The 127,114-nt window shown below is 42.2% G+C and overlaps 5 protein-coding genes across 9 annotated transcripts; 3 read left to right on the top strand and 2 right to left on the bottom strand.

The window, feature by feature from the left end:
* Positions 1-1,507: 1,507 nt before the first annotated feature.
* Positions 1,508-10,832, bottom strand: pycard (PYD and CARD domain containing). The gene is made up of 5 exons (XM_060901017.1): positions 10,735-10,832; positions 10,459-10,587; positions 3,513-3,533; positions 2,555-2,579; positions 1,508-2,118 (listed from the first exon to the last, which is right to left on the bottom strand). Exons 2-5 carry the CDS (start codon positions 10,465-10,467, stop codon positions 1,856-1,858), a joined length of 318 nt encoding a protein of 105 aa, XP_060757000.1. The 5' UTR covers positions 10,468-10,587; positions 10,735-10,832; the 3' UTR covers positions 1,508-1,855.
* Positions 10,833-19,667: 8,835 nt separating this feature from the next.
* etsrp (ETS1-related protein) lies at positions 19,668-25,479 on the bottom strand. 4 transcript variants are annotated; one of them, XM_060900505.1, is made up of 8 exons: positions 25,403-25,479; positions 24,497-24,578; positions 23,544-23,654; positions 22,802-22,876; positions 22,157-22,348; positions 21,820-22,062; positions 21,508-21,626; positions 19,668-20,744 (listed from the first exon to the last, which is right to left on the bottom strand). In XM_060900505.1, the coding sequence occupies exons 2-8, from the start codon at positions 24,576-24,578 to the stop codon at positions 20,481-20,483; spliced, it is 1,086 nt and encodes a 361-aa protein (XP_060756488.1). In that variant the 5' UTR covers positions 25,403-25,479; the 3' UTR covers positions 19,668-20,480. The 4 variants fall into 4 exon arrangements, with proteins under 4 accessions (XP_060756488.1, XP_060756489.1, XP_060756487.1 ...); XM_060900506.1 differs by lacking the exon at positions 25,403-25,479 and adding an exon at positions 25,155-25,372 and having other exon boundaries at positions 23,544-23,621; XM_060900504.1 differs by lacking the exon at positions 25,403-25,479 and adding an exon at positions 25,155-25,372.
* Positions 25,480-38,456: 12,977 nt separating this feature from the next.
* Positions 38,457-85,451, top strand: fli1rs (Fli-1 proto-oncogene, ETS transcription factor-related sequence). 2 transcript variants are annotated; one of them, XM_060900508.1, is made up of 9 exons: positions 38,457-38,641; positions 58,911-59,101; positions 59,813-59,964; positions 68,472-68,675; positions 73,905-73,976; positions 78,001-78,066; positions 78,214-78,276; positions 78,384-78,431; positions 83,690-85,451. In XM_060900508.1, the coding sequence occupies exons 1-9, from the start codon at positions 38,624-38,626 to the stop codon at positions 84,211-84,213; spliced, it is 1,338 nt and encodes a 445-aa protein (XP_060756491.1). In that variant the 5' UTR covers positions 38,457-38,623; the 3' UTR covers positions 84,214-85,451. The 2 variants fall into 2 exon arrangements, with proteins under 2 accessions (XP_060756491.1, XP_060756492.1); XM_060900509.1 differs by lacking the exon at positions 38,457-38,641 and adding an exon at positions 38,769-38,958.
* A 9,619-nt stretch (positions 85,452-95,070) lies between these two features.
* Positions 95,071-108,934, top strand: fbl (fibrillarin). Its single transcript, XM_060901018.1, has 9 exons — positions 95,071-95,207; positions 105,497-105,601; positions 105,868-106,005; positions 106,079-106,173; positions 106,968-107,138; positions 107,335-107,467; positions 107,721-107,833; positions 107,981-108,126; positions 108,448-108,934. The coding sequence occupies exons 1-9, from the start codon at positions 95,198-95,200 to the stop codon at positions 108,470-108,472; spliced, it is 936 nt and encodes a 311-aa protein (XP_060757001.1). The 5' UTR covers positions 95,071-95,197; the 3' UTR covers positions 108,473-108,934.
* A 3,912-nt stretch (positions 108,935-112,846) lies between these two features.
* Positions 112,847-121,515, top strand: alkbh8 (alkB homolog 8, tRNA methyltransferase). The gene is made up of 11 exons (XM_060900510.1): positions 112,847-112,981; positions 115,127-115,361; positions 115,514-115,648; positions 115,749-115,844; positions 115,932-116,036; positions 116,178-116,248; positions 116,820-116,926; positions 119,024-119,175; positions 119,269-119,525; positions 119,635-119,784; positions 120,774-121,515. The coding sequence occupies exons 1-11, from the start codon at positions 112,847-112,849 to the stop codon at positions 121,335-121,337; spliced, it is 2,007 nt and encodes a 668-aa protein (XP_060756493.1). The 3' UTR covers positions 121,338-121,515.
* The last annotated feature ends 5,599 nt before the right edge of the window (positions 121,516-127,114 follow it).

Genomic DNA, 127,114 nt, shown 5'->3' on the forward strand with positions numbered 1-127,114 from the left:
GGATTCATCACTTCTTTTTTCTAACTAAGCCTCGGAAATCCATCAAATCAGCATGAAATATGAAATGGAGAAAGTGAGTCTGGCGGGGGAAAAAAGACACTAAAACCATTCTGATCAACCAAATCACAAAACGTCAGTAAAGTTTTAGGTCGCTGCATGTCAGTGTAGACTGAAATCTTCTGAATACAGCATCCAATTTATTATGGAATCAATTTTGTGCCAAAATGTTCATACAATACTTTTGAAATATCAAACAAAAACGACAAATCAAAATACAAAAAAACAAAAAAAAAGTCAATTTTTTTAGACTGGCAAACAAATTATTTGTGTAATCGTGCAAAATATCAGTCTATTACTCTTCAGAAACCTTTTATTTTTGTTCCGCGTCTTTCTCAGTTTTGTTTGCCGTAATTTATTTTGGTTGCGATTCCAGCTTTCTCGTTTGTGCTCCCTGACTTTTTGCTTGCAGTTTTGGCACAAACTTCACTTGTGGGTGGGCTGTCCAGGAATGCATTCCCATTGGCTAACTTGTGTTTGACTGACAGCTACGCTCAGCCATTCCCTACTCGGATTCTGGCGGACTGTTTGACGAGTGACCGATCCATTGGCGGTAAACAAGGATCGAGTGGACTTCAGTGGCACCTATGATACTGAATTTATATGAATTAATTCAGTATCATAGTCGCCACTGAAGTCCACTCCATCCTTGTTTACCGTCAATGGATCGGTCACTCGTCAAACAGTCCGCCAGAATCCGAGTAGGGAATGGCTGAGCGTAGCTGTCAGTCAAACACAAGTTAGCCAATGGGAATGCATTCCTGGACAGCCCACCCACACGTGAATTTTGTGCCAAAACTGCAAGCAAAAAGTCAGGGAGCGCAAACAAGAAAGCTGGAATCGCAACCAAAATAAATTATGGCAAACAAAACTGAGAAAGACGCGGAACAAAAATAAAAGGTTTCTGAAGAGTAATAGACTGATATTTTGCACAATTACACAAATAATTTGTTTGCCAGTCTAAAAAATTGACTTTTTATTGTTTTTTGGATTTTGATTTATCGTTTTTGTTTGATATTTCAAAAATATTGTATGAACATTTTGGCACAAAATTGATTCCATAATTTATAAGAACTTTACGATACACAGTCAGAAGGACAAGCACTCAGATTTCACCCTGTGTGTGTGTGTGTGTGTGTGCATGCGTACCTTACCAAACTGGAAAATCAGGACATGTTTGGTTTTTTTTTTTGGTTGGTTGTTTTTTTTTTTTTTTTGCTTATCAGAGATCTTCATGTGAGTTTTCCTTCAGTCTGTTTTTGAAAGTTATATATTTTCACTATTTGGAAAACAGATATTTATTTTAAAAATTAGCGTATTTGATTTTTGATTAAAGGTAAACAGATGATTAGACTGCGTGTGATTGTAACCTTTCAGAACAGAATAACCTGAGAGAGGCCAGTTGCAGTCGGCTAAATTTGAAAATTTTCCCAAAAAAATGTGTTAAATATTTTTATAATGAAATTAAACAATGTTTATTCACCATATAAACCTTTGCATCAAATTCTTTTCAGTCCCAATCAGCACATGTGTGATCCATAACTGGTCATAGCTGTGAAGTTTCATAAGATTAGTTTAGTGAGTGAATTTGTGATTAAATATCACACATTCTGTTTCGTTGTTCTGGCAGATCACAGCTTTTTATTCATTTATTACATATTTTTTATCATAAAGGTAACTTTCTCTATCTATGTAACTGTATTATATTATAGACAGACTACATCTGACGTATTCTTATGATATTGAGAGTAACGACAAATAATAAGGACAACAACCTTATCAATATCTGATGAATTCTTTAAGCAGCTCCGAAGTCCTGCATTATTAACGGCTGCTCTTCCTTCAGAGTTTTGTACAGAATCTGTTTTCCTGTATCGCCTTTGGCTCTTATCAGCTCGTTCAGTAAAACCCTCATTTGTTTCTGAGGTGTTTTCTCAGTTTTAACTTCTTGGTACTCCTCATTGGTGATCACCAACAGACTCAGGAGTTTGTCCAGGATGGGTTCCACACTGAAGGTTTTCTGTATCAGTACGTCCACATGCTGATCGATGAAGACGGCACCTGGAACGATCGAGCAGTGGGTTTTAATGAGGTGTGTTTATTAATGTTACATCTTTAATAACTGCACAGAGTTTCAGAGGCTTTTACACTAAATTCCTCTCAGGGATCAATAAAGTACATCTATCTATCTATCTATCTATCTATCTATCTATCTATCTATCTATCTATCTATCTATCTATCTATCTAATTAATGAGCGTTTAATATGACACTGCACTAACACACAGTGAGCTGTACTCTTATAGGGAAGTAATAATCAGATTAATGTGTCCCGAATGTCACACGCTATCCTTCATTATTGACCATTCAGGTTGAGAGTTGTGGCTTATAGCTAACACAGATTTTTTTTTTACTATCTTTTGTGATTGTTTCCTCCTGAAGGTGATCTAATCAAATAAGTGGTGCATATTTTCCACAAGAAAAAGAATTCTCTTTACCACATGGTCGTTTCAACTGATCCACCTGCAGAAAAGCAAAAAAGATCCATTTTTTATGATGACGTTGATCAATAAACCTAATTTTAATTTGCATTTAAAGTAAACAAATCTAAACATTTATAAACATCCTGAAACATCACTCTGCCACGACACCACATTGTTACTATAAAGCGTATTAAACTGGACCATTACTTGTCACTTAAACCTTCTGCATTTTTAATGTGTATCTTCCAATTATAGATAGAACAAGGCCAAAGGTCAGAGGAAACCTGACCATCACACCTGTATGTGCCTGTTAAACATTCACTCCAAATCCATGGGCATTAATATGGTATAATGAGCTCTTCTCTTCTCCTCTCTTCTCTTCTTGGAAGGCTTTCCACTAGATTTTGGGGCGTGGCTGTGGGGATTTCTGTTCATTCAGCTCCAGGAGCGTTCATGAGATCAGACCCTGATATCGGGATGTTGTTGAGGCTGCAGTTCTAGTTCATCCCAGAGGTGTTCAGTGGGGTTGAGTTCAGTCATGGCTCTGTGCAGGACACTTGAGTTCTTCACTCCAACCTTCACACACCATGTCTTCATGGAGCTCGTTGTGTGTCATGTAGGAGCAGGTTTTTGGTTCAGCACCTCAGTACCAGTGAAGGGAAATTTTAATTCTACAGCAAACAGGACATTCTAGACAATTATGGACTTCCAACTTTGTGGAAACAGTTTGGAGAAAAAAACATATGGGTGTGATGGTCGGGGGAGGGGGGATATACTTTTGGCCATACTTATAGTGCATCTTAAATTATTTTTAAGGTTTTCACTACACTCATGTTTTCAGGTCAAAGATATGTAAAAGATAAGTGACCACCTCAGTGATAAGGAAAGGTACATTTTAGTGTCTTTATTTCTCTGAGTGAAGAGAGTTATAGTTTCTGCAGTGGAGTGAAACAGCAACGTGAAGTTCACATACCTCCTCCAGAACTGGTATGACCTGAAGACAACAAACAAAGATACACTGATGTTTGACATAGTTTAGCTTTTCTTCAACTTAAATGTGGATCTTAGTTAACATTCTTCAGAATGTTGTTTACATTCAGAGATTAGTGCTGAGTTTATCAAAAGCATCGTAGCACAAAGATCATCATTAAATGGTAGAGCAATCAGCACAATGAACACACACTCTCTCTCTCTCTGATGCTCTTAGCATCTTAGCTTCTTGGGAATCTCAACCCAGATTAGTTTAGAGATTTGGATTTATGATTAAATGTCACACATTCATCTCATTAGTCTGGTGTGTTTACATGTCACTTATGAAAGCTAATGTTAGCTAGAGGCCATGTTTGGTCACGCTAGCATTATATTAATGAATAAATAATTATTAAGATGATATAGTCCGACATCCAACATAAAGTATATGATTTGAGATGCTTGTCATTCTCTGTTAGAGTCTTCATTTTACTGATTTCTTTTATACATTTAAAAAAAAACTGGGTTGCAGAAAATTGGATCTCTAAAAATCGACTTTAATCTGAACAAATCCAACATGGCGCATAAGCGGAGCGGTTACAGCTGAGAAACAGCACCCTCTATCGGTTTCGTCCGGCATTTCTCTGTTCAAACTTCAGCAGTAAAACAGTTCACTGTTTGTTTAAAGCTCAGGACAGAAACTCCAGTCAGAGCAGGAAAATAAACGAGTTTTTATCAGGAGTTAACATTGAGGCTCAAGTCTAGATCCTGGACTTAAGATGATGATCTGTTTATCCTGATGCTCACATTTCCGTGTCTGAGGCTCGAATGTTTATTTCCACTTCAGAACAATTAAAACACAAAAACACAGGAGTATTTCTGTCCTGTAAGAGAAAGAGGAAGCTCGTATGGCAGTGAGGAGAATACCATAAACCCCATCAACTCCATAAACCCCATCAACTCCATAAACCCCATCAACTCCATCAACCCCATCAACCCCATAAACCCTATCAACTCCATAAACCCCATCAACTCCATAAACCCCATCAACTCCATCAACCCCATAAACCCCATCAACCCCATAAACCCTATCAACTCCATAAACCCCATCAACTCCATAAACCCCATCAACTCCATCAACCCCATAAACCCCATCAATCCCATAAACATCAACTCCACCCATCAACCCCATCAACTCCATAAACCCCATCAACCCCATAAACCCCATCAACTCCATAAACCCCATCAACTCCATAAACCCCATCAACTATATATGGACATATCAACTTTCCCACATGTGGAAACAATGCTCTGGACAATGTTTACACCATGCATAAAGACACCTACAAAGCCCTATCCCTCCCCCACCTTGGGGCCTCAGATCACTCCACTGTTATGCTAATGCCAGCATACAGGCCGCTGGTTAAAATAACCAAACCAGCTACAAAGCAGATACGTGTGTGGCCAGAGGGGTCCTCAGAGGCACTCCAGGACTGTTTTTTCCACCACTGACTGGAGCATGTTCAGACAGGCGGCCACCTACAACAACATCACAGATCTACAGGAGTACACAGAGACCGTCACTGCCTACATGAGGAAGTGCATGGACGACGTTACGGTCACCAGAACCATCTCCATTCGGGCCAATCAGAAGTCATGGCTGACAGGGGAAGTCCACAGGCTCCTGTGGGCTTGGAACGCTGCCTTCAGAGCTGGGGACGAGGTAGGCCTGAGGACAGCTAGGGCCAACCTGTCACGAGGCATCAGGGTGGCCAAGAGACAGTATTCCAGGTACATTGCTGACTATTTCAACGACAGCAGAGACACCAGGAACCTGTGGCGGGGGATTCAGACCATCACAGACTACAAGCCCTCGCCGCAGACCTGTGACAACTCTACGTTTCTGCTGAATCAGTTGAGCGACTTTTTCGCTTGCTTTGAGGCAGACAACAGCATCACGGCACAGAAGACCCCACCACCTCCCGGTGACCAGGTGTTGACGCTGTCCCCTGACAGCGTGAGGAGAGCTCTCAGGATGACAAATGCATGAAAAGCCCCGGGTCCTGATAACATTCTTGGTCATGTCCTGAGAGACTGTGCCGAGGAGCTCACAGATGTCTTTACAGACATCTTCAACATCTCGTTGAGCTAGGCTGTTGTCCCCACGTGCCTGAAAGCCACCACCATCATCCCGGTCCCAAAGAAGCCATCTCCCTCCTGCTTCAATGACTATCGCCTGGTCAAACTCACTCCCATCCTCATGAAGTGCTTCGAGCGGCTAGTCATGCAGCATATCAAGTCTGCCCTCCCCCCCGGCCTGGACCCTTTCCAGTTTGCATATCAGTCCAACCGTTCGACCGATGACACCATCTCCACTGCCCTCCACTCAGCCCTCACCCACCTGGAGACAAAAGACTCGTATGTCAGAATGCTGTTCATAGACTTTAGTTCAGCATTCAACACAATCATTCCTCATGTAGGTGCATTGGTAATTATTAAGTGATCAATCTCATTAAATCTAGTCTGGCTAACGCGACTTCAAAGCTCTGCGAGCATTTGGTTTGGCAAAGATATTAAGCCCAACCGTTTCCCAAAGTGCGTGGTTGACCCGCCTCCCTGAAATGCCTCAGTTTGCTACTGGTCGAAGCCAGAAAAGGCTGTGACGAAGCTTAAACCAATCACATCACTCTTTCCTCTGACGTATGTGACGTGACGGGGCTAACTGGTAGATTAAACTCTTACCGAAGCCGGTCGGGAGCAAGGCGAAAACGTCCTTCCTTTCAATAAATACCTCCAGGGCTGCTATTTGCTCCGTTTTCAATGAGAACTTGCTCCATGTTCATAATGTTTCTAGTGAATGAAGCGCTTCTGGCATAGATTCTGTAAACAAACAATCTATGGCTTCCAGTTGCAGTTCTACTACGTCACTGCCTTGAACACGCCTCTACCCAGGGCCGTTGGAGATGCTCAAAGTTGATTGGCTCCCGATTTTTCGGGAGCTTGGAAGAGCTGTAGATAGCTTGCCTTGCCAGACTAAGCTAGCAACAGGCCCTCGTGTTGCATCCTGGGCAGGCCCAGGCTACATTAAATCAGTCTCATTAAATTTGAAGGTTAATAATTAAATTGAATCAGTCTCATTTGAATCGTTTGAATTGAATCAGTCTCATATTATCATTAAATCACTCATGGAATCAGTCTCATTAATTAATACCATTAATTTTGGTGCTTAATAATAAATTACCAAACAGCTAAATTACGGTAAGGCGGCATGGTGGTGTAGTGGTTAGCGCTGTCGCCTCACAGCAAGAAGGTCCTGGGTTCGAGCCCCGGGGCCGGCGAGGGCCTTTCTGTGTGGAGTTTGCATGTTCTCCCCGTGTCCGCGTGGGTTTCCTCTGGGTGCTCCGGTTTCCCCCACAGTCCAAAGACATGCAGGTTAGGTTAACTGGTGACTCTAAATTGAGCGTAGGTGTGAATGTGAGTGTGAATGGTTGTCTGTGTCTATGTGTCAGCCCTGTGATGACCTGGCGACTTGTCCAGGGTGTACCCCGCCTTTCACCCGTAGTCAGCTGGGATAGGCTCCAGCTTGCCTGCAACCCTGTAGAACAGGATAAAGCGGCTAGAGATAATGAGAGAGAGAGAGAGAGAATTATGGTATATTCCAAATTATTATGATCACTTACCATATTACACAACCTATATGCACCTTTAGAATTCTTTGGAGATTGGGCAACTTCGAGTATATTATTGGGCACAACAAATAGACACACAGTTTCAATAATAATGGAATTTATTATAACAAAGATAAAAATTGATAACAGTTGGAATCATTATATACAAATATGATACGGTGTGTGGGTGTGTGTGTGTGAGAGAGGCCTTGTGTGTGTGGCCTACACAGAAGAATTAGCTTTGTGTGGCTAGCTAAGGAGGGTGTGTCACCACATGGGGTTTGAGAACAAAGGATTTAGCTCTGGTTGCTAGCTAAAGGTGTGTTTGTGTGTGTCAGGCCTGGTGAGCTAGGTGACCACGTGTTTCTAAGTAACAAAGGACTAGCCGGTAGCTAATGTGTGCTTGTGTTTGACCACGTGGTAAGGCCTATGGCCTAGCAAAAGAAAGAAGCTAGTGTGGGATGCTAATTGAGGTGGGTTTGAGCACATGGTGAGGCCTAGATTAGCTTTGTGTTGCTAAGTGGACAAAGGAAAGCTAGCTAAAGTGTGTTTGTGTGTGTGGGGGAGGACCGCCACGTGTTAGAGACAAAAGATTAGCTCTGTGTAGCTAACTCCACGTGGTGGAGGCCTTGTGATCCCTTGAAACAATACAATTAGCCCTGGAGGCTAATGGAACAAAAGAATTAACCATGTGTTTAGCTAAGGTGTTTGTGAGGCCTGGTGAGCTAGTGACCACGTGTTTGTGTGTGTCAGGCCTGGTGGGGCCTGGTGACCACGTGTTTGTGTGTGCTTAGATTAACCTCATGTGGCTAAGCTAAGACAAAGGAATGCTAGCTCATAACACTACTAAATCCACTGAAATCTTGATGAGATCAAGATGTGTGATAAGGAAATTAAAGTGTTAGTAAGGGATAAAGAAGCATGCACAGCCTATCAAACAATTGAGAGATTACAGCAAAACAGAACAATCAACAATTCAACATGCTGCATGTCCATAGTGTAACAAATAAACGTTCCTGAGTGTAAATTCACACTATTTCAATAAAAGCTAATTCCTAAGACTAGGTTTTGCCCAAATGCCAAGTCTTACTCAGTATTGCCTCTAGCAAGATTATGAAGAGATGTTCCGAGACTTTTGGAGTTTCGCCGTTGTGGAGCATGTGAGTCGCTCCGAATGGAGGCGCAGAGAATTTCTTGGTCTGACGCGTGGTCGCTTGTGATGAAAAGAAAGTCTCTGATCAGACAATGTGCACAGAGAATTAATCAGGAGGAATTCAGGTCGCTCCTAATTTTAAATTAGCTGCCTGGACTGCAGTCGTACGTACTTATAAGGAACAAATGAAAAACCGGTTGTAACTCAAAACTGAGTTTAAAATTGCGCTATTCTGGACTTTTACCGTGGCCAGTGGTAAACAAAGAAATCGCGCTGAATCGTGGATCTTGCAAGAAAGAGAAGAAAAGACGTCTTATCTGGTTTTCTGGTGGAGGGTATCTCTTTGTGCGTCCAGATGGCTTGGAATCCGGACGAGAGAGATTCTAGGAGCTTCTGGGTGGTTTATGCCTTCATGGAGGATGTGACATTGGTGATCCCGCCCACGCGTGACATAGGTCAACGCGGAAGTTGGCTGATAGGAAATGTAGTTTCTTAAAGAGACGGACTGAATGTACCTACACTCAGCAGCTCATTCATAAACTGGACCAGCTGGGACTCAACACCTCCCTGTGCAACTGGCTGCTGGAATTCCTGACAGGGAGACCACAGACTGTACAGGTCGGCAGCAACTCCTCCAGCACCATCACATTGAACATGGGGGCCCCCCAAGGATGTGTGCTGAGCCCCCTCCTCTTCACTCTGCTGACCCACGACTGCACACCAACATCCAGCTCCAATCTCTTCATTAAGTTTGCGGATGACACGACTGTGGTGGGTCTCATCAACAATGGCGATGAGACTGTACAGGAGTGAGGTGAGCCTCTTGGCCATGTGGTGCAAGGACAATGATCTCCGCCTGAATGTGGAGAAGACAAAGGAGATTATTGTGGACTTCAGGAGAGCGCACACCCAGCATGCTCCACTATCTATCGACGGTGCTGCAGTGGAAAGGGTGAGCAGCACCAAGTTTCTGGGTGTGCACATCTCTGAAGACCTGTCCTGGAGCAGCAACACTGCATCACTGGCCAAAAAAGCCAAACAGCATCTGTACTTCCTCCGCAAACTGAGGAGAGCAAGAGTCCCGGCCCCCATCATGCACACTTTCTATAGAGGCACCATCGAGAACATCCTGACCAGCTGCATCACCGTGTGGTACGGCGCCTGCACCGTGTCCTGCTGCAAGACTCTGCAGCGCATCGTAAGAGCAGCTGAGAGGATCATTGGTGTCTCTCTCCCTTCTCTTATGGATATCTATAATTCCCGCCTCACCCGCAAAGCCATCAGGATTGCAGGTGACCCCACCCACCCATCTCACAGCCTCTTCAGCCTGCTGCCGTCGGGGAGGAGACTGCGGAGTCTCCGGGCCAAAACCAGCAGGCTCAAGAACAGTTTCTTTCACCAGGCAGTCAGGAGGCTCAACTCCCTCCCTGTTCTGCCCCTCCTCCCCCCTCTGCCCCCTGCCACAGATTCTGCCCGCACACCCCCCTGCCCCCCCTTCAGCATCTGACATCATGTCACCCTCACAGTCTCCCCCCCCAACACATACATACATGCATACATACACACACATACATACATATACTCTCAACGTTCATTAACACACTGAACTCAGGGACTGCACATTTCACTTTTTTATTGTTTATACTGCTTATTTCATGTTTACCTGCTATACCTCAAGTGCCCTTGACTGTTTATTTGCACCAATTTACGTGTGTGTGTGTGTGTGTGTGTGTGTGTGTGTGTGTGTGTGTTTAGTCTATGTCTAGTTCTTATCTAGAGTGTTTATACTGTTTATATTGTTTGTTTTTTCAATTATTCTATTTTTATTTATTGCATTGCCTGTTTGCACCGTGGGTCAGAGAGGACTGAAATTTCATCTGTGCTGTATCTCGGGCATGTAGAGCATATTTGACAATAAACTTGACTTGAACTCCATAAACCCCACAGAGTAAGAGATAAAAAGATACTGAACTCACGGCGAAACCGAAAGCGCGCTCTCTCTCTCTCTCTCTCTCTCTCTCTCTCACACACACACACACACACACACACACAGCATAAAAACACAACAATAACAAGAAAAAAAACATGTTTAGTGAGTGAGAGCTGTAAGAGATGTTAAAGTGACTCACCCCTGACATTGTGTCCTGATCTGAGCTGAATCTCAGAACCTGAACCAGAACCCTGCAGACCCGAAGCGCGCGCCTTCCCCCGGTATCACCAAAATCACCGCCCTTTTCACCGTCACTCAACTCGGTGACCTTTTTAAAGGTGTGGAACACCGATTAATCCGTACAGCAACGCAAATTAATAATAATAATAATAATAATAATAATAATAATAATAATAATGTGTATTAATGGTGATTTCCGTGTCAAGGCACAGAGCGGAAATGTTCTCACACTCACCCAGCAGAACTCACTGCTCCTCGTCCTGGTGGTGAGAGTCTGTCAAAGTAGTTTCACCTTTCATGGGTTTCATCAGTGTTCATGCATGTAGAGATAAATTCATGAAAAATGTGGGTGTAGCAGTTTGTATGGGTGGGTGGAGCACAGAAGGACGGCAGGCCAGAACTGAGTTCACAAAACTCTTTTATTTCACATCACAAATAAACAATAACGACAATTAATCTGACAACAACATTATTGAATTAAATTTAACAACAAAAAAATGCATTAGCTGTCTTTAATTCCTCCATATTTGGAGCAGTGGGGGGAATCCAGATGTTGGTAGAGAGTTCCACATCCTACCTGTTCTATACAGGAAGAGAGATGATGCTTGGTGTTAGATTTTGGGATGTTCACAGCATATGGGTGCCCGGTCGAGTCCCTCCTCCTCTGGGTTCAACCTGATCAGCTCGACAGATGGCTGCAGTTCTGTTTATTCACATAATATTTCTGTGTAAAATAACCTGAAAATTATTTGTCATTTGTAAATGTAAATGCAGAAGTTTATATCAGTGCATGGCCTGGCTGCGATATTTCATTATTTATTCTGATGCACTTACAATTAGGGTATTTGTCACCTGATTTTTTTCTTTTGCTCAAAGTATTTTTATTAGTTTTTTTTCTTCCGGTTGTACAAAATATAATATCAAATACAGCTTGATATATTTTAATACATTCCCATCCCACAGTCACCCTCTACCCTATTACACCGTTACAAATTTACAATATGACAAACTGTATTAAGTGTAATAAACAGTTTATACAAGACACAAGAAACATACATGAGTTTTAAAAAATGGGAAAAAGAAGAAAATAAATAATGTTCTGCCCTGCATGTGGTTTTCATGTTAAAAGTGCCAATTTGACTGTTAAAGAATGTTATTTGTACAATCGCACGCTTTTATTTTGAAGGCCGTATGGCCACAGGAAGTTGTATAACAGGAAATAGGAAGTTGGCCGATTGTTGTGTTTTTTGTTTGTTTGTTTGTTTGTTTGTTTGTTTTTTGCAGTCGTGAAACAGTTACAATCTTTTTTCTTTTTTTTATTAATTGAACAGTGGAAAAATACAAACTCTCAGGGAGGATATGGATTAAAATTAAAGATTAGGGGATTCATGTAAGGGGAAAAATACAATAACAAGTAAAGTGCATGTAAATTACATTTTAAATTAGGCATTTAAATGAACACATAACGGAGCAGAGACACAAAAAAGAAAAGGATTCATAAATTACAATAACAAATAACGAGCAATGTCTATACTTGTTTTTCTTGCAGTTTTGCAGTCTATTTTTTTTTTTTTTTGAGAGACAAAAAAAAAAAAAAAACATTTTAAAGTCATTAATAAATCCAGGGAAGGAAGGTTTACAGTTTCTCCATTTTGCACAGTGAATATGATATTTACCCTTTAATAAAATTATGTTAATAATGTCTGAGACAGAAGAGGGCAAATTATCCATGCAGAAAATAACATGATATACCGTAATTCAAAGGATGGAACATCATTAATTTTAAGTGATACCCAGTTTTTTATATCTGACCAAAAACAATGAGAAACAGGACATAAATAAAACAAATGTTCCAGTGTTTCATCATCACTATTGCAGAAGGAACACTGATCCACCTCAACATTAAATCTTTTTTTTAGAAGCTCTGCCGCAGGATCAATCTTATTCATGATTTTGAAATGTGTTTCTTTAACTTTAGGCAAAATAGGCCATTTAATACATTTTGAATATGCTTTGTATAAAGTGCCCAAAGTTACCAAATTAGAACCCTGCCAAGTTATCCCTCTGCAATAATCATGAAACATTTTGGATTTCAAAACATTACTAATGAATTTATTATTAAATTTTTTATCAGTCAGATTATATTCTCCAATCAATAGATTTGGTAGTACTGTTAAAGGATTATTGTATACTAAATAATTGTGAATCACCTGGGTCAAAGGTAAAGGAATCACATTACATATTTTGTTATATTCTCTTTGAGTACAGTTTAAGTTATATTTTTCTACAAAGTCTATGTAACTTAAAATGATACCATTACAATCCATTAAATCAGTTATAATGCCTCTTTCAAACCAATTACTTTTGAAGATTGATTTCCTATTTATTGTGATTACTCTGTTGTTCCATAAAGTTGAACTATGAGGAGAAAAAATTGTGGGTAAATATCATTTTCCAAAAATGAAGAATCTGTTTATGAAAATTAGACAATTTTATAGGGATCCTGTTCACATCAAAATCACATTTCAAAATAAAATCTAAACTTCCTATTTTCTGAAACAAAGAGCTTGGGATGTGAAACCACATTGAATTTGGCTGTGACAGACAAGATTTTATCCCATTTATTCTAAAGGTGCCGATCATAGATTCAAATTCTGGAGCTTTAATACCACCCTTGTCATACTCCTTAACGAGTTGGGACCTTCTAATATAGTGAGTTTTATTCCTCCATAAAAACTGGAAAATAACTGTGTTGGCTTTATTAATATTTTCTGAGGAAATATACAGGGAGTATGGGTGGCATGGTGGTGTAGTGGTTAGTGCTGTCGCCTCACAGCAAGAAGGTCCGGGTTCGAGCCCCGTGGCTGGCGAGGGCCTTTCTATGTGGAGTTTGCATGTTCTCCCCGTGTCCGCGTGGGTTTCCTCCGGGTGCTCCGGTTTCCCCCACAGTCCAAAGACATGCAGGTTAGGTTAACTGGTGACTCTAAATTGAGCGTAGGTGTGAATGTGAGTGTGAATGGTTGTCTGTGTCTATGTGTCAGCCCTGTGATGACCTGGCGACTTGTCCAGGGTGAACCCCGCCTTTCACCCATAGTCAGCTGGGATAGGCTCCAGCTTGCCTGCGACCCTGTAGAACAGGATAAAGAGGCTAGAGATAATGAGATGAGATATACAGGGAGTGGCAAGGATAAATCAGTTTGGAAATACCTTCCGCTTTAGATAAAGTGATTCTGCCAAAAATAATAAGGTCTCTGGTTAACCAGTGACTGAGTGATTTCTTCATATCTAATATAGGCTTAGAAATATTAGTGTCTTCTCTTCTAATTAAATTTGTAGATATCGTTAATCCTAAATATCTAACCTCAGATTCAACTCTAATTGAGGCAATAGAGGAGTCAGAGCTTGTGTGGATAGGGAGTAGTTCACATTTTTTAATATTAAGAGATAGTCCGAATGCTTTGGAGAAGACTGAGATCATATTGAGAGTTTTATCCACCATTGATTTATCTTTAAAAAAAAGATGTATCATCCGCAAACTGACTTATTTTAAACTCTTTGTTGAAAATTGTAATTCCTTGTATATCATTGGAATTATTGATAAGCAATGTTAATAGTTGTGTTGCCAATATAAAAAGCTTCGGGGAAATAGGGCATCCCTGTCGAATACCACGTAGCACCTTAAATCTAGGAGTCACTCCAGGGTTCAGAGAGACAGAGCTACTGATGTCAGTGTCTAGCATCTCAACAACATTTCAGAACTTAAACCCAAAACCCAAGAAGTGTAGCGTTTTCCACAAAAAGGGATGTTCAATGGTATCAAATGCCTTAAAGAAATCTAGAAACAACACATAACTATCTGTTTTAATATAATCTCTATAATCTAACAAATCAAGAATCAGCCGGGTATGGTTATGTATGTTCCTGCCTTTTACAAAAGCTGATTGACATCAACTAAATTTGTTAGACCCCATCTAATCTATTAGAGTACACATGTGCTAACAATTTGTAATCATTACATAGTAAAGTTATCGGCCTCCAGTTATCGAGTGACAGTTTATCCTTATTGGGCTTTGGGATTAAGGTGGTAACACCCTGTTTCATAGTAGGAGACAGGAGTCCAGTTGAAATACATTCCAAGAAGGCATTATAAAGCATTTCTCTAATATCTTTCCAAAAACAGGTGTAAAACTCCACAGTTAGACCATCAAGTCCTGGTGACTTCCCTTTTGACATCCGCCTGATTGCTCTATCCAATTCTTCAATTCTAAGCTCCTCCTCCATATGTTGCATAAAGTTCTCATCAATTTTTTGCTACATTCCCTAATTTTTGAGAAAAACAATTGACAGTCATCCTTTGAAAATTTGGATTTATACAAGTTGCTATAAAAAGTTCTTATTTCCTCATTGACTTGGTCTTGATTATCAGTGCTAATATTGTTAATGAGTAGCTTGTGAATTTTCTTTTTTGTTTGTCTTTGTTTTTCCAGACTAAGGAAATAGGAAGTATTTTTTTCACCTTCTTCAAGCCAACGAGCTCTTGAGCGAATAAATGCCCCTTTTGCTTTTTCCAGATATAGATTATCTAATTGGTTTTTCAGATTATTTAATCTGACTTGTTCTTCTAATGATAAGTCTGTTTTGTGACATAGTTTATTTATCTCATTAATAGTGTCTTATTGTTTTTGTTTTTTAACTTTAGAAATGCATTTACTTGTGCTAATGGCAGTTTCTTTAATTTTGAATTAAACCACTCCCATTTACTCAAAGGTGACATTTCTAATTCATTAATTTCTTTAACCAAATTTTTGGTTTCATTACAAAACTCCTCATGTTCTAGAAGACTACTATTAAATTTCCATAAAGGGTTAGAGATAAGCTCAAACCCACCCAACCGAAAAGACATTGAAATTGCACAGTGGTCAGTCAAGGGTGATGCTGATATTTCACATTTAAAGACCTCATTAATTAGGTTAGCAGAAATTAACCAATAATCTAACCTTGAGCATTGCCCATTGTTAGCGGGACAATACCAAGTATACTGTTTAGCATTGGTATTTCTCATTCTCCAACAGTCAATTAAACTTCCCTTAGAGATAAATTCACCTATAATTTCCTCATAATAGTGGCAATGTCCCCATGGAGGAAAACGATCCAACCAGAGGTCAGGGACCAATAAAAATCTCCTCCCACTATGACTTTGTCAGTAATATAAGTCACTTTCCATCCCTCCAGCAGCCTACTCATGGAAGAATAAAAATGTTTGTTCTGTGCCTTTTTGTTATAACCATATATACATAACAGAATATAGTTTGCACCATTAAATTCAATCGCCACCATTAGCCAACGTCCATTGATGTCACTTGTGTGATTAATAACATTCCCAGAAAACCTGTTGAACAGGATCATTACTCCAGCTGAATGTGATGTCCCATGACTGAAGAAAGCAGTGTCCCCCCCATTGTTGTTTCCAGAAATTAGTGTCAGCCTCCACTGAATGAGTCTCTTGCAAGAAAATAAAATTGCTCTTCTGCTCCTTACAAAAAATAAATGTTGCCTTACGTTTCACATTATTCTTTAATCCCCTAGTATTTAAAGAAATAAAAGATAACATTCACTAAATATCAAGTAAGCACGAAGAAAATGATGCGCAGGAATGAGTAACTAATATGTCCCTGTCATATTTCAACGTTAACATTTGTTGCAACAACCCTCGGAATATCTGAACATTAATAGAAGAGTCAGGCTACGTCAATGTACCCGTATTGTAGCAAGGTACACCTTGTAGAGTTGTTCAATTGGGGTCCAAACAGTGATTGTCAATCAGAGCATAACCTTCCTTCAGAAACGCTCATTTCCCCTTCTTCCTGGCTTCCTGAACCAATGGCCACAGCTTGGAACGAGCCTCCCGGTCTTCTTTGGAGAAGTCCTCTCTGAAGTGAATATGCATCTCGCTGCACACTCGCAGTTCCTTCGATTTTTTCCACATTTCATCCCGGATGGTTCTCATCCCGAACTGGATGATGATTGCCCTCGGCGTGTTGTTTGAGGTAGCAGCGGTGTTCTTCTTTCCCATACGGTGGACAGTATCCACGGTGTTTCGCAGCTGGTCCACAGACAGTGGCACAACTCTTGTGAGTATCCCGATGATTATTTCTCTTGTGTTTTCTCCATCCTTTTCAGGTAGACCAATCAGCCTCAGGTTCCATCTCCTCTTGTACTGAGCCTGTTCCTCATATGCATTTTTAAGCATGCTATTTTCTTTGTGGAGCTCATCAACTTTTTTCTGGAGCAGAATAATTTCTTGTTTGTTCTCTCTTGTAGCCGTCACATTAGCTTCTATGCGTTTATCAAAGCTTTTCAGCAGTTCAGTCTGTTCGTCCACTTTTCCAGTCAGAGCCTGGACTGCATGGAGAATGGCAGCACTGATGTTCACCTCTTCCTTTTTGTCATTTTCCCCCTTCATTTTCTTGGGGTTTGGACTTTTAATTGGCGTATGAGTCAAGTTAATTCTGGTTTCTTTAGGAGACTTTTCATCTACCTCAATATCTTCAGTGTCACTGTCTTCACATGCCTCGTGGAGAGCGGTTAGATGGTGGTCATGGTCGGACATATCAGCACGCAATCCGTCTTCTTGAAAGTGTCAAAAAAACCTCTCGTAAGTATAGATGTTTTACAGAAGTACTGTGTAGAAAGATACCCAGGTGAAGGTTTTAGGTTGTTGCGCAAAAATCACTATTCAGGGACTAAATGCTTTTTTTTTTTAGCAGAACCTGCAAAGGTGCTGCCTCTCACTCCGCCATCTTGGATCCTCCCCCGATTGTTGTGATCGATGCATGGCTGCATCTATATGGGTTTTCTCAGTCAATTCAGAGTAATTTCGTGCCTGAATCCCTCAGAAAGCAATGGCTGGAAGTGTTTGACAATGTTTATATGTTATGCATTTTATATCAATGTGTTATGAGCGCATATTTGTAAGTTTAGTAACTACTTTAGTACATTTAAGTCAAAGATGGCATACAGTAGCTGAAAGAAAGTCACTAGCTACATGACTGACTTGTGTTTATATTGTGTGTAGCAACATATTCAACTGTTTAATAACAATGACATTTGTATGTCTTTTCTAGTTTCACTCCGTTTCAGTGCAGTCCATCCTGAGTTGTAAGCTGTGAAAGAAGTAATAAAAGGAGCACGCACGCTCGCTTCGTGGCTCTTTGAAAAGGAGTTTGGCTGGCTATTTATTCTATGTTAGCATGAGGAGTACGACACAGAGAGAGAACAGTACAAATAAATTTAATAAATACATTTATTAAAATAAAATAAAAGGGGGGTTTGTATGTATGATTTTAAAATAAAATTTTGATGTGTCTTTGCCAGTCCCTGACTCACAACAGAGTTTAATAGTAGAAAGAATTACAGCCAGAGCTTTGTTTGTTTGTTTGTTTGTTTGTTTGTTTGTTTGTTTGTTTGTTTGTTTGTTTCTTGCTTGAAGTGATATAAGCAGTTGTTTAGGGCCTCCGAACCACCAGGGGGCGCCAGGATATTTTTAAATAGATATGCAAAAAAAATCACACTACTATCATTTGGCAAATAATGTGTATGTGTTAATGAGCTGCACAGAGTCCTGTGATGGTGTGGAAAGAACAGAACCTGCAATTTACGGAAGTAAATGAGATAATTATCCTAAATAATATCAGAAGATCATGAAGAAGCAGCGATCATGAAGCATTCATATTAATCTGTGGTAGGAAAAAATGCAAAAATAAAAAAACAGCAGAAAAAAAACAGACCCGAAGCACCAGTAAGAAATGAATGCTAATTGATTAGATTTCAATGTATTGACTTTTTGATGATTGTTGATGTTTTTAATAGAAGTTAGAAGTGAGTATGAAGTTAGTGTTGAAAGCAGGAAGTGTTCGGTTGAAACGCAGCAAGCTGCAATGTGAGCTCATACTGTTAGCTACAACAACACTGGCCTTCTGACTCGTCCAAAATAGTCACATTAAAGCTGTACTGCCTTCCAGATTTTTCAAGTGTAGATCATAAAAAGAATTTTCCCAACACCCAGTTATTTTTGTTTAGTGACCGAAAGCTACTGAATTTGAATTACAGATTTTCAATTTTATTTTTTTTAAATAGAACAATTAATGAATTTATCTCCATGTGGCCCTAAATTCTCCGCTTTTTTTTTCCTGCTTCACCATGACCCAATTCACGATACTGCATCATGCATCCCGTGGTGGGCTTTCCCCGTTCACACAAGGCATTGTGGGATACAAATTTGAAACAGGAGAGAAAAATGGAGGACGTGAGTGTGCGAATGAAACGTGAAAGAGCAACGACAGTAACAGAAAGCGAGAAGAAAAGACGTTATGTTATATACGAAGGAAAGGAAACGCAGGACCAAACTAATAAATATGGGCGCTCAGCGAGCACCTCGGTGTGATCAGCTGTTCGTTTAGCAACAGAATGATGGAACTGTCAGTGCACGCTCAAAAGGAAACCTGTAGATGGCAGTAATGCAACACTGTGGATGCCAGCTGCCATAAAACCCAAAAGAAGAAGAAGAAGGTAAACCTGCGCATGCGCACACGGACTTCCTCTGTCTGCTTGACTGCGCCAAGCGAGCGATTTCATGCACATTATTTGCTTTAATCCCCTCAAATTAAATAACTTCCCCGACACAGAATGGCCTGATATTTTGTGAGATATTACAGAAATATACAGATATCACAATCACCACATTTCAGAAGGAACTAAATTTCAACGAGTTTATGAAATTGAAAGGCTTTAACTTTGTTTATTTTTGCATATAAATGAATATGATCAGTGTGGGTGGGGTCTCAGAGTGAGCTGTCACTCAGGGCCCCCAAATGTTAGCAACAGTGTTGATTATAATGGACTTTGATATAAGGGATAAAGGTCAGGTTTCACTGTGAGCACCTAAAAGCAAAATTATATTTCTTACTTTTTATTTTTTCAGTGACCTTCAAAATTATATGAATCCAGTTTAGTCGTAGTGAAGACATGGGCGGAGACGATGGACTCACACAATGCAGTGCAGCTAAACTCGTTAAGTCTGATGCTTTGCAAAAGTGACATCAGAAACAAGATTTTCATTTTCAGAACATTTTTTACATTTATTGTTTGATAAATATACACGTTATATGCTTTTGTGTTTTTTTTCCTTTTATTTTTGCAAATGAACCCTTTCATGTCTTTCAACCTGTGGCCTTACAAAAAAAGTTTTAACTTTTTAAACACGTCAAAGGTCAAGACTGAGCAGAGATTTAAACACATGAATAAATAAACAAAAAGCAATTTTATATAACAATTTATTTACACTAATTCACAATCTGATGGTGACACAAACTAATCACTCAGATCATTTGTTGGTGTTTTGATGCTTCAAAGAGGTAGCAGACCACATTAACACACACACACACACACACACAGATACTGCAGATGTGTTTTGAAAGACGACGGATTGCATTGATGACTTCAGGACGCAGTTCAGTGGAAACACAAACATCCCCACTGTTCTCCTGATAGAGTCCGAGTGAAAAGAGCAAAGAATATAAAGTTCATCGTGATGATTTCTACACTTTATTGTGTTTGCAGATGACCCACCGTCCACACACTAACGTTCTCCTTGTGGAAGAGAGAACACTGTGCTGAATCTCACACTCGATTCTGTACAAGCCACCAAATGAGTCCATAATACAGCTGTGTTCCCCTACGCACCCATCGTGTGGAATGATCCAGAAGGCCGTACTGCAGTTTGCTTTCTGAAACCGTGGACGAAGGGGTGTGTAAGTGTGAGCAGTAAAGTAGTGCCCTAATTAGTGCACTAGCTAGTCAGCAAGCTCGCACGCTGGCATCAGAACCTCGTCCACTTGTGTAGCAAGTGCTCATGTGATGTCATTCACTTCCTGAAGAAGTCGACGGGGACGTGTTAAAACGTGGACGTATTTTGGAAGTCCGTTAATGTTGCCAGACGTCTGCCATCTCCTCTGACTTTGTCAGTGTCTGCGATCCTGCTTTCACTGGTGAGATGTTCAGACTGGCCAGAACTTCCTGAGCGCTTTTCCCAAGCATGCTCTGCACGTCACAGACAAATCGGTAGACGTAGCGCTTGCCGGCCGTTTTGTGGATGATGTTCTTGTGGTAGTAGTAGCGCAGGCCACGGCTCAGCTTCTCGTAGTTCATTTTGGGTTTGTTCTTGCACTGACCCCAGCGTTTAGCCACCTGCGTGTGAGACGAGCAAATGATCAGCCTGCTCCTCACTCACTTTATACACTGACAGTAAAAAAAGAATATATCCTTGAGTGTACGACACCAGCAGGAACTAACGGCACTGTGTGGAAACTAAATCAGGAATTTCTGTTACAGTAAAATAATCAGGGTGGTGCTGTGTAAAGTAGAGCAGAGTCCTGAAGTGTTTTATTCCTCTTACACCACAGCAATGAGCAGAAATTTCATTTGCTAAAGAACGGCACGTCATTTTTTAATCTTCTCTAGTCATGTTTAATGTTGTTTTGTTCCTGTTCTCACTTTCATTATGGCGGCTATAAATATAGTCTCTCTCTCACCAGTAAGGAAGTGTAAACTCCTCTGTCTTGAAGACGTCAGAAAAATTAAAGTTACAGCTTCAGCTCTGATACTGAAACTGGAGACTCCTTCCAGAAATGTGAAATAAACGTCTCCTTATTTTAATGAGAACTTCACAACAACAGTTAAATTTTTTTTCTAGAGGAACATCTGCCGTATGCGCCCCAATGAATGATCTGTTACCATAGAAACGATAACATATTAAAACAAGTACATTAATATTAATATAAACCTGCACCACTGTCAGAGCTGCTGTTCTGGAGAATTAATCAACACCTTCTGACCAATCAGAGTCCAGAACTCAGCATCAGCGCCGTGGTGTAAAATGAAATCATGAATAAAGTATGAGTGGAAACTTCGTGTAAAATGGATGACTGTGACTTTTTTTTTTCTTTCGTACCTCCGCAGGGTCGGACATTTTGAATTCCCAGCCGTCACCAGTCCAGCTGATGAAGGTGTGACACGCTGAGTCTAAGAGAAGCTCCAGGAGGAACTGCCACAGCTGGATCGGCCCTGATCCTAGAAAAAGAACAGCTCGTGATCATGTTTAATTTGACTTTATTCTGGTCTGATGTTTTGGGTTCAGCATGGAACCTTCACGGATTTGTCCCATGAAGCAGCCGACAGACCCTCAGGGTTCCAGTTTTGATGGAACTGTGATTCCGACTCGGACCGGGACCGATCCGTGCACTTAACTGTAAAAATATCTCACCTGGGTAAGCGGACATCCCCGGAGACACCTCGCCATCTCTGTCTAATCTCTGAGACGTGGCGGTGCGTCTCTTCACCACACGAGGAGAAAACGTCTCGGAGGTGAGAGGAACCGGAGACGAGGATGACGGAGGATGAGCGAGCAGCTGGCTGCAGTAAGCGGGCGAGGAATAATCCGTCCAGTACGGTACGGGTTTGCTTTGCGTTTTCGTCTCGTATAAAGCGTAGGTCCTCTCTGAATCACCTGCACCATGAAGATGATGACGGGATTAGATCAGATTTATGCAGAAAAGGTTTAGTGGATGTTTAAGGACAACTGGAAACCTGGTGTGTCATACCTGCATGCTCTAAATCAGATGCCGCTCTGTGATTGAGCTGTTTGGTGGTTTGGTAAAGTCCACTGGCATCCACAGCCGAGCCAAACGGGACGCTCTGGGACGGTGGACACGGCGGAAACAGACTCTGATAAGTCTGAGTGGCTGAATCCTGAAAACCTCCTGTCTGTCTGTCCATCACCAGAGTGTCTGGAACTGAGGAAGGAAAGACAGACAGACGTGTTATGATGAATACTCACAATTTATCACTGAATTTCACAAACACACACACACACATACACACACACACCAGTCTGAATGTGTGCTGCTTTGTAAGCTTCCAATCCTGAATAACCAAGTTCACATGTCAAATAAATCCACTCGACTTCCTGTACAGAGGTGGCTCTTATTCAGTCATAACTCAGTGCTGAATATCGCACAGTAAATGTTTACTCGTCTGCCAGTTTGGATGCGAGATGCAGCATTTGGGAAGGAAAATTTTCATTAGCTGAGCAGATAGAATTATTCTTTATTTTATAATAATTGTTTAAGCTCATCAGGCTGGATCTCAAGTACGGACCTTTAAAAGAGAATTAACTCTGAATCCATTGTCTGAACTCATGGTGCAGGAGTAGTGACGATATTTTACTATAAGATCGAGACACTTACCGTTAGTGTATGACGTCCAGCTGTTAAACTCTGGGAATGTTTCCAGATTGAATAATCCAGGGTCAGTGGATTGAACTTGAAGAAAAGGAAATGGAATTAATTCACGCAGTTTTATGGAAAACATGGAAAACTCAAATCCCTGCCTGCAGCATGGACAGTGTTGAGAGGATACTAGTTAGCTAAAAAGCTAAGCACTGAGCATGGTACATGCTACACTCACACTGCATACGAAGGAATCTGTGGTTATAGTGGACGAGCAGGATGCAGCTCTCACACAGAACAAAGAGTCCACCACCTGCGAGCTAACCTTTGACCTTTTGAGTCGTAGATCAGGGTTTCCTCATGTGCACAGACTACAGCTCAAATAAAACTCGCTAAAAGTTTTACAGTCACATCTTCCTTAAGGGATTTAATCTTCAACACTGCTGACTGATGATGATGATGAAATAATTAAACAGTGGACAGGATTCTGAGATACAGAGCTGCGTTAATCATCTTCATCAGTGGATTCAAATACTTTCCAACATTGAGATCAATAAATAAACAAATCCTTGGTCTCTGTTCCTCATTAGGACTCAGAGGCGTCCGTTTGGTTTGATTTTGTCTCAGTTCATTTTCACTCCTGATGTTAACCTTTAAACCCTTAAGACTTAACTCTGGCCCTTCAGTCTGCAGTGTTCGAATCCCAACTGAAGGAGCTCTGCAGCAGAGGAAGTGAAGATTAGCTGTGACTTGGTCTTACCTTTGGAGACGTTCATGTGCTCCTTGTGTGTTTCTGCGTACGCGTCCATGTACTGCACCTGGCCCGGTCCTTTACTGTCTAACAAAAAGGACAGGTCTTCACCATTGTAGTCTGTGGGTACATTATTAGAAATATGACAGTGAATGAATCCTGACATCATCAACCAAATCTTATCTTAAAACCTCTTTTAAAAAAACACCTCTCTTTTGTCGCACAAATTCATGAACAAAACAGAACCGTGGTCATTTCACCAACTGGTGCACGGACCGAGCGAGCGACCAAGGGAGCGACCCCACCTTACTGAGCAAGCTTTAGTCTAAACTGCAAAAAAAAAAAGGGAGGAAGCAGGCTGAGGACGGAGAGATGATGAAAAGGGGAGGAGAGGGGCTGCTAAATCTGTTCGAGAAGGAAGTCTGGAGGAAAGGATTAGGAAAACAGGGAGGGAGCTGTGAGAAAAGAAAAAAACCCCGGGTGTATCTTTAACCTGCCACCCCTCGGTTCTGCATTTCTGCACCCCGTGTCCTCACTACGTCCCTAAAAGACCCTGACGAGTCATGAGTTAGTGCCGTGTCAAGGCCCAGCACGCTGTTTGTGACAGAGCTGCTGAGATTAGCGCTTTACAGCTGAAGGACACAGGAAATGTTTTGCACGAACACTCAGGAAACGTGAGCAGAGAAATATTGAGACGACAGAGATGACCGCTCACCTTAACGACCGCGGGAGAGATGTGTACACATTACAGGATAAAAATACTTCAAATATTTCAGTTCCCCAGCAACCAGAAATTTACTCAAACCCTATTTTTCAGAACCAAGAACCTTTTTCTAATCCTCAGGGGGAAATTTTAATTCTGGTGTTCATTCACACGGCGGTCCTGCTGCTTTCAGACTTTCATACTGTCATTTAAAAAAAAAAAATCACATGAAGGTGAAAATTTCTGAAGTGTTCATTACCATAGGAGCTGAAATCAAATCCCACAGGAACCTCCTGAGTCCTGAAGTCCTCGGAGTAATAACCAGCCTGATACAGCTCCATCTGAGGGACAACGAACATCACTATGAACATCACCGTGAACATCACAACCAACATCATCATCAACAACAGCTTTAAATAGCCCGGCAGGGAGAAAGGATGAATAAATGAACAGACAAATTTGTTTGTAAACAAACAAATTTAATGAACTTCATGAAGAAATTAACTTAAAATTAACATTTTATGATATTTAAAAATGTTTAGATTTTTGTTATTGATTTTCAAAAAACTATTTTTATTGATTCATTCACAGTGAGTGAATGAATAAAAAATAGATAGATAGATAGATAGATAGATAGATAGATAGATAGATAGATAGATAGATAGATAGATCAAATAAATGAATCCCCAGTGTGGTTCGGGTTTGGTGTTACTCGTGTATTCCGCGGTCCATTTCACGCCGCTCGAATTTTACTCACAGTAAACAATTAACTAAATAAATAAACAATAACAATAATAAAGAATTCTGATATTCAGTTTATTCTCATTAAAAATATATATAAAGTTATTTTAAATTGACAGTGATTTTACAACACAGCATGTGATTGTAGGTAAACAAACAAATAAACAAACACCCACCCAGTAGAGCTCTGGTTTTGTGTTACTCTGTACTTCATGGTCAATTTGACTCAAAACAAACAAACAAACAATTGAATAAACAAATTATGAAAAATTCAGTTCCCTCCCCCTTTTAAATCATCAACAGAACTGAAATAAAATCAACTATAAAACTTAACACATCACTGAGTAACTATTATTATTATTATTATTATTATTATTATTCTCTAGCCCTGAGGGTTTGGATCTCAGTGAGCGGAACCCGGTACCTTCAGAGTCCTCGCGCGCGTTCCGTTCTCCTCCGGGCTCGAGCGCTGCAGGTTCAGATTGCGTGTCTCGCGCTCACTGCTGTCCATTATAAAGAGGCGGCGCGTGCAGCTATGGGCAGGACCCGGGGGGGCGTGGCTTCGGACCGCCGCTCGGGTGTGACCCGCAAGCTGCTTCGTGACTTCAGACGCCGTGACGTCAGAGAAGAGTCACGAGCGCAGATTTTGTTGCGGTGTCACTGAGAGAAAGAAAAACAATCCGCGCTAATGGAGTGAACTTCCGGTGAGGTTTAAAACAGTTTAATGAGCGCCACTTTTCAGGGTTCACTGATTCAACAGAACATTTCACATCATCATCATCATCAATAATCAATAATTAGTCATCAGTAAACAGTCATCTTATTTACTGCCTGTGAAAGTTTATTCTTTATTTTAGAAGAAGAGGGAAGAAAGAAAAAAGAAAGAAAGAATCTGTGTGTTTCAGATTAGTATTTTATTTTCACTGCAGTAATTAAGGATTTAATATTTTGGAAAATTATTTTTTAAATCTTTAAAAATCAAACGTCAGTGCATTTGTGAGGTTTTTAATCTCTGGGCCAAAATTAAGAATTATTTAATCTTATATGCAATATTCAAACTCGGTATTATCTTTAAAATGTTTAAATATAAATGTTGCAGCTAAACATTGATTTTCAAATCGCGGAAAAAAATTAAATATTTTTGCATTAAAAAAAATTAAAGTCTTAATTTTGTCCATGTTGTATTTTACCGAGACTTTAAAATAATTATTAAATGTCCTGCTATTATTATTATTATTATTATTATTATTATTATTATTATTATTATTATTATTATTGTTGTTGTTGTTGTTGTTGTTGTTGTTGACATATAAATGGACCGAGGTGTGTATTTTTCCTTTATTATTATTACTCCAAAGAAAATGACAGAAAGCCAGTGGTTTATTACAGAATATATAAAGTGTAAATAATATAAACAAGACATTTACTGTATATTTATGATACAGATTGTGGATATTCTTTCAGGAATTAAACTTTCTCCTGATGCTCTGTCTGTGTGTGTGTGTGTGTGTGTGTGTGTGTGTGTGTGTGTGTGTGTGTGTGTGTGTGTGTGTGTGTGTGTGTGTCTGAACACAGTTTCTGTTTAATAAATGTTTAATTGTAATTCCGCCATCGTGAGGTGCAGAACACAGAGCAGAGTTCATACAGGATTACTGAATCTTTCCTGAAGATGAACAGAAAAGGTGAATAGAAGTGAGAGAGAGAGAGAGAGAGAGAGAGAGAGAGAGAGAGAGAGAGAGAGAGAAGGAATGTGAGGAGAAAGAAAAATCCCAGTTGTGTAAAATGCGATCTGCAGTGCGGCTGATTTTTGGGCTTTAATCAGATGTGCTGTTGCTGTTTCTGGTTTATCTTGAGAAGCCATTCTGCAGAACAATGAGCCGTAAAGTGACGAGGAGAAGGAGCTGAAATCTCGGCGTGAGTGCAGTGAGGAGATAAGAGCGAACCCGGGGGGCCTTAAACAAACAACCTGTCCAGAGCTGAGGGACAAAACACTCCATCTGGAGAAGTGAGTTAGTGCGGAGTCGTGATGGCATCGAGCCCGAAACAGTCGGGGTCGAGTTACTGCTGCTGGGGGGTCGTGTCCCAAATCACACACTCCTACACACACACACACACACACACTCAATCAATCACACACACGCACACTCACTCACTCAATCACACACACACACACTCTCAATCTCACACACACACACACACTCACTCACTCAATCACACACACACTCACTCACTCAATCACACACACACTCACTCACTCACTCAGTCACAGACACACACACACACACACACTCAATCACACACACACACACACACACACACACACACACACACACACACACACACTCACTCAATCACAGACACACTCACTCAATCACAGACACACACAGACACACACACACACACACTCACTCACTCAATCACACACACACACTCACTCAATCACACACACACACACACACACACACACACACTCAATCACAGACACACTCACTCAATCACAGACACACTCACTCAATCACACACACACACACACACACACACACACACACACACACACACACACACTCACTCAATCACACACACACACACACACACACACACACACACACACACACACACACACTCAGTCACAGACACACACACTCACTCAATCACAGACACACACACACTCGCTCACTCAATCACACACACTCACTCAATCACAGACACACACACACACACACACTCACTCAATCACACACACTCACTCACTCACTCACTCACTCACTCACTCACTCACAGACACAATCACACAATCATACACACACACACACACACACACTCACTCAGTCACAGACACACTCACTCAATCACAGACACACTCACTCAATCACACACACACACACACACACACACACACACACACACACACAATCACACACACACACTCACTCAGTCACAGACACACACACTCACTCAATCACAGACACACACACACACACAATCACACACACTCACACACACACACACACACACACACACTCAGTCACAGACACACTCACTCAATCACAGACACACACACACTCGCTCACTCAATCACACACACTCACTCAATCACAGACACTCACTCACTCAATCACAGACACACTCACTCAATCACACTCACTCACTCACTCACTCACAGACACAATCACACAATCATACACACACACACACACACTCACTCAGTCACAGACATACTCACTCAATCACAGACACACTCACTCAATCACAGACACACTCACTCAATCACACACACACACACACACACACACACACACACACACACTCAATCACACACACACACACACACACACACACACACACACACACACACACACACACACACTCACTCAGTCACAGACACACACACTCACTCAATCACAGACACACACACACTCGCTCACTCAATCACACACACTCACTCAATCACAGACACACACACACACACACACACTCACTCAATCACACACACTCACTCACTCACTCACTCACAGACACAATCACACAATCATACACACACACACACACTCAGTCACAGACACACTCACTCAATCACAGACACACTCACTCAATCACACACACACACACACACACACACACACACACACACACACACACTCACTCAGTCACAGACACACACACTCACTCAATCACAGACACACACACACACACAATCACACACACTCACACACACACACACACACACACACTCAGTCACAGACACACTCACTCAATCACAGACACACACACACTCGCTCACTCAATCACACACACTCACTCAATCACAGTTACTCACTCACTCAATCACAGACACACTCACTCAATCACACTCACTCACTCACTCACTCACTCACAGACACAATCACACAATCACACACACACACACACACACACACACACACACACACACACACAGTTAATCACAGATACACACACTCAATCACACACAAACGACCGGGTCCTGATTTATATCACGTCAACATGGAAAATCCTCGTTTCTGATTGGCTGGAGTCTTTAATGATATCGGGACTTTAATATCTTGACTGTCTGTATTGTTCTAAACTTTAACCTGTTGTCTGTTGTTTTTCTATTTTAATTCTAGTATTTGTTTACAGGTGTTAAAGGGTTTGTGTAGTTAATTTCCATTGCTGTTTACATTCTTGTATTGGTGAGTTGTGTGTTTTGTATCAGAGACAGTAATGACACTGGTTTAATCCTGCACTGTTCACTTTTTGCACTACTGCCATGATACACATTCTGTTCCACCCTCACGTCCTCCTGCACCTCCACGGAGCTGAGCTCATCTCACAACTGTCTCCAGTCACTGGGGTTTCTTTTTTCTTTTTTTTTTCTTTTTTTTTGTATTTGTACACGTGTGTGTGTGTGTGTGTGTGTGTGTGTGTGTGTGTGTGTGTGTGTGTGTGTGTGTGTGTGTGATATAAGCTACTGGATGCTTTAATTTCCTTTGGGATTAATAAAGTATCTATCTATCTATCTATCTATCTATCTATCTATCTATCTATCTATCTATCTATCTATCTATCTATCTATAACACGAGTTTAAATCAGTAATAAATTGATTCATGACTGTTTTGACTCTAAACCTCAGTGCATTAGCTAATGATCATGGCAATGAAATCATCAGACAAAATATTTAATTCTCATCTCATTATCTGTAGCCGCTTTATCCTGTTCTACAGGGTCGCAGGCGAGCTGGATCCTATCCCAGCTGACTACGGGTGAAAGGCGGGGTTCACCCTGGACAAGTCGCCAGGTCATCACAGGGCTGACACATAGACACAGACAACCATTCACACTCACATTCACACCTACGCTCAATTTAGAGTCACCAGTTAACCTAACCTGCATGTCTTTGGACTGTGGGGGAAACCGGAGCACCCGGAGGAAACCCACGCGGACACGGGGAGAACATGCAAACTCCACACAGAAAGGCCCTCGCCGGCCACGGGGCTCGAACCCAGACCTTCTTGCTGTGAGGTGACAGTGCTACCCACTACACCACCGTGCCACCCAGACAAAATATTTCCTGGAATTAATTATAAATATAAAAACACATCCGCATGTAACCATAGCAACACCAACGCATTACCTGGTGGAAGGACCAGTTAACCAGTGAGGAATAAAATATTCAGGGACGTGCTGTTATAGGAAAATAAAATTAACCAGCAGCATGTCTCCGAGTGTTTTATTCCTCTTATACCATGATTACTGATGCACCATAAAGTTTATCCATTTATAGTTACATTTAATGTTGTGGAACTTCCACAAAATGAATTAAGTTCCTGCTGTCACTTACATTATAGCAGCTATAAACATCACCCCCTCACCAGATTCTCTTTATTCTCTCTCCTTAAGTGAATCAGAGGAGGAAAAACACAGCATGTTACACACATTACTGAGAAATCACAAAGGGACGTAAACACCTCCGTCCTGAAGGTGTCATAAAACTTACAGTTCCAGCTTCACCTCTGATGCTGGAGACTCCTTCCATCAACTGTAATTTGTTTAAACGCATTTCTCCTTTTAGAAAATTTCACAAATTCAACGATGTTTGTGTTGAGCTGGACACGCCACAAACTGTTACCATAGAAACGATAATGTTATTTATTATAACGAGAGCATTAATATAAACCTTCACTATTGTCAGAGCTGCTGTTATAGGGAATTAATCAACACCTTCTGACCAATCAGAGTCCAGAACTCAGCAGGTGTGGAGTTTCAGTAACACGGCTGTAGTTTCTGTTTGAACTTCACTCTCATGTCTGAAATGACTACTGAAATCCTGAAGGCTGTTTGACTCACAACCACGAGTTCAGTGCTCTATTTTTCTATAATGATGTTTTCTAAACTCTAATCATTGTGTTTTTCTGAGATTGAGGAAGGAGCCTTTAATCATGTGTGTATTTTAATTGGAAATTTCCTCCACTGAAAACTGGTTCCACCACAGAGCCATTATTCCCACAGAATAATGAACTTGTCTGGAACATTACGCGTCTCTGTGTTACCGTGTTGTTCAGATGTGGCAGAAATGTGGACCTCAGAATTCGTTGGGTTGTTTTCTTTTATTGCTTTAGTTTTTGTTGTTACTTTATTAGCAGAATGATCCATCAGACATTAGCTCATGTAAATTACTTGGTTTTAGTTTTCAGTTTTATGAGCCACAATGATTCTGCTTATTTAGTTCCCTTGCAAAAATATAAAATCACACAAAAATAAAACATGTAAAGACAAAAAAAAACAGTGAACACAATCTCAATCGCTAAAGTTACCGCAGGAGGTAGCTGCTCGCTTACGGAGTCAGTTAAGCGCCTAAAGAGCCCCTCCTGCTGAGAACAATTCCAGTGTAGAGAAAACATGGATGATTGTGTGACCTCTCACTATCATTTCACTCCTTTGTGTTGCTGTGATAAATGATGGGCTTTTTCACTCTTTCTGCAAGCAACCAATGTGTTTCTGACATTAATGTTGACGGTTAATATTTTTTAACCGTTTCTATTTTTCTGTTTTTCAGTAATGGAGCTGAAAACAACACCTGTGAGAGAATTTAAAAAAACCACAAGAAGAAAAGAAGCACCTGGTGTTTCGGGCAGTCGGCGAGCTCCTGTGTGGTTTGGGACAGAACCAGGAAGACGGTGCAGAACATTCCACCACAAACTGAGGTCTGAGATGCTGTCAGAGAACACGCTCCTGAAGAGGGACAGGTTTATTCCCCAAGGTACAAAAAAGCAGAACTTCATGTCCAGTAATATCCACTAAATTTACATTTCAGGCACTTAAACACATACTGTACATCATCTCAGTCCTCTAACAAAACATAAAGGACCCTGAAGAGAACCACCAGAAACAAGTTCCCTGAAGTACAGGAGAATAAAACTCTACACTGAGTGGGAACACTTTATTCTTTACAGTTTTTGTTGTTCTTTACAGCAGCATGTTGGTGTTGTTTTTAATGAAATCAAACTCTGTGTCAGAACAAATCTAATCGGGGCATTAGGGTAACACCGGGGGGGGGGGGGGGGGGGGGGGGGGCACAAATTTCCAGTTGAGAACTCAATCTATGAGGTAAATACTTGATTTTCAAAACATACTGCAAAGTCTCTCTCTTACACACACACACACACACACACACACACACACACACACACACACACACAGTACTAGAACATCATGTGAAATAGATGATACACTCATCATTCAATGAATAAATCCAGACCCAAAACTCATTCAACATTTTGGAAAAACCAATACAATCTAAATATAATCTTTACATAATAACAACAAATCAACCAGAGACACAGATAAAAAAGACAACAAGAGAACCAGAGACATAGAGACACAGAGAACCAGCCAATCAGAGAACCAGAGACTTTAATCTTTAATCAAAATACTCCTAAAACAGTAAATACGATACTAGGAGAGCTAAAAGAAACATATATATATATATATATATATATATATATACATATATATATATATATATATATATATATATATATATATATATATATATAAAATATAAACAGGGCGTCTGTGATGACCTGGCGACTTGTCCAGGGTGTACCCCGCCTTTCGCCCGTAGTCAGCTGGGATAGGCTCCAGCTTGCCTGCGACCCTGTAGAAGGATAAAGCGGCTAGAGATAATGTGATGTGATGTGATGTAAACAGGGCGTCACGGTGGTGTAGTGGTTCGCGCTGTCGCCTCACAGCAAGAAGGTCCGGGTTCGAGCCCCGTGGCCAGCGAGGGCCTTTCTGTGTGGAGTTTGCATGTTCTCCCCGTGTCCGCGTGGGTTTCCTCCGGGTGCTCCGGTTTCCCCCACAGTCCAAAGACATGCAGGTTAGGTTAACTGGTGACTCTAAATTGAGCGTAGGTGTGAATGTGAGTGTGAATGGTTGTCTGTGTCTATGTGTCAGCCCTGTGATGACCTGGCGACTTGTCCAGGGTGTACCCCGCCTTTCGCCCGTAGTCAGCTGGGATAGGCTCCAGCTCGCCTGCGACCCTGTAGAACAGGATAAAGTGGCTACAGATAATGAGAGAGAGACAATATAAACACTCATTTCAATGAATTCAGCCATCCGCAAGCCCGAAGGGCGAGGACAAAGGGGCCATGGATAGCAAAGGACCCTTAACAAGGGACCCGTGCATCCATGATCCCCCTGGACTCACCCCCAACGGTCCACGGGTGACTAACCCCACCGAAACGAGTGCATTCAATAAATAGTAAACATATAAATACATGGATAAAAATACAAAAAATATAATTATATATGAAAATAAATAATAAATTTGTGAATGAAATACATGCATGCAAAACCAACCTAAGAATAAAAAAGAAATTTAGAACTATAAGATCTAAAAATATAATAAATTTATAATAGTGATAGAGACTAATCCGGTCTGAGAGTTGAAAACTGGTATAATAGCTAGATTAGAAATAACTAAACTTTTTATAAGTATATTGATCCATAAGACAATTGATGTTATCAAATAGAAACATAATAATTAAGACCAAATATCGTTGTATTTGAGTTAAATAGTTATTTAAAAACTAACCTAATAAGGTATATGCATGTAGGACAAACCTAGAATTATAAATCAAAATGAAAATAAAAATGAAAACCTATGAAAAGAAGTTCTGTCTGAATGACAAAACCTAGATTTCACTGGTTTCCACTTGGAGAATAAAATATATAATAAATTATTAGGTAATAACACATAAGCTAGTATAGAAACATTGTACAAGTAATATGTAAAAGCTAATGTGATCTAATAGTTGAAAGAGCATTTGATTTAAAGGCATCTCAACTATCTACTGTATCTCAGTAGATGAATTTGGTGGTCTATAAAAAGATGAAATGTACAATGTTTTTTGATTTACAATTTTCAGAGAGGACCATAGGACTTCACAATTATCCACATTAAAATCAGTTTCTTCGACATATGTGAGGTCTGATTTAATTGCTTGAAAAACGCCACCGCCAAAAGCATTTCTATCTTTTCTGAGAACCGTGTAGGACGGCGGAAAGAATATGTTGGAATATCTGGACTGAGCTTGGATCCAGTCCCCAATACAATATCAGGACCACATAGATCAAGTAGAGCTTGAAATTCAGTCGAGTGTTTTAAGCTTTTAAGTCCATTGCAATTTATTATCATTCCTTTTAATTCTGTTTTCTTATTCCACCTCAATGAACTCATCGCTGGATTATTTGATCTTAAAGAATTTTTAATATTGTTATCCACAGAATTGGATAGAATATCAAAAGAATTTGATAAGTCCAGAGAATTTAAAGACCCAGAGAATCAGAGAACCAGAGAATCAGAGACACAGAGAACCAGAAAACCAGAGAATCAGAGAGACAGATAACCAGATAACCAGAGAATCAGAGACACAGATAACCAGAGAACCAGAGACACAAAGAACCAGAGACACAGAGAACCAGAGACAGAGAATCAGACAACCAGGGAACCAGAGACACAGAGAACCAGAGACACACACAGAGAACCAGACAACCAGAGACACAGAGAATCAGAGACACAGAGAACCAAAGAACCAGAGACACAGAGAACCAGGGACACAGAGAACTAGAGACAGAGAACCAGAGACACACAGAGAACCAGACAACCAGAGACCCAGAGACCAAGAGAACCGGAGAATCGGAGACACAGAGAACCAGAGACACAGAGACACAGATAACCAGAGACACAAAGAACCAGAGACACAGAGAACCAAAGAACCAGAGACACAGAGAACCAGAGACACAGAGAATCAGTGACCCAGAGAACCAGAGACACAGAGAACCAGAGAACTAGACACACAGAGAACCAGAGAACCAGACACACAGAGAACCAGAGAACCAGACACACAGAGAACCAGAGACACAGAGAACCAGACACACATGACACAGAGAACCAGAGAATCAGAGACACAGAGAATCAGAGAACCAGAGACCCAGAGACCCAAAGCACCAGAGAGCCAGGGACACAAAGAACCAGAGACACAAAGAACCAGAGACACAGAGAACCAGAGACACAGAGAACCGAACCAGAGACACAGAGAACCAGAAAACCAGAGAACTTCTCCTCCAAATGTGACCTTAAAAAGACATGAGCAACAGGCTGGGTTTTTTTTCTTTATTTTCTTTTTATTTCATTTCATTTAGCGAAAAGGTTTTTACTTTTAATATGGTTTATATAAATCTTAATAAAATGCAAAGTTTGATGCCAAAGGCTGGGGCTGGGGGAGGGGGGTAATGGCCATATTGAGTCTGGAGCAAAAAAGAAAGGTTGCGGCCCAGATGGAGGTCTTTCAGTCCCACACCACGGTCCTGTATTTTTTTTATTCACTCTGGAGAACTCATACCCTTCTGTATGATGTAGTATGATGTAATAGGGTGATCTGGTCACGTGGGTGTTATCTGTATTCACTTATTTTAGATAAAAGGCATTTGTTATAAATTCGCCTCCTGTGGCGGATACGGTATAAACCCCCAGCCCCACCCCCAGACAATGGGTAGCTATTTGTCACAAACGGAGTTTATTTTTAAATACTAATCCTAATGACGTCACTGTTGGTCATGATGGCGGAAGGAAGTGCGGTTTACTAATGACTTAAAAGAGCGGAAAGAACCCAAACAACATCTCTGATTGCAGACGCGAGCTCCTGAAGTCAGTGCAATGCTCTGAGCTCAGCTGGAGACCCAGAACCTCTCCTGTCTCACTTCCGGTCTGAAATTGCTCGCAAAAACGAGTTGCTAAATGACGTTAGGAACATGGGCGTGGTTAGAGTTCGCATCTTCCGTTATGACACACTCTTAAAACGAATGTGTTGGAAATCAACACATCTTTTGTGCAAGTTTAATTTCAACAAGAGTTGTGTTATATTTCAGAAATGTTTAACACCAAAATTGCACAAATAACAAATAATGTGTTAAAATGAACAAAAAGTTCTGTTGTCCCAATCTGGACATAGAGATGTGTTAAAAAACAACGCAAGTTGTGTTATTTTCTACACGTGTTTTAAGAGTGCATCAGGACAGTGTGATGTGTGAAAAGGAGTGAAACACATCTTATTTTCATCTTCTGCAGGATCGTGTCGCTTTTACAAAAACACGAGTTCACACTTTCTCTGGTCCTCAGAGTTTCCCCTTAAAGTGAATAAAACTTTAATAAGTTTAGAGACGGAACGAGGCGCCTTTACTGTTTCATTTTTAATATTAGTTTATTAACTTTCTTCATTTTTTACTGGATAGTTCCAGTTTAGTTGTTTCACAAAAGATCGGAAAATTTTCAGATTATTATTATTATTATTATTATTATTATTATTATCTAGTAAGTAGTACCAAAGATCAAAATAAAAATATAATCTAGGGTTTACAAAGCTATTGTTCACTTGGCCAGTGCTCTTTCCCAAATAAATAAATGGGGTGGGGTGATAACCTGCAATTTTAGGGAAATGACAGTTATTATTATCTCATCATCTGTAGCCGCTTTATCCTGTTCTACAGGGTCGCAGGCGAGCTGGAGCCTATCCCAGCTGACTACGGGCGAAAGGCGGGGTTCACCCTGGACAAGTCGCCAGGTCATCACAGGGCTGACACATAGACACAGACAACCATTCACACTCACATTCACACCTACGCTCAATTTAGAGTCACCAGTTAACCTAACCTGCATGTCTTTGGACTGTGGGGGAAACCGGAGCACCCGGAGGAAACCCACGCGGACACGGGGAGAACATGCAAACTCCACACAGAAAGGCCCTCGCTGGCCACGGGGCTCGAACCCGGACCTTCTTGCTGTGAGGCGACAGTGCGAACCACTACACCACCGTGCCGCCTATTATTATTATTATAAAAACTTTACCCTTAAGGTTTATTTTCTCACATAGGATTCAGATAAAGTTTTTCTCCACAGGTAGTGTAACCTCATGTAATAAATGAAGTCCAGGTCATAATAAAAATTTTAAAAAGTAAATTAATTATGATTAGACGATAGCAGTAGTCAGATAAACACAACAAAAAATATTATTTCCTTTTCTCCGCCATTTTCTTTCATCCACATGTGAGTAGAAATGACTGGATTTGTTCTTCCTTCTTTAATCATCTGTAGACAGGTAAATATATAAATATCATTTACATCAAGTTCCATTAAGCTGAACTCAAGGACATCCTGTCTAATCTAATCTAATCTAATCTAATCTAATCTAATCTAATCTAATCTAATCTAATCTAATCCAAAACAAAGAGACCCTTATGATATCCAAATACAGAAATAAATAAAGGTGAAAATGCACTTTTCCACTCTCCCTTGTCTCTGCAGTGATGTAATCATGTGTCTGATCATCTGTATGTTTGGTGTCGATTTTTAAACCTCAATAATAATTAATAATAATTAATACAATAATTTAAGGATCATTTAAAGACCAGTGATGAACCTGTAAAACTTCACTGTAAGAGCTAAAGGATGCACCTTGATGGTACCGACCCGGCGACAAGGTTCAGCTGAGTACCCCCCGAGATTGTAACTATGAGACGTTCTACTTCATAAACTCAGAAAAATCCTAATGTACAAACATACAGAACTTAACTCTCTTTTGTTAAACTTTATTTTAAAAATCTCATCTCATCTCATTATCTCTAGCCGCTTTATCCTTCTACAGGGTCGCAGGCAAGCTGGAGCCTATCCCAGCTAACTATGGGCGAAAGGCGGGGTTCACCCTGGACAAGTCGCCAGGTCATCACAGGGCTGACACATAGACACAGACAACCATTCACACTCACACCTACGCTCAATTTAGAGTCACCAGTTAACCTAACCTGCACCCGGAGGAAACCCACGCGGACACGGGGAGAACATGCAAACTCCACACAGAAAGGCCCTCGCCGGCCACGGGGCTCGAACCCAGGACCTTCTTGCTGTGAGGCGACAGTGCTAACCACTGCACCACCGTGCCGCCCTATTTTAAAAAATAAACTTTATAATTCTTATTTATACAGCACAAACTTTTCTTTCGAAGTCCAAAATCCATAAAATGTACAAAAAATATTAAACCTGCTGTTCATGACCTCCAGTCAAACTTTAAAATAAAGCTACTACAGTTTATGGAAGTGAAGCTGAATAATTAACAATCAGACATTTTAATCAGAATGAGGTATTTAATTAATATTCACGAGATCTTTATTATTATTATTATTATTATTATTATTATTATTATTATTATTGATTAATAATGAAATGAAAGTGCCCCCCACACACACACACACTGTGTGTAATCAGTATCTGTTCATCAGATTTGTGTAGTTTGAGGAAACACTTCACCAATAAGAGTGCAGAGCGGGCTGCTTTCTTCTTCGTGTGTGTGTGTGTGTGTGTGTGTGTGTGAGAGACTTCACTTCCCAATTTAGAAAGCAGAGCTCAAAGAAAAAAAACCAAACCCTCTGCCATCCGGTTTATGGTCTCGATGCGAAAAAATTAGCAGCAGCAGCTAGTAAATGAGCGAAAGCGCGCGCGCAGCGGTGCAGCAGTCGGTGTTCAGCTCGAGCGCGCAATTAAACCCCTCCAAATGCGCAAAAGTCTCTCCATGAAGCTCACACACTCCCGGGATGGACTGCACTATTAAGGTCGGGCTGTTTTTGGATACTTTATTTGCGATTGTGTGTGTGTGTGTTGAGTGTGTGCGCGCACCCTCTGTCTCTCTCTCTCTCTCTCTCTCCTCAGCGAGGCGGTGGGTGTGTGTGTGTGTGTGTGTGTGTGTGATGCAGCTCTTTTCCTTCTCGTACAAAATTTCCTCTTCCTTCCCGTTCGTGGTTGAATGTCGCCTCTTTAATAACAACAAGAAACCGCTACAACTTGTACACTCAGAATAAAAAACACACTCTGACACACACACACAAACACACACACACCGCGGAATGGAGACCGGACAGCGCCGCAAACGGTAACTCACATTTTTCTGTGTTTCTATTTGTTTTGTTTGTTTGTTTGTTTGTTTATTATAAATCCTCTGTTCCATGTGCATTACCGCGCGCGCTCCGGGTGATGAGAGAAGCGCGCGCTGGTGGTAACGGAGTGCCCGATGCTGCTGCCGGTGCTGGAGACAGAAATAACGGTGATGGAAGAAAGAAAGTGGAGGGAAAGTTGGAGCAGGTGTCGCGCGCCATGAGCACGCGCATTCAGGCTCACTAATCCGATTTCTGATTTAAATCTGATCTCTTTTTTTTAACTAAAGGAAAGAATACTGTCGCGTGCATTAAGGTGTTTAATATATTTTCTCCATGCCCGGTGTTGAATGAGCGGCTTTAGAGCAGCAGCGCTGCGCTCCTGAGTTTAAACACTTGCTCCATCTCCAGGGCTGATTTACCGTGTGGTGCACGAGCTCCTCTTGTCTATCAGTGGGTTTTACAGCAGTGAAATGAGCAGTGCTGAGTGCTGAGTGTTCAGTCAGAGCCTGGATGGAGTGATGAAACCCAGAGTGTTGAAATAACGGTGTGTTTTCTCTCCTTTCGCTCAGGGACGCTCTCAAGTGTGAAAGTGTTAATTCAGTTCTGTAAGAGTACTTTCAGGACACTGTGTTCTGTAACAGGAGCATTTTGGAGCTGCCATGTGGCTGTTCAGCTCGGGCTTGTGTGTGTGTGTGTGTGTGTGTGTGTGTAATAATGGTGTTAAAATCCTCTACACTCCGTCGAGACGCCGTTAATCTGTAAATATAAATATAACTTAAATAAACAACAACCTGCTCATTAACACCTTCATTAATTCTGGAGTTTGGTAAATGAAATGATGACGCGCACAGACCGGAAGTGGATCCTCATGGCTGAGAATAAAGAGAAGAAACTCGCAGCTTGAACATTTTAGCTCTTTAACATCAGACGAGTGTAAAGTGATTTGAAGAAATACTTTTGTTGTGTAAAAACAAACAAACAAACAAACAAACAAACAAACAAAAAAGCTAAAAGAAGTGAAAATGAAGCTCAGACAGCTGTGGCGTGCGGCCTGACTTTCGATGAAACACTGAGATGGTGTTTATTTCGAGGCCCCAGACCCTGCAGAGTGAAGCTCCTGAGCGCGGTGGGATCCGGGCAGCTTTCTGCTTCATGCCTGTGTGCAGATGGAGGGTTATGATGAGAACTTTTGCAGTTTTCTGTCTTTAGAACGAAACAAAAACGCACACTTTTCTCTCTCGCGCGTGCGCGTGGAGTTGGCGGACAGTGCGCGTGCTCGCGGCTGTTATTCCATGTCTGGTTGAATCCCCCCCCCCCCCCCCCCCTTTTTAAGGGAATGATCCGTGCAGTCATGCAGGTGGCCTTATCTCAGCGTAACACATTTCCTGTCTCAGTGCTCACACTTTCCGTACACACACTGCACACACTTCCGCTGTGCACCAGAGAAAACACACACCGAGTGACAAACAGGGACTCGAACTCAGTTCAGTTTTCTGTGCTGCCAGTTTATTGTTCAACATTTTGGTGCCCTGGTAATTTTTAGTGCCGAAGTGCATGCAACTGCTTCACACACACTCTTCTATACTCACTCACTCACTCACTCACACACACACACACACACACACAGTGTGCTGTTGATGAGGATGATTAAAACTTGTGAAAACCGCAGGTTGCAGTTGTTTTTTGCAGAGCAGCTGCTTGTCTGTTTGCAAAATCAGCAGTGGCTCAACTTCTGCTTTCTCTCTCTCTCTCTCTCTCTCTCTCTCTCTCTCTCTCTCTTTCTCCCTCTCTCTCAAGACATTCATCTCAAACCGTCAGAGTTTGTTCTGTATTTTATATTAATGCACACTTAACACACACCCTCGTTTTTAAAATCACGGCAGGAGATAAATTACAGCCGGGAGCTGGATGTTCGAATCTCACACACCATGCTGACTTTATCCTAATTCTAGTTCTTCAGATCTTCATGTCCAAGCAGATTTTATTAAAAGAAAAAAATCATGCACGTGTACTGTAACCTTTGGCTATTTATTGGAGCCAGTGTTGTGTGTGTGTGTGTGTTTTATTATAGATTTATTTATTATTAGTTGTAGTCTCTGATCTGATCTCTCCACACAGAAACTTTTTAAAACTGTTATTAGTTTCCAGATGGCATTATTTATCAGGAGCTTCGAAAATATTGGTTTGTGATTTCGAACAGTGTAAAAATAAAAATTAATTTTAATTAGTAATTACTAATAAATAAATAAATAAATCACAGCCGCTGCGCCCCCCCCAGGAAGCAGCAGAACGTTGCTAAAATGTTGTGTTTATGTTCTGCTCTTCATCTTGCACTTATGCACTGACATCACTGCAGATTTTAATTGTTATTGTTATTAATTTGTATTAATTGTTATTGTTATAAAATAAATCATCTGCTTGAATGATCTTGAGTGATGGATCTTTTGGGCTGGTGGAGATGCTCAGCTGAAGATCTCCTGCACACTCCACTCCTCCATGTTGCCTTCAGGCTTCTTGTCAAGATGCAGGTTGAACCTGAGGAGCAGAAAAATTATAAGACTAAAATATCTCCTTGGGCTTTTCAAGGAGAAATAAACTACACAGTTAATAATCAATCAATCAATCAATACAAAGAGAGAGAGAGAGAGAGAAAGAGAGAGAGTTCAGTGGTGGTCAGGGTGCTGTGGTGTTTCTGATGATTTTTTTGTTGTTGTTAAATAAAGAAAATCCGGGTTAGAATTTAAACCAGGACACTAAAGCAAGCTTTCACACAACTCTGATAAATTCAGTAAAGTGCAGTGACTCTGCAGAAACACGACCCGGAAATAAATTCTGGTTTTAAAAACAACAACTAAATCAGGACTCAAATTAAATATATAAAATTTTCGATTCAGGATAAAAATGACTTAATAAAATAATCAGTGAAATGAACTGACTGAAAAATGACTGAATTTATATTTTGTTTTATTTTTAAATGAAAGTAAACTGTTATATTACATCATTTTTTAAATATTTTTGTTCTCATGAGCTCAGCGCGTTTAATAAATAATTTATATTTTAATTGGTTTAATTGATTCTTAAACACACTGATATTTCATAATATAAAAATTAAAATAGTTTTTCTTTTTTGTTAAAATAATTAAAATTTGACAAACGAATAACATGCTGCTGTTAAACAGTGCTGAAGGTTCTGGGATTTAGGGGTTTAATTTAAAAAATGTGAAAATGAAACTTAGAAACACAAATCGGAAACTGTTACACACATTTCTCTTTTTTGTTCTAATTTTTTTGTCGTGATATTTTGTATTTTTATTGGTTTAATTCACACATTAACTCTATTACAGTTCGTGTTCGGGTGACGCTGCTGCTGAAGTAAAAATGAAAAGACAAGAAAATGTTTTGAAGTGTGTTTGAGTCGGTCAGGGGGCGGAGTCACCGCTCAATTAGAAATCTATTACATAATTGGGCTAGTGTTCGAATCCCAGCAGCAACTCCTTCAGTATCAGCAGGGTGCGTTTCTGTAACACAAATATTTAATTAAAAGGACTTTTGTTTCATCAGTTACATAAATTGTTGTATAAAAATGACAAAATGGTTCATAAACAAAATCGAACCTCTTTTGCTGCGTGTTAATGAGTGTAAATGAGTGCCCTCCTTCATGATTAGCATCGTTAGCATTTTTCGATGTGTGTGTGTGTTGAAAGAGTGTGCGATATCTCTTCAGATCTCTGGGTTTCGTAGAAATAAGTTTCAAAGGAAGATGAGTAAAAACCTGCTGTAATTCACGTGAAAAGAACAAAAAACTTGCAGTGTCGTAATGAAGTTACAAGTGTGACCACGCCCCTTTTCTCACCTTCACCCTCCCAACGGGTGTTGGTGTCGTTTTTACACCTCTCTCTCTCCCCCTCTCTCTCTCTCGGTGCTTCTCCACAGAGGGGTTTAGAGCAGGTTGTGTGTTTTATAGCAGGAGGGTCTGTGTTTTGTGCAGAAGGTTGTGTGTTCGTTGCAGCAGGTTGTGTTTTTTTTCTGTTTGCTTCAGTTGTATGTTTGGTTTCACAGCAACATTGATATGAAACTCATTGAACAGGAAGTCGGTTGTGGCATCAGTGGCTTTTAGAGCTCAGAGTTCATCACATACACACACACACACACACAGAGAGAATTTGTCAACGTGGCATTCAGAATTAAAGTGCTGTGCACTGACCTGAATTAATAAACCTAAAAAAAAAAGTTTATATATATATATATAGGCTGGGGGGAGAAGCGTGCACACAGAATATTTGCAATCATTTGCGTAAGAAAAGACAAACTAAAATAATTGATTGGTTTTATTTAGTAAAATAATGCACAAAATACATAAATATAGTGTACATTAAGATGCACGGATAACACAAGAAAGTGTAGAACACTTATTTCCACTATGGTCCGGCAAGAATCAAATGGCAAAATGGGGTAGTTAGTAAATACATATTATAAACAAGTATACTAAATTATTATTATTATTATTATTATTATTATGCCCCGCCTTTCGCCCGTAGTCAGCTGGGATAGGCTCCAGCTTGCCTGCGACCCTGTAGAACAGGATAAAGCGGCTACAGATAATGAGCCATGATTGGCTGGTTGGATAACTGTATGACTGGGCGTGTTTGCAGGTGTTCCTAATAAAGTGACTGCCTGCTAAAAACGGAGCTTAGCAAGTGAATGCATCTTAAAAAAACAGGCATATTCAACGAATATTCGTCTTTATTCGATTATTTTTAAACTAATATCTCATCTCATTATCTCTAGCCGCTTTATCCTTCTACAGGGTCGCAGGCGAGCTGGATCCTATCCCAGCTGACTACGGGCGAAAGGCGGGGTTCACCCTGGACAAGTCGCCAGGTCATCACAGGGCTGACACATAGACACAGACAACCATTCACACTCACATTCACACCTACGCTCAATTTAGAGTCACCAGTTAACCTAACCTGCATGTCTTTGGACTGTGGGGGAAACCGGAGCACCCGGAGGAAACCCACGCGGACACGGGGAGAACATGCAAACTCCACACAGAAAGGCCCTCGCCGGCCCCGGGGCTCGAACCCAGGACCTTCTTGCTGTGAGGCGACAGCGCTAACCACTACACCACCGTGCCGCCCCTTAAACTAATATAAGATGATTAAATCAGAATTATGTGCCAGTACACTGTTAAAAATGATTTGTTGCTTTAACTTAAAAAAGGGCAGCATGGTGGTGTAGTGGTTAGCGCTGTCGCCTCACAGCAAGAAGGTTCTGGGTTCGAACCCCATGGCCAGCGAGGGCCTTTCTGTGTGGAGTTTGCATGTTCTCCCCGTGTCCGTGTGGGTTTCCTCCGGGTGCTCCGGTTTCCCCCACAGTCCAAAGACATGCAGGTTAGGTTAACTGGTGACTCTAAACTGACCGTAGGTGTGAATGGTTGTCTGTGTCTATGTGTCAGCCCTGTGATGACCTGGTGACTTGTCCAGGGTGTACCCCGCCTTTCGCCTATAGTCAGCTGGGATAGGATCCAGCTTGCCTGTGACCCTGTAGAACAGGATAAAGCGGCTACAGATAATGAGATAAGATGAGATGAAGTTAAATTGTTTGCCTCGTTGTTTTAACTTACTATATTAATTTCAATGAACTCAAAATTTTAAGGCAGCCCAGATACTAACTTTTTTAAGTTAAAATAAATCAATTTTTTACAGTGTATGTCTCTTATATCTGATAATAATGAGAAATATTAAACACTGTTTTTTGCTGTTATCTTAACACCGATTGTAAATATTAATTAACGACTCAGAATCTTGACTATGAAAAACAAGGCACCTTTTGAAGGCAGGAGTCACTTCCGTGAGGCACTTTTCTTCTCTCTGTAACCTTTCAAACCATTTTTTTTGGCATGCTTTCACTTCTCCACTGGCCTGATTTCATGCTGCAGCTCCACGTGTGAACCTGAAGCTTCTGGAGCTTCTCATGAACAGTTCTGCTGAGTGTCTGCTCTGGGGTTTGGGCTGTTTATTTACGGAAGCGATTGCACAGATGGAGATAATGAGATAAGGAGGACATCAGGTGAAAAGGTGACCGGTCTCTGAGAGCTCCATCCCTCCCCAACACTGCAGCACAGTTTTAGCCAAGCCTGGTCGTGATTGGTGTGTGTGTGTGTGTGTGTGTGTGTGTGTGTGTGTGTGTGTGTGTGTGTGTGTATTTAGCCGAGTGTGTGAATTACATACAGCACTGACCACAAATTCAAACAGGGAATGAGGCTGTGAACTGCTGAAGCTCTTCTCTTCCTACATAGCAGGTGACAGCTTCCTGTCACTTCTTCTTCGTTGTCGTATACACACTTTACACCTTGCATTAAAGGGAGCATTCAGCAGAAATGAATCACTGATCAGAGAAATGCTCAGTGTATGAGACTGACATAGCTAGTGAAGGTTATAACTTCGAGTTTAACATTAATGATGAAATCATCATACCGTTATTTATCTCAGGGACACAGCAAGAATTTTAAGAAATTAAATACGTACACTGTTAGAAACAAGGGTACAGTAGGAGTCCATTTCTGTCCCCCAAGGTACAATCTACAACCCGATTCCAAAAAAGTTGGGACAAAGTACAAATTGTAAATAAAAACGGAATGCAATGATGTGGAAGTTTCAAAATTCCATATTTTATTCAGAATAGAACATAGATGACATATCAAATGTTTAAACTGAGAAAATGTATCATTTAAAGAGAAAAATTAGGTGATTTTAAATTTCATGACAACAACACATCTCAAAAAAGTTGGGACAAGGCCATGTTTCCCACTGTGAGACATCCCCTTTTCTCTTTACAACAGTCTGTAAACGTCTGGGGACTGAGGAGACAAGTTGCTCAAGTTTAGGGATAGGAATGTTAACCCATTCTCGTCTAATGTAAGATTCTAGTTGCTCAACTGTCTTAGGTCTGTTTTGTCGTATCTTCCGTTTTATGATGCGCCAAATGTTTTCTATGGGTGAAAGATCTGGACTGCAGGCTGGCCAGTTCAGTACCCGGACCCTTCTTCTACGCAGCCATGATGCTGTAATTGATGCAGTATGTGGTTTGGCATTGTCATGTCGGAAAATGCAAGGTCTTCCCTGAAAGAGACGTCGTCTGGATGGGAGCATATGTTGCTCTAGAACCTGGATATACCTTTCAGCATTGATGGTGTCTTTCCAGATGTGTAAGCTGCCCATGCCACACGCACTAATGCAACCCCATACCATCAGAGATGCAGGCTTCTGAACTGAGTGCTGATAACAACTCGGGTCGTCCTTCTCCTCTTTAGTCCGAATGACACGGTGTCCCTGATTTCCATAAAGAACTTCAAATTTTGATTCGTCTGACCACAGAACAGTTTTCCACTTTGCCACAGTCAATTTTAAATGAGCCTTGGCCCAGAGAAGACGTCTGCGCTTCTGGATCACGTTTAGATACGGCTTCTTCTTTGAACTATAGAGTTTTAGCTGGCAACGGTGGATGGCACGGTGAATTGTGTTCACAGATAACGTTCTCCGGAAATATTCCTGAGCCCATTTTGTGATTTCCAATACAGAAGCATGCCTGTATGTGATGCAGTGCCGTCTAAGGGCCCGAAGATCATGGGCACCCAGTATGGTTTTCCAGCCTTGACCCTTACGCACAGAGATTCTTCCAGATTCTCTGAATCTTTTGATGATATTATGCACTGTAGATGATGATATGTTCAAACTCTTTGCAATTTTACACTGTCGAACTCCTTTCTGATATTGCTCCACTATTTGTCGGCGCAGAATCAGGGGGATTGGTGATCCTCTTCCCATCTTTACTTCTGAGGGCCGCTGCCACTCCAAGATGCTCTTTTTATACCCAGTCATGTTAATGACCTATTGCCAATTGACCTAATGAGTTGCAGTTTGGTCCTCCAGCTGTTCCTTTTTGGTACCTTTAACTTTTCCAGCCTCTTATTGCCCCTGTCCCAACTTTTTTGAGATGTGTTGCTGTCATGAAATTTCAAATGAGCCAATATTTGTCATGAAATTTCAAAATGTCTCACTTTTGACATTTGATATGTTGTCTATGTTCTATTGTGAATACCATATCAGTTTTAGAGATTTGTAAATTATTGCATTCTGTTTTTATTTACAATTTGTACTTTGTCCCAACTTTTTTGGAATCGGGGTTGTACACTAATGTTCCCCCTATTAGACCTCAAGGTAACTATTACCCCTTTTCCACCAAATCAGTTCCAGGGCTGGTTCGGGGCCAGTGCTGGTGCTGGTTCACAACTCGTTCAACTTGCAAGCCAGCTGAGAACCAGTTTGCTTTTCCATAGCTCGGGGTGCTAAGGGGAGCCACGTCATTACGTCGCTGTATACGTCAGTTATATCGCTGCGTTTGCATAAACCTTGGCGCGAACATTGAACACGGAGCAACAACACGGAGAAGAAGCAGCAGCAACAACAATAATAAATGACTTCGCGTTTGTACAGCTGCTGCTTCTCGTCACTTAAAAATGGCGACCTTTCACGGTCTTGCTATTGTTGTTGGTCTTAACAACTCCGCCCCCCCCCCGCTGACATAAGTGGTTCTTTCCTCTGGCCCAGCAGAGAGTTGGTGCTAGCCTGGAACCGTTTTTTCTGGCCCCAGAGCCAGTTCTTTGTCAGTGGAAACAGAAAACCTGGTTCCAAACTAAGCACTGGCCCTGAACCAGCCCTGGAACTGCTTTGGTGGAAAAGGGGCATATGTGTACCTTTTTTCAGGGCCAGAATGGTACAGATATGCTCCCAAGCAGTATATAAAGGGTACAAATAAGTACCTTAGAGCAGGAGTTCTCGACCTTTTCTACTTTAAAGCTGTACTTTCAGATTTTTCAAGTGTAGGTCATAAAAAGAATTTTCCCGACACCCAATTATTTTTGTTTAGTGACCGAAAGCTACTGAATTCGAATCACAGACTTCAAATTTTATTAGTTTTTTAAAAATAGAACAGTTAATGAATGTAGAACCACGTGGCTCTAAATTCTCTGCTATTTTTTCCTGCTTCACCATGACCCAGTTCAAGATACTACGTCATGCATCACGTGGTGGGCTTTCCCTGTTCATGCAATGCATTGTGGGATACAAATTTGAAACAGGAGAGAAAAATGGAGGACGTGAGTGTGCGAATGAAACGTGAAAGACCGACTACAGTAACAGAAAGCGAGAAGAAAAGACGTTATGTTCTATACGAAGGAAAGGAAACGCAGGACCAAACTAATAAATATGGGCGCTCAGTGAGCACCTCGGTGTGATCAGCTGTTCGTTTAGTGACAGAATGATGGAACTGTCAGTGCACGCTCAAAGGGAAACCTGTAGATGGCAGTAATGCAACACTGTGGATGCCAGCTGCTGTAAAACCCAAAAGAAGAAGAAGGTAAACCTACGCATGCGCACACGGACTTCCTCTGTCTGCTTGACTGCGCCAAGCGAGCGATTTCATGCACATTATTTGCTTTAATCCCCTCAAATTAAATAACTTCCCAGCCACAGAATGGCCTGACATTTTGTGAGATATTACAGAAATAAACATACATCACAATGACCACATTTCAGACGGAACTAAATTTCACTGATTTTATGAAATTGAAAGGCCGTGTAGTTTTAAACCCCACCTATTCATACTTGTAATGAGTCAAGGCCCATTAAAAAAGATCCCCAATTATTTTGGCTCATCTATTCTATTAGAATCTAATAATCTATTGTAAAGTGTATTAAAAGGATACGACATCACTCCCTGTTACAGATGGGAGCCCAGGAATTAAATAAATGCAAAAAAGCATTTTTTAAAATTGTAGGTATAGTATGTAAAACTGTATGGATGTGCCAGAAGCCAAAACATGCATACAGGGCATTCTCAGTCAAAAGGGATTAATGATTTTAAGGTTTTTTTTAAAGATTGTGTATATTTTAGTCTTTTGTATTTGTAATTATTTGTATCTGTACATGCATGACCCCACCAGCTTTGCTGATTCAACTTATCGTGTTTAAATAAAAGTTATTCATTCATTCATTCATTATGAGTTGGAAAATTATCCATCCGTTGAGTTCCCTGACATCTCAAACTGCCTAGTGCTGCAGACATCGTTCTACATGGACACACAGATGAAAACCTGGAAGAGCATGGAGGAGAACAACTTTTTATATGTATCTGGGTTAAAGATCTGGGGATCAGGGCACTACAAGATAAATCCTGGATCATTTTTGTCTGGTTAAGGAGGAGTTTCTGGGCTTTTTGTCTGCATTTTTGTGATGGTTGCAAGGACGCTACAAGTTTTAGTATCGGGTGTCAACAAACAGATGCTCGATTCCAAATCCTCCTGATCTTCTCTTCCAGCAGGCATCACAGATCCATATAATTTACCCACAAACGTATTTATTTATTCTGCACTCTGTCTCTCTATGTGTGCTCAGTCTCTCTCTCTCTGTGTGCACGCATGCATGGGTTAAATGTAGAGGAAGAATGTGACAAAAATAAAGGCTTGTTCTTCTTAATTTACCCACAAATGTATTTATTCCACTTGAAAAGTGTTTGGCAAACCAGCTACCAGATTTGGGACACTACAACATCCTGATCTATTTAATATTTGGCTTCAAACTTGAAAAAAATTTCACAGCCTACTAGATGGTGCTTTGCGGCCCACCGATGGGCTGTGGCCCAGTGGTTGAGAAACACTGCCTTAGAGGATACTGCAGCAGTGACAATCCATTATACCCCTAAAGGTATAATAATATACTTAAAGGTATATTTTAGTATGATCTGAATAATTTCTAATATCCAAGCTCCGCCCTTACCTGAGACTGATTCTGGTGAGGTGTGACACTGAACCTTTTTAGCTCTTCTGTCCATGTTTATTGTGTAAGAAGTAAATAATAATCGACTCTGTGTTTGCTCATTCTCATTCATCTCATCTCATTATCTCTAGCCGCTTTATCCTGTTCTACAGGGTCGCAGGCGAGCTGGAGCCTATCCCAGCTGACTACGGACGAAAGGCGGGGTACACCCTGGACAAGTCGCCAGGTCATCACAGGGCTGACACATAGACACAGACAACCATTCACACTCACATTCACACCTACGGTCAATTTAGAGTCACCAGTTAACCTAACCTGCATGTCTTTGGACTGTGGGGGAAACCGGAGCACCCGGAGGAAACCCACGCGGACACGGGGAGAACATGCAAACTCCACACAGAAAGGCCCTCGCCGGCCACGGGGCTCGAACCCGGACCTTCTTGCTGTGAGGCGACAGCACTAACCACTACACCACTGTACCGCCCATTATTAGTATTAATTTGCATTGCTGTACGGATTAATCGGTGTTCCACACCTTTAAAAATGTGACAGAAAATTGAACCAAAACAACAATCGCACACGTTTTTTAATCCATTTTTTTTTCCACGGTGAATGACCCATTACTACAGAAACCATTACGTATGAGTGCACTAACATTAATATAAACCTGCACTACTGTCAGAGCTGCTATTATAGAGAATTAATCAACACCCTCTGACCAGTAGAATAACTGATCATTTATGAACTGTGTTCTATAAAGTTTGCTCTCCTCGAGTGTACAGAAAAGAGTTTGCTCTGAGCTGCAGTGCAGCACAACAGGAAGTGATATTTAGCAATGGATTGTCCTGTTGCACATTACGAGCACGTAAGCAGACTGCAGAGAAACATGGAGTTCAGTGTGAGTCAGCGTCAACTTCCACCCTAACCTCGTCAAATCGGAGTGAGAGTGCAGCACATCACACTCCATTTCGCATGGATTTCATTCACTATGTTCCTTTCATAGAGGTCCTTGAATGAAACAGAATCCAGTCCAGGCTTTGAACTTGCAAACAGAGTTGACAAACTGACCAGAAATGAATGCAGGATCATTTATATTTTATATCTAATTAAACATTATCTCTTCATCTTTTTGCCAGCTGAGCTAAATTATTTTCCTTCACGGGGCCGACTCACCCTTCCCAGAAGCCTCTGCGCCATATAGTGAGTTGCCATTTCCGCATCCATGTATATCCCACTGTTTGAAAAATAAATGAAGGAAAATATCAGGCATATTCTACTCAAAACTTCCAGATGAAGAAAAAGTTCAAGCTAGATTTCAAAGGGCTCGCCAACAGTGGATTTACAGTGGTTTGCGACACAGAAATCTAGCAGTGTAGCAGTCGTGATTTAAAAAACAAAAACAACGAACTGGATTCTGAGAAAGGAGTCAGCCCGTTTAATTAAAATGGTGAATTTCAAATGTTTAGGAGATGGCCTTATAACCCTCCTCAGACTGATGAGACTTTAGGCAAGCTAACATTAAGTAAAACTTTTATAATCAGTAGCAAAATGTCTTTCTTAAAGCATGTTATTGTTCAGTTTGTGATATACACTACCGTTCAAAAGTTTGGGGTCACTTTGAAATGTCCTTATTTTTGAAAGAAAAGCACTGTTCTTTTCAATGAAGATCACTTTAAACTAATCAGAAATCCACTCTATACATTGCTAATGTGGTAAATGACTATTCTAGCTGCAAATGTGTGGTTTTTGGTGCAATATCTCCATAGGTGTATAGAGGCCCATTTCCAGCAACTCTCACTCCAGTGTTCTAATGGTACAATGTGTTTGCTCATTGCCTCAGAAGGCTAATGGATGATTAGAAAACCCTTGTACAATCATGTTAGCACAGCTGAAAACAGTTGAGCTCTTTAGAGAAGCTATAAAACTGACCTTCCTTTGAGCAGATTGAGTTTCTGGAGCATCACATTTGTGGGGTCGATTAAATGCTCAAAATGGCCAGAAAAATGTCTTGACTATATTTTCTAATAATTTTACAACTTATGGTGGTAAATAAAAGTGTGACTTTTCATGGAAAACACAAAATTGTCTGGGTGACCCCAAACTTTTGAACGGTAGTGCATATTACTATTTTTTGTCTGTGTATTATTACTGTTTTATTTTTAAACATACAAATGATTGAAAATTTTTACTTTATTTGGTGCTGACATTTCAATCACTGCCTTATGAAACCCCCTGCAAAGCCACCATGAACCCGTGGTGTGGGAAACTAATTTAAGAGATAATCTCTTTTCCAAAGTGAGTACTGACTAAGATGGCACACAATATTTAATGCAGATGACATTCAAACATAACAGAAACATGAGCAGCCACACTGAAACAGTTTTATAGAACCTGTCACAAAGCAGCTTTACAGGAATCTGGATGTAAATTTAACTCTGCAATGAACAAGTCATAGATTACGTGACTTAAGATGGAAGAATCCTCAAGAGGAACCAGATTCAGAGGAGAAAGCATCCTCTTTTTACTGACACCGGATTATAGCGTGATTCAAAACTTGCTTTATAAAGAGTGGAAAATCTGATCATTACATTTAACTGGACTTTTTGGATGTTTCTGACGAGGTGCTATCGGAAAACTGAGATCTGAAAATGAACACTGTTTTTAAAAAAATGAAGGTGTCAGGCATGTTGTGGATTTTCTTTAGATATCAATATAAAACTAGATAGAGACTGTGACTAAAGTCACAGTAATTTGTGCTAGCTGACCTTTGTCAATTGAAGGTCAAGGTGAAGGTCATTTTAATGAACAAAATAAAAAAAACTGATGAAAAGATCATGAAAATTGACAGAGTTATAAGTGATTGAAAATTTTTTCATGCATCATTCCAGATCAGTGATCCAGATCAGCACCAAAAGTCATAGCAACATAATTCAGCCCAGAGGTATTCTTCATGTGAAATTTGGTGATGATTGGTTGAAAATTAATGGAGAAATAGCATCCTAAAAACATTAGGAGAATAATAAGAATAAGAGAATAAGAAGATTAAAGTAGAAAGATCCTGAGTGAGGGGCGGCACGGTGGTGTAGTGGTTAGCGCCTCACAGCAAGAAGGTCCGGGTTTGAGCCCCGTGGCCGGCGAGGGCCTTTCTGTGCGGAGTTTGCATGTTCTCCCCGTGTCCGCGTGGGTTTCCTCCGGGTGCTCCGGTTTCCCCCACAGTCCAAAGACATGCAGGTTAGGTTAACTGGTGACTCTAAATTGAGCGTAGGTGTGAATGTGAGTGTGAATGGTTGTCTGTGTCTATGTGTCAGCCCTGTGATGACCTGGCGACTTGTCCAGGGTGAACCCCGCCTTTCGCCCGTAGTCAGATAGGCTCCAGCTCGCCTGCGACCCTGTAGAACAGGATAAAGCGACTAGAGATAATGAGATGAGACAAAAATTCTTCTATGTACCTGAAAAAAGAACTAATTATGAGTTTTGGAGAGAGAGAGTGTGAGAGTGAGTGAGAGAGTGTGAGAGAGAGAGTGAGAAAGTGAGACAGACAGACAGACAGAGTGAGTGAAAGAGTGTGAGAGAGAGTGAGAAAGTGAGACAGACAGACAGACAGACAGAGAGTGAGTGAGTGAGAGAGTGTGAGAGAGAGAACGAGGACTCAGGAGCATCACACACATTTTACAAAGCAAAATAAATAATACAAGATTTATGGAGTGGTTCATTTATTTATTTACTTATTTATTTAGGATGTGTGTAAAGTTTATAATTAGATTCATAAAACTTTAATTAGGATTGTAACGTTAAAGAATGTCTTCATTTATCGATGGTGTGTCATTGTCTATGTTTATATCTTGATTACAAATCATATTTTATGCTCTTTGCAGCAACATTTTTAAGCGAAACTCGTACACAGAAGCAGCTCAAGAATTCTAGCTGGCTCTCTAAAAAAATCTAGAACCCTTATCTTTTGTTTTCCCTTTTTGGGACTGTTTAATGATTCGTTGTTGGACCCTACAGCAGAATATTTCCCTCTCAGAAATGATTCTGTTGCTAAGAGATAAATTAGGGATAAAATTAGTTAATGTTTAAAGCCTTTAATTTTCTGTAAAGCTGCTTTGTAACGATGTTTGTTGTTAAAAGCGCGATACAAATAAACTTGACTTGGCTAAGAAGTTAAAAACACTTCATTATGCAGTGGTCCGTTTTGGGAATCATCAAAGTCGTTATGTTGATATTTAAGTTTAGTCAACTCAAATTAATCAAAATATGAATGAAAAATTCAATAAATAACTGAAATGTTACTGAACACATTCGAAATAATGCAATTAAATTATATAAAATAAATCTGTACGGAAGAATTTTTAAGGGTCACTGGGTCCAAAACATTTGAGACTCCTGTTCTTGAGGATTAAACTTTAGTGTTTAACTAAAATATGTTAAAAATTGTCAGAGAAAACTATTTTGATTTATACATTTGATATCTGATAAAACTCACACTTTCTATTTTATTTACAGTCAGTTTCTTGTAAAAAGCACCGCATATTTAACAGTTATTCCACAAAATCGAGTCATACATGAGCTGATAGGCGACGAGGTGCGTAGCACCAAGATTGAGTGGAATAACTGTTTTATTCTATCCACATTCACTGGATTTTGAGAAACACAGCATTTTTATTTTATTTTTTGTAAATTCGATAAATAAAAACTTTATACAAACTGTCTGACAAAATTTCTGCTTAGAATGTAAACAAACTGGTGAAATGACAGGAGCAATTTGTGGAAAATGTGATAATTTTTGAAAATTAAAAAAAGATATGTTCTTATAATCAAATACTTTCAGTCCATATTTTGTTGCTTTTTTGTATTTTGGGGGGGTTTTATTTTCGAGTAGAGTTTTTATTTCATCCTCGGTTGATTCAGCAGCACGCTCCACCATTTTATGAGCTGATATCCTAGTAGTAGAGTAGCCAATCAGAGCACGCGATTGCTCATATCCAGTGAATGTGGATAGAATAATTAAGATTATCGTACCAAAACAAGGGAGTGAAGGTGTTTAACGTGATGCTCTCACTGTCATTTAACAGTGCTGTGTTTTATTCTGCCGCTTTTAGGAAACTGTTTCCATGACGACTGTAAAAAAATCATCATTTATCATCATAAGTGTGTTGCGCACTTTGTTAAATCCATCATTAGCTCAAGAAACCAGCTCCATTTCCTCCATTAACACATATGGAGTGTCGTGTATATATCTGTATAACCAATCAGTGATGAACAGTGTTGTTAGCCCCACCCATCATGACACCTAAACAATTCAGATGGAACCTTTGGTACTGGACCAGTACCAGATATCGGCCAATCCCTCATTAGTGATCTTTCAACGAGGAGTAAATCTGATATTGATGATGTCAGTGATTTTTTTAAAGTGAACATTTTTCTATTCAGTCATGTCACAACGTGAATAAAAGTCAAGCACAATGAAGTGATCAAGGTCACCTCCTCCCCGCTCAGTGACCCCACCCCCACCCTAAATCAGGGTGTAAATAGTTTTCCAGCTCCGAGCGACCCCCGTCCCTCTGCGTTTCCGTTACTCCCGGCTCGAGCCAAAAGGTTCCTCCACACATGGACGATCGACTTCCTGTGAGCCGCCGAGCCTCAGAGCAGTGACGCATGTGAGCACCGAGGACAATGCAACACAACACATGGCCTCTCTAAACACACACTGACTAACACAAACACACACATCTGAATATATAACGCACATCTGAGGTTGGCACACACTCACACACACACACTTCAAAGAGAAGATTTTTAGCAACTTTTACATACCAGTGTGGGTCTGACTTCCTGTCGAGTTCGTGTTCTTAGCAGAAAGTCGGTTCTTTAAAGGCCTTGTTCAAAAATGTAGAATTCTTCATGGTGTTTATTTTACATTCGAGTCTTTTAGACGACTTGAACACGCAGGCTCGCATGTTTTTTACACTGCATATAATCCGACCCTGTAGAACAGGATAAAGCGGCTAGAGATAATGAGATGAGATGAGATAATCAGTTGAATCGGTTTATGTATAAATAACTCAACATTAGAAATAAATTAAATAAAACATAAAGGTCACTGTTATCAGGATCACAGAGCTAAAAGTCTGACGTGTTTCACGTCTCTATCTCTGTCTGTAGAAACACTATAACCACTAACAGTATATGCTGACTAGCTGATCAGTGAGCAGAGTCTTAGCTAACTACTGAGTCACTAAAGTAGCACAGCACTTCTTTTCTCACAGCTGTTCTTCATCCCAAAACACATTTACACTTGTATTTTAAACATAATCAGGATCCATGAAAGGATTTTTCTGTCAGTTTGATTTCTAATGCTTTGCTAACATATGTTGTGCATTTATCTCATACGCTAGTCACAGATTAGCTTGCTGTAATATACATTGTGGGATGTTATGACACTCTCTGAACCACTTTCTGTTCATTTAGGTTTTCTTGACAGCTGGTAGCATGAACTCAAATTTAAAAAAAAAAAAAAAACTTTAGCATGCAGCAACGCAGCCTTTGATTCATCCAACCTTAAACTGTGAAATAGATCAGATAAAGATCTGGATCAGTGTGACATTCATAGAAAAATTACAACCATATGGGTTCTTCTGTAGAAAGAGATGGTGGACCTGATACCAGAGTGTTCCCTTCACCTTTAGGACCCATTAGGACTTAATAAGTACCCTTTACAAAGACCATAACACTTAATTATCTAAGGAACCCTTAAAGAACCCTTTTTTGTAAAAGTGTACCAAGTACCAAGAAGCTAAAGGTCAAACTCCTGATAGGTTCTGGGTATTAAATATTCAGAAAATAATTATTTTCTGTTATAATTAAAATTACACTTCACACACAAATAGTTTATACAAACACTATGAGTAAAAAAGTTTCTTTAAGGGTTCACTAAGGGTTTATTGGATAATTACAAGTTCACAACTTCCAAAAAAAGGTTCTACTTGGATAAGAAAATATTTCAACATAGAACCTTTCAGTGTTCACTCATAGGGACACCTAAAGCACCCTTAGAAGTTCTAGAAGTTTCAGGAATGTTGTCCATTTATTTATTTAAAATCACTTTATTTACAAAAGAAAACAAAAAGAACCAACACAACTCAAAAGGGCTAAAGTTAAAGGTGACAACAGAGGATGGTACCAATAACCTTTTGGCTAACAGTTCATTCACTGCTATCTGTAGGGTCTAGGATTTAAACTCACAACCTTCTGTTTACTGGCAGAAAAAAACAAACAAATGTAACAAGTTGAAAATGTGGTTTTGTCTGGAAAGCAAACAAAACAACTGAGAGCAAAGAAATGGTTTTTACTGACATGAGAGAAAGATCTCAATTTCCCACATCGTAAAAGGTTTAGGGCCAAATCACGACACGCTAAACTGATCACAAACATTCCAATAACAACGTCTGATCGTGATTCAGGTCATGAACAAATCCAGGACCTTCTCAGTTGGAGTGAATCCATCATTCAGAAGAAACACAAAAACACCACAAAAGATATTTTGGAGCCCACTGAGACGGTCAGACTCGTAAACTCATCCCCACACGGGGTAGACCGGATTCCCTGGAATATCAGACCACGCCCCGCATTGTTTATCAGACTCACAGCAGAGGTGATGATATTGTCCGCATACAGATGCAGGATGAATCATCACATTACTGTAAAGTCACATACGGTCAGAGGCGTCTTTGTGTTTTACCCGGCGATTGTGACGCACGCGAGTCTGGCGGTGAGGTTACGTGTCTCGCTACGCAGTGCTCTGCGGCAGTTAAAAAAGTGGAAAAAAAAGTCACTGGGATTGGGAAATGAGACCGAGCTACTTTTTCTTTTTTTCATGGAGGAATTCATTTCAGTAGTTTAAATTTAACCGTATGTATGCATGTATGTGACCTAGTAGAAAATAAAGGGCGGGGCTGTGACCTATTCTTTATATTTAAAAAAAAATGTCTAATTATTAAATTGAGCCTCACTGATTTCTTACCTGCCATTTTCCCTGTCAGAGACATGATGTTACAAAGTAACCAGAAGTTATTCTTTTTCAACAAGAGCTGCGATTTCTGGTAACAGGAGGTGGAGCAATCATTAGTGATGCAAAGTGGGTGGAGCAGCATGAGTGAAGTTTAACTTTATGCAAATTAGAAGCAATGGAGATGAGGTGACGACCAATAAGAGTAAGGGGCAGTGGTGTGTTTCACATATCATTACTTTTTGCAGTTTTTTTACTTTTTAATTTAAGCTCCTAAAATGGACAACAAAAATGTGAAGAGCAAAATGTCGACGCTTCAAACAATACACATGCGCTTTTCCTTCTGAATTCTCTTTTTAGTGCATATTCATGTTTGTGATTAAATATATTGTTGATTGGTTTTATACATGTTCTGTAGCTTATGTGGATATCTCGCTAACCTGGTGAAAATTACCTGGCAGTAAATTAGTAAATTGGCAGTAAATTACCTGGCAGTAAATTAAAGATAGGACACGCCCACAAGTCAGCGGTATAGAACAATTTTAAAAAAGTTGGGAAAAAAATTAGCTAGCTAATGTTACCTGTTCATTTAAAAAAAAAATACACTTGTAATAGCCTCATTTTCAGTCCAGGTTGTGAAGAAATATAACGAGTGACTCATCTATGATTTCCTTTGCTAACGATGCAAGTTGAGAACATTTTTAACAAATGCTTTCCACTGAGACAGGTAAAGATATAATCAGCATCATACTGACATAGTGAACGAGAAGATATATATAAAAATAAATCATATTTATTAAGTTAAAGACCACACCCTTCACCCTCCCCACCCCACCATTGTTTACCATCATCAGTGTCGTCTGCTCTCTCAGACTATAGCACTAATTCTGCATTTCCTCTCTGTGTGAAGCTATTTTAAGCTAATAAACAGGCGCCGCCTGGATAACATTTGCATGAATAAAGTTGAATCTAAATCAGGAAAGACAGCAACAATGAGTGTGTTCAGATGGGAAACATATCACCAACAACACATGAAACAGCGCAATCCTCAGAGCAGTATGTTACCAAAAATGCTTATAGTGTGTGTGTGTGTGTGTTGTAGGAAGCTCTGGCGGTGGTGAGTGAAGATCAGTCCATATTTGAGCCGACGTTTGGAAGCATGAAGTCCGAGATCACGTCCCCGACAGCGCAGGCCGGATTCAGACAGGCATCAGAGGAAAGCACAGAGTCCGAGTGGACGAACACGTCAGCGAGCAATCCTGTGAAGAAAAACGAACACGTCAATGGCGCTAGGTAACAGAACCACGCACACACACTCCAGTGTTGTGTTTAAATTCTGCTTTGTTTCTGATTCTACAGACTTTTCAATTTAAGACACAAAATTTCACAATACTTCTGAATAAAAATGAGTTGGGGGTGGAGCTACAAACAAGCTCAGTTTGTGATCTCACAAAATAAGGCTTTGAACCAATCGTGGTCTGATATGCAAATTATTAAAGGGATCTGTGAATACTTTCAGCTTCACATTAACCTTCACTCAGTAGTTTAGCTTCCGCTCATGAAGTTAACTGAAAACTTTCAGCTCCAGGGTGTTTGTGCTAATTGAGCTAGCCAGTTTCTCTGTGACGTTAATGATCAGACGGTGGTTTATCATCGTCATGGTGAATTAGACTCGGACAGGGTTAATCTGCTCTGAAATAAACCAGGAAGAAAATAAGGGTGTCGATGGAGATCCTGACTCTGAAATCCCACTGAATAATGTGAGCTAAAATGCTAGCAGTTAGCTAAGATGAAACATTCTGTAGTAGACCTCAGAACTCACCTGCTAGAGACGAGGCCCTGGATTGGCCAAGCAGGTGAGTGAGGACCAATGTGATTGGATGCTGATAATCTGCAGCGAAAACTTGATGAACAAGTCGATTTTTTTCTGTGTTTTGTATGCTGGTGTTTGTAAAGCGTTTTTGTGTGTGTGTGTGTGTGTGTGTGTGTGTGTGTGTGTGTTAGTCGTGAGTCTCCGGTGGAGGTGAGCGTTGCTAAAAGAAGTCGTCATGTTAGCAGTAGTGACGGAGGACAACAGGCGTATCAGGCATCATACCCGGAGCCGAGGGCGAGTCCACAGAGCACCACAGAGGAGAAAAGAGTCATCGTCCCTGCAGGTGAATCACGCTCCCGTCATCCCCACAACTGATACACGCCCCCATCATCCCCACAACTGATACACATCCCCGTCATCCCAACTGATACACGCCCCCGTCAAGCCCACAAGTGATACACGCCCCCGTCATCCCCACAACTGATACACGCCCCCGTCATCCCCACAACTGATACACACCCCCATCATCCCCACAACTGATACACATCCCCGTCATCCCAACTGATACACGCCCCCGTCAACCCCACAACTGATACACGCCCCCGTCATCCCCACAACTGATACACGCCCCCGTCATCCCCACAACTGATACACGCCCCCGTCATCCCCACAACTGATACACGCCCCCGTCATCCCCACAACTGATACACGCCCCCATCATCCCCACAACTGATACACGCCCCCGTCATCCCCACAACTGATACATGCCCCGTCATCCCCACAACTGATACACGCCCCCGTCATCCCCACAACTGATACATGCCCCGTCATCCCCACAACTGATACACATCCCCATGATCCCCACAATTGATACATGCCCTGTCATCCCCACAACTGATACACATCCCCATCATCCCCACAACTGATACACGTCCCCATCATCCCCACAACTGATACACGTCCCCATCATCCCCACAACTGATACACGTCCCCATCATCCCCACAACTGATATACGTCCCCGTCATCCCCACAACTGATATACGTCCCCGTCATCCCCACAACTGATACAAGTCCCCGTCATCCCCACAACTGATACACACCCCCGTCATCCCCACAACTGATACATGCCCCGTCATCCCCACAACTGATACACGCCCCCGTCATCCCCACAACTGATACATGCCCCGTCATCCCCACAACTGATACACATCCCGATCATCCCCACAACTGATACACATCCCCATGATCCCCACAATTGATACACGCCCCGTCATCCCCACAACTGATACACGTCCCCATCATCCCCACAACTGATACACGTCCCCATGATCCCCACAACTGATACACGTCCCCGTCATCCCCACAACTGATACACGTCCCCTTCATCCCCACAACTGATACACGTCCCCTTCATCCCCACAACTGATACACGTCCCCGTCATCCCCACAACTGATACACGTCCCCGTCATCCCCACAACTGATACACGTCCCCGTCATCCCCACAACTGATACACGTCCCCGTCATCCCCACAACTGACACACGCCCCCGTCATCCCCACAACTGACACACGCCCCCGTCATCCCCACAACTGACACACGCCCCCGTCATCCCCACAACTGACACACGCCCCCGTCATCCCCACAACTGACACACGCCCCCGTCATCCCCACAACTGACACACGTCCCCGTCATCCCCACAACTGACACACGTCCCCATCATCCCCACAACTGACACACGTCCCCATGATCCCCACAACTGACACACGTCCCCGTCATCCCCACAACTGACACACGTCCCCGTCATCCCCACAACTGACACACGTCCCCATCATCCCCACAACTGACACACGTCCCCATCATCCCCACAACTGACACACGTCCCCATCATCCCCACAACTGATACACGTCCCCATCATCCCCACAACTGATACATGCCCCGTCATCCCCACAACTGATACACATCCCGATCATCCCCACAACTGATACACATCCCCATGATCCCCACAATTGATACACGCCCCGTCATCCCCACAACTGATACACGTCCCCATCATCCCCACAACTGATACACGTCCCCATGATCCCCACAACTGATACACGTCCCCGTCATCCCCACAACTGATACACGTCCCCTTCATCCCCACAACTGATACACGTCCCCTTCATCCCCACAACTGATACACGTCCCCGTCATCCCCACAACTGATACACGTCCCCGTCATCCCCACAACTGATACACGTCCCCGTCATCCCCACAACTGATACACGTCCCCGTCATCCCCACAACTGACACACGCCCCCGTCATCCCCACAACTGACACACGCCCCCGTCATCCCCACAACTGACACACGCCCCCGTCATCCCCACAACTGACACACGCCCCCGTCATCCCCACAACTGACACACGCCCCCGTCATCCCCACAACTGACACACGTCCCCGTCATCCCCACAACTGACACACGTCCCCATCATCCCCACAACTGACACACGTCCCCATGATCCCCACAACTGACACACGTCCCCGTCATCCCCACAACTGACACACGTCCCCATCATCCCCACAACTGACACACGTCCCCATCATCCCCACAACTGACACACGTCCCCATCATCCCCACAACTGACACACGTCCCCATCATCCCCACAACTGATACACGTCCCCATCATCCCCACAACTGATACACGTCCCCATCATCCCCACAACTGATACACGTCCCCATCATCCCCACAACTGATACACGTCCCCATGATCCCCACAACTGATACACGTCCCCATCATCCCCACAACTGATACACGTCCCCATCATCTCCACAACTGACACACGTCCCCATCATCCCCACAACTGACACACATCCCCATCATCCCCACAACTGATACACATCCCCATGATCTCCACAACTGATACACGTCCCCATCATCCCCACAACTGATACACGTCCCCATGATCTACACAACTGATAGACGTCCCCATCATCCCCACAACTGACACACGTCCCCATCATCCCCACAACTGACACACGTCCCCATCATCCCCACAACTGACACACGTCCCCATCATCCCCACAACTGACACACGTCCCCATCATCCCCACAACTGACACACGTCCCCATCATCCCCACAACTGACACACGTCCCCATCATCCCCACAACTGACACACGTCCCCATCATCCCCACAACTGACACACGTCCCCATCATCCCCACAACTGACACACGTCCCCATCATCCCCACAACTGACACACGTCCCCATCATCCCCACAACTGACACACGTCCCCATCATCCCCACAACTGATACACGTCCCCATCATCCCCACAACTGACGCACGTCCCCATCATCCCCACAACTGATGCACGTCCCCATCATCCCCACAACTGATACACGTCCCCATCATCCCCACAACTGATACACGTCCCCATGATCCCCACAACTGATACACGTCCCCATGATCCCCACAACTGATACACGTCCCCATCATCCCCACAACTGATGCACGTCCCCATCATCCCCACAACTGATACACGTCCCCATCATCCCCACAACTGATACACGTCCCCATCATCCCCACAACTGATACACATCCCCATGATCCCCACAACTGATATACGTCCCCATGATCCCCACAACTGATACACATCCCCATGATCCCCACAACTGATACACGTCCCCATGATCCCCACAACTGATACACGTCCCCATCATCCCCACAACTGATACATGTCCCCATAACTGACACACGTCCCCATCATCCCCACAACTGACACACGTCCCCATCATCCCCACAACTGATACACGTCCCCATCATCCCCACAACTGATACACATCCCCATCATCCCCACAACTGATACACATCCCCATCATCTCCACAACTGATACACATCCCCATCATCCCCACAACTGATACACATCCCCATCATCTCCACAACTGATACACGTCCCCATCATCCCCACAACTGATACACGTCCCCATCATCCCCACAACTGATACACATCCCCATCATCCCCACAACTGATACACGTCCCCATCATCCCCACAACTGATACACGTCCCCATCATCCCCACAACTGATACACGTCCCCATCATCCCCACAACTGATACACGTCCCCGTCATCCCCACAACTGATACACGTCCCCGTCATCCCCACAACTGATACACGCCCCTGTCATCCCCACAACTGATACACGCCCCCGTCATCTCCACAACTGATATGCGTACCCATCATCCCCACAAATGAGCCACACCCCCATCATTAAATGTCCTGTTGTTTTGGAAAACTGTCTGATTCGAGAGTAAACAGTAAAACTGAATGTGATGATGAACCCAACAACACAATATGACATTTTGGAAAACAGAGTCCCCATGTTGTGTCTCCCTCAGCAGGGCAGGTATCCCATCATGCACTGCACACACTGGGTGTGTGCTCCTTTAATAGGTACAACTTCAGTATTCAGTTTCGAAGGACACTGAAAATATAAAACGGGTTGTGGTTTCTGTCTTTCTCTCTCACACACACACACCCTCTCTCTACCACAGGTTCTTGCATCACAGAGGAAGTGGATTCTTTTCTGTGAAAATTGAAGGGTAGCTCAGTGAGGAGCAGTGTGTGTGGGTGTGTTTGGTACATTTTAGACTCCGTCGATGAACAGGACTGAAGATCATCCAATGTAATGGATTTTTAGTCAAAGTATTTTTTTGCATTTCATTTTGTAAATTAATTCACACAGGGACGATCGATTTATATAATTATTCTCTGCACATTCCCTGGATATAAGTAATCATGTGCTCTGATTGGCTACTCTACTACTAGGATATCAGCTCATATACTGTGAGTGGAGAAATACAAAATGGTGGAGCGTGCTGCTGAACCAACTGAGGACGAAATAAAAACTCGACTCGAAAACAAAACCCCCAAAAATTATCAAGCATTTAAAAGAAACAGAAATAGCTAAAAGAATATAGTTTCCCCCCAGTATTGCCTGTTCCACACTCCAGCCCAGTCGGTGGCAGTAATGCACCTTTAAGTTGGTTTGCCAACTGACAAAAAAAAAAAAACTAAAGAAGAAAACCCCCAAAATACAAAACAATAGAGAATAAAAGTATTTGATGGTAAAACATATCTTTTTTTATTTTTCAATAATTATTACAAGCGCATTTTTCACAAATTGCTCCTGTCATTTTGCCAGTTTGTTTACATTCTAAGCAGAAATTATTTTGTCGGATGTTTTTTAAAAAGTTTTATTTATCGAATTTGCAAAAAAATTAAAATAAAAATGCTCTGTTTCTTAAAATCCAGTGAATGTGGATAGAATAAAACAGTTATTCCACTCAATCTTGTCATACATGGATTATAGACAACTCGGTGCTACGCACCTCGTCAACTATCACCTCATGTACGACTCGATTTCATGGAATAACTGTTAAATATCAGTGGTGTGTGTTTATCACGGGCGATTGCTCTAAGACAGCGAGGGAGGCTCAGCCTCCTCTAAAAATGACAAACATCGTGTAGGATGAATTGCGCTAGGCTTATGTTATAGCCGACCTTATAACATTGCTATTTCAGATCCAGAATCATAGAAATATATGTGCTCAACCCACTACAGTGCGAAATCATTCCGTTATAACTTTCCCCAGTTCGCCTAATGTGTGTGTGAGTTTTTCCCCCTCGTGACAGCGCAATGCAGCCCAGCCTCAGTGGATTGGGAGCTATGTGCTTGTCAATCTCAAAATGCAAGATGATTATTGGACAAATACTGCGAAAATGCCCGCCCACGGAGTCTCATGGACTCCCAGCCTCAGTGGACTTCAACGGCATTTGGGAGCTATGCGCTTTTCAGTCTCAAAATGCAAGACGGTTATTGGACAAATACTGCGAAAATGCCCGCCCACGGACTCTGAGCCTCACATGGGAGGGACATGGCAGTTTCCGCGAGGAGACTGGTGATTGGTGAAAGCAGACGGATATTTTCTTTGATTGACAGCTCGTTTCAACTATAGACAGGCAGCGGTACAGTGTTGCCAGATTGGGCGGTTTTAAGTGCATTTTGGCGGGTTTTGAACATATTTTGGGCTGGATAACGTCAGCAGTATCTGGCAACATCAGTTCAGTCCCATGCGGATTCGCAAGTGCTGTGGTGTATTGTAAGAGATCGGCTTACATTTCGATTTCATTCATTACATACGGTTTCTACCAGCTTTTTTAGTTTGTATATATTTTCATTGTAAATAAAGTGTAAATATAGTGTTGTCAAGTTTGCTATCTTAGTTCCAGAAATTTCGTTTATTTGAGTGACTGAACTTGAACTTGAGGGGGCTAGTCAGCTAGCAAGAAAGCTGCGCACGGATGCCAAGCATTGCTGATTTAATTTTGGCGAAGCCATTTGCCAGTCTTCCTTTCGAGGAAAAAATTAAAATTAAAGAGCAGGGTAGACCAACGCCTCAAATTGACTTGGTGAAAAAGGTAGGGAATAATACTCGTTCCTTTCAGCTCTCCTGGTACGAGAAAGTGAATTGGCTAACAGCAAGTGACCCACATCAACAACAGTAAATAGGTTACTTTAGTAATATGTCATGGATGGACCAAAAATATAGACTCTATTTAAAATGTTTATGCTGAGTATATTATATTGGAATATATGTTTTTCTGGATATGAATTAAACACAGCTACAATTTGGAAAACATTTTTAAACAAAAACACAGCTGAGGTCAATTTTTAAACAACATGCCACAATTTTAAAATATAAAATGTTAAAATATACCCCCCCCCCCCCCCCCCCCCCCAACACCACCATCATGTATATTGGACAGTAGGCTAATGGACCAAAAGAACCTGTTATTTCACAGTTTGTGACCCTGCCAACAATCAGCCAGATCAGAGGCAAGAGTATGGGCAAAATTCTGGAAATATCATAACCGACCAGCCTCCCCTGTTTGAAAGACTACCAGCCGCCACTGGTGTTTATATACTACTGAGGATCAAATGTTCTCACAAGGATAGTAAAATCTGACAATTTCAACCGTGTGGGGACGTTTGGATGGTCTCCATAAGGAAGTTGTTGTTGTTTTTTTTTAACAAAAAATGTTTAAAGAGCCAAAAAGTTTCTTTTTCATTCCTGAGGTTGAGGTTAAGTTTCAGTGCAGAAACAGCATTAATTAACTGCATTAATAATCATGTCAGTGGAAGATCCTCACAAGGACAGTGAGACAAACGTGTGTGTGATAACTAACTGCAGCTTTAATCCCATGTCAGGAGGAAGTATCCGGTTATTTTCATCACTTTCCTGCTCCCATCAGCTCCATTTCTGTCTCACACTCAAGATAAATACGGGAAGCAGGGAAAAGACATTCAGGACATTGGATTCGTTTGATCTGTTGATTTCTGTTCCCGCTCTGAGTGACTCACGAGTTGCTGTGGAGCAGTGATGAGAATTCCAGCTCTTTCCACCGAGTCACATCATTTGGCTCAGCTCGCCAATGAGTCGACACTTTTGGATCCCAAACGACTCGTCACCTTTTTTGACAATGCTGTTTCAGCTTCGTATCTTCTATTAAACATGGCTTTCAGTTCACAAAAGCAATATCAGACATCAGTGTGACCCTGATCACAATAAAGTTCACAAATTCAAATCACCTCCGAACGTAAAGGAGTCGATTCAGAGAGCCGATTCATTCATAAACGACACATCACTAATGTGTAGTAAACACAGGACGGAGTCACTCGCCACTGAAAAATCAGACAGGACACTGAATCATGCTTGAGGTGGTGATGATGTCAACTTACGATCATTTTATTTCATGGAAAGCTTTATAACTGTAAAAATGAATAAAATTATACACAATCTAAAATACTGAAAAGTTGATTTTTTTTTTTTTTTAAAGCTGTCATTTCACAGGTGGCACAGATATTTGAAAAACTGAAACTAATATGATAATGTTAGGATCTCATCTCATCTCATTATCTCTAGCCGCTTTATCCTTCTACAGGGTCGCAGGCAAGCTGGAGCCTATCCCAGCTGACTACGGGCGAAAGGCGGGGTACACCCTGGACAAGTCGCCAGGTCATCACAGGGCTGACACATAGACACAGACAACCATTCACACTCACATTCACACCTACGCTCAATTTAGAGTCACCAGTTAATCTAACCTGCATGTCTTTGGACTGTGGGGGAAACCAGAGCACCCGGAGGAAACCCACGCGGACACGGGGAGAACATGCAAACTCCACACAGAAAGGCCCTCGCCGGCCACGGGGCTCGAACCCGGACCTTCTTATTGTGAGGCGACAGCGCTAACCACTACACCACCGTGCCACCCCGATATCTCATCTCATCTCATTATCTGTAGCCACTTTATCCTTCTACAGGGTCGCAGGCGAGCTGGAGCCTATCCCAGCTGACTATGGGAGAAAGGCGGGGTACACCCTGGACAAGTCGCCAGGTCATCACAGGGCTGACACATAGACACAGACAACCATTCACACTCACATTCACACCTACGCTCAATTTAGAGTCACCAGTTAACCTAACCTGCATGTCTTTGGACTGTGGGGGAAACCGGAGCACTCGGAGGAAACCCACGCGGACACGGGGAGAACATGCAAACTCCACACAGAAAGGCCCTTGCCGGCCACGGGGCTCGAACCCGGACCTTCTTGCTGTGAGGCGACAGCGCTAACCACTACACCACCGTCCCGCCCCAATATTATTATTATTATTATTATTATTATGGAGAAATTTACATCTTGATGTTAGTTATCTAGACAAACTGTATGCACCATACTCGAAAGTTAATCCATGCTTTAAATGCAAAATTCCTCTTGTGATTCTCCTCCCTTCAGACCCGGAGGTCTGGACTCAGGATCATGTGCGTCAGTGGGTGGAGTGGGCCATTAAAGAGTACAGCCTGGTGGATGTGGACGTGTCCCTCTTCATCCCACTGGATGGCAAGACACTCTGCAAAATGTCAAAAGAGGATATGATGCGTCTCACGTCATCCTACAATACTGATGTCCTGCTGTCACACCTCAACTACCTCCGCCAGAGTAATACACACACACACACACACACACACACACATTATATATACAGTGCTCAGCGTAAATGAGCACACCCCCCTTTGAAAAGTAACATTTTAAACAATATCTCAATTTCCAAAATGTTGACAAGACAAAGTTTAATATAACATCTGTTTAACTTATAACATGAAAGTAAGGTTAATAATATAACTTAGATTACACATTTTTCAGTTTTACTCAAAAATGAGTACACCCCACAACAAAAACTACTACATCTAGTACTTTGTATGGCCTCCATGATTTTTAATGACAGCACCAAGTCTTCTAGGCATGGAATGAACAAGTTGGCGACATTTTGCAACATCAATCTTTTTCCATTCTTCAACAACGACCTCTTTTAGTGACTGGATGCTGGATGGAGAGTGATGCTCAACTTGTTTCTTCAGGATTCCCCAAAGAAAATAACTTCTTTAATAATAATCCAGCATCCAGTCACTAAAAGAGGTCATTGTTGAAGAATGGAAAAAGATTGATGTTGCAAAATGTCGCCAACTTGTTCATTCCATGCCTAGAAGACTTGGTGCTGTCATTAAAAATCATGGAGGCCATACAAAGTACTAGATGTAGTAGTTTTTGTTGTGGGGTGTACTTATTTTTGCACCACCCTAATTTGAGTAAAACTGAAAAATGTGTAATCTAAGTTATATTATTAACCTTACTTTCCCGTTATAAGTTAAACAGATGTTATATTAAACTTTGTCTTGTCAACATTTTGGAAATTGTTTGTGTTCATTGAGATATTGTTTAAAATGTTACTTTTCAAAGGGGGCGGACTCATTTACGCTGAGCACTGTATATGAGATTTTAACCCCTTTAAGCTCTATTTATTGTCCCACTGGAATATTTTACTAGTTACAGTTGCGAGTGACGGGGCAGAGCTTGCTTTACATTTTTTCAGCCAATCACAGATTGAATTTCATCACCATTCTGTGGCAGCCCAGAGTCTATAGAGCATGTTATTTTGCAATGTACTAAATATCAGGAAGAAAGACTAAGACTAATTTTACAGTTGCAAGGGAAACAATTAATGTTAAACTTGGAGGACATTCTGCAAAGAAGTTCAGGTGAAATCTGCTTCAACTATGTATTTAGCTTCTTAAGGAACACAGGTCTAATTAAAAGAATTTAGTGGGGTTTTTTGTTTGTTTTTGTTTTGCCTCATACTTGGAAAGGTTAAACTCAAGTACCACACCCCAGTCCAGCTGGTGATGGTAATGCGCCATTGAAGCTAGTTGCCAACCGCCATAAAACCGAAAGAAAAAGAATTTCATCACCATGTGATCTTCAGAGTGAACTTAGCTACAAGTTTTAGTTGATGATATAATAGTTAGTGTACTGTCTGCTATCTAAGCCTGCTAGAGGTGATATTAACATCATCTCAGCTAACTGGTTAACTAGTTAACATTTAGGTAGTTTACGAGTTAGCTAATGTTGCTAAACTGTTATATTGTGTCATGAGGACTTTATGCTAAGCAATGTATACATTCCCCGGCCACTTTAATAGGAACTTGCTGTTGATTCTAAGATCCCTGTTCTTGGCTGTAGGAGTGGAACCCAATGTGTTCTTCTGCTGTTGCATGCTGAGATGCTTTTCTGCTCACCACGGTTGTAATGAGTTACTATGAGTTCCTTCCTGGCAAAAAACTCAAACCAATCTGTCCATTTTCCTCTGACCTCTCTTATCGACAAGATGTTTGTTTCCACCCACAGAAACAAAAGCCTTTTTGTTTTTGGCACCATTCTGTGTAAACTCTAGAGACTGTTGTGTGTGAAAACCAGAGGTGGAAAGTAACGAATTACATTACTCACGTTACTGTACTTGAGTAGCTTTTTTGTGTACTTATACTTTTTCAAGTAATTTTTAAAGAGTGTACTTTTACTTAAGTATGTTTTCTTTTAAGTAGTGTACTTCGGTACATTTTACATCACAACCGTTACTGAGTAAAAAAAATAAATAAATAATTTTAAAAAAGGCTAAAACGGAGAAGGGGAAATGCGTTCTGGAAATGAATCATGGGAAGGACAGTTGTCGCGCGCGAGTCTCACACAGACGATGGCGGACATGCACCGGCACTTTGGGGGGGGGGTGCTTCGGGGGGCTCAAGCCCCTGGGCCACAGCCAATCAGGGGCCTTGTAATATTAATAAAATAATAAACTGTCGGAATCGTGGGCCTACATTAATGTACGGATAGAAATAAGGTTAGAAATAAATGAGCGCACAGTAGCCTGCTGTAAGAGACATGGTGGATGTGGTTCGCGAAACGAACACCCACAACTGTACCAGAATAAAATGGAACGTCACGCACGAAAGCGCGCCAAAGACTGCAGACTACTGAGACACAAATTTAGAGGCTTTGAAAGATGAAGCGTTCACATGTTAGCGGGGCACATAAAAGGAAAAAAAGAGAGAGATGCAGGTAATGATAGAATCGTTGCCTAAAGTCACAGACTTTTTTAAGGTAAGGATCACCAATCTGTTCAGAATATCAGCTACTTATCAGTTATCAGCCTACCAGCAGCTAAGCTATGTGCAGCTAGGCTAGATATGCTATGATCTGTCCAACAGTAAAATAAATCAGTTGTGATTTGAATACGTGTCGTGTGATTTGAGTTATAATCCTGTTAATATAATAGCATATTTCGATGGGGATAATAAAATGTCTAAAACAGCATCTACTGAAGAAATTGATGAAAAGATTGTAGCCTATAATGTTCACAGTTCGGGCAGCAGACAGAGTAAGCATACTGAGGGGAATAGCAATACAAAGCTAGCGCAGATCCACATTTCTCGCTAGCTGTGTTGGGTGTGTTGTTAACCCGTGTGGATTTAAGTGAAATACTTGAGAAGTTCTGTGGTCAAGACAATGTTTTAAGGTAAGGACACTTGATTATTAATGTTTGCCCGCCGTGGCTTGTTGTTGACGAAAGGCCCACATGATTTTGCCTTATGCAGCTACTGCTAGCGTCATGCTTTGAACTAGTTTAAGTTCATTTGCGCTAAAGGATGGGTTTATTGAAGGACTTTGATGTAGCTAGTTTCTTTTTAAAAAATCGTATGCTCAAAACAGTATGCCCGTGTTCATCATGTTTAACTTTTTTCTTGATGGAGTGCGTGAAATATTGTTGCAAGTGGTATTTCGACGCAGCCATGTCAAAAAGGCAGTTGAATGCACGGTCTTATTCAAGGAGAAGGAAGACTTGCATGATGCTTGAATATAGATCGGTAAAATAGACCCTAGTAGGACTTGATTTCGTGTATTTCGGTCTGTAGAGTTAGGAGTTTGGCCGCTGTCCATGGTGTTTACGTTTCATGTGGCCGCCGAGCCAAGTACCTTGACTTGCAGTGAATGTTTGTTTTCATGCCGCCGAGCTATTTTTATGTATTTTATTTTTTAAAAGGACTTGTCTGTAGGTGTGTGTGTTTTATGTTTACAACACATAGGTCTACATTATCGCGCACGCGCGCTTGTGTGGTTATCTCTGGCCATGCCCCTGCGTGAAAGTTACGCAGTATTACTGTTCTATCCGTGGTAATAATCAGAACCGGCTCTGTAATGATAATGCGCGCATTCTTCTCTCCCTCTGTGGTCGGATGTGTTGAGCAATGTGAGCGTGGGCCTTGCGCAGCTACACTGAGCCAAACGTAACCTATCGTAGGCTTCTAGGCTAATTATGCACTTAGACTGTAAATGCTTGACACGTATTGCAAATAAAATAAGTGTGTTTTCCTGGCCAACGGTAAGGGTAGGGTTGACAGGTAGCCTATGAGGGGCCTAGCCCCTGGGCCACGGGTGTTGATAAAGCGCCCCTGCGGACATGGAGGAGACCGAGGAACCTGTGGTGGACGACCCTGCAGAAAACGCAATTTCTTCCAGTAATGAAGTGCACCCCTGACCCTACATACGTGATCACTTCAGCTTCGTAGAGAAAAGGGGTGACAGTTTCATTATGCAATGCAGATTATGTGTGCCCAAGAAGACAACCATTGCGGCGTACAAAAATTCGACGTCTAATCTGCGCAAGCATGTTGAGGTAAGTATTGTCATTGGCATCATAATGTTTCCTTTCCATAGTAAAACCGACAATAGGCTGGTTATATTCCAAAAATAGTGGATGGCATTGCTAATGTTGAAGTAGCAACCTGTTGGTACTGTAACATAATGGTAACTAGTCTGTTATTCAGTTGGCTAATCATGCAAGCAAGTTAGCTCGCCAACCTGACGTGATCAGTCCTCCTACCATTCTACATCCAACAGGCCAGAAAGGAATACTAAGCAAAACAAATAATGTTTGAATTGAATTGTTCAATAACACACAGTGCACACAGGCAAGCTACGAGATTTCGGTGCAACATTTCACTTTCATATTTCGTGTACAATGCTTTGTGTGTGGTCAGGGCGATGTAAACGACATGACTGTGTGTATTGACCTTTTTTGTTTGTCTCAGTTTTAATGCAGCATTATCCTAAGCATTCAATTTGATACACTTCCTTTAAATAAAACATCTGGGTTGAGATGTACATATATCCTTGTTTCCTCTTCTTTTTCATTTTTGCACAACACAATGGAGGCAGAAAACACCCATTGTTAAAAGTAACATTTTACTTTTACTCAAAGTACATTTTAAATGATCTACTTTTTACTTTTACTTGAGTAGATTTTTTGTCTGGTAACTTTACTTGTACTTAAGTAAAATTCCATCAGAGTAACAGTACTTGTACTTGAGTATAATATTTTAGTACTCTTTCCACCTCTGGTGAAAACCCCAGGAGATCAGCAGTTTCTGAAATACTCAAACCAGAAATACTCCTCTGGCTCAAACCAACACCCATACCACAGTGAAAGAAAGTCACGCTTTGAGATCACAATTTTTCCCATTCTGATGTTTGAACATTGTGAAAATTAACTGAAGCTCTTGATTTGTATCTGCATGATTTTATGCATTGTGCTGCTCTCAAGGGATCGGCTGATTAGAGAACTGCAGAAAACAAAACAGCAAGTGGATGTCCTGGTGGTCCTAATAAAGTGGCCAGTGAATGTAGAACTAAGGAAGTGAAAAAACCCGCTAGTGGTGACTTTTGGTGCGCTGTTTCAATCAGGGTTTATATGTTGCTTGTCACTGAAATGAAGAGGGCGTCGATGCTGTGAAAATATATTTGTTTATTTATTGCGTATTTATTGTGGTTGTCCTGCAGGTAGTCCGACCTTCTCGTACCCAACGACTCCTACCAACACACAGCCCCCGCCGAGACTACAGGTCAAAGCCGGTAAGACCAAAACTTTCAAAACATATAGTGTACAAAGGAAGGAAATTCAATGAGTACCAAGATTTGTTCAGCTCACTCATGGAGGAACCAGTGCAGACCAGTCATATTTGTGTGTGTTCACCTCATTAGGTCAATAATTACAAAGACACATTTCTTTCCATCCATCTTTCCTATCGTTTAACCTGACAGGGTGATGTGATCTGAAGGAAGCTATCATCAGTGTCTGATTTAACAGCTTAATGCTAAAAAATACAACTTTTCAATCTGCTCAGATACTTTACAGAATGGTAGATAGATATCCTTGAGCTTGTTCACGTCAAAATATGCATCATATAAAGTATTCTTCCAAACCCATGATGAAAACCTGGACTTCTTTATTAAATGTGTTAAATCATGCTTAACATTAACCTTGGTGTTAAAACCAGGAAGCTCTTAAACAACAAACAAGGTACAGAGGAATTACAGAGGAAATACACAAGAAGACTCTTCAACCACACAAAGAAACACAAAGGGTATAAATAGCATGGGGAAGCTAGCAACAATAAACCAATCAAAAAAGGAGGGTAAGTTGATTACAGCAGGAAACAATGACCATATAAGAAAGATGGAGGGTAAATGGGGACAGATGGGAATGCAGCATGGTGGGTCAATGGGGGCAGAATAATGAGAAGATGTGAAAAATTTGCCCCAAATCTTGGAATTTAAAAAGTTAGTAGTGTGTGTGTGGTGTGGTGTGGTGTGGTGGGGTGGGGGGGTTAGGTGTTGGGTGAGGGTTGGGGGACACTACTTCTACATCAGGCATTGTTTGAGCAACCATCCAGGGTGAGGATACAGTGGAAGGAACAGAGACATTATATTAGGAAAGCAATTGAAATGTTGATCAGATCCTGGTCCAATTATGACTGAGGTAGAGACACACTCTGGGTCAAAAGATAGAACATGAAACAGACATGGTAACAAAAGCAAACACCAAGTCTGAAGATCAGGAACAAATATCAACTTAAGAACAGGAACTGAAACAGTAGGTGCACTCTGGACAAGAAGAGACACAGGAAATTAACTAGGAATAATTTAGGGTTTATAGGGTCTATACCAAAATCCTGAATAGGAGTTCTTACAGTGTTAGCAGCACAGAATACTCACAAAGATGGGGCCTCTGGGATGGTAGCAAGAAGACTGCAGGGCAAGCCAGTGTGGGGTTAGAGTGTCAGGGAACTCTTATTCTGGTGGATACAGGAACTAGCACAGTTGCAGGTTGACTTACTTGCACATTGATGGGTCAATGACCTTACACTTTCTAGAGTCATAGGACTTGGCTAGTGGTGAGTCAGGAAACTACATTCTAGTCAATCAAGGTACTTGCCTTGTTATGGGTCACAGAACCTGCACTCCTGGGAGTCAGGGAACATGCATAGTGGTGGATCATGGAACTTGCTTGGTTGTGGGTCAACTTGTATGGTGATAGCTCAAGAAACCTGGGCTCTTGGAACTTGCATTCTGGGAAGCCAGGAATGTAAATTGTGGCTGATTAGGGATCATGCAGAGTTGAGGCTCATGGAATCCGGGAACTTGCATAGTTGTGGGTCAGGTAACTTGCACATAAGTGCCTCATGGAACATGTATGGTCACAAAACTGGGAACTTCAGCATTCCAGTTAGTCAGGGACCTTGCATGTATGTAGATCAGAAATCTTGCACAGTTGTGGGTCAGAGACCCTGCATCTTGGCAGATCTTGAAACTTGCAAACTGCAGAATCAAGGAATGTACACTATAGTGGGTAAGGGAGCTTGTGTAGTGATGGGTAAGGATACTTGCATAATGATGGGTAAGGGAACTTGCCTGGTGGCAGGATAATGGTGGGTCAGGGATCTTGCATGGTTTGAGGTCAGAGAATTTACACAGATGTGGGTCAGGGAACTTGCATGGAGCATTGCATGCTGAAGATTCAGGGAATTTGCATTCTGGACATTCTGGGAACTTGTAGACCAGGGTGTTAAGGAGCTTAACTGGTGAATGAGGGACACCGTTACGCTCACCTCACAGCAAATGAAGCAGATTATTTTTTCTATATTTTTTAAGCAACTATCCAAAAGCAAAACAACCAAACCTTTGTAACATGGAGTACCCAAACTGCATTTAATTCAGTTATATAGGTGGTGATGGGGGGCTGATTCCCCTGTTCCACTAACAAGGAGTTGATTCTATAGCAGGTGTCTACATCTATAAATCCACTATCTATATCATTTATCTGTCAGGGTCGCGGGGGGGAGCTGGAGCCAATCCCTGCTGGCTCTGGGTGAGGTGTGGTCGACCCTGAGCAGGTTGCCAGTCTATCGCAGGGCTACACAGAGACAAACAAACATTCACACCTATGGGCAAATTAGAGGAACAGGTTTATCTGATCCGCATGTCTTTGGACTGTGGGAGGAAAAACTGAACACCTGGAGAAAACTGACACAGGCACAGGGAGAACATGCAAACTCCATACAGAATGGCCCCCGTTGGCCGAGATGCTCAAACCCAGAACCTTCTTGTTGTGCAGCGACAGACAGTACTAAATGCACCACCATACTACCCAGGTGTCTATATCTTGAACCTTTTTTGCATTTTCCACTATTACTTGACGAGCAAGACGTCCTTTTTTCAAAAACTTGCCCCACTTCTCTGGAACCAAGAACCAGTTACATCTGTGGCTTGCAGAAAGCGATATTTAATCAACATGACAACTTAAGCAACTAAAGTTATAGAATTGTTTGACTGGTTCCCTAAAAGTGTGGGGAACGAGAACCCAAACAGAACTTGTTATATTTAGTAGAGCACTTCTGAAACATGTCATCAAGTCAAAACCTATTGGTTCTCTAAAAGAGTGGGAAAAGTGCATGAGAACCCAAACAGAACTGATTATATTTAGTTGAGGACTTCTGAAAGATCATCAAGACAATACTATGTTTTAAAGCCCTTATCATAAAAGGAGAAAAGTGTGTAAATCTGATAAAATAGTGTTCAGTATGCATTTTGTGCTGTTAAAGAGGGTCTCAGGGTCTCCAGCAACCCAAACGAAAACTAATGGCGAAGTCGTCTTTGACTTTTCTTGCAGTTTCAGACAGGAAGCAGCTGCACTGCAAGAGGAAACTAGGTACCCCATTCGGACACAATTGACTATTTTGTTGTGCATGCATTAGCCTGCAACAAAAGGACACTCCTCCTGAGGGACTGTGGGTCATCTTCGGCTCTCCTTAGGTCACTTCGTTCAGGCTACCGTTGTTTCTCCAGGGTCTTTAATGTAGCGCTTCCTTCCTCCCTCCTTTTCCTGCAGAATGTCCCTCCATCAGCTCCTCCTGACTCCTTATTAAAGTACAAACAAAGAATGCTACAGAAAATCAAAGTATTATGAACACACAATCTTTTGCCCAAGATATCTCAAAGAGTTTTAATGTGGCCTCAACATGGTGCAGTTTGTTTTCATCCTGGTAGTAAAACTGTTAAGAATTACAGAATAAAACTTCTTTACACTTGATGCTGTAAACCTTTTGACTGTGCCAAGCTCACGGAGGTTTAAAGTCCCAACCCTGATCAAAAACAATAATGTTTACACCCTGAAGGCCTGCACTTCCTGTCTGGGGATTACGAGGCTCACAAAGAGAAGAATTATTGGAGAACACTTTTCTCACATGAAATGGTTTCATTGATGTATAAACCATTTGATAAGAATATATTAAACGTACAAAATATGGAAATAATAATACTTTTAACATATATTTACTGTCACATATCAAATATAAATAAAATAACATTCAATGAATGAGGAAATCATAAAAACAGGTGATTTTACCAATAGAGCATTGAAAATATACAATACAAAACTAAAAAATATATTTAATAAACAATTTATCTGCTACAAGCTATAATTTCTAATAGTTACAGCAGAATGCTCTAGCTGTTGTTTCCTGAAATTAAAACCATTCGTTACATTTAAAACCCTGGAGAGTTTAATTTCAGCTCTTCTTGTCTTGTTTTTGTGCAGAAAACAGTTATGAGGAGATCAGCAGGAGAAATAGCTGGCCATCAGGCGCCATGACGGTTCCTAAAGGTACTGATACACACAGGATACAGTTATTTATTTATTTATGCCACAGTTCTAATTGTTATTTGTCACTTCTGTGGAATTGAATTAGTGAAGTTTGTTAATTAAACATTAAAAATGATTAATAGTTTGGTTAATGATGTATTTTTGCAGGTTCTCCAGTGGAGCAGCAGCACAACAGCAGGATCACAGAACCTTCATCCAGACTCAGTCAAGGTAAAAACTCAGGCAATGAAAAACACTGTGTTTCATTGCTGCTGCTGCTGCTGCTGTTGTTGTTTTCATAACTGACCTGATGATTAACCAGACATTTTTATTTGTAGATCCGTACCAAGCGCTGGGGCCGATCAGCAGCCGCCTCGCTAATCCAGGTAAGAAATAACAGATATTCAGGAGGGTAAATGATTAAACTCTGAAGAAGACAACGTTTTTATTCACTTTACAGATGTTAAACAAACTGACTCTGTTCTAAACAGACCGACTGAGAGTTATTTTATTGATGAGTCACTGAGTGTGTTACCCATAATGCACTGCATACAAGTGTAACATCACATTAACCCTAAAGCGCAAAATACAGGCCTGAGTATAGTCCATTATACTGTACACTACCCTACCATACTATATGTACTGTACAATACTACACTGTACTGTACTACACTTTAAGGCACTATACTATATAAAATATATTCTGTATTATACTGTACACAGTGCTGTAATATACTGTACTGTATTTTGTGATACTGTACTACTTTATACTACACCTGTACTGCACCATACTACATGTGCTATTTTATATGATTCTATACTGGTTTTTACTTTACTGAACTATACTCTATTATACTAAACTACTGAATATTATACACTTTAACATACTATAAACTACAGCACCCTGCCATACTGTACTATAATATATAGATTTAGGCACTGCCTAAAAGCGGAGCTCCCATCTGTTTCTGGGTTGTAGAATTTTCTTATATCATAGCCAGTCTCTTTTGTTTTAATTCTTTACTGGCTAGCACTGGCCACTAGGCAGTGTGTATGACTGGTAATTACTAACACTGGCCACTAGGCGGTGTGTATGAGTGGTAATTACTAACACTGGCCACTAGGCGGTGTGTATGAGTGGTAATTACTAACACTGACCACTAGGCGGTGTGTATGACTGGTAATTACTAACACTGGCCACTAGGCGGTGTGTATGAGTGGTAATTACTAACACTGGCCACTAGGCGGTGTGTATGAGTGGTAATTACTAACACTGGCCACTAGGCGGTGTGTATGAGTGGTAATTACTAACACTGACCACTAGGCGGTGTGTATGACTGGTAATTACTAACACTGGCCACTAGGCGGTGTGTATGACTGGTAATTACTAACACTGGCCACTAGGCGGTGTGTATGACTGGTAATTACTAACACTGGCCACTAGGCGGTGTGTATGAGTGGTAATTACTAACACTGGCCACTAGGCGGTGTGTATGAGTGGTAATTACTAACACTGGCCACTAGGCGGTGTGTATGAGTGGTAATTACTAACACTGACCACTAGGCGGTGTGTGTGACTGGTAATTACTAACACTGGCCACTAGGCGGTGTGTGTGACTGGTAATTACTAACACTGGCCACTAGGCGGTGTGTATGACTGGTAATTACTAACATTGGCCACTAGGTGGTGTGTATGAGTGGTAATTACTAACACTGGCCACTAGGTGGTGTGTGTGACTGTAATTACTAACACTGGCCACTAGGCGGTGTGTGTCACTGGTAATTACTAACACTGGCCACTAGGCGGTGTGTCACTGGTAATTACTAACACTGGCCACTAGGCTGTGTGTATGACTGGTAATTACTAACACTGGCCACTAGGCGGTGTGTATGACTGGTAATTACTAACACTGACCACTAGGCGGTGTGTATGAGTGGTAATTACTAACACTGACCACTAGGCGGTGTGTATGAGTGGTAATTACTAACACTGGCCACTAGGCAGTGTGTATGAGTGGTAATTACTAACACTGGCCACTAGGTGGTGTGAATGACTGGTAATAACTAACACTGGCCACTAGGCGGTGTGTATGACTGGTAATTACTAACACTGGCCACTAGGCAGTGTGTATGACTGGTAATTACTAACACTGGCCACTAGGCGGTGTGTATGAGTGGTAATTACTAACACTGGCCACTAGGCGGTGTGTATGAGTGGTAATTACTAACACTGGCCACTAGGCGGTGTGTATGAGTGGTACTTACTAACACTGGCCACTAGGCTGTGTGTATGAGTGGTACTTACTAACACTGGCCACTAGGCGATGTGTATGAGTGGTAATTACTAACACTGGCCACTAGGCGGTGTGAATGACTGGTAATAACTAACACTGGCCACTAGGCAGTGTGTATGACTGGTAATTACTAACACTGGCTACTAGGCGGTGTGAATGACTGGTAATAACTAACACTGGCCACTAGGCGGTGTGTATGACTGGTAATTACTAACACTGGCCACTAGGCGGTGTGTATGACTGGTAATTACTAACACTGGCCACTAGGCGGTGTGTATGAGTGGTAATTACTAACACTGGCCACTAGGCAGTGTGTATGAGTGGTAATTACTAACACTGGCCACCAGGCGGTGTGTATGAGTGGTAATTACTAACACTGGCCACTAGGCGGTGTGTATGAGTGGTAATTACTAACACTGGCCACTAGGCGGTGTGTATGACTGGTAATTACTAACACTGGCCACTAGGCGGTGTGTATGAGTGGTAATTACTAACACTGGCCACTAGGCGGTGTGTATGACTGGTAATTACTAACACTGGCCACTAGGCGGTGTGTATGAGTGGTAATTACTAACACTGGCCACTAGGCGGTGTGTATGACTGGTAATTACTAACACTGGCCACTAGGCGGTGTGTATGAGTGGTAATTACTAACACTGGCCACTAGGCGGTGTGTATGACTGGTAATTACTAACACTGGCCACTAGGCGGTGTGTATGAGTGGTAATTACTAACACTGGCCACTAGGCGGTGTGTATGACTGGTAATTACTAACACTGGCCACTAGGCGTTGTGTATGACTGGTAATTACTAACAGAGCGTTTACATGCACATAGAGAAAATCGAATTTCTGCCGTAGCTCGACTGAAATCGAAGTTCTAAATGCCATGGAAACACCTTAGCTCGGCTGAAATCGAACTGAACTGGATTTCTCGTAATCGAGCTACGCGACCTAGATTATGCGATTGTAGCCGAGCTACTTAGTGCATATAATAATAATAATAATAATAATAATAATAATAATGTTAAATTTATATAGCGCCTTTCAAAAAACCCAAGGACGCTTTACAATTATAGACAAGGAAAGAAAAAAAAATAAATAAAAATATAATAAAAAATAAAAAGTAAAAAGTCCACCAAGTAGGGGTCAGGATGTAATTCCCGTGGTGTAGCAGCCACAGTCCCACCAAAAGGCCCACAAAAACAAGTCCCACATCTCCAGCACTGCCGCCATAACGCCGTCAGCAACATCGCTCGAACACCACGCCATGGATCCACACAGCGAGCAGAGAAGCTCCGCCATGCAGAGCGCTGGTGTGTCCCAAACCGCCTGCACAGCCGCCGCGACGCCACCGAGCAACATCGCTCGGAACATCACGCCAAGCGTTAAAGCACAGAGCGCTGGACAACCATGATGTAAATTGAGCAACAGGCTCACTGCAGTCCATAGCTGGGAGCACAGGCATCACCCACAACGAACCAAGGCCTGGAGGGAACCGATGCCCCAAACTGGGTCCGGAGCTACACCACAACCGGCAGACAAAACACTCAAACAAACACCAAACTACACAAACACACAGGAAAGAAAAAAAACAGAAAAGAAATAAAATAAGAGCTCCGGTGAGAAGCAGCAGCCAGAACGCGCACGACGTACTCTCAACCGGAAACGAAAAAAAATTAAAAAAAAAGAAAAAAACCCTATCGAGCTTCGCAGTCAAGCTACTTACTTCAGCACTGCCCCTTCTGGAAGTGACGAGTGACGAGACCACCAGCGGGAAACACAACAGCCTCGGTCGGCATGGCAACAGTAGTAGTAGCGAGCAGCAGAAGAGGTCAGGAGGAACAAGGAGAACAAACGAACACGGAACTGATAATTTTGTTTATACTCTTGAATAGCTCTTCTTCATGACAACAACTGGAAGTGTACCAACACGATGGGGCGTGTAGCGCCACCTGTGGCTCAGGTGCACAATGTACCTCACACAATAGCTCGAGTTCCTTGTGTGCATGTAGGATTGGATTTCTCTGGCACCCCTGCTGGGACCCTTAGCTCGATTTGGATGTGCATGTAAACGCACTGACTGACCACTAGGCGGTGTGTATGACTGGTAATTACTAACACTGGCCACTAGGCGGTGTGAATGACTGGTAATTATTAACACTGACCACTAGGCGGTGTGTATGAGTGATGGTACACGTACACACCACAAAAAATCGACTCGATGGGTTTACCATTTTTTCTTAGGTATGGTGCTCCGCTATTATGCTACACTACACCATACTGTGTACTGTTTTATATGAAATATGGCACTGTAGTGTAATTCACTGAACTGAGCTATTTAACAGTTATTCCATGAAATCGAGTCGTACATGAGCTGATAGGCAACGAGGCGCGTAGCACCGAGATTGAGTGGAATAACTGTTTTGTCCACATTCACTGGATTTTAAAAAACAGAGCATTTTTATTTTTATTTTTTGCAAATTCGATAAATAACTTCTGACAAAATCAGAAAATGTCTGACAAAATCATTTCCGCTTAGAATGTAAACAAACCGGCAAAATGACAGGAGCAATTTGTGAAAAATGCGATAATAATAATTCTTGAAAAATAAAAAAAAAAAGATACGTTCTTACCATCAAATACTTTCATTCCATCTTTTTTTGTATTTTGGGGGTTTTCTACTACTTCTTCTTTAGGGTTTTTTGGTGGTTGGCAAACCAACTTAAAGGTGCATTGCCACCACCGACTGGGCTGGGGTGTGGAACAGGAGATACTGGGGGGAAACAAAAAAACTATATTCTTTTAAATACTTGATGACAATTTTTTGGGATTTTGTTTTCAAGTAGAGTTTTTATTTCGTCCTCAGTTGGTTCAGCAACACGTTCCGCCATTTTGTTTTTCTCTACTCACGGTATATGAGCTGATATCCTAGTAGTAGAGTAGCCAATCAGAGCGTGTGATTACTCATATCCAGGGAATGTGGAGAGAAGAAACTATCATATTACACTTAACTATACTGGACTATAGAATACTTCACGACACTATGTTATGCTAATGTTGTGCTATGATGCTGTACTGCATTAAACTATATAGTGTTGTACATTACTACTGTATATGTAGTGTACTGGAGTGCAGTGTGCTATACTACACCACACTACTGTACTACACTATACTGTAGTGTACCATACTATACACTGTTATACTGTACATGGTATTAGACTGTACTGTGCTATGCTACTTTACACTGTACCTGTACTTTACTGTATGTTACTGGTGTACATGGTACGTTAGTATACTGTACTAGTCTATACTGTTGTGGTGTGATTATAATTTCCCCCTGGCTCTGCAGGTTCAGGTCAGATCCAGCTGTGGCAGTTTTTACTCGAGCTCCTGTCAGACAGCAGCAACGCTAGCATCATCACCTGGGAGGGAACAAACGGCGAGTTTAAGATGATTGACCCGGACGAAGTGGCCAAGCGCTGGGGTGAGCGCAAGAGCAAACCCAACATGAACTATGACAAGCTGAGCCGCGCCCTGCGCTACTACTACGACAAGAACATCATGACCAAAGTGCACGGCAAGCGCTACGCCTACAAGTTTGACTTCCAGGGCATCTCTCAGGCGCACCAGAACCACCCGACTGAGGGCAGCATCCTCAAATATCAGCCCGATGTGCCCTATGCCCAGGCCTACCACAGCCATCAGCCCAAAGTGAACTTCATGAGCACGCACTCCGGCCCCATGCCGGTGTCCTCGGGTGGCTTTTTCCCTTCCACCTCCAACTACTGGAACTCAGCAACCAGCGTTGTTTATCCCAGTTCACCGATGCCTCGACACCCGGCCACACACTCACATTTAAACTCTTATTATTAAAATCACGGCGAGAGTAAAGTCAGCGTCAGTGCCAGGAGGTTTTTACTAACAGATCCACTGTTAGTTTGTGGAGATTTAGGTCATAAAAAAGACTGTTTTTAATCATCCAGCACCAAGAAAACCAACATCCGGTCGTTTGGACAAAACAGTACTGCATTTCAAGTTTTATTATTAAAAAATGTAGAATAAATAACAAAATGTCCCTATTTAGCTTTTTTTTAAACTACTAACTGGTCCATAGGGTTTTATTTTACAATGTATTTGGTAAAAGAGGAACCAAAGATAAGACTTGGAAGATAAGAGGGTCAAAAACCCATGGAAGAAACAAACAAACAAACAACAAACAGGATGAAAAAATACTTTTTTAAAATATTTTTTTGGCATTTAAAACCTCAACTGAAATCAGAAATCCAACCTGGGGTTTGGTGAAAGTGAGAGGATTATTTTTGCAATAAATGTAAATTATTATTTTTGCGATAAATTTATGTATACATTTGTCAACAACTACTGGTTACTTGATGGTGAAAGTCTTATGTCCAGAGACACATTCACATCCGAACTTGGTTTATTATTATTATTATTATTATTATTATTATTATTATTATTATATGACATCTGTCATGTGCAAAATTTACCACAAACAGCTTCACTGAGGATAATTACATCTCAGATCAATGCTTTCATTTTGCTAAAAGGGAAGAAAAAGGATTCAGAGGGAAAAATCAAAAATACAAACAGCAAAGACGGGAATTTCTGGCAGAACACTTTTACTGAATAAAAACAGTTAATATTCGAGTTCATTTGTTTTACCTTTACTCATTCAAAGGATGATTTTTATTTTTACATATGATGCAGAATCCTGAATGTGGATTGCTGGGATTCAAACTCACAACCTTCTAGTCACAGGAAAAGAACCAGAAACCTAAAGGGCTTCAAAACAAAGTAAAAGGACCTTCTTTATGATATCAACAAAACATTTACTAAAGATATATTACTTGTAGCAATGACACATGCATGAACACACACACACACACACACACACACACAGAGTGTATATAATATTTTACATACGGTGTATAAAAGGGCAACATTTTTCCTCCTCAGTCTCCAAACTCACATCTGAAATGTTTTTTCTTTGTGTTGTTTTCATGCTTTTGTACAGATCTCTACCATGTGAACCAATATCACACGTTTATATGTAACAAATTTTAAACCAATAAAAACGAGCATGTATCTAACATTTACTTCATTTTTATTTATTTATTTATAGTCAAAGATGTTTCCTCAGTTTTTATGATCAAGTTCATGAGAGAGACAGAGACAGTCCAAAGACATGCAGGTTAGGATAATTGGTGGCTCTAAATTGACCGTAGGTGTGAATGTGAGTGTTAATGGTTGTTTTTCCCTGTGTGTCGCCCTATGATCATCTGGTGACTTGTCCAGGGTGAACCCCGCCTCTCACCCATAGTCAGCTGGGATAGGATCCAGCTTCCCCGCGACCCTGCACAGGATAAGCGGTTAAAGCAGATACGCAGAGCATTTATTTTTAAATAAATTTCTGAGTGGATAGTATCTCCATCCTTGACTCTTGTATGCTGCATAAATGGGAATAAAAAAATATATATTTTTGAGAGTAGGGCGGCACAGTGGTGTAGTGGTTAGTGCTGTCGCCTCACAGCAAGAAGGTCCGAGTTCGAGCCCCGTGGCCGGCGAGGGCCTTTCTGTGTGGAGTTTGCATGTTCTCCCCGTGTCCGCGTGGGTTTCCTCCGGGTGCTCCGGTTTCCCCCACAGTCCAAAGACATGCAGGTTAGGTTAACTGGTGACTCTAAATTGAGCGTAGGTGTGAATGTGAGTGTGAATGGTTGTCTGTGTCTATGTGTCAGCCCTGTGATGACCTGGCGACTTGTCCAGGGTGTACCCCGCCTTTCGCCCGTAGTCAGCTGGGATAGGCTCCAGCTTGCCTGCGACCCTGTAGAACAGGATAAAGCGGCTAGAGATAATGAGATAAGATGAGATTTTTGAGAGTTAAATCGACCGCAAAGTTGCGATTGGAGCCGCCCCGCTGAGCCAGCCAGCCCTGAGTGCGTGACGTCACAGCGGTAACCGGTTTTAAGGCCGAGGCCTTTTACAGCTATAGACCAAAGTCATATAAATAAACATTTATGCTGAAAGTAAGAAATAGCGTTACCGACTCGCTCAACTAAGACTGATTTGACTTCACTGATTGTGGGTTGACTCTCATTAAAACAGGATGGGTGTTATAACTTATGCAACATGTACATGCATGCATTTTCACTGATAAAACGTAAAAGGCTCATTAAATAATCAGATGAACTGAGACAATCACATTCTGAAGCAAATTAAATAATCTTATACCGCTAACTTAAACACACAATACAAGTTACATGGATTAATTTAAATGCAGGTAAACAAGTGTTGTTTTGTAACCAAACGAGAGTCGCAGCTTACCCATCTGTGTTCGCAGTTCTTGAAGGCCGATCTTGTGGCCGATTGTTTTGAAACAATCTGACTTTCAGTTGTTCATTCAGTTCTCCGTTCATTCGCTTCTTCCACATAAGGGCGAGATGGCAGCGATATCCAGTGTAGAAATCAGACGGCTGCTCCACTCATTCTCCATTTTTTCCATACTGAGTACTTCGCCATTACTGCTCGGCTCAGGCAATTACTAAACCCGGGACGGGACATCACCGGTTTTAGCAACAACCCTCAGCTCACTCCGGGAGGACTGGTGCAACTGAACTTACTTTCCTTTTAAAAATAAATAAATAAATAAAATACTTTCCTTTTTTTGTAGTTTTATTTAATTGTTGGTACTGCACCCTCTTTCAATACAGGCTTATAGCCAATGCTCCTCAACAGATCAGAGGTCTCATATAAGTCTTCAGTAAAATGTGCAGAGCAGAGGAGAGACCACTTCGTAGGCACCCAATGTGCCCGTGAACTTCTCGCAAAATACGTCCAAATCTTTGCAGTTTGAACATTCTTGGGCCGTGAATGCAACGTAAATCCACCTTCTGTCATGTTGCTGCACCTGCCAGCAGCACATCTACGTGGCATGGTGATAAATTAGCTCAAAATGGAGGATCGGAGTTGCAGTCAGCTCTGTGTTTTAGTATAGCGGAAATGGCGAGGAGACCGATAGACTTCCTGTGGTGACGTTACAGATGTCAAGGTCATTCACTCAGACTGCTACCTATATAAATCACTTTAATTGTAAAAATTACTATATTCGATTTATTGTTAACACTTAAAACTATTCCTGTGCCATTCTTGAGGTCTCAAGGCATTTATCAACAAAAGTGAGGCCATGGTTCTGCGCATCTCCCTTAAAGATAATAGATGGATGGATAATATCATATATTATTATACATACGGGCCACTTTTTCCATGGAATAAAAACGTGTTCTATTCCCTTCTAGTGGCATGCATATTGTTATCATATCACTTATCCTCCGTGTATTATGCCACGCTGTCCAATGGAGAATGAGCATGCAATGTTGTTATAATATTGGAAAAGATGGAAGAGACCTCCATGTTGTGTTCCTGGACCTCACCAATGCCTTTGGCTCAGTCCCTCACAATCTCCTTTGGTCTGCTTTCAGTTACTTCAGTGCCCCAGAGCCCATCACAGCCCTAGTTAAATCCTATTTCCAGGACATACAGCTTTGCTTTACAACTGATGAATTCACTACAGCATTGCAGCGTCTGGAAATTGGCATCATGGCAGGATGCACCATCTTCCCCCTAGCTTTCACCATGGCCATGGAAGTCATCATCTGAGCCTCTCAGTGGGTGGTAGGAGGAGAGCAGCTCAAACCTGGTCTCCAACTCCCTCCTATCAGGACATACATGGATGATATGACCATACTTACAACAACCAAGCCCTGCACTAGGTGACTATTGAGGAAGCTCCAAGAGAACATCAAGTGGGCTAGAATGAAAATAAATCCAAGCAAGTCCAGGAGCATATCAGTCATCAAAGGGAAGCTGTTCAAGCAATGCTTTTACATTGGCAAGGAGCCCATACCAATGGTGGCAGAGAAACCTGTTAAGAGTCTTGGATGCTGGTACAATGCAACCCTCAAAGATATAGATCAAGCAGACCAGATTAGGCAGGACACCATCAGTGGCCTGGAGAGCATCGACAGGTCCTTCCTACCAGGCAGGTTGAAGCTCTGGTGCTTTCAGTTTGGTCTCCTCCCCCGGTTGATGTGGCCCTTGACCATCTATGAGATCCCACTCTCCAAGGTTGAAAAATTAGAGAGGCTGGTTAGTTCATTTGTGAAAAAATGGCTTGGTCTCCCCAGGTGCATTGCCAGCACAGGCCTGTATGGGAAAGGTATTCTTGAACTTCCCGTGTCCAGTCTAACAGAAGACTACAAGTGCTCCAAAGTTAGGCTGGAAATGACACTTACACTGTGAGAGAATCCCATAATCCATGTGTTGCCCAAACGGCTCCCATTCTGGCAACTGGAAGAAAGTGGACCTCATCACTAGCTACGCAGCAGGCAAAGTCATCCCTTAAGCTTCAGGACATCATTGGCCACGTGCAGCAAGGGAGAGGAGGCCTTGGCCTTGGAGAGAGCAATCTATCCTGGCACAAAGCAACACCATCACAGCACCGAGGTCTTATAGTTGAGGAGGTACACCACCAAGAACAAGCAATGAGGTGCGCAAAGGCCACTTCTCAAGCAAAGCAGGGGCAGTGGATGCGATGGGAGGGGGTTGAGAAAGAAAATTCTCTTGGAGGGATCTGTGGAACATGGAAGCAAATCAAACCAGCTTCGTTATACGAGCCACCTATGATGTCCTGCCATCTCCAATCAACCTCAACCGGTGGTACGGAGAAGACCCTATGTGCCTCCTGTGTCAGTCTCCAGCCAACCTGAAGCACATCCTGGGGGGCTGCAAAACAAGCCTGAAACAAGGCCGTTACACCTGGCAACACAACCAGGTGCTGAAGTGCCTTGCATCAACGCTGGAGACCAGGCAGACATCCATCAATGCCCTACCTCTTCCTTCATCAGCCTATCACTCATCGGCAATAAAATTTTTCGATTACGTTCATTATGTCTTATATTAAATATAGTTAGTTTTTGTTTTTTTCTTTTTTATCAGACATCTCATTTTTGGGTTTGTTTACCTGACATGTTTCGACGTACAACTTCCGTCTTCCTCAGAGTGTCACCGGATGTTATTGGTGACGCATCTTTTATCAGCTGCTGTTTCTGAAGGCGTGGCCTTCCTGTCTGGTTTGACAGGTCGGTCACGCCTTCTACTGTCTGTTCGTCCCCTGCAAGATGTCACTCCAGGTATGGGAGAGCATGTATGCTCCCTCATCCCGGTTGATGGTCCTCGGGCTTCGTTTACGGATCTCCATGGCCTCCCTGATCCAGCGCTGATGTTTGTTATCTTCTGTGCGGATGACTCTGGCATTCCCCCAGTCCATAATGTGATTTTCCCTTTTGCAATGATCTGTTATAGCTGACTTATAATTTTCCTGTTGTGCCTTTTCTTTTATTGTTCGGGTTTGTCTTGTAGCTGTCTCCTTTTCGCACTCTTTCTTATGTTCATTTTTTCTTGTGTTGAAACTCCTTCCTGTCTCCCCAATATAAGGTTTATTGCATAATTGACATGGAATCTCATATATGGTGTTGCATCTGTTGTCCGGATGTATTCTGTCTTTGGGATGAACCAGGATCTGACGGAGTGTTGTGTATGGTTTGACAGGTGTGTTAATGTTGTGTTTCCTCATTACTCTTTGAATGCGTTCAGTTATTCCCCTGATGTATGGTAATGTAACTACTCCCCTGTGTTCTTGTTTGTTAGTTTGTTTTTTCTCTTTCTTCTGTGTTTTGTTGTTCTTAACCTGTTCCGCCCCTTTGGATATTGCCCATTGTGGATATTGACACGCCTTCAGTGCGTGTTGTATATGTTGTTCCTCCTGTTCTTTGTCCTGTGGATCTGTAATTATTGCTGTGCGTTCATGTAATGTTCTAACTACGGATATTTTGTGCATTATGGGGTGTTCGGAAGTCCAGTTTAAATATTGGTCGGTGTGTGTGGGTTTTCTGTGTACTTTTATTTTGATGTCCCCATCTTCTGTGTGATGTATTTTTAAATCCAAAAATGCTATTGACTGCTCTGTTTCTTCTTCATGTGTGAATTTTATATTGCCGGTATTGTCTATGGTGTTGAGATGGTCGGTGAGTTGTTGAGTGTGTCCCCTCTTTACTTTTTCCAATATGTCGTCCACATACCGTTTCCAGGGTGTTGGTCTGTATTCCGCTGGTATTGTAGTGAGTGCTTTTTGCTCCAGATCCTCCATGAAAAAGCTGCACATGATGGCTGATAGTGGGTCTCCCATGGCAAAACCTTCCTTCTGTCTGTAAATTGTATTCCTGAACTGAAAGTATGTGGATGTGGCGATGAATTGAAGGAGCTGAGTGATGTCTTGTACAGTGAGGTTTGTGCGTTTCTTGAGCGTCCTGTCTGTTTTTAATTTGTCTTGTACTATCTGTATGGTGGCTTCCGTGGGTGTTCTGGTGAAAAGAGATATGACATCATGTGAAATAAAAACTTCGTCTTGCTGCATTTTGATGTTTTTTAGTTCTTCTGCCAGATGTTTTGAGTTTTTGCAGTGTTGGTCTGTGAGTCCTAGTAATGGTTTAATTATTTCGGTGAGTGCTTTTGATAAGTTGTATGTGACTGAACCAATGCTATCTACTATGGGGCGTAATGGTGTTCCTGGTTTATGTATTTTTGGTGTGCCGTAAATCCTGGGGATGACATTGGCTGTGGGTACTAAATGATTGTAATCCTGCTTATCTATTTTATTTTCATCAAGTAGTGGTTTTAGTAGTGCTTTAAGTTTCTTTTTCTTGTCTTCTGTTGGGTCTTTTTTTAATATTTCAAATGCGTTGTCACTGAGTAATTCATTCATTTTTCGTTCATATTCATCAGTGTCCATAATAACTGTTTTTCTGCCTTTATCTGCTGGGAGGATTGTGATATCTTTATTTTTAGCTAATGTTCTCATGGCTTTGGCTTCCTGTTTTGTGATGTTGCTAGGTGGTGGTTTGGCCGTTTTCAATATACCAGCTATTGCGTTTCTTAGTGCTGCTTTTTGTCCCTGATCCTGTATTTTCTCACATGCTAATTCAGTTGCCAGAATGAATTCATCGTGTGGTATATTGTTCGGTGTGAGAGCGTAGTTGAGTCCTTTTGCTAATATACTGCGTTCTGCTTGTGAGAGTTTGTACCTTGATATGTTATGAATCCATTTGTCGTTGATGTGTGTGTGCTCCGGTTCTGCCTTCTTTTTCTGTGCGATGAGTTTGTCCAGTTTTCGTATTTGTCGGGTTTTTGTCTCTGTGAATTCCTGTTCGTGTACGTCTGCCAAGTGTCCGTGTATTGCCATTTCCATTTCCTTGTTTTGGGGAAACCGGCGTTTGAAAGTTTCCATCTCCCTGTGTAGTTCGCTGTTGATATTATTTAGTTTATCCGTTGTGCACCGTATCCGTTCTTTTACCAGAGTCATCCGCACTTTCCTGATCATCTTTTCCGCGTTTCTGGTTGGAATCGGGTTCTTGATGTTCAGGCTGGCCGGTACGACTTCCTCATCCCGGCAGCGCAGATTGAACCTCAGGTGATTCCTGTAGCGTGCCCGTTTCCATGTCAATCGCTCTAGGCGGCGAAACTCCTTGATGCTTTCGTCTCCGTAACTAATTCTTAATCTTTCGATTACGTTCATTATGTCTTATATTAAATATAGTTAGTTTTTGTTTTTTTCTTTTTTATCAGACATCTCATTTTTGGGTTTGTTTACCTGACATGTTTCGACGTACAACTTCCGTCTTCCTCATATTGCTTATATTGGGGAGACAGGAAGGAGTTTCAACACAAGGAAAAATGAACATAAGAAAGAGTGCGAAAAGGAGACAGCTACAAGACAAACCCGAACAATAAAAGAAAAGGCACAACAGGAAAATTATAAGTCAGCTATAACAGATCATTGCAAAAGGGAAAATCACATTATGGACTGGGGGAATGCCAGAGTCATCCGCACAGAAGATAACAAACATCAGCGCTGGATCAGGGAGGCCATGGAGATCCGTAAGCGAAGCCCGAGGACCATCAACCGGGATGAGGGAGCATACATGCTCTCCCATACCTGGAGTGACATCTTGCAGGGGACGAACAGACAGTAGAAGGCGTGACCGACCTGTCAAACCAGACAGGAAGGCCACGCCTTCAGAAACAGCAGCTGATAAAAGATGCATCACCAATAACATCCGGTGACACTCTGAGGAAGACGGAAGTTGTACGTCGAAACATGTCAGGTAAACAAACCCAAAAATGAGATGTCTGATAAAAAAGAAAAAAACAAAAACTGGCAATAAAATTTGTTTGCATGTTTGCAGGAGCAAAGCATGACAAAGCCCATACATTCAAGCCACACATCGGCCAGCTAGGTGGGGTGCGAGACTGGAAACTATTGGTGAACTTGAACCAGCGGCTCTGCTTCCCAGCTGAGATCGCCGCAACAAATTTCAGACCAGACCTTGTGCTTTGGTCCTCCTCACTTGGCTCCGTGTACATAACAGAGCTGACTGTGCCCTGGGAGGATGCTGTGGAGGAAGCATATGAGCGCAAAAGCTTGAAGTATGCTGAGCTGGCAGCCGATGCTGAGCAACGTGGCTGGAAGGCTAGGGTCTGTCCAGTTGAGGTCAGCTGCAGAGGTTTTGTTGGAAAGTCAACCATCAGGCTGCTTAAGGATATGGGAGTCAGAGGTCAAGCCCAACGGCAAGCCGTCAAAGCCCTTTCCAGTGCTGCCCAACAGGCCAGTCGGTGGCTCTGGATTAAGAGGAGAGACATCACCTGGGCCCCCAAATAACAACTGCTCCATTAGGGTGAATAGTGAGAGTTAAAGCAGAGGGGGGCACACCTGGGACACCAGATGTCGCCAATGAGACCACTGGAGGTGTTGTGGGCCTATCATCGAAACACCTACTGTAAGAAGGAGGGTGCCCACCTGATGACCCCAATGAAGCTTTATTCCTCCATACTCCACCCAAATACCATTACGGCATCCACCTGGAGACCCTCAGTTTGCATGTCTGTCCCCACCAGTGTTATCTCAGGTAGATGCACTCTGTAAGGGATTGTACCAACTACTCCTAAAATAGAAAGGAAAGAAACACGTTGTCAAGACAACACGACATCACATGTCAGAGCTCATGCAAATATCCAATGACAAAACTTTTCTGCTGCGCATACACACAAATATTTCTTTGTCTGCCGGGAAAGAGAGAAGACAAGGCTAATCCAGTGCTACTGCTTGGATTAAGCACTAAATAAATAAACTGAAAACTGAAACTGAAGATGCATTGAACACCCAAAAGGCTACCAAAACTTCATTAGATATTCTTCACACATATTTACAAGAGAAAAACATCAACAGACATCGAAAAACTGGAAAAGAGACACGTCAGAGATGTAAAACTTCCCTGCTAGTGAGTGACTGTGACAGTTTGTAAACAAACATGGCCGCGAGGTTTGCTTCATTAAAAGCGGGAGATTTTGAGCGAATTTTGGCTGCCAGGTCGCTCCGTTGTGTGTAGTTCTTGATGTTGATTTTAAAAGTAACTCAGTAAATTACACAGGGAAACGAATAATGAAGTCTGAGTGAAAAATACTGTGGCGAGCGTGCAGTGTGGAAGAAGAATCTGGGGACAAAAATCTTAGTTTCTCGGTCATTAGCCTGTGCTACTGATGAACGCTACAGTGGCTGGAAGGTGACTGCACTGCTGCGCTACCAGCGCCAGCTTGCGGATAAGCTAGCATTGGCCTTCAAGAATGCTGATATGAAGAGAGTCTCATCTCATCTCATTATCTGTAGCTGCTTTATCCTGTTCTAGAGGGTCACAGGCAAGCTGGATCCTATCCCAGCTGACTACGGGCGAAAGGCGGGGTACACCCTGGACAAGTCGCCAGGTCATCACAGGGCTGACACATAGACACAGACAACCATTCACACTCACATTCACACCTACGCTCAATTTAGAGTCACCAGTTAACCTAACCTGCATGTCTTTGGACTGTGGGGGAAACCGGAGCACCCGGAGGAAACCCACGCGGACACGGGGAGAACATGCAAACTCCACACAGAAAGGCCCTCGCCGGCCATGGGGCTTGAACCCGGACCTTCTTGCTGTGAGGCGACAGCGCTAACCACTACACCACCGTGCCGCCCCAGCCAATATTATTTAAATACTAGAAAAGCACTCGGAGAGCGCAGACCTCCGCCAAGTATCCTTTAAAAAAATTTGGGATCCAGAAGGTGATCCGGATCACCGCCAAAATTTAAGGGATTGTTACTTGTGCCCAGTCACACCTCTGGAAAAAAATTTCAGAGCAATCCGTTCATTACTTTTTCCGTACTGTTGCTAACAGACAAACCAACCAACAAACAAACCAACGCTACCGAAAACATAACCTCCTTGGCGGAGGTAATAAAACAGTGCTGCTGCTGCTTTCCCTCATGTGTTTTCCATCATGAACACGAGATGGCGCCATCAGACGTTTTTCAAATATATAACAGTAGAATTTTTTTAATTAAAGCTATTTTGGAGTCGGAATAAATACATTAAGTTCATATTTAATACATTATTATTATTATTATTATTATTATTATTACAAACTGTTTAAAAACATTTTTCCCCTTTTCTAGAAATCTGCACCGCTGTTGCGTTTTCCCTCCGCAACACGAGATGGCGCTGTTAAAGCAGCGTCCACGTGCCAGAAACCAGCTCGCGGTGCATCATGGGAAAGGAACTGTGCACCAGGAACTCGCATGTGGTCGCGAGCGCGTGAACTTTACTGACGGAGCTGATCCGGTGGCGCCTCAGAGGGGAAAAAAACTCAATTTATCCTACTTTAGTGTTTAATTTTCAGATTAAAGATGAAGCCTGGTGAGTTTTCTGTGTGTTTTGGTTATGAAATAAAATCAGGGATGTAGTTTGATTCAAATTAAGTCTGTGTGTAAAGATTTAAAAACTGGTCGCGTGCTGAAACTCGTTAGCGGTTTATGCTAACTGTATTTTTAAATTAGGATCAGCTTTAACGGACACAGCGCGTGAAGGGAGAGTTTTAACTTTTTGTTCGTCTTGTGTTGAAATAATGGAATAAATCCTCGTGTGTGTGTGTGTGTGTGTGTGTGTGTGTGTGTGTGGGAGAGAGAGAGGGAGAGAGAGAGTAGTGCGTGTGTGTGAGAGTTGTGTGTGAGAGGGAGAGAGCCGGGTGAGGGGGTGTGGGAGAGAGTGAGTTGTGAGGGAGCAGAGTGAGTTGTGAGGGAGCAGTGTGTGAGTTGTGAGGGAGCAGTGTGTGAGTTGTGAGGGAGCAGTGTGTGTGAGGGAGCAGTGTGTGTGAGGGAGCAGTGTGTGTGAGGGAGCAGTGTGTGTGAGGGAGCAGTGTGTGTGAGGGAGCAGTGTGAGAGTTGTGAGGGAGCAGTGTGAGAGTTGTGAGGGAGCAGTGTGAGAGTTGTGAGGGAGCAGTGTGAGAGTTGTGAGGGAGCAGGGTGAGAGTTGTGAGGGAGCAGGGTGTGAGTTTATGGTGTAATTAAGGGAGAGTGTGGTGTGAGGGAGCAGTGTGTGTGAGGGAGCAGAGTGAGTTGTGAGGGAGCTGGGTGTGAGTTTATGGTGTAATTAAGGGAGAGTGTGGTGTGAGGGAGCAGAGTGTGGTGTGAGGGAGCAGAGTGAGTTGTGAGGGAGCAGTGTGAGAGTTGTGAGGGAGCAGTGTGAGAGTTGTGAGGGAGCAGTGTGTGAGTTGTGAGGGAGCAGTGTGTGAGTTGTGAGGGAGCAGTGTGTGAGTTGTGAGGGAGCAGTGTGTGAGTTGTGAGGGAGCAGTGTGTGTGAGGGAGCAGTGTGTGTGAGGGAGCAGTGTGAGAGTTGTGAGGGAGCAGTGTGAGAGTTGTGAGGGAGCAGTGTGAGAGTTGTGAGGGAGCAGGGTGAGAGTTGTGAGGGAGCAGGGTGAGAGTTGTGAGGGAGCAGGGTGAGAGTTGTGAGGGAGCAGGGTGTGAGTTTATGGTGTAATTAAGGGAGAGTGTGGTGTGAGGGAGCAGTGTGTGTGAGGGAGCAGAGTGAGTTGTGAGGGAGCTGGGTGTGAGTTTATGGTGTAATTAAGGGAGAGTGTGGTGTGAGGGAGCAGAGTGAGTTGTGAGGGAGCAGTGTGTGAGTTTATGGTGTAATTGGGGGAGAGTGAGTGTGTGAGGGGAGGGAGCAGTGGGGGTGAGTGTGTGTGAGTGAGGGAGCACAACAAAAATGGCTTCTTTAACTCCTCGCTCATAGCAACGATCCTCTCTGGCTAAAATGTGTACGTTGGAATCCTGAAATGAGTGTCCTTTTGTTGTTAAGATGAAGGTAGACAGCAGAGTCCTGGCCTGAGGAACTGGCTCTCCTGTGTTGAGCCATGCACCTGTGAAGCGGTTGCTTTGTTTCCCCAATATACGAGTCCATGCATTTCTCACTGTACTGAATTGCATACACTACGTTGTCCTGTTTGTGTCTGGGTATTCTGTCCTTAGGGTGGACCAGTTTCTGCTTCAGGGTGTTACTGGGTCTGAAATGTACCGGAATGTTGTGTTTGTGGAAGATCCTCCTGAGTTTCTCAGATAGACCAGAAATGTAGGGAATGACAGTTTTCTTGCGTTTGTTCCTGTTATCCTCCTTGTCTGTTCTGTTCCTTTTTCTGCTCTTGAGGAAAGACCAGTTGGGATACCCGCAGTTCTGAAGTGCTTTCTTGATATGATTCTGCTCCTTCTCTTTTCCCTCTATCGTTGTAGGAATGTTCTGAGCCCTGTGTTGCAAGGTCCTAATGACCCCCAATTTGTGTTTCAGTGGGTGGTGAGAGTCAAAGAATAGGTGCTGGTCTGTGTGGGGGGGTTTCCGGTAGACCTCGATGCTCAGGCTTCTGCCTTGTCTAATGTGTACATCACAATCCAAGAAGGCTAGATTATTCCCACTGATGTCCTCCCGAGTGAAGTTGATGTTAATATCCACTGCATGGATGTGCTTAGAGAAGGCTTCCACCTCATGGGTTTTGATTTTAACCCAGGTGTCATCCACATATCTGAACCAGTGGCTGGGAGCAACTCCTGAAAAAGTGGTCAAAGCTTTATGTTCCACTTCTTCCATGTAAAGATTGGCCACAATAGGGGATACCGGTGAGCCCATGGCCACCTACAATGCAGTCCTTGGCACACTTCCCAGACAACTGAATGCACACCTAAACCCAGCTGTTTTCAGTGACTCACAGGAGGACAGAGAGAATCAGCATTCCATTGATCACCCTAACGGGCAATCCATTGATCATCCTAATGACTCTCGAGGCCGTTCACAACCAGCCCCCAGTTGACCCACACCAACAAGATGACTCAATGACAGCTTAGATGAGCTTTTCATCCATGAGAGGATAAATACCTGATACTCCCTACCACTCAGACAGATCTGAAGAAGCCTTTCGGATGAGAGGTGAAATGTCTTCAAGCAAGTCCAGTTGCTCTCTCTTACCACCCACAGTTTAACACTAGCTAGTTCATCCCTCAGCAAGCCCTGCCCACGATCAACAGATCCATGACCATAGCGTGTGACTTCCTTGTCTGGGTGGAGTCTTACCAAATGACAATTGAAGTTCGAGGTTGTCCCCATCGTCTCCTCGATAGTTCTTCTACATATGGAACACATAGCAGTGCATTTATTCCCACTGCACGAGAACTCTGTATAAGCAAAGCAGACAATCCTAGCGGCGTTCTCTCCAGGTGTTTTAGTACGGTTAATGTTTTTTCCTGAACATGCCATATGAACAGGTGAATGTGTATTCTCTTGCACAAAATTAGTATAAAAATTAATGTAGATATATTGTATGCCAAATTATGGGATGCTACAAAAAAAGAGAAAATCCGAGTCCTCGTCTCCAATTTACGAGTCCAAATGCAGTTAATGTACGAGTCCGAGTCATCAGTGCTTAAGTCCAAGTCAAGTCACGAGTCTGTAAAATTAGCAGGGATGTGATTTTTCTGCAAATTCGCGGAATTCCGCTTTTTTCACCTCAAAACTTGAAGAAAATTTTTTTCCGATTTTTCCCTCATCCACATTCGTATCCTATTCGTTCCGACTTTGTTTGAAAGATGGCAGCCTCGGATTTGCATCTTTACGCCTCGATCACGGAGGCTGCCATCTTTCAACTCTTTGTTTGAAGCGAGCTTATGTACAGCTATCTAACAAGCGTGTTCATTGGTTGTTACAGAGCGATGAGCCAATCACGTACCTCGTTTCATCTCAATGACGTAATTGCATAAATGACGTAATTACGTCAATGAGATGAAACGAGGTACGTGATTGGCTCATCGCTCTGTAACAACCAATGAACGCGCTTGTTAGATAGCTGTACGTAAGCTCGCTTCAAACAAAGAGTTGAAAGGTGGCAGCCTTCGTGATCGAGCGTAAAGATGCAAATCGAGTTAAAGAAATCGACAGAATAGTGAAAAAAAGTTCCGCTGGGAATGGTTGGAGAAAAACCGCGGCTCGCCTCGGGGCAAATTACGTCACAAGGCGCGGGGCTAGCGGGCCCTGCTCGTGCTGGTTCTTTGGGGTGAGCAAGTGTGAGTGAGCGAGTGTGAGTGAGCGTCAGAGTTGCATGTTGACCATTAAATTGGCTTGAATTTGTTAATCATGACAAGTTTTTTCTTGTGTGTTTGCTTGCTATTTTAGTACAATTTTTAAGTCAGAAAACCCCAGAACCCAGGAGCTTCGGGGGCTTCCCCCCTTGTCCCCCCACCAGGCCGCTGCCCTGGACCAGCTGGGGGCCTGCGGCCCCCAGACCCCCGGCTAAAATTTTCAGATAATTTCACCAGCCCCAAATCACATCCCTGAATTAGGGCACGAGTCAGACTCGAGTACTGCAAGCCTGATAAACACGAACGTCAACAAAAAAGAACTGAAAACAACTGAAATAAATAAAACAGTTTGTGAAACAAATCTTAGATCATCTCACAATACCTGCCATGTCTCAGGACCATGTATTGGGATATGAATTATAACATAATCGATTATTATATCGTATCGTGCAGCCCTGACTGTGATGAGAGAGAGAGAGAGAGAGAGAGAGACTGTTGTAAAAAGAAATCCAGCAGCAATATACAGTCTGGGATTTTTATTTATTTTGTGTGCGCATTAAAACAGAATCTGTTAAATTCGGCAAGGTTTATTGAGTCCCTGGACAGAGGCAGCTATTCTCTAAACCGCATAGTAGTAGATATATTCGCTGATAAAAGCCAAGTAAATTTAGCCCTTTTAGAACCTCCTGGAAATAGAAGAAACAACCTTTATTTGTTGCATGGACACTCAAGCACAGTGAGATTCGTCCTCTGCATTTAACCCATCTGAAGCAGTGAACACAGAGCAGTGGGCAGCCACACTACAGCGCCCAGGGAGCAGTCAGGGGTTTGGTACCCTGCTCAAGGGCACATCAGCCCAAGGCTGTTAACCGAACCTGCATGTCTGGACTGTGGGGGAAACCGGAGCACCCGGAGGAAACCCACACAGACACGTGGAGAACATGCAAACTCTGCACAGAAAGGCCCTCATCAGAAGAACAACAACCCTTTATTCGCCACATGCACACTTCAAGCACAGTGAAATTCATCCTCTGCATTTAACCCATCTGAAGCAGTGGACACACGCACACACCCAGAGCAGTGGGCAGCCGCACTACAGCGCCCGGGGAGCAGTCAGGGGTTCGGTACCTTGCTCAAGGGCACCTCAGCCCCAGACCGCCCCACGTCAACCTAACTGCATGTCTTTGGATTGTGGGGGAAACCGGAGCACCCGGAGGAAACCCACGCAGACACGGGGAGAACATGCAAACTCCACACAGAAAGGCCCTCGCCAGCCGCTGGGTTCAAGCCCGGAACCTTCTTGCTATGAGGTGACCGTGCTAACCACTACACCACCATGCCACTGGGAACAGACTGGAGCTGTGTGAGGTCACAGGTGGGCGTCAGCCATGAAGAACAACGTGAGCGACCAAAGTGAACAGGAATTTAGTGAGAGGGAAACTTTACGTTTTAGTCATTTTTCGTCTGTTCCGAGTTGATGAGGACGTACTGACAGAGGAAGAATGGCCAGTGATGGGGAAGGAGAGAGGTATCGAACCGTACCGATTTGAGCCAGAATCGTCCAGTGATAGCGGGGACAGTGACAATGATGAACCTTAAAGCAGATACGCAGGGCCTTTATTTTAAAAATAAATCCACCTTCTGTCGTGTTGCTGCACCCGCCAGCAACACGTCTACATGGCATGGTGATTAAATTAGCTCTAAATGGAGGATTGGAGTTGCAGTCAGCGCTGTGTTTTAGTATAGCGGAAATAGCGATGAGACCGATAGACTTCCTGTTATGACGTTACGGACGTCAAGGTCATTCACTCAGACCACTACCTATATGAATCACTTTAATCGTAAAAATTATATTAGATTTATTGTTAACACTTAACTATTCCTGTGCCATTCTTGAGGTCTCAAGGCATTTATAGACGAAAGTGAGGCCATGGCTCTGTGTATATGCTTTAAGTTTCAATTTGATCCATGGCTTCTGCTGGCATTTAAACGCCCGTAACTCAGCCACTGGAGGTCCCAGCTAGGGATGTTAACCGATGACCGTTTGACCGATGGTTGACCGAATCAACGTCAACCGTTTAATTTTTTTTTGGTTGTCGGTTAAACTAGAGACAATTCCCCTGTGGGAAATTGTGAGAGTGATGCAGTGCGTGTAGCAGTCGCTATTGCAGGAGCTGCACTGAACTGTGTGACTTGCCATGATGCTACAAGCATGTGTCTCTCTGAGAGGGAGCAGCCCCTCCCTTGTGTGTGTGTGTGTGTGTGTGTGTGTGAGAGCGAGCATCCCCTCCCCCATCCGCGCGTTGCGAGCAGAGACAGTGTGAAATTTGTTTGAGAGTGTTTTTTAATTTAAGAGTGGTTTAAGTTTTAATTCTGTATTAAAATTACTAAATAAGCAAATTCCGTTACAGTCCATGAAACATAGGAAGTATGAGAAGAAAACAGTAAATCAGAAAGCTGCGCACATTTGCGCAGCTTCTGCGAAAACGTGCGCAGCTTTCTGATTTACTGTTTTCTTCTCATACTTCCTATGTTTCATGGACTGTAACGGAATTTGCTTATTTAGTAATTTTAATACAGAATTTACTCTGAAATTATTCAGACACTCCAACGCGATTCAGCCGTGAAAAAGGCGGCATCCGCCAAAAGGCGCACCGTTTGCATCCCTGTTTAAACTCATAGGTTAACCGAATTTAACCGGCTAATGAAGCTCGGTGGTCGGTCAAGATTTTTTTTAGTTTTTGCCATCCCTAGTCCCAGCAAAGCTAAATCTTGCAGGTACTTCCCTCTATACTATCCCCTACAGGCCTAGAAATTCATATTTTTTTTCGCCAGCCAGCCAGACTAGTTCCCTTCCAAAGTAACTTGCCAAACAGAAAATCAACTCGCCAAAATTTGTTCATGCATGAATTTTACTTCTGTCAAAATTAACACAAAAGAGTCTCGTTACCATTATTCATGACTAATGTGCATTTATTTCAAGACCCGAGTATTTTGATACGGTTGTTAAATACATAAATGAGAACAACACAGAGCACCATAATATAATATCAACAAATAATAATATATTGGAAAACTTGGCAACTTGGTGTATGAGTATTGAAAACAAATATACTGACTATCATGACTATAGCACCCAAAATATGTCCAACATGCTTTCTGTATTTCACCATTTATGAGAGAGAAAGCATTCGGAGCTTCATATTGACTAGGAATCAACTTGAAAGAAATTAATTATTCCATAAAAATCATATCGCAGCCGAGGCCTACCCTGCTCCCACGCTTGCTTATAAGTCCTTTGTTGTTTCTCCTTCTCGTACGCTTTATCGGTGGCCTTTTTCTCCTCTTCAGGCCGAGCTCGCTTTGGCCCCGTCTCTGGCGGTTTTCTGTCAGAAAATTCCACATCGCAACGTAGCTTTGGCAGATGTAGATGTAAACAACAACAAAAACACGTGTTTAAATGGGTGATAATGTGGCCACATCTATTGAATTTGATAACGTGATTACCGCGATATTCAGCGAGATGCGTTATATGCATGCGCAGTAGTGAAAAAACCGACAGCCTGACTCGTACACGATGTGATTCGGAATTCTTCGGTATTTTCCGTCCTGCCGATAAACACATCGATTAACACACACACGGCACACGCTTAATATGTGGCGGCTTTAGCTGACGGTGTGTCTGAATTAGGGCTGTGCGATATTAGAAAAAATGAATATCCCGATACATTTTCTCCATTTCACGATATACGGTGTATTGAAATCTCCTCTAAAGGACCCCATGAAATCTAACTTTTACTCTTTACTGTTTTCACTACAATCCCTGCAGATTAAATAACATTCTTGTTTAACTTTACAGGTGGTTTTCAACAACACATTTTAAATTTTCATGTTGGTGATTAATCACAATTGAATTGAAATAAGACTATTTTTATTCAACAGAGATGTGGCACAAGCTGAAAAAACAATCTTGAAAATTGCAACAAAGGGGCAACACAATACAGAGCTGCTCAGAGCTCAAACCAATAAAGTGCAGCTCAACACAGACATTTAGCCTAAATAAGAAAAGTGCTCTTTCATTAAATTATTTAAAAAAATAGATCTCCAAGCTATTAACCTGACTACTGAGAACCACTGGAACATTCACAATAGAGAGAGAGATTGAGGGAGAGAAGAGAGATCTGCAAAACATCATTTTTCTCTTTGCACACTTTTGAACTGAATGTTTTCTGGCTCTGCCTCTCAGATGTGTATAATTCCGGTACTGCCTTCTCTGTAAAATGTCTGCGACCAGGCAACTCATATTTGGGATCGAGTGTGTTTTTAGTAACTTTTGAAAGCCTGGTTTTTCCACTATACTAACTGGGATCATGTCTTCGGCAATGACATTCGTGATTGCATCCGTTATAGCTCTCCATCTCTGACTCGTTTTCTCATATGGGTGGCTTTGGAGAACGAGGCCGCTATGGTCATTTTGTTTAGCTTGTGGGGGGTTTTAGCTCGTGGGCAAGTAGTTCGGAGTTTAAGAGACTCTTCATACTGTACCGGGTGAGTTTTCAGGTGATGGAACATATTTGTCGTGCTGCTACCTTTTGTGATGACTTTTTTTTTTTTTTTTTGCACACTTTACAAACTGGCATTTGCTGTTCCACCTCCTCCTCGCGATATCCAAAAAAATGCCGGATGACTGACCCCTTACTAGTTCTTTTAGGAACCAAGTCATCCGCTTCCATTTTTAATTTGTCGCTGAAATTGACAGAGCTTACACGGTAGCCTATGCAACACCAGCGATTGCACGAACTGAGTCAGCGCTGTAAACCGAAACTAGAAAATCTTCCCGCAAGTTCCTTTCAGCACAGAGATGTCGCCTGGGATTGGTTGGAGAGTGTGTGACGACGTTATTGTTTTGTTTTTTTACCCTTAGGCAGCCTCTCACGTTACTGCCTGAGGGACAGGGAGAAAACCACCGGAAAAGGTTTTAAACAAACGCAACAAACACGAAACAAACGCAAGTCAGCAGATGACCATAAAATACTCAATAGTTACGATATAATAATTTTCTGTATCTCACACAGAATTTTCGGAGATATATCGAGTACATTTGATATATCGCACAGCCCTAGTCTGAATCTTCGCTTCATATATATATTTTTTATTTTCAACTAGCCAGCCAGACTGCCTAGTGACAGGAATTACCTGCCAAATGACAAATTAAGTCGCCTTGGGCGACTGGACCACCACAAATTTCGAGCTGTGCCCTACAAACCAGCACGGGCACGCTCTACTCTGCACTTTGAGTTTCCATATGATTCACTGATCCAGGCGGACTTTAAAAATTCATAACTCGGCCAGAGAAGCTCGCAACGAGGCGAAATTTCGCATACACCTCCGTGTCCGCTACCCCTCGTGAACCAGCATGGGCACGGCCCGCTAGGACCGCGCCTTGGGACGTTATTCACCCTGGCTTGAGCTCACCTCCAAACCTTAAGGGGTTTTGATGACTGGAAATTGAAGATGCATTCCTGAAGTTAGTAGTATTACACTATGTTGGAAACAAAAATGCTTTGCAGTTAATTGTAGCAAATTCTTGACTAATTAGTGATCATCTTTCAGGAAAAGGAACAGGGCCACTCCCTCCACGGCCTTCGTGTTGCTGCACTTGGCAGCGATACATCACTTTCCAGGCGCTTTTTTTTTTCTCTCCCCCTTCTCCATAACAGTTGTAGGTTGTAATTTAACGACTTGTCTCTCTTTCTACGTCGTGTTCTGTTGCAAGTTTCCGTCAAAATGAATGTAGTCTAGCAGAGAGTTGGACAGAAGCTACATTGTGTGGACGTCAGTGGAAAAACCGCCGGTAAAACCACTCTCACTTGTGACGTCAAGTGAAAGCCAGCTAATAACGCCGACGTTGGTACCGGGATTCCATTGGCTGGAAATTTTAAACTCGACAAGTTCTGAATGTTCCGGACATTTACGATGTGGGTTTCTATTATAAGATTTTATTGTCGGGACTTGTACCGTTCTTATCCAAGGGGGTACGTTTCTCTCGGCCTTTAAGTGTGTAATCAGGGACAGAAATGAGTGTGTAACATGATGTGAATGATGCAGTTCCTTTAGGCACTGAATAATAAAGTAAAAATAAAATGCACTACATGCATTTATTATTTATACTTTTATTAGACAAGTTGATGTGTTTATTCTAATGGTGTACATGTCAAACAAGATTTTCAAAGATGTACAAAGTGCTGTGATTGGCACTTTGTGGGTGGAGCTCACAGTAAATGCTTTCTTAAAAGCATTTTGCTATGTTTCAGATAACACGCTGGTCAAGTGCACAAAAACATTTTCCTGTTTTACTTTGGTGGTTTTTAAGTTTATTCGGTTTAAGAGAAAGACGAAGACGTTGTAGATGTTTGTGTTAGAATCCATCGAAGAAATCTGAAACATCTCGCCTTAGAGTGGAATCAGGCTACAGGTTTCCTTAAACTCTCCTCAGTGTGTGAGAAGTGGAGAGATCCGGTGCACAGACGGTACGATATATGAACGGTACACACACTAGTGCTAAAGCTGCTGATGTTTATGCTCCAGGTTTCAGTCCCCGTGGAGGAGGAGGTCGTGGTGGATTCGGTGGAAGAGGACGCGGTGGAGACAGAGGAGGAAGAGGCGGGTTTAGGGGAGGACGAGGTGGTGGAGGTAAGGACGGACTATTGTTAAACTGTTGATTAATTTTCTGTACCAGCGGTTCTGACAGTAGTGCAGCTGCAGATCACAGGGACGTTAATTACGACGTGTGAGAACAGGAATAGAGTTGTCTCACAAAACTTTAACTCTGAGAAGATAAACATGATTCAGTCTTTAATGAATAATAAGTTTGTAATTGTTGGTTAATTGCTGAGGTGTGAGAGGAATAAAACGCAGGGACGTGCTGTTCAGGGGGTTAATAATAACTGTGTTTACAGGGGGAGGTTTTAGGTCTCCGGGCGGTGAAGGAGGATTCCGGGGCCGTGGTGGGGGCAGAGGGACGCCGAGGGGACGAGGAGGACGAGGGGGGTTTAGAGGAGGGAAGAAAGTGATGGTGGAGCCACACAGACATGAAGGTGAGTCCGTGTTATTCATGAACTCTGCATGTGAATGAATGGGAGAGTAACGATGATGTTTTAACCCTCTCAGGTGTGTTTATCTGCCGTGGGAAGGAAGACGCCCTGGTGACTAAGAACATGGTGGTGGGAGAGTCGGTGTACGGGGAGAAGAGAATCAGTGTCGAGGTCAGACTCCGTCATGACGACGATTTATAATAACATCGACCGGTTTGTTTTCTAGAAATTTCAGGGCTTTAAGCTTTGATGATTATAGAAAGGGCTGCAGGGATTCAAAATAAAGCTGAGATCATGGAAACGAGAACCTCTGCCCTTAGGGCTGGACGACACAACACAACAAAAACATTATCATGATGCACAATATATACCATAATAAAAAGGCTTGGTGAACTTAAAATTTAATAATGAGTAAATGAAACTGAATTTCATAATTTTTTTGTTAAAGGTCAACAAAAGTAAACCCTGGAAGTGAGAAAATAAATTCTGTAATAATTTCTGTAAAAATAATGTTTTTACGACGTCAGATTTTTATGTACAATGTTTTCAGTCAGCTTCCAGAGTTTCTGAGAACAAAAAAATTCCAGTTATTACTCAGAGCTCACATGGAATTGTCTCTAAAATGATCACACTTGTTTTTTGCTTCACCCAGCGAGGAATAAATCCAACCTGTGACATGGTGATGTGAGCAAAACGTAAAATAAAGACGGGTTTAAAGATAAAAGAACAGATAAAATACTGCTTATGTGTTTATTGATGCAAATCAAACACTTGGAGTGAGTTTCACTGAATGAAGTCACACCATCGTTTCTGTTCTCATTTACATACTGTTAAAACCTTGCTCTGTTTCACCCCTCCCCCACACGGCCCGCCTCACTCATATAATTATGATTTCTAGCTGCTCCATCATGTCGCCTTGATATGTTTTAATACCGTGTCTGGTGTTGGTGGTGTTTTTCTTCCAGGATGGAGAAGTTAAGATTGAGTACAGGGCGTGGAACCCGTTCCGCTCCAAGCTGGCGGCGGCGATTCTGGGAGGAATTGATCAGATCCACATCAAACCTGGAGCCAAAGTCATGTACCTGGGAGCAGCGTCAGGAACCACTGTGTCTCACGTCTCAGATATTGTCGGACCTGTACGCCCGTTTCTCTTTCACCTTCTTCTGTAGAATCTTGGTTTTTATTTTATTAGATAAAGAATTAAATTATACCGCGGTATTCAGTTACAGAGAAGAGTACAAATAAGTGTAGGTTATATAAACAGTAACTGCATCAAATCACATGGAACAGTCATCTCGCACACTTATAAACACTGTGTGTGTGTGTGTGTAGGATGGTTTGGTGTACGCAGTGGAGTTTTCTCACCGCTCTGGCCGAGATTTGCTGAATGTGGCTAAAAAGAGAACCAACATTATTCCTATTATTGAAGACGCCAGACATCCGCACAAATACCGCATGCTGGTTGGTGAGTGTCTTAACCAAAAAAAATTAACTTTTTCACTTTCTCAAAAAAAAAAAACCCTGACAATAGTAGTTTCTATAGCAAAACGCACCAATTTGTGTAAACTATAAAATACAGAATACAGCCGTTTAGCTTGTTGCTGCAGTTCTAAATATATCCACTAGGGGGCAGAGATCGCTTTTGCACTACAATGTGTGTACATTTATTAATTACGTAACTGCTCCTGGTGTTTAACTTTGCTTTATTTCCCCCTCAGGGATGGTCGATGTGATTTTCGCTGACGTTGCACAGCCAGATCAGACGCGTATTGTCGCTCTCAACGCTCACAACTTCCTCAAAAACGGCGGCCATTTTGTCATCTCCATCAAGGTAAAACTTTACCTGTAAATAGGTTCTGGTCAGTCCTCCTGCTCTGACATTCAGGCTTCTGATGTTAAGCCAAATTTAATTAATGTGGATTTGTAATAAAGCATAAGTTTGTACTGGTGTAAAAACTGGTGTTTCCGTTACGGTCAGGCAAACTGCATCGACTCGACGGCGTCTCCCGAAGCCGTGTTTGCCTCCGAGGTGAAGAAGATGAGCGCAGAGAACATGAAGCCTCAGGAGCAGCTCACGCTCGAGCCGTACGAGAGAGACCACGCCGTCGTCGTAGGGGTGTACAGGTCAGACGTGGTCACAAGTATTCGCACCCCTGCTCAACATAACTGGGTCACGTAGCTTTCATTTTCCAAGGGTGCACAAACTTTTGCACTTGAATGTGGAGACAGGGAAGCACTGACTGTCAGTACTGAACTCGAAAATCTTTACGTGTAGTTGAGTGCAAAAGTTTGTGCACCCAGATAAAATTAAGCCTGGACTTTATTTAAACTTTGCTGTCTAATTTTACCTGACTATCAAAAAAGTGTCTCCAGTGAAGTTAAACAAATATCTTTAAACACTACATCTTGTGGTTTTTAACCCGTGTGTGTGTTTTCTCTCTTCAGGCCGCCTCCAAAACAGAAGAAATGAAGATGCCCCAGTGTAAATTTGTGTTTGGACATTTTTCTTCCCCTGCTGATCCTCCAGCTTTGACCACTGGCAGGCACACTGCCTTTATCTGCTTCTCTCCAGGTGTGTCATGGCTGGAGGTGAAGAGCTTCCACAGTCCCTCAGTGTTGAGATGATCCTGCACTGTTTCAGTAACGCAGCTCTCTCCATGTGAACGTTAGTGCGATCAGCAGCGTCACTCTATCGGGAAGTCCTCATTGTGTATTATAGTTTATTAAACCGCAAAAGTTTGTTTTATTTCATGTGAACGATTTGCTTTTCAGCATCCTTCTGCTTTCTTTGATATCCAAAATTATGTCTTGGGGGGGATGTAGATTTCTGTTGGTCATGTGACTGTACAGACCGATTCCTTTTTTTTATTAAATTTCATCAATAGTTAACATAATGTTCCATCAATAAAGGGCTCATCATGACTTTCACAAATGTTTCTGAATTCTTATAAATTAAATTACAAATGTTTTTGTTTCTCTTTAACTTATTTATTTTCCCCAAAGAATATTTCTATTACGCTTTTAAAATATTAAGAGACCTGTAAAGACAATTGTTTGATATTTTTAAAACTGAAATGTGTAACCATGACAAAGTATTAACTGGGCCGTTTCACAATCGGGAAACTTTTCAGGTCCAAAAATCAAACCTCAGATTTTTGTGTCTCTTTGCTGCCAAAAACTCCCTTTTGAGATGGAAATGAACTGCGCAGAATTTCAGAGCTGCAGGTCGTGTACTGGCGTGTCACTGTGGTGAAAAGAGGCGTAGAGTGTATTTCTAAACCTGACCACCTTCCTAATAGTCCACAGGAGTCGGATATACAGAGTGGAAAAACTGTACAAATTTTCCCGTCCTGTGCAGTGATGTGTGGACATGGTGGTGACTGTAATAGCAGCTGAAGTGGTGGCGATCCCTGTGGTTTTCCAGAGAGGACACTTTCTGACGGACTCCTATTTCAACTACATGTGAAGCTCCGCTGCAGATGTGTCTCACATCTGTTTTAGGTCCTGTTTTTTAATAAACTGTGTAACAGAGTATTCTGCTTCAAAAGAGACAAATATTTTCTTCAGAAATCATTTACAACCTCATCATATAGCGAGTGTGTTCCAGAGAGGGTGTTTTTGACAGATGAAGGATCCTGTCTGAGGCACTTTTTTTTTCTTTTTTACAAAAAAAGTAACAGCCACTTAAATATCTTTCTATTGTGAATGAAAGTACTGAATATGTCCCAAAGTAAAACTGAGTTAGTGCTTAAAAAAAGTAGTTCTGAATTTAACCAGTAAAATCTAAGTGTAATAATTAAAGTAGAATTAAATGAAATGAGCATAAGGTCAAAACTGAGCCATGTTTGACTCTCAAACGTATTTATGAGAACTTATAAGAGGTTATAAGTGCTGTAGGTGTGTCCCTGTACAATACAGTATTAGAAACTCCAGTGTATATACGGTACTGGACCTGCAGCAGTTAGTTGTTTTTCAGAAACCCAGCTGTGATTGTGAAACACACCAATTAGATTAGAAACTGTAATCACTAATCATTACTATTATAGGGACTAGAATAATTATTAGTGGTGTATTCTATAATTACTATTAATAAGAAGTATAATTCTGGTTGTAAGGTTTTATTGCCAAGCTTATTTAAATACAGTAATATCCAAAAGTATGTGCACCCCGACCATTACACCTACTTGAGCATGCTGAACGTCCCATTCCAGATTTAGCTGTTACAGTGCTCAGCGTAAATGTGTACACCCCCTTTGAAAAGTAACACTTTAAAGGACCCATGGCATGGTGGTTTGTTGATGCTTTAAACGGGCTTGTGGAGGTTTCCGGATGTTATATCCGCAGCCTTTCTCGAAATGAACCCTCGGCATGTAAATATAGCCTCCTGGGAGAAAGCCCCATTTCAGCGCTTTTCCCAGTGTGTCGTTTTGCTAATGAGAAGGAGGGGGAGGGGCTTGACCAAGCTGCGCGCACACATACTCGCTGCTATCAGCGCCTGTAGCCACGCTGCTAAGACAAAACCCCGTTCTCCCTCGGACTCCTTTCGTAAACTCAACGTGAGACAGAGAGTGAGAGTGTTCGGAGTGGTAGTTTACGAACGTATAATACCCTAGGCTTGAACACGCACTCCATAACCAAAGAGGATAGAAGCAGCAACTACAGCAACATATCGCTTATCCAACAGAAGACATGCATTGCGGAGCAATAGTCAAACATAAGCTCATAAGTTACAGTCAATTTCCAGACTAAACTCAGTTTAACAGAGCATGCTGCATGCTCTTTAGTTTTGTAGCGCAGATTACCTGGCTAACTGCAGGAAGCGGTTAGCTGCACAGCCAATGTAGCCATTGCAAGGCTAACGCACCGATTTTAAAACACGGCAAAACGACCAGTTATACACTTACTTGTTCGGTGTTTGTGGCTGATGAGGCAGGGATGCTTGGTACGGACCCAGGCTTCAGTGACAGTTGATGTGCAAAACCTGCCCTGTACTGTCCCAAGTTGTGGAAACATTCATCAGGAAAATGCTTCCGACAAACATACACCGTCTTAGGTAGACTCGACGGCGTATTATTGAAGTAAATAAAATTAAGCCACTGCGTCTTCAGGGGCTCTCCCGTCGGCAGTAAAAACAGACTCTTTTCTGTGTTGTCACATCCATATACAGCGCAATTTCCATGTTTCGCTCGCTTAGGTGATGCCATGTTGTTGTGTCCTCTATGGTCTCCTCACTACAACTGGGCGGGGCAATCCATACAGTGGGTGGGAATCCAGAGGGGGGGCGTGGGGGATCATCTCCCTTGCTGACGTAGTAAAGGGAAGAGTTTATCAACGTGCCGTTTTGACGCACCATTCTCAAATGTTGGGCATAGTTTGGTTTACACATTATGAAATTTCTAGCCACTGGGGTGACTTAAGAAGGTCAGAGGAACTCATTTTAACGTTAAAAAACCTCAGAAAGTGAAAATTTCATGCCATGGGACCTTTAAACAATATCTCAATGAACGCAATTTCCAAAATGTTGACAAGACAAAGGTTAATATAACATTTGTTTAACTTTATAATGTGAAAGTAAGGTTAATAATATAACTTGGATTACACATTTTTTTTTCAGTTTTACTCAAATTAGGGTGGTGCAAAAACGAGTACACCCCACAACAAAAACTACTACATCTAGTACTTTGTATGGCCTCCATGATTTTTAATGACAGCACCAAGTCTTCTAGGCATGGAATGAACAAGTTGGCGACATTTTGCAACATCAATCTTTTTCCATTCTTCAACAACGACCTCTTTTAGTGACTGGATGCTGGATGGAGAGTGATGCTCAACTTGTTTCTTCAGGATTCCCCAAAGAAAATAACTTCTTTAATAATAATCCAGCATCCAGTCACTAAAAGAGGTCATTGTTGAAGAATGGAAAAAGATTGATGTTGCGAAATGTTGCCAACTTGTTCAATCCATGCCTAGAAGACTTGGTGCTGTCATTAAAAATCATGGAGGCCATACAAAGTACTAGATGTAGTAGTTTTTGTTGTGGGGTGTACTCATTTTTGCACCACCCTAATTTGAGTAAAACTGAAAAAAAATGTGTAATCTAAGTTATATTATTAAGCTTACTTTCACATTAATAAGTTAAACAGATGTTATATTAAACTTTGTCTTGTCAACATTTTGGAAATTGTGTTCATTGAGATATTGTTTAAAATATTACTTGGACTCATTTACGCTCAGCACTGTATAATGAGCTCCACTCTTCTCAGAAGGCTTTCTTCTAGATTTTGGGGTGTGGGGTTTTGTGTTCAAGAGCATTAATGAGATCAGACCCTGATGTTGAGATGTTGAGGCTCCAGTTCAAGTTCATCCCAAAGGTGTTCAGTGGGGTTGAGTTCAGTCAGGGCTCTGTGCAGGACTCTCAAGTTCTTCACTCCAACCTTCACACATCATTTTATGCACAGGAGCATCATCATGATGGAACAGGTTTGTGTCTCTTGGTTCCAGTGAAGGGAAACTGTAATACTACAGTATACAAAGATATCCTGTACAACTGTGTGCTTCTGACTGGGAACAGTTTGGAGAAGAAACACACATTGTGAGGGATGGGGGCACATACTTTTGGTCATATAGTGTAAAAACGAGTATGGAACCTTTTGGGTTTCACATAAATCTTCAAGGCATGGATTAAGGACACTTATTCAACATTTATGCATCACACATTTTATAAAATGTAAAATAATAAGGAAAATAACAGTGAAGCGGTGTCACAGTACCCGGGGGGGAAACCTGACCGGAACACATTTTATAGCTTTTGTTGCACCCGGGACTCAATACACAGACGCACTCAATGGAGGCTCCTGTGCAGAACGTGAAAAGCGCCAGAAGATCTCAAGCGGATAAAAAACTGCTGAAGAGACAAATTAAAGCTTCTCACACCCTGCTGAAGCATGAAGGCATCAGCACCGCGGCCCAGCCCTCTCAGGTAGCCCGCCTGCGCGCCTCATAAAGCGGAATAAACACACAAACACACACGGGCGGACACAACCAGCAGGTGTGATGATTTATTCTGCACTCCGGTACATCCTGAAGCCTGGAGACTTCCGCTTGAAGTCTGATTGGATGGATTAGGGAGCGGATCTGAGAGGAAAAAAAAACACTATATATATATATATATATATATATATATATATATATATATAGTGTGGGTGTTATAGCGTTCTGTGAATTTAATATAAAGCAGTGAGGAAAATGAAGGGATTAGTTTAAAATTTAACGCTGAAATGTTAGCTAATGTAATTTTGTGCGAATCAGAACTAGCCAAAAGCCTTTATTTAACTAAACGGCGCCTTCAGGTGGATAATATTTATACATAATGGAAAATATTCAGTTGTTAAATCTATAGATTGGAGTGTAAGTTTAGATCAGGCGCACATTAAGCTACTAAAGGGTCCTGTGGGTGCAGGATGTGCAGAGATGCACAATATGGTGTCACAGCAGCTGAGGCAAGTTTGTGTTGAAAAGTTGCTCTTTGAGTTTTGTCCAGGGTGGCCCCGCCTCTCACACACTCAGCTGGGATGGACCGGTTGCACATGACGTCACATGTCCCATGAGCCTCTCTGATTTCGCTGTGTCCACCATCTTCGTGGAATAACACATGCATAGCAACAAGTACCTTAATACGAAATGCTGCAAAGTTATCGGCTGCTCAAACTATTCTGCTAAGGCTGGAGTCAGATCCTTCAGTTGACCCGCTGTTAAAATGTGAGAAGGACCCCGAATGGAAGATCTAACCTGTAGACGACAGAGACAGCGGCTTGCAAATCTGAACAGATCGAACGTTAAAGAGACCAGCTACAAATATGTACGAGTATGTGCAGATAATTTCGTAAAGGGTAAGTTTATATTTCTACTGGTTATGTGAACCATAGACTATATATATATATATATATATATATATATATATATATAAAGATGCGACATACTGTAAGTGGTATACATGTAAGCGCTTCTCCAATTTATATTGCAGTTAGAAGAAACCTTTATTCCTCACATGCACACTTCCAGCACAGTGAAATTCATCCTCTGCATGTAACCCATCTGAAGCAGTGAACACACGCACACACCCAAAGCAGTGGGCAACCACACCAGAGCGCCTGGGGAGCAGTCAGGGGTTCGGTACCTCGCTCAAGGGCACTTCAGCCCAAGGCCACTCCACGTCAACCTAACTACATGCCTTTGGACTGTGGGGGAAACCGGAGCACCCGGAGGAAACCCACGCAGACATGGGGAGAACATGCAAACTCCGCACAGAAAGGCCCTCGCCGGCTGCTGGGTTCAAACCCAGAACCTCCTTGCTGTGAGGCGACAGCGCTAACCACTACACCACCGTGCCGCCACTGTATTACAAATACAAAACTCTAAGTCCCAGTAAAATGTCACCTTAGAAGACGTCAGTAATCAGGTTGGGGTTTGGGGGTTTTTTTTGGTTTGTGTTTTGTGTAAGTCAAGTTAGTTTGTATAACACTTTTAACAATAGACATTTTCCCAAAGCAGCTTTACAGACTCTGAATGACCCAAGGCATGAGCCAATTTTATCCCTAATCTGTCCCCAATGAGCAAGCCCGTGGAGACATTTGCCCACATGAGGAACCTACTAGATCCTTACAGTAAACTTGCGCTAAACTTTTGTATGCTTTCATCTGCTTCCCAGTGACGAAGCTAGTAGTGAACACCAGGTAATTCACAATGTCGGTGTAATTCACACTCGGCCACATCCGTACATCGTCTTCATACTTTACAACGCTGCTGTACGGATCCACCCCGAACATTCTTTTATCTTTTCCCTGTACCTGACCTTGTCACTATTACTCAATTCATGATATATTTGTGAAAAATTACAGTTCGCCAATGTACTCTCCTCGGTCGCCATGGATGCTATACCACAAAGATGGTGGACACAACAAAATCAGAGCGCATCATGGGAGATTCATGACGCAAGTGCAAACGGTCTATAGGCTCCAGCTTGCCTGCGACCCTGTACAGGATAATCGGCTGCAGATAATGGATGGATGGAGTTTTGTTCTGGAGCTACAAGGTTAATGTATCTGACGTGTGTGTGTGTGTTCAGTGTGTGGTCGTGTGTAATGGAGGTTTAGGGAATGGTGTGAGCAGGGAGATGCTGATGGAGGTGCTGACTGAAGGTGGCGCTGTGGAGTCTCTCCTCATGCCTCCCAATAAACCCTACAGTTTCGCCACATTCTCGTCTCTGGAGATGAGTCAGAGAGCTCACACGCTGTGTAACGGCCGCGTGCTGGAATGTAACGGACGCAGCATCACACTGTACTGCAGTTACGTCCTGCCAGGTCTCTCTCTCTCTCTCACACACACACACACACACACACACACACACTTCTCTCTTCTCTGGTTTTTGTTCTGTTTCTCATCACGTTCATCTTTCTTTTTTGTATCTTTCCCCCCACTTCTTTTCCACTCCTCTTCTCTCTCTCTCTCTCAGTGGAGGGAGAAGTGTGTGAGTGTGTGTCTCTCCCCCCTGGTCTCAGTGTGTTGGAGGACTTTGTGTCTCCAGAAGAAGAGTCTCAGTTACTGCAGGCTGTGGACTGGACATCGCATGATGATGATGATATCACAGGTGAGCAGTTATTAGACCCGTCATTTGGCCCAAAGGAACCATGTTTATTATTATTATTATTATTATTATTATTATTAAATGAGTGTTGTGTTTATTTCAGCACAGCGAGAACTGAAGCACCGCAGAGTGAAGCATTATGGGTACGAGTTTCGCTACGACAACAACAACGTGGATAAAGACAAACCGCTGCCCCACGGTCAGATCCAACACTATCAATAACGTTAACAAGTAATGTGTATTACTGTAGCTTTGGTGATGTGTGTGTGTGTGTGTGTGTTTTCAGGCCTGCCATTGGTGTGTGATGCTGTGCTGCAGAGGTGTGTGTGTGACGGCCACATCAACATCCTTCCTGATCAGCTCACAGTCAATCAGTATGAAACTGGGCAAGGTCTCTCTCTCTCTCTCTCTCTCTCTCTCTCTCTCTCTCTCTCTCACACGCGTGCGCACACACACACACACACACACACACACACACACACACTCGGTCCGTCACTGTATGTGTGTGTGTGTGTGTGTTTGGTTGCTGCAGGAATCCCCCCACATGTGGACACACACTCGGCGTTTGAGGACACCATCCTGTCTCTCAGTCTGGGAGCGAAGGTCTGTAACTCATCGTGTTTATCCTGTAATAATGCTGTAATAATGCTGTAATAATGTAATTCTCTTACACTTACAGTCAGAATCTGATTTGTTTGCGTTCCTGAGTGGTGCAGCAGAAACATGTCCCCCTGCTGTCTGGAGGTTAATGTTGGCTGTGCTGTCTGGGTGGGAGGGGCATACTCTCTCTCCCCTGTCAGTCACAGTGACATGAGCCAATCGCGGGTGTGTGTGAGCTCATGGACGTGAAGAAGGCTTTAGCACTCGGTGTGTTACGCTGCTCTGGGATGAGATTGGATTCTTGTGTCTCAGAGCACGCACGTGTTTATCTTCACCCTCGCAGCTGGGATGATGGAGGAGAACTGACTGATGGGGGGAGGGGGGGCCTGGACACGAGCACAATAGAGAGGAAATACAAAATAATATTATCATAAAAATGATCTGCACTGCAGTTACAATGAGTTCAGGAATGGAGGATTATGTTTTACTGATCACTTATTACACTGATGTCTCTCTCTCTCTGTATCTGTCTGTCTGTCTTTCTCTCTCTGTATATCTCTCTCCCTCTCTATAGACTGTGATGGATTTCCGTCACCCCGACGGTCGCTCTGTTGCTTTGGTTTTACCAGTGAGGAGTCTTTTAGTGATGAAGGGTGAGAGTCGTTACCTCTGGACTCACGGGTAAACACACACACAAAGATACAGACACTATAGAGTGAGTAAGTGCACCCCGACCATCACCCGTATGTGCTTCTGCCTCAAACCGTTACCATGAAGTAGGGCTGTGCGATATATCGAATATACTCGATATATCACCGAAAATTCTGTGTGCGATACATAAAATTATTATATCGTAACTATCGAATATTTTATGGTCATCTTCCGACTTGCGTTCGTTTTGTGTTTGTTGTGTTTGTTTAAAACATTTCCCGGTGGTTTTCTCTCTGTCCCTCAGGCAGTAACGTGAGAGGCTGCCTAAGGGGAAAGAAAACAATAACGTCACGCACTCGCCAACCAATCCCGGGCGACATCTCGGTGCTGAAAGGAACTTCCGGGAAGATTTTCTAGTTTCGGTTGTGTTGCCAGATTGGGCGGTTTTAAGTGCGTTTTAGCGGGTTTTGAACATATTTTGGGCTGGAAAACGTCAGCAGTATCTGGCAACACTGCCGGCGGGAAGATTTCCTGGTTCCGGTTTACAGCGCTGACTCAGTTCGTGCAATCGCTGGTGTTGCATAGGCTACCGTGTAAGCTCTGGCAATTTCAGTGACAAATTAAAAATGGAAGCGGATGAATTGGTTCCTAAAAGAACTAGTAAGGGGTCAGTCATCTGGCATTTTTTGGATATCGCGAGGAGGAGGTGGAACAGCAAACACCAGTTTGTAAAGTGTGCAAAAAAACCTGTCATCACGAAAGGCAGCAGCCGGAATTCTACACGTCTGAGAGGCGGAGCCAGAAAACATTCAGTTCAAAAGTGTGCAAAGAGAAAAATGATGTTTTGCAGATCTCTCTTCTCTCCCTCAATCTCTCTCTCTATTGTGAATGTTCCAGTGGTTCTCAGTAGTCAGGTTAATAGCTTGGAGATCTATTTTTTTAAAAATAATTTAATGATAGAGCACTTTTCTTATTTAGGCTAAATGTCTGTGTTGAGCTGCACTTTATTGGTTTGAGCTCTGAGCAGCTCTGTATTGTGTTGCCCCTTTGTTGCAATTTTCAAGATTGTTTTTGCAGTTTGTGCCACATCTCTGTTGAATAAAAATAGTCTTATTTCAATTCAATTGTGATTAATCACCAACATGAAAATGTAAAATGTGTTGTTGAAAACCACCTGTAAAGTTAAACAAGAATGTTATTTAATCTGCAGGGATTGTAGTGAAAACAGTAAAGAGTAAAAGATAGATTCCATGGGGTCCTTTAGAGGAGATTTCAATATATCGAGAGATATATCGTATATCATGAAATGGAGAAAATGTATCGGGATATTCATTTTTTCCCATATCGCACAGCCCTACCATGAAGTTCAACCACACGACTGTGTAGAAAATCCGGAGACCTGTGCAGGTCTGAGCTCAGCGTTTGTCTCACTGGGAGACAGAAGCTACGGTACTTAAATAGAAAAAAAAATAGCCCGCTCTGAAATACGTCAACGCCAGGATTCAAACCGACATTGCAAAATCTGTTCCTTTCCCTGACAGCACTCGAGACCGCAGGGCCACGCAGGATTATATCATGAGCTGAGGTTATGTAACATGGTGATTTACGTAGTCAGTACGCAGTGGCACCACACCGCCAATGTGAACTCGCTGCCTGAGGCTGGCACGCCGATTATATTCTTAAACACGCTCAAACTCGGTTAAAAACACACACACACACACACACACACACACACAGAGAGAGAGACAGGTGCCTCGATCAGCTTCAGCCAATGGCTGAGATAAAAAAAAAGTATCTTTATCTGTCTGAGGTGAAATAATAATAAAATATAATCATTTTCATCTCGCACACTCAGAGAGGAAACAAACAGATGGCTAGATGGAGATACAGATAAAGCAACAGCTAGATAACATGAGTAGACAGACAGACAGCGGAGTGGTTTGGACGTGTGGACAGACAGAGAGGTTGATAAACTGACAGATTTTTTTTTTTTTTTTTTTTTGCTGTCTTTGTTACTTGCTCTGTGAAAATGTCCCTACAGTTTGAAAAGGTGTGTGTGTGTGTGTGTGTGTGTGTGTGTGTGTGTGTGTGTGTGTGTGTGTGTGTGTGTGTGTCTGTCTCTCTCAGTATAACACCCAGGAAGTTTGATGTTGTGGCTGCATCAGCAGCTGATAGGTCAGGAGTTGTGAACTTTGACCCCAGTGATCTGACACTGAACCAACGCGGCACAAGGACATCGTTTACCTTCCGCAAGATCCGACACACACCCTGCAACTGCGGTGAGATGCGCACACACACACACACACACACACACACACACACACACACGTGTGTGCACGCACAACTCCTACAGCTGTGTGTGTGTGTTACAGTGTACCCATCAGTGTGTGACAGCCAGCGCCCCCCCTCCCCGCCTCGTCTCCCCGTTGCTTGTAGCGACGCGTGCCACTTGGAGGAACAGTATGTTCACCGTGTCTATGAGGAAATCTCTGCGCACTTCAGCAGCACTCGCCACGCCCCCTGGCCTCGGGTCCGCGACTTCCTGCTCTCGTTACCAACTGATTCCATCATGGCCGACATCGGCTGTGGCAACGGCAAATACCTGGACATCAACCCTCAGGTGTTCTCGGTACAAACACACACACACACACACACGCTTGTATACAGTTTCATGAATAAAATTAGTGATATAAGGTGTACTGTAAGTAAAGATTATTGTTGTTGTTTATGGTTATTAGCTGGGCTGTGACCGCAGTGTGAACTTGGTGTCGATCTGCGCTGAGCGAGGTTTCCCTTCAGTGGTGTGTGATGCTCTGTCCGTCCCCTTGCGCAGCTCCGCCTTCGACGCCGTCATCTCCATCGCTGTCATCCATCACTTCTCCACACAGGTCGGTGAATATAATGACCAGTAACATCCCATAATAACCCTGAGAGAAACTCCCCATGACCTGCTGCACTACTCACTTTCAGCGCACACCTGAGTCTCAGTGATTCAGTGAGTCAGTGATTCAGTAAGTCAGTGATTCAGTAAGTCAGTGATTCAGTGAGTCAGTGGTTGTTAGTTAATGATTCAGTGATTCAGTGCAGTTTATCACACTCTTAGTGCTTTTGGTCTCATTGTGAGTTTTAGATGTAGATTAACATTTTATGATCATGGCTCATTAAAAATATAGTCTTATGACAATTATTTAATATTTGTGTTAATATATAAGTGCTAATAGATATACATATGATTTACATTTTTTATCCTTTGCTGAAGGATATTCACTTTAATTTTTAATATTTTGAATTCTGTAAAGCACTTGGTAAATTTGCCTTTAAAAGTTGACTGTATATAAAAATGGTTTAGTGTTTTAGGTTGTGATTTTAGATGCTGGCGGCACGGTGGTGTAGTGGTTAGCGCTGTCGCCTCACAGCAAGAAGGTTCTGGGTTCGAGCCCCGTGGCCGGCGAGGGTCTTTCTGTGCGGAGTTTGCATGTTCTCCCCGTGTCCGCGTGGGTTTCCTCCGGGTGCTCCGGTTTCCCCCACAGTCCAAAGACATGCAGGTTAGGTTAACTGGTGACTCTAAATTGAGCGTAGGTGTGAATGTGAGTGTGAATGGTTGTCTGTGTCTATGTGTCAGCCCTGTGATGACCTGGCGACTTGTCCAGGGTGAACCCCGCCTTTCGCCCGTAGTCAGCTGGGATAGGCTCCAGCTTGCCTGCGACCCTGTAGAACAGGATAAAGCGGCTACAGATAATGAGATGAGATGAGATTTTAGATGCTGATTTTAATTTTATGATTTGGGATTTGAACCGCTTCTGATGTTTTGCAGAGATGCTAAAATAATGAAGGGTTAATAATAAATCGGTATGTGTGTGTGTGTGTGTGTGTGTAGGAGAGAAGATTGGCAGCCGTCACTGAGCTGGTGCGTCTGTTGAAGGTCGGAGGTCGCGCCCTGATCTATGTGTGGGCCATGGAGCAGGAATACAAGAACCAAAAATCCAAATATCTCAAAACTAACAAGAACCAGGAGAACGTGGAGAACCAGGAGAACGTGGAGAACCAGGAGAATGTGCAACCAAAAACATCTAAACAGAACACTGAACACAGAAATGACCTGGACGAAACCAAAAGTGAGTTGAGTGTTCGACAGGTGCATGCTGGGAAAACGAGCTCAAACCGCACTGACACCAAGGAGGATTGTGGGAAGGCGACCCCACCCAGGCTGAGCGTTCACACCAATCGTACGGCGTTCATTTCTCAGGATCTCCTCGTGCCGTGGCACCTGAAAGGTGAAGTGAAAGCGAGTCCTGGTCCCGTGTTTCACCGTTTTTATCACGTGTTCCAGCGCGGAGAGTTGGAGGATCTGTGTGCGTCTGTCAGCGGGGCGGAGGTGCAGCAGAGCTACTACGACCAGGGCAACTGGTGCGTCATCCTGCAGAAAACACACCAACACTAACGCCTCCTAACACTGAGCACACACCGACTCTGACTCGGAGGAGACGAGTCGCAGTTCTGTGACCTTTACCACAGTGCCTGACTGCAAGCACGCGCGCACGCCACAGAAAAACAGTTCATTTTAAGATGTTCATTACATTTATTTTTAAATGTTTATACAATAAATGATATTACTATAATTCATTGTGTTTCCAGTTTTATGTTTTAAAATAAAATTCAATACAAATAAAAATAATTAGGCGTGTCAGTCTGCACATCTGCTACATTTATGTTTAAATAAAATCATAAATTGAGTGAGATGGAAAAAATGTAAAGGAACTGACAGTTAAAAAATAATCGACTGTAAATAATTTAATTTAAAAAGCATTTTTAGGACATCCAGTTTCTTAATTTTTGAAAGACTCATTAAACTTGGAGACTAAAATCTTTGATGGTGTTTTTAAGCATTTTCTCTCTTAAGCATTTTTACTTAAAGGTGCAGTTAATAAAGTACAAATAAAGGAATAAAAATAATCAGTGATTAGGAAACTGTTGTGTTGTACTGAGAAATAAAAACTATTTCCCAATCAGACATGACACTTTTTTTGTTTTCAGTTGAAAGTGAATTAAAGTGTTAATTGTGCAGCCAGAGTTGAACACAGTCTGTGCTGCTGTTACATTCTCCAGCCGCTGGGTGGCGCTGCGCTGCTCAGAGCTTCAGAAACAGCAGAAATGAAACTGGCTGTGAAAAGGATAGAATTCACACCAACTGCAATATTCAGAGGTTATTGTGGACTTTTTGTCCTAAATTTAAAATTTTTTTAGTTTTCTGTTTTTATTTTATAGTCAGGGCAGTGAAGCGGTCAGTGTTTGTTTCTCTGCTTTTCAATTAACATTTAAAAAATGAAATAACTAGACATTTTAATGTTTAAAAAAAACCTCTGAGAAATCTTCATGTGAACTGTGACTGCAGATGAATCTCCTCTCTGACTTAAACCCATGTGGATAAATCTAATCTGTTATTTTATTTGATTGGTGAGATGATGTGTGATCATTGTGCAACTTTTTTATTTTTATGCTATTTCAAATTATAGTGAATTTATTATCTGAAATTGACCAGCTCTGGGATCTGAGAAGGGATTCAACTTACTTTCTTTCTCTGTAAACATACAAAATAAATATATCAGTGCACTCTTTAAAAGATAAACATTAACAGTAAATATCCAAACATAACGCATTTTCTGTTTTAAACACTAAAGAGGAAAAAGGGCACTGCATCTAAATCCTGATATGTTTTTTATTAATTAAAATGTTAGCAATTCATTTACATACAAAATTATAAGAGTTTTTTTTCTCTCTTTTAAAACTTCACACACTTTTAATGTTTTGTTTTTACCTTCAAAAGTGATTATATGATCATATTTAAATAATAATAAAAAAAAACCCACACAAACAGTTCTGGATTCATGGTTTCAATAAATGAGTCTTTGACCATCGGCGCGCTGCCATTTTGAGTCTCTGCCACTTCCTTCCAACAGACAGTGGCGGGAAAAACTAACCTGTCTGAGACCCTTTATCATAGTTCACTAGATAGTGAGTAGGACCCTACATGTAGTGTGCACTATGTAGTAGGGAATAAGAAATGATCAACAATTCAGGACGAAAAAGAAGAATAAAGTTAAAGATCTGAACTTTTGTCTTTAATTAGATATGAGCCCATATTCCAGGATAAATATACTGAGGTTCCAGCACAGACTCACGGGTGGCATTTATGATCCACACTAACTTCCTGTTTATTCGTCGACAACCGACAATAAATCTAATGACTCAGAATTATTCACTCTGAAACACAAACGGGTTTCATAAAGATAAACAGCTTTACATGTGAATGTCAGTGAACAATACGTTAGCAAAACATTTAAAAACACATTTATTCATTAGAATTTTGTGTTATATGTCATTTGGCTGGGCGGCACGGTGGTGTAGTGGTTAGCGCTGTCGCCTCACAGCAAGAAGGTCCGGGTTCGAGCCCCGTGGCCGGCAAGGGCCTTTCTGTGTGGAGTTTGCATGTTCTCCCCGTGTCCGCGTGGGTTTCCTCCGGGTGCTCCGGTTTCCCCCACAGTCCAAAGACATGCAGGTTAGGTTAACTGGTGACTCTAAATTGAGCGTAGGTGTGAATGTGAGTGTGAATGGTTGTCTGTGTCTATGTGTCAGCCCTGTGATGACCTGGCGACTTGTCCAGGGTGTACCCCGCCTTTCGCCCATAGTCAGCTGGGATAGGCTCCAGCTTGCCTGCGACCCTGTAGAACAGGATAAAGCGGCTAGGGATAATGAGATGAGATGAGACATCATTTGGCTAAAATGCTAGGTTTTATAGGCTAATAAGTTAGTAGCCAGCAAATTATTTCCAACATTGTGAGTTTCTATAACTGTGATAAAGAATAAATACATGAGGAATGAATCAGGTGAACTGTGGTAAATCGGGACGGTTTCACTTTACAGTGTTTATGTTCCTCTGTATGATCCCAAGCCGTTACAGTGGAAACGCTTCGTACAGATAAATGGACTCCATATAATTCATGAGACATCATATAAGTGGGTGTGGTCAACATCAAACTGGAAGCTGACCCCCAAAAACCCTGAGTTTAGAAAAATCACAAACGCTTTGACCTGTTACACTTCATTAGGGCCTGTTAATAATATACATGAGCTACGTAAGATGTGCTCCTGTAACAAAATGAGCTTAAAGTTAGTTCATCATGTACAAATGCTTGTAATTTAATTTTAGAGCTTCAGTTTAATTAAAACAGTCTTAAAGACAAGTCTTCAGGAAGAGCTCTAACAGGCACATGAATAGATGCATTAAATCCATGGTTAAATGATTCACTGATGGATTTTATGTGCATTAATGTTTTTTTTAATCAAATATCTTTACATTCAGGTGAATAAAGTACACTGGAAATACAGAGTATTAAACAGGCAGACTGCTGAGAATACAGAGATTTATCGTGTGCTGTGTTCATATATCATTTTGCAGCTTAATGATTGTTTTTAAATCCTGTGTTATGCTGCTACTGCAAGAAATAAAGTACAGAGAGGATATTACACAGTGGCAACAAGATATGAAGTTTATCTTCAAGTGACGAAAATATTTTCAACACAAAAAGATAAACTTCATATCTTCACGCCACCGTGTAATGTTCTTTATATTATATGGACACATCCACAAAAAAAAAAAATTACACAGGTTAATCAAAAGAATTTTAATTGTGAACCGGTTCACCATTTTGCCAACACACGTCTAGTCAGCGGGTAAACACTGGGAGTGATGTCATCTGAGTGAGATATCAGGAATTATTATACACACAGGACACCTTTTCCATGGAATAAAAACATGTTCTATTCCCTTCTAGCGAGTTTCATTCATTTGGTTTGATAGCATGCAATATTGTTTGCATATTGCTTATCATATGTGTATTACTTCACTCTACCCAATGGAGAATGAATGTTGAATATGGTTTATGATCTTGCATGGTTGTCAAGACAACATGATGTCACACGTCAGAGACGTAAAACTTCCGCACTAGCGAGTGACTGTGACAATTTGTAAACAAACATGGCCACCAGCTTTGCTTTGTTAAAAAAATACGGAAGATTTTGAGAGAATTTTGAAAGAGAAAGACGCATTGAGCACCCAAAAGGAATGTATAATAATAATAATAATAATAACGTCTGGCTTTTTTTCATGGTCTATCAGTTCCATTCAGCTACTCGTCTTCAACTCGTTCAGTATCATGCTAGCTGAATGGAATATATCTGATAGACCATGAAAATAAGCCAGACAATATTATTTAAATACGTCTCTCAGATCTGTTATGTATTTAGTATGAAAAATGTGAGTTTTTCAACATGAGAAGATAAACTTCACATCTTTAAGACAATGTGTGATTTTGTTTTTATTATAATCGACATATTCACAAACAAAAAGTCCCCAAATTTATCAAAACAATTCATCAATTTCCTCACGAGTGACAGATAGAGATTTATGTCCCGGTTTTGGTTCTCCATGTCCCGGATGAAGCTCACATGAAAAATACCAGTGGCGTATTTCCCACTAAAATACTCATCCATCCATCCATCTTCTACCGCTTATCCGAATCTGGGTCGCGGGGGTAGCAGCCTAAGCAGAGCAGCCCAGACTTCCCTCTCCCCAGCCACCTCCACCAGCTCTTCCGGGGGAATACCGAGGCGTTCCTAGGCCAGCCGAGAACTGTAATCTCTCCAGCATGTCCTGGGTCTGCCCTGGGGTCTCCTCCTGGTGGGGCATGCCCAGAAAACCTCCCTTGGGATGCGTCCAGGGGGCATCCTCAACTGACTCCTTTTGATGTGGAGGAACAGCAGTTCTACTCTGAGTCTCTCCAGAATGACCAAGCTTCTCACCCTGTCTCTAAGGGAGAGCCCAGCCACCCTGCGGTGAAAACTCATTTCTACCACTTGTATCCGTGATCTCATTCTTTTGGTCACTACCCATAGCTCGTGACCATAGGTGAGAGTGGGAACGTAGATGGACCAGTAAATTGAGAGCGTTGCCTTTTGGCTCAGCTCTCTCTTTACCACAACAGACCAGTTTAGCATCTGTATCACTGCTGATGCTACCCCGATCCGTCTGTCCAACTCCTGCTCCCCCTCACCCGTGAACAAAACCCTGAGATACTTAAACTCCTCCACTTTAGGTAGCAACTCTTCCCTGTCCCAGAGTAGGCACTCCACCCGTTTCCGGCTGAGCGCCATGGCCACGGACTTGGAGGCGCTGATCCTCATCCCAGCTGCTTCGCACTCGGCTGCAAACCATCCCAGCGCATGCTGTAAGTCACAGATTGATGAAGCCAACAGGACTACATCATCCGCAAAAATCAGAGACGTGATCCTGCTGCCACCAAACCGGACACCCTCCACCCCTTGGCTACGCCTAGAAATTCTGTCCATAAAAGTTATGAACAGAACCGGTGACAAAGGGCAGCCCTGGTGGAGTCCCACATGCACCGGGAACAAGTCCGACTTATTGCTGGCAATGCGAACCAAACTCCTGCTCCAGTCATACAGGGTCCGAATGGCTCGCAGTAGTGGGCCCTGACCCCCATCCTCCCGAAGCACCCCCCACAGGGCACCACAAGGGACATGGTCATAAGCCTTCTCCAGGTCCACAAAACACATGTAGATTGGTTGGGCAAACTCCCATGCACCCTCCAGTACCCTTGCAAGAGTAAAGAGCTGGTCCAGTGTTCCAAGACTAGGATGAAAACCGTATTGTTCCTCCTGAATCCGAGGTTCAACTATTGACTGAATTCTCCTCTCCAGCACAGGCTTTCCCAGGGAGGCTGAGAAGTGTGATCCCCCTATAATTGGAACATACTCTCCGGTCCCCCTTTTTAAAAAGGGGGACCACCACCCCAGTCTGCCAATCCAGAGGCACTGTCCCCGACCTCGATGAAATGTTGAAGAGGCATGTCAGCCAAGACAGCCCAACAACATCCAGTGCCTCCAGGAACTCAGGATGAATCTCATCCACCCCCGGGGCCCGGCCACCGAGGAGCTTTTTAACCACCTTGACAACCTCAGGCCCTCTGATGGCCGAGTACTCCCAAGCACCCTCAGACTCTGCATCCTCCTCAGACAACATGAAGTTGGGATTGAGGAGATCCTCAAAGTATTCCTTCCACCGTCAGACGATGTCCCCAGTTAAGGTCAACAGCACTCCATCCTCGCTGTAAACAGTAGGGACAGAGCACTGCTTCCCCT

Source organism: Neoarius graeffei, chromosome 19 (genome assembly GCF_027579695.1).
Source record: "Neoarius graeffei isolate fNeoGra1 chromosome 19, fNeoGra1.pri, whole genome shotgun sequence".
Lineage (NCBI taxonomy): Eukaryota > Metazoa > Chordata > Actinopteri > Siluriformes > Ariidae > Neoarius > Neoarius graeffei.

What these genes read in the sequence shown, in the direction of transcription:
- pycard (XM_060901017.1), bottom strand. An exon ending in TCATACCAGTTCTGGAGGAG is followed by an intron (nt 2,580 to 3,512) that starts GTATGTGAACTT and finishes GCTTTTCTGCAG; the next exon opens with GTGGATCAGTTGAAACGACC. An exon ending in TCAGTTGAAACGACCATGTG is followed by an intron (nt 2,119 to 2,554) that starts GTAAAGAGAATT and finishes CGATCGTTCCAG; the next exon opens with GTGCCGTCTTCATCGATCAG.
- etsrp (XM_060900505.1), bottom strand. Translation starts at nt 24,578, where the DNA reads ATGGAGCTGTATCAGGCTGGTTATTACTCCGAGGACTTCAGGACTCAG. An exon ending in GCACATGAACGTCTCCAAAG is followed by an intron (nt 22,877 to 23,543) that starts GTAAGACCAAGT and finishes CTTTTCTTCAAG; the next exon opens with TTCAATCCACTGACCCTGGA. An exon ending in CTGGACGTCATACACTAACG is followed by an intron (nt 22,349 to 22,801) that starts GTAAGTGTCTCG and finishes TTCCTTCCTCAG; the next exon opens with TTCCAGACACTCTGGTGATG.
- fli1rs (XM_060900508.1), top strand. An exon ending in GAGACTACAGGTCAAAGCCG is followed by an intron (nt 73,977 to 78,000) that starts GTAAGACCAAAA and finishes GTTTTTGTGCAG; the next exon opens with AAAACAGTTATGAGGAGATC. An exon ending in CGCCATGACGGTTCCTAAAG is followed by an intron (nt 78,067 to 78,213) that starts GTACTGATACAC and finishes GTATTTTTGCAG; the next exon opens with GTTCTCCAGTGGAGCAGCAG.
- fbl (XM_060901018.1), top strand. An exon ending in TCTCAGATATTGTCGGACCT is followed by an intron (nt 107,139 to 107,334) that starts GTACGCCCGTTT and finishes GTGTGTGTGTAG; the next exon opens with GATGGTTTGGTGTACGCAGT. An exon ending in ATTTTGTCATCTCCATCAAG is followed by an intron (nt 107,834 to 107,980) that starts GTAAAACTTTAC and finishes CGTTACGGTCAG; the next exon opens with GCAAACTGCATCGACTCGAC.
- alkbh8 (XM_060900510.1), top strand. Translation starts at nt 112,847, where the DNA reads ATGGAGGCTCCTGTGCAGAACGTGAAAAGCGCCAGAAGATCTCAAGCG. An exon ending in AGACAAACCGCTGCCCCACG is followed by an intron (nt 115,845 to 115,931) that starts GTCAGATCCAAC and finishes GTGTGTTTTCAG; the next exon opens with GCCTGCCATTGGTGTGTGAT. An exon ending in TCAGTATGAAACTGGGCAAG is followed by an intron (nt 116,037 to 116,177) that starts GTCTCTCTCTCT and finishes TGGTTGCTGCAG; the next exon opens with GAATCCCCCCACATGTGGAC.